The following is a 144179-nucleotide window of genomic DNA, read 5'->3' on the forward strand; positions in this document are numbered from 1 at the left end:
GCACACATTATTTTACTACAATAAAACAATGAAAATAAATTCTTCCCGAATGAAAAATTTTTTTTTTCACTATTAAAGTTGAATAGAATTTTGACTCCTGACAATTTACATTTCATATTTACTTTATGATGATTTAATAATATGTCGAAATCTCTAAAGAATATAAGTACACTTTTTCGAATTGTTCTAAATCAAGTTACACATAAAATATAATACTCACAGATTTTGAATGTAAATTAAGGTCACATAAAAGATCAATTTAAAAATTACATTAGGACACAGATAATCTTCGATCTGTTTAACAATTACGCCTTTTGCTTATGCAAATTTGTAATCTTTATGCATTTCAAACAGACCACATATTTGTCTAGATATTGAATATTTAAAATATCGTTATTGGCTTTAAATAGTCTCGAAGAATCATGAATTATAAATTATTAACGCAATGTAATTTGTCTAAAACGGTTCCACTTACATATAACTGTCTACAGTGTCTTGAATTCTTTCATTTAGAATGGAAGTAAATAATTTCCATCAGAGACATTTCCTCACTTAATAAAGTACACAAACAATTTTTATTATTACATAGGTTCCTGTTGCATAATTCTTCTAAGCTGTTACAAATTTAATACCAATCGATACCACTAATATTCACTTCTTAGATCTCTGTTCATATAAACTTTCATATGTTTTCCTAGATCCTCTGTTCATACCAATTTTCACCCGTTTTCTCATCTCTCCGCTGCAATATCGAAATTTCTCTCAACCCTTGAACGACATATTTGGGATCTAACCAGCTCAAGGTATAAGAAGATCATCGCGTCTCTTAAAAAATACCTCAATCTCGTGCCGAATGTGTACAAAACGCTACGAGTCACCAGCGTCAACGAAGATAAACAACGTTCATAATCGGAACGGGCTTCATTCACTCTAATTAAGATGAGAAAGACAGAGAGTTAATGAGGGAGAAAAAGTTAAGGAGACTGGAAACCGTCGGAGAATTATTTAAGAGTGTGTGAACCGGTTGACCAACGGTATCGGATCACCGACTCGTTTGCTACGAAGGTTCACTCGTACTTAGACTAAATAGAATAAGAGACTTTGTAAATTATTCTGATTAAAGGGGACTGATTGATTCGCTTCATTACGTATCACAACGAAAACTGCGATCATTACGACATTTTTTCGGTTTCTTTGTGATCTTCCAATTGAATAATTCCTAGCCTGTCTACTTACACCGATCTATGTTCCTTTTTATATAATGACGTAAATGAATATTTAAATAAAATTGCAGTGGAATCATGGCTTTGAAAAGATATAAGAAAAGTGAGGATTAAGAAAATTACATCTTTAAGAAATTTAAAATAGTAGGTAATTAACCTATGTTTACATCTACCCATAAAGAAATGTAAACATTAGGGAATGAAAAGAATTTGAAAAATATTTCGTTGAACTATTTGGTTGAAAGATTATACTTAATGGAAAATAACCAATACAAGTAGTGGGTGTAATACGTAACTCCTAAGTAAAAGAGAATCGGAAAACAAATCATCCTTGAAGGTTAAGGGTACCCTCCGGTTAAAATTTTTGAAATAAATCGATTTTTTTGCATATTTTCATCGTATAGCATCTCAAGAATGCTACGTTAAAGTTTCAGTCAAAAATTCGTAAAAGTATAAATTCTACAAGCACATGTTTACAACACGGTCACATGACCCTCACTTGCAACATAAAATGACTAAACAAAAATATTTAATATTTGACCATTAAAGAAACAGTGCAAATAGACAGGAATGGGCTGCAGTAACCTTGAAACATTGTTCCACGGTAACTGTCCTTCAATGTCGCACATTCAATTGAATTTCAACACATCTCTCGAAGGTATATTCACCCGAAATTACGACAACCGATGACGATTCACGACTCCTAATCGGAAAATTCCATCAAATCCGATCGAGTTGTGAAATCAGTCTGACACAAAGGAAGCAGCATCAAAGCAGGTACGCGATAAGACAACGTTTGGTCGAAAAAACGTGTAAATTGGTCGAGAAACGATTGCGTTTTGGCTCGAAGCGCCATTGTTAATAAATAGATGTCTTGAATAAGTCGTCACCTATACGACGCCTGACTAACTGATTTAAACGGATTGTCGAAACTTTGCTCTCTCATTGGCTAAGAATAAGTTACTCCTCTGAATAAACGGTGTGTCTTAAACTAATAGAAGAGACGGAAAATATAGTAGGTACATTCGCATTAATCATTCGTCATTCAATCGTGCTACAATTTCCATAGACTCTTTTTTTACTTTAAACGACGAAACAGAGAGCTTCCAGGCTTTGTTAAGTATTATAGGACCTTACTTGTTTAGATAGTAGGTCATGATTTAGTCTCGTGGTATTCTGTTTAGACCTGGAACCTCGATTCGTTAATCCTAAAAACATTGTTTAAGATCTTCTTCGTTCTATACACACATAAATGATTTTCACCGTTGGATCGGTGTTTCTCTCGTTTTCACGTGATATGATTAAAATGGTCAAATATATATATTTTATATACATATATATAGGAATCGGGACTTGCACTAGGGAAACGTTTCTCTTTCTTACCTACTCTCGTTAGCTATCTCGACAAAAATCTGACGATTGACAAGGGACAAGAACTCGTTGATTAATTTTGTCGTAGAATTTTCACGTGACATATAACAAAATAATACAACTTCAGACGTTTTTAAATTACTGGTTACTGTATAGTTGCAGCATAGACATAGAAGTAGACTGCGTATCTCCGTGAAGTAGGCGCCCCAAGTTTAAAAAGAGGTAGATAGCTTTCAGAGGATTTGGCATCTTTTTTTAAATGTAAGTAGTGGAGAGTGAGGTTCTGGCGATTTTCATTTTGAATGGTTGATTCTAGAGATGGCGTTCAAAATCGATAACGGTGATTTAACTTCATTCACGACCGTGATTGCGATTTTTTTATCTTGAGTGAATTTGCTCACTGCGATCATAAGTCCTTGATCTTTAAACAGAAAAACGTATTCAATATGATTTTACGATGAATTACATTACTATTCGTGTTTGTAAAAATCAGTAGAAAAACAAGAAGTTCTAAAAGAATGATTTGCTAGGTAACATGTAGATTATGATTTATAATCATTAATTTATTCATTATTCTTCATTGTTTCTAATTATTCCTTCATTTTATACGATATAATTCGAATTTTTGTTTTGACGTCGTTAATATAAAATATACAGATTATGTGTCACGTGTAAAGAACTGTTAGGTTTTTCCACCAAACAGAAACGATCACGAGAAATAACGAATCACTGTGAAAAATCACCGTGATTGGGAACGAACGTGATCGAATCACAAGTAGCAGTTCACGCCATCTCTCGTTGGCTCAGCTATATTAGAAAGAGATAGCAAGTTCTTCGAAAGTAACTTGTCTCTTTCTAAAGTTGAGACATCGGCTTAGCCTGACACGCACTCAATATTTCTATGTCTATGGATTGCAGTCGATGCAAAATCAATTGACCGCTCAAATCTATTCTTTGGGTTGTTAGGTCCTTTAAACATTACCCGCCAGTTTTATTAGCTTATTGCATAAGAAATGTTATTTTTGTATCCGCCTGGAGTGACATACTTTTGTCATCGATTTTAAAATGGTCGAAACGACACGCGCTGAGGAACGACAGTTTTTATGCAACAACCTAAAAAAATGTTTATTGGAACAATATCTCGACTACGTTAGTTGTAAGTTATTAAGTCCATTCGTTTATTTAAAAAAAAATCGATAGAAATATGCAACCAATGGTGTTCTCACTATAACTATTTACCATTAATTTTTTATTCTGTTCTTAAGGCAGAAGAATGCCACGTAAACAAAGAAATTATTCGGAAATATATTACTAATACGGCGCAAGGGTACCTCATCTGAATTATTTGTACAAAAACGACTAGGTACTACATAATCCATTAATTGATTCTTTAAACAATATGATTTTTGATTTTACAGTTTCAATTATTTTCAGTTTTATATGCAAGGGAACCTTAAAAAACGAAGAACACAGATGTAGGATAATCGAGTGTCCATAGTACGACTAATTTTTTAATGATTTTGAGCGGCAAACTGATTCCGTTCGGAATGAAGTTAAACACTGAAAAAAATATATTACTAAAAAATTTGGATTTACGAAACTCGTTTAAAGGAGTACATACTGAAGTTTATATAAAATTATATAGAAATAAAATGAAAACTCTTGTCCATTGTCACCAGTTTTATTACGTTATTCTAATAAGTTTACTCGTCTCAAGTTGACCAATGGTGTTACTGGACCTGTGACATGCACCATTATGGTTTCATAATGCACCTTTTTTCGTGCGATCGTTGTGATCACGGCGAATGTTTGATTGGATGTACGGAGGTTGAGACGCCAGAGCCAACTAGACAGCAAAACGTTCTAAGGGGAAGTTCTGGTCTAGAGTTCACAAAAATAGGCTACGTTTTGGAATTACAACAAGAAAAATTACAACAGATAATTTAATGACAGTTTCAGCATTTCTTCAAAAATGTTGCAAACTATAGAAATTTATATTTTATTTTTTTAATTCGATATTGCAGATGGCATTGAGGAGTTAGTTATTCAATTCCAAGCCTCAAAAACATCTTTCAAAATGATGGTATCAACTGTTGAGCTAAAGTAAAATTATTAAAGGGTACAGAACTGCCTAGGCTGTTAACCTTCAAAAATGCTATGAAAAATCTATTAGCAAAATGGCGACTCTTCAAATTTAAAATCATTTTTATGCTATTTTTGTTCAAACTTTCAAACGCATTTAAAAAATACAAATTTTTGAAAATTTCGAAATGGTAGTTGTTAGCCCCTTCCTGAATCGTATATTTTTACAAATAAAGAAAGCGCAATTGTATCGATTAATAGTGTTTCAAGCTATTTATCTCATCAGTTTGGAAAACGTCGTTTCGAGAAACATGCGTTCACGGTATTACAAGAAGTTAAATTTAAAAACTCGATTTTTCTAAACTTCTAGACCGGATCCTCCCCTTAAGAACGCAGCCCACTAAGCCCACCGCGAAGGATTAACGAGTACTTTGAAACAAAACTCGTAACAACACGAAACTCTTTCGATGTCCGGCAACGAATCGAACACAGGTTGCTCGGAAATATGTGTTTCCATTATCTAGAAAGAGAGTATTACTGCTAAAACTATATCATAGTTTCGATGAACCAACTGTACGCCGACAGAGCTGGGATGAAAGTAATCCGTAATCAAATAATTATGGTACTTATTAACAATAGGGGACTCCTGGTCAATTTGGTTGACCTTGATATATGTTGTCAAGGTTAGCATTCTGAACAATTTTTCCCTATACATGTATCCGCCGATCGGTCTTAATTTCCGAGATATTTTCAAAAAACTTTAGTTAAATTTAGGTTACGACTGCAGCTAATTCTAGCATAAGTGATCGCCTAACGGCACCCAACACCCCACCACATACCACCCAGTGCCAACCACGCATTTAACATGTCATCAAACACAACAAACAGACACACGATGTGCTCTGGAGTCCAACAAAGAAACTTTTTCCTGTTTTTTTTACATATTAATGATTAACTAAACTTTTGTTTGGTGGAATGTTGGGTACGTAATTAACACTCAGTGATTGTGGTATATTGGGTGCGTGACTAACACTGGGTGGTGTATCGCGGGATACTGGGCGCTCGGAAAAGTATGTACGTTTGAGTAAACGCCCACATTTTTACTTCATAACATACATATATATGTTCATAGTGCATAAATACTGTAAATATTCACTAGTCATTTGAGAGGAAAGAAGGCAAACCAACACCGAAAAACATATAAAAACTCGTCTATTGTTTTGGGGAATGGGCTGCTGCCCCTCCCCCAAACCCTTTCCTCGCTAACGAATCTAGTCTTAAACCTACTTCGATCGCTATTTCAAATATGTATCTTCTCTTAAATATTGCATACTGCTAATTTTTTCAAGGTCAAGCTCACTTAGGACGATGACATTGACAACATAGTCAATCATCTCAGAAATTAAAAGTTGTTCAGAATGTTGACCTTGATAACATATTTCAAGGTCAACCAAAACGGTGAGGAGTCCCCTATTGTGAATAATTACCATAATTATTCAATGTTTGTTTTGACACACGTGAGAAAAATTCGGTCCATTAAGATTATTCCGATTTAGTAGAAATTCGGAATCTTATACTTCCTGTATTTATTTAATTTAGAGATGAATTTTAAAGGAGGCCATCGACAATTAGAAAATATTTTCAATGCATTGAAAGAACATCAGTGATTATCATTGATAAGGACCTCTCAATATTCTTTTACCGAATCTTGATAGACGCGAATCAAGAAGGAAAATGTGACAGAATTATCAAACATACTGAATCTCGTGGTACTGTTGATTCAGACAGATTCATTTCATTTTCATTTGAATAATTATTCTCAAAAATTAGTCAACACAGAAACACCCCAACCCTGCATAGGTAATCAATAAATTCAGCATTACTGCGTATCACAGTCGCGACTATACGAACGCTGCGTTTTAGGTCCCCGAGTTTGCGCAAATCATAAAGTGAGGGCGTTTAGCTAACTGAAACTATTCAGGGAACAGAGTTAAAAAGACTTCGTCTAGCTGTTCACCGTGCTCCCGTCAGTTCGGTTAGAGCGTCTTCGAAGTGTCACTTTCAAACACCTTGCTCTCCGGCCGCCTCATTGTATCCCCTGATCGTCCACCACCGTTCAGTCCCACCAATACGTCGAATGTCAGGACGCCGTTAGTTTCGACGGCTCATCGTCCTGTCGAGTGATGTTGACGGGTAATGTGGGAACGCTACAGCCATTTGTTACGTGCCACGCCGGAGAGCCTGCGTCCCCACATAAGGTTACGTCATACGATTGTCCCTTGTATGTGTTGAGGATCCTGCGTGCCGCCCTGAATCTGTGGCGATTGGGACGGCGATCCTATGGAACACGGTAGACCTGGCGAGTCGTGGAGACCGCTCAGAGAACCGCCCAGGCCGGTGTCCTGGTTAGAACCCAACGCGGCGGACAGTTCTGGCATGGACGGCAGGCCAACGTCCAGAATACCTGTGTTGCTGACGCCGACAATCTGCGAGCCCTCTTCAGGCGGCGTCACTTCGAGACCGATCGATCCGTTCAGCGCGATCTTGATGGGGTTGTGATTCGATGGATGCGACAAGACGCCCAGACCGATGTCCTCCAGACTACTTTTTCTCCGGGTCGTCGATAGTCCCTGTCTTAACGAGTTACTACGCCTGAGCAGAATGTCGTCAATTACTCTTAGAGAGTTCGAGCGACCGCGCAACGAGCCAGCCACTGTTGGACTATCGGGTAGGGACAAGGAGTTCGATTTGGTGGTGCTCAATGGCGGCGCTCTAGGCAGGCCGATGCCTGAACCACGACGACTTCCTGCTCCAGCACCCGGTAGACCCGCCGACGCGACCGCCGCGCTCATTTGCGACACCAATTGGGCCGAACAGAAGCTGATGTTACTCTTCCGTCGCGAATTGTGCCGTTCGAACGTCTTCTGAGCGGAGAACGGACTCGGCCGGACCAGATACACGATGTCACCCTCCTCTAGTTTCAGATCACAGCTGGGATTGATGATCACGTAGGACAGACTGTTTCGCTTCTCTGAAACGTCGTCGTAGTCGGCCACAGGCAAATTCAGGGACTCCATCCGTGAACGTACCAGATTCGCGATTTCGGCCCTCTCGATCTGCTGGGCGTGGTTGTCGCGTGCTTCATCCCCGAGGCTCACGGAGTACTATTCAAGGGAGAGAAACCAGTGTTAGTGATGAACGGTGACCAAAACATTTTATTGAACGGATATACTAATATGCTGTTGATACTCGGGTAGACAGACTGATGACAGATAAAATTCTCCCAAGACAATCAATTACTCGTCAATTTCTACGAATAGAATGCTCTTTCATAGACAGTGTCTAGTAATTAACATGTTTTTGGTGAAAATTCTAATAAATAATATATGCAGGCACTAGTAAATTAAGGGGTAATTTGGTTTTATCCTTTGCAGTTGGAATCTCCTTCTTAGACAGCAAATGAAAATAGAAGTTGTATTCAGGAATAATCGGCGATTTTGAACTTGAGCATATTAACCCTCCGAGCACGGGAGCATGGTCACCGGTCCCTATGTCACTTCTGACTCCACACCGATATTCTACTACTACACAGCGACGGTGAGGCTGGAGCTCGTGGCCCTCACCGACACTGACTAACACAATGCCAGTATGGCTCGAGCTCGAGTCCCTCACCGATATTACTACGTAGTGACGGTTGCTCGAGCTCGGCCTCAAGCCACCGTCACCATGTATACAATGTAATGATTAGCTGGTTCCACATTATATTTGGATTTTCGTGGTTCTTATTACACTAACTAGAATAAAAATCTCGCGAATTATAAAACAAATTATATTTATTAGTCAATACGTCTGCAGCGTCTTGGCCCGGTCATTCGCATGTAAACAAACATCGGTCGCTATACGTTTTACGCGACAGCTCCGTCACTGCGTGCGTGTCGCTCTCGAGACCGCGTGTTCCCACTCCTGACTCTGTCACTGTTGCGTGTCGCTCTCGCGAACACGTGACCCAGGGACCGTGCTCAGAGGGTTAATAGAATGATGTAGTGTGGTCAAAAAGATGTTTCTTTTATATTCTAAATTTCGCGGTAAGAAATTATAAAGATTACAGTTCGTATGTACCATTTTTCACCGTGTTATAAGCTTCCAATAATATCTGGTACATATAATCGATAACTAATCATTATCCATTACAAGCTTTAAAAATATTATCTTAACCGACGAATATGCAAGATGTACCTAATAAGAATGATCCCAGATCCGGGTCGAAGTCACACTAATTTCGTAAAGTAAATCAAGCTTTTACTATACACGTCAGAAAGAATTTAACGAAGGGAGACACAAGGCAACTAAAAAGGAATATGTAATATATAAACTTTAGTCGTTCGTATGAATACAGTACAACAAATATTTATTGCATCCCTTACAAAATAATGTACAATATTATAAACAATTCTCATAGCAATATGATTAATAAAATGATTCATATCCAATTTATTTTGGCTAAGATAGTGAGCTACATATATTTGCATCGAATATCTGTTTCAATCAATTTTTCTGGTAATAATAATAATAGCGGTAAACGTGATAACGTGCTTGATATTCGAGTGATGTAATAAATATTTCCTGTATTGTATTTATGATTCACACTCTCGTGTTTCACAAGAGTTAAGAACATGTTTGCTCTAAATATTACAAGTCCAAATCTACATAGTATCCTATTTCTTGTATTTTTTCAACCATACAGGATGAAACCAACTTCATATTTAACCATTTATTTAACATTCGACGAAACCACTCGAAGTAAAATAGATTCGACGAACATCTCGAATTCGTTAACTGTTATATCTTCGTCAAGCATCATCTGTCAACCAGTGCCAACGTGTATCGTGCTCATCGAATCGGAGCGTGAAACCTCTTGGCCGTTAAGAAGAACACTATACAGAATGAACACGAACAGAGAATACTGCGCATTCATAGGCGAGAAGCCACGTTGAAACACTTGGGCATGCGCTGCAATGTTGCACCGGTGTACGAGCATAGATGTTAGCAGAAGAACAAAAGAGCGGCGAAAAGTAAAAAACGTAAGAAATCGAAAAGAAGAAGACACACAAAAGTGGTGTACGACGTAGAGGAAAAGAGAAAGATAGCGGTGAGGAGAGAGAAAGAGAGAAAGAGACAGAGAGAAGTGTGATCAGTATTTAGGAGAACGATTAGAAAATGGCGACCAGACAACGAGATGACACTGTACTCACGGCTGAAGCACCCTTGTCACGGGTGGCGCAATTCGCAAGGCAGGATGCTGCCGCCGAATGACGCACCTTGTACGTTACCCCGACGCCGGCGTCGCTCTCCGCGTCTGAGTCGCCCTGCCAAAACGACAAGCAATTCTACGCTTACTAAAGGACAGCCCACCGTTGTCGCGATCTCGCACGGATTGGCACTGCTTGTGATTCGTTCTTTATTCACGATCTGCTGGCTATTGTTCTATGTTTACCGGATCAATCGTTCGATACACTACCTCTGTACAATCCTCCGGATAATCGTAATGAAACCAGAGAACAAAGCTTCCGATGTACAAGAAGATGGTCAGTTATGAATGTAATATGTGTGTTATGTAGATTGTTACTTCTAAACGCTTCTTAGGGTCAAGTCATTGTACGTAAAATGGCCGATTTTACTGATAGGTACATTTGATGTTACTTTTGTGAATGAAAATTAGTAACCTAGCTCCTTTCTTTATTGCAAAATTACACGCTGTACTCTATGCAGCTCAAGGTACTATGTAACACAGTACAAGAATCAGTTATGATAGTTAAGCCAAATTCATAAATAATCTTCATAAAAGTGCATCCAAGTTTTTACAGAAAAATACTATTTAGTAATGACGTCATTCATCGAATAGAATGGCAGCTAAATGTGTCCTCGAAGAGTTATCATCAAATTCAGTATAATAATTATGTAATGAATGTAACATGAATGTGACACTTGTATTTCAGTAAAAAACGTATTACAAAATGTATTTAATCTTACTTTGTCTAACATAATTCGTTTCGTGTTCAATACAGTATCAAGTAGAGATGGCGTGAACTGCTACTTCTGAATCACTCGTGATTCGATCACGTTCGTTCCCAATCACGGTGATTTTTCACAGTGATTCGTGATTTCTCGTGATCGTTTCTGTTTGGTGGAGAAACCTAACAGTTCTTTACACGCGACACATAATCTGTATATTTTATATTAACGACATCAAAACAAAAATTCGAGTTATATCGTATAAAGTGAAGGAATAATTAGAAACAATGAAGAATAATGAATAAATTAATAATTAAAAATTATAATCTACATGTTACCTAGCAAATCATTACCAAGCATCATTCTTTTAGAATTTCTTGTTTTTTCTACCGATTTTTACAAACACAAATAGTAATGTAATTTATCGTAAAATCATATTGAATACGCTTTTCTGTTTAAAGATCAAGGACTTACGATCGCAGTGAACAAATTCACTCAAGATAAAAAAATCGCAATCACGGTCGTCAATGAAGTTAAATCACGACCGTGATCGTGATTCGGTGATCACTGTGATAAATCACCGTTAGTGATTTTGCACGCCATCTCTAGTATCAAGAGCAGGTAATAAAATGGCCATTTCATGTGTAACAACCTAATAATTGTTATCATATGTGTATATTGAAACGAAAACTTTGCAAATTCAATTCCTACAGAAGTTGATATTCTCTTTGCTTACGTTGGTCAGAAAATATATAAGGGATGATCAGAAACTAAGTGTCCCTCGGTAATCGTTTCTTGCATGTAAAGGGAATACACTGCTTATAATTGAACGTGTTTCGACAGTACGGCTAATGTCATTCATGTGAGTAGTTGCTTCTCTGCAACACTGTCTAATGGTGAGAAAATTTGAATCAGGGTCTTGTGTGGAAATTTGCTGTAATTCGGTTTTTATAAGCTAAACGTATGGCTCCCATCGATATCCATAGACAATTGATAGAAGATCATGGCCTAATTCGAGTTTACATTTGTTTGGATCACTGAAGAAATATTTTGGGGGTAGAAGACTTCCAGATGGTGCAGCTGTACAGTATGCTGTCCAAGAATGGTTTGAACATCAAGAGCTGCATTTCTATCAAGAGGGTATATGCAAGCTCATGCCACGATGGGACAATGCATAACAATGAAAACAAGTTCAATAATGATAATTTAATCTGTGCGCAAGTTATAAACGAAAACTTTAGCAAACAGGGACTTTTAGTTTCTGATCAATTCTCGTACTTCTAAGCACTTCTTAGAGCTGATGACGTTTAAAGAATTCATATCATACTTATATTTCGAAAAAAGGAAATAATTGTGGACATATTATTCAAAAAGTATTAAAAGATATTGAAGTCATGTTTGTATTTTTTTAGTTTGATTCCTAGAGACATTAACGATATTAGATACATATACAGGGTGTCCCAAAATAAGTGTAAGTCCTTCAAAGGGGTGATTCCTGGGGTGATTTGTAACAACTTTTTCCTTAGTGAAAAAGTTATTCAAGGCTTCTTTAACGAGATATTAATGAAACACCCAGCGGTCTGATTGGTCGAGGTTTTTCGTTAATATCTTGTCAACAAAGCTTCGGAGAACTTTTGCACTAAGGAAAAAGTTGTTAATAATCACCCCAGGAATCACCCCTTTGAAGAACTTCTAAATCCCCTTTGAAAACTTCTCGTCTAATGAAAAATATCAAAGACACTGATTCGTTAACAACATTATAACCCCTTCGAAAAATTTATGTTTACCTATTCGTTATATTTAAGTACAAATTCTCTGTAAGGGCCAACAGAATTGTTAAAGTGTTTGTTAAGATTTTGGATACCTATTTCTTGTTAAACAAGATTTATGTACGTATTAAGTGTCCTATCTTGCTCTATTCCCTAGACACCAGATTATAGTCTTCAGCAATATCATAAAACTCAGTAGTTATTTTCAATGAAATTATATAAATTATGACTTATGACTTAAGGATAGCTTGTTTTTTTTGTTGTATTGTTTCTGGTAAAATTTCCAATATATACAGTAGTACTTTTATACAAAATATGTTACGTGCAGTTCCTTCAATTTCTGATCGTTCACTGTGGGCTATGCAAATGCACATTCATTTCCTTCTACACACTGCTATGGATCATGTCATTAATAGACTAGATACTAATCTGACTAGTTGCATGTTATACCGAAACATTGGAGTCACAGTGACTACCTGAAATTAGCAACCCACAAAACCAATTTAATATCTTCATTTCAAATCCAATATTATCCACGTTGTAACTGTATCGAGCCACATAGCATCAGATCTGTGCGCTGCCAAAAGTGTACCGTGATTAGTCACCGATCGATTGATACCGATAGCGACGCTTTATCGACGGAAGAAGCGTCCTGACTGACACTAATGTAATGGTCTAACACGATGCAGGTTCAAGACGAATATACATATATACAATATATTCAGGATCGGAGGACGTGCTACGAGCATCGTTTGCACCAAGATGCGAGAGCCCTACTCATTTACGTCTCGTCGGAATGGGAGAATCGTAAATGTCGAGTCGATAGGTCAACGCTGGGTAAAAGTGGAAAACAAAAGATAGAGCGGGACTATACAACCATGCGCTACTCACAGCCGCCATTTAACGTTGTTTCCTATCCTTATAACAATAGTACACGAACCAATCACTTAGTTATCCCTTGGAGAGTTCAAGAGTAAAGATCGTTTTACTCACGTGGGACGTGTCCGACACGGTGGTGTCCTGTGTCCTGTATATACCGATCGGGATTTCGCAGGTTGTCGAGCAAAGTTTCTGGTACAGTCTGCCGTAGGTTCTGATCCACATATCGTCTTTCGTTATTTTCATCTGTAATTGAATGTTTATTAACGTCCTTAGACAGATAAAAGGCGTGTATTATATGTTTCTTCATTCTAGTATAACAGTGCATATAAAATGGGCCTTTTTTTTTTATTTGACACTGAAGCACAAGTATATTTATAAAGTCGCCTTGGAGAGTAGTTAATGACTTACAATATGTAATATAATATTTCGTCAAGATGTTGCTAAAATAAATGCTGGATACTTTGGACAGGCTAGTGACTTTCCAATAAATAAAAGAAACACAAGAACGTTTTGTCTTATAGCAATACGACGATCCATTTCTTCTTCAAACAGTTTAGGAGTGTGAATTCACTTTCTGATGCGATTGTACCATTATTATTAAGAAACTAGTTTCTTAGAACTAAATTTTGGGATTTATGACTGATATTTAAAATTATTATCTTTCTCGAAAGTTTTCTATTAGTCGAATCTCGAATAATGGTGTATGACAAATACTTTTGAGTTTCACATAAAATGTTCTAGTGCAAATACACTTAATTATTATAGAAACATTTTATCTACATTCGTCGTCTGCTATTAATTTACTCTAAGCAATTCTTAGATGGTTTTACTGTCGGAACAAATAGTGGCTTTTATAAAGTGTAGAGAAAACTTTAACTTAATATACAAGCGATGGTAATTATTAACAACAGTCATTCGTTAAAGTGTAACCCAAATATTATATCCAACGGAATTAAAGAAAATTGCAGATATTGTTTATTAAGATGTCAGTTAAAAATGGAAAAATTAGAAATTCTTTTGTGGAGACTAAAATATATAATTTAATTCCGAATTTTTGAAAGAATTTACTGATGTTAGAAAATTTAAAGGTAATTGTAAATGAATATTTCTTTCTCAATATAGTAATACACTAGTAAAATAAAATATAAATTACAATTATCTCAACACCATGTATTCGACCGAATACCACCCACATAAACTAAAAATATGATTTACTAATAAAAAACGAAAGACTAAAAAGACTAGAATTATTGTGTCATAGAAAATTTCGAGTTATTAGTACGAAAACCCTTTAGGATAATAAAATCTTTGTTCTTACTACATTGATTCATGAATATTGCATAATAAGTATTTATGTATCCGTGTCGCTCGATCAGTTTGTGTAATCGAAGTTCCACTGTATTGAGAATATTTATTACCGATGTGAGAAAACCAGATCCTGGTGCTTGATCCACACCCAGCAGCAATCTTACGAATGTTATCATGTAATCCTTTACGAATGCTTGGTACAAAAGTGTGTCCAGCATGGATGCGCTGAAGACACTGCCAGCCGCGAATGGTAACCGAAACATGTATGATATGTGGGAGCCTCTTTCTTTCTCCCTCTGTTAGAATAATTAAAAAGTCTCGTTATTTCTATTGCCAGGCAAAATTAATGCACTACATAAAGTGTTGAATCACAACTCTCGCATAAAGTGTACCATAACAATTGATTTTATGGAAATAATGGTTAAAGAACGCTTTCTTCCCTTCATACCATAGTATCTGATGACAGAACATAGTTTCACTTTCAGATTATAAAGGGCACTGTAAAAATTCCTTAAATTTTGTTCTAATGTAATGGTACACTTTATCAGGTAAAGGCGAAGCAGACTTAAAATATGTGAGAAAAAAATGTTTAAAGTCACTGAGTAGTCAGAAATTGAACATGAAGTAAAGACTATTTTGATAAAAAAATTTAGTAAATCATAGATACCTGAAGTTTTCTTTTTTCATGCAATAACTGTTATAAAAATAAAATTTAAAACTGAAATATGTTGCATTTTCTTCTATTATTTATGTCTTATGTTTGTTTTTAAATATAAACTAGAATTATTGAATTGATGATGGAAACAATAATTCTATGATTGAATTTTATGGCGTTAAAGATTGTTTCAGCGAGCAATAACATTTATAATCATTTTGTTAACTGTTATTTAGTATTAAATGGCGAAACATTGTGTTATTTGTAAAATTTTTTGTAGTTCTCGAAGGTAATTGTTATAAAAATTAAATGTAAAGAATACCTTTTCCATTTTGCTAAGGTGAAGAGCATACTTATCGTGTGCTCTGAATTGCATGAAACGCATGTTGCTCGACTGCGACAGCTCTGTTATGCTCTTTATACTGGGGAAGAATCTGTAAAAGATAAAGAATATTTATTTTACAATTAAGAAAACAGCTTATTATTAAACATGGAGCTGCCAATTTAATATCTCAAATACAGTAAATACCCTTTAATTGTACAGAGGGGATCTGTCCGATAATTGTTCGCGAGTCATCCCCACCCACTGGGCGCGGCAGGGCTCCGCGGAACTGGTCAAGCGTATACATATGTATACAAGAATACAAGGGTGGAACTTAAATGGCATCAAGGGGCACGTTTTATACGGTACGTGCTTTTCTGTGGGTGGAGGCATTTCGGAGATTTGAAGGTCACTTTCCTTTTTTTTACCAGAATGACCTATTTTTTGTACCATATATCGATAGAGTATCAAATTCAGAATAAAAATGCGTTAACCTTCATGCGTCCTAAACGTAATGGTTAACGAAATATTTACAAAATAATCACTGTATTGAAATCGCTGTATTGAAGTTGAGGAGCATCAGTTCGAACACTTACAACTTCCAGATAGTAAATAGGTACGTATTAAAGATTATTTTGTAAATACCTATTTTGTTAACTATTAGGTTTAGGATGTATGAAGGCAAACACATTTTTACTCAGAATTTGATATTCTATTGATCTATGGTCAAAAAATAGGTTCTTCTGGTAAAAAAAATTACAAGGATTTTTATTTTAAAAGGATTAACTTTCTTAAAATTGGTCGAAATGACTTGAATTCTTTTGTGAAGTTAGAGACATTAGTTTACTAAATGATGTGTAAAAACAAAATTGAAAAAATTGCAATTGGTTGGAATCGCGAAAAAAATAGTAAAGGTTGTTTTTTACAACTTTTTAATCTGAGGATATAATGAAAATTTAATAAGTACCTATCGAAGATTTATGTTAATTATATGTATACATACTGAAACTTTCATTGAAATCAGTTAATACAGAAACGAGTAACAGGCATTGAAAGATGTAAGAATCTTTAGATATACTACAGTTGTACGTCAAAAGTCGCGAAAAACTCCGATTTTCAACTATTTTAATCGTTTTTATCTCGTAGCAACGTTACACGATTTTGATGAAATTTTTAACACTGCGCAGTCCGCAGTACCCAATCAGATCAACTGACGTCTAACGAAAACAATCTGACGACCAATGTGGTGCCACTGTGACCGTTGTTATATTGCCGGAACAGACAAGGACAGCGGGCGAGGAGGATAAAAGAGAGAGGAGGACTGAGCGTCGACTCGAGTCACGCCGTCGAGACGCTGCGCTCCGCCATCGAGTCTCCGTCGAAGGTACACATACATAATCTACTTTGAGAATAATGTTGAAGCTGACAAAAATAAAATTTTTCACGTTCAACGTCATAAAAGTATAACTTGTTGGAATTGTCATAGAATTCTTTATATTACTATGTTGTAAAATTGGGCCATATGCAACAAAAAAAAAGAAAAATGCAGATGACCTTGATATTTCAAAGAATCAAATACCATGCGAAAGGTGTTTTATGTCATAATATGCACCTTTTCGAATGGAATAATTCCATCAAGATTATTTATGTACTATACCCTTAGAAGCAACGGAGATATTTTCGGTGCAGGAGATAAGCGTACCTCCGAGTAACGTGAATGCGAGTATTATATCTTTGTAGGATCATGAATGCTCACTTGAACATTGTTTGCACCGCGACGATTGTGTTACAGTCGGCCAAGGTGTCTTCCTCCGCGGAATTGCTAAGTTCCTTGTTCACAACGACGACATTTTCCGCCAAAGTGATGCCGGCCCGAAGGAGATCGTCCAAACAATCGATGGAACCCCGCATCCAGTATACCAGAGGGAAGTAGGACACAGCATCAAGGAACGCAATTTCCGGTTTCCGTTCCAGGAGGAGAATGATGGGATTCAACGAAGTTTTTGATCTAATAGAGATTGTTAACAGAGATTGAATAGAAATTCCGCAAAATAAATATATGCAGCAGTGTCAAGGCGTTTAAAAAATTTTTCAAATACTTTTGTTCATTTTTATCCTTACTATTAGATACTTGACTTTTCAAAAGAGATCGATATCTTTTTTATACTATTATGGTACATTTTATACAAACATATTTAAAAATATGAATTTAGTCAAGAATTATTGTTTACAGTAGTTTGCGAATGTGACAAAGAAAGGAGGGTTCACCTAAAATGTGCTCTTAGAGGAATTATAAAGTTGTAGATTCCATTGCTGGCGTAATCAGCAGCCAGTATAATAGTCTTGTTTTGCCAATTGTAGTCCTTCGCACTTCTGTAGCTACAGTGTTGGCAGACCTGTGCAAAAATAATTGAGAATATTTCTTATACATTGACATGTTCGTTTATAATACATTATCGCTAGACTACGGATTTTATCTAATTAAAAGTAATTAATTAGAAGCAAAGAGTGAAATATATAATTGTATAACATTGAAGAAAGTAAAAAGATTGATATCGTGATGTTCTTATTCTATATGGAACTTGATTTCAGTTTCTGTAAATTAGTTTACAAAAATCTATACTTGCATAAATATTCCACAGACTAATCATTATCATGTGCAAATAGTATACTTCCCTTTGGGGTTGTAGAAATTATGCGAGAAAAATGTATACCTGTGCCAATTGAAGACAACACAGGGGTTTCTTTTCTTTAAGCAGGTAACACAAGGTGGGCGACACACCTATGAACGGTGAAACGGGTGGGAAACCCTTGACGATCCTGCAACAACATCGACGTAGGTTTAAATGCATGTAATATTAGTATGTTGCATAACTGGATGCACTAATTTCGACGTTGTACAGGCTAGCAATAAGTACTTGATAGGGAATGTCTTTTTTAATGTTGTCTCTTCATTGCTTATGTATTTTCGATTAGGCAGCAATGTCATGCGTTTCTTATGTCAAAATATATTTTCTTTAAATTAAACCGATACCATTTCTAAAACATGTATTTCATTTTTTAATTGTATACGACAAACAGTAACATTTCATTCGTTCGTTCAGACTTTTGCACTTTAGTACTCTAAGATTTTGTGGAATATAGAATACATGTTTTGGTGGATTATTCTGTTTTTGATGTGACAGTAGTATTTTTTAATGCAACAATCTATATTTTATTTCAAGCCAGATGTGTCCAGAAGCGAGGCGTCTTGCGTTCCCGTGTGCGTTGTGCATAACTCGAGCTACATATACTATACATATACACGCTTGACCAGTTTCTGGGGGAGTTCCGCCCAGTAGTGGGGATGACTCGCGACAGTTAACGCGGGATCCCCTCCACGCAATTAACGCGTCTTTACTATGTTCTGTAACGACAGTGAGAACAATAATAGCTGTAATATGTTCAAATAGTCATTTATTTTCCACTAACCTAATAATAATTGGAAGAGTGTCTGGAAGAAGGGCATGCGTTATGAATTTTTAGAATGGGATTTTCCGTGGAACAAGGGCCAGTGTAATGGGGAAAACGCTTTAGCAAAGTTTTTAGTACTCAATAATGACACTAGAGGTCAGGAGCTGTACAGCAAAAATGTGTAATTATCATTCTTTAATTGCTAAAGTAAGTAATTAATTGTTTTTACGTATTCCTGTAAATCATATGAAATCTAACACATGTCCTTCCTCTAGATAACCATTCATAAATAATATAGTTGGTAGGTGTCTGTCTAGTGCTCACTTTTCTATTTGTCGCAAATAGACGGTGGTACTGTATGATCTGTTTCCTTCGATTTTATTGTCTTCGCTTTATCAACTCATGTAAAGTTATTGTGGAAACGTATAATAGGTACTTTATTGTTCTTAACATTTACAAAAATAAGTTAATTAGAATAGAAATAATTGTTAATGATTAGAACGTACACGGTGTTTGAAAATTCAGTGTCACGGCTACCATAGCGTTATTCTACACGTCTGGATCGCTGAGCGCAGCAACATCATTAGTATTTAGATCCCACGTTACCGAGTTTACCGACTACACCAATGTATTATATACGAATAAAGAAATTTTTTAATTTTATTCTTTTGAGAATAAAGGTGTATGAAAAATAATTATATTCTACATTTGCATCTGTTGTGGCCATGAGGAATGATGAATCTCATTATCTAGCAGTGAGAATAAATAGTCTAAAGTAGGAGTGAAATGAAGTTTAATAAATGTCAATGGAGTTAAACTGAAATCAATAATCTAAAAGATGAAGCATTGATTACAGATCTAAACTAACTACTTTAGTGTAAAAACCGAGGTACTACTTTACTCTGCAGACAATTTTCTTTCATTTCTTCGACAGAAGGGATTAGAAAATTGTCTTGTCCATCGTAATATCAAATGCAGCGTATAATATAAAGCTATATGTACATTATTCACATTTGTATAGTGTTAAACATGTGCAATTGAGCGAAATGAAACGGTTATATACGTGAAGCAGAACACCTGGAAAATGAATGCTTGCGATGCTAGAGGTAGTACGTGTCTAACATGCTCATGTAAAAAATTGAATTTTTGTACCAAAATTAAAATTCTATATCGTTTTCATCTATGTACGAATCATGAATGATTTATAATAATAAGAGTATTCATTTTCATTAGGTTTTACGAATGGCAGAAATTGAATAATCACAAAGTATATGAAAGTATAAAAAGGAAGATTCTAAAATCTATGTACCCGACGAACAAACTCGGCTTCCGTTAGAGGAAAAAGTGACGTAGGTAAAAATTCGCATACCACTTGGTAAATTTAATTCAAATACTGAAATAAATGTTAAACCGAATGTTAATTTGGCATAAATTTCACTAATTTCTGAATCCAAGTGTTAGGAGGCCCTTCTACGCAAATTTCTCTCCTAGCGGAAGCCGAGTTTGCTCGTCAGGGCACATACACAATGACGAAAAAACTATTCGAGCGCTTTTATAATATAAATAAATAATTTTTAACTATGTTATATTTGCAGATTTCCTGAATAATGAAATAATTTTAATTTACACGTACATACAGGGTTCAAGAATATTTCGAGGAATTTCTCGAAGCGAGAGCAACTATAAAATGCCATATTAAAATCATAAATATTCAAGACGGATTTTTGTGTTTGAAAATAAGCGAAAATCGTTACATATCCACGAGGGAAAGTGACGCTAACTTAATCGATTGTTATGTGACTTTCCTGGTTCCATCAGATGCAATCGCACGTGTAACTGTGTTATACGTGAAACGTTTAGAGTGAACACACGTCATTGCTTCGTAAAAGATCGATATACGTAAACGTTATGGCGTACCATAAGGACCAAATGCGAGAGATGTAAACGTAAATTAAAATGTTCGCGTTGTTATCGTGGGAAAAAGAAATTTCTTGGACACAGGAATCGGTTGTTCTGGGTTTATCGTGTGAACAGAACGTATGTCGGGAGCAGTGGGGTAGAAGAATGTTTCATAAAACCATATGCGCTGAAATAATTAGTGAATACCAGTGCTAGAATATTATTTATTAGTAATTGTTCGTGTTTGATAATTGTTAAAAAAATTATGGAATAGTTAAGATACTTTTTTTTGTTATTTTGAACTATGGTACTTTGAAAATGGAGTTGTAAGTTGAAATCTATAGTGAACAATATACTTTATAAGCGTAGATTGGTGACATTCTGCGTTTTTTAAATATTGACATTTTAAACTATTATATTAATAAGCTCAGTGATTATTAAACAAAACTCAAATATTCCGAGTGGTTACATTTTTATAACGGTAAGGCATCAATAAACATACTTTATTTTTTGAATATTACTATCACTTCTATTATAATATACAGGGTGTCCCACCTAACTCTGCCACCCTTAATTATTCTCTTATTTGTCACGGTACAAAAAAAATGGTTCGGGAGAAAGTTAATGTATTTTAGGGAGGAAATTAGGCTATGAGATTGAAGGTCATCTCAAGGTCATATCTTCTGAGATTTCTCTAATGGTAACGTTTTTTTTAAAATGGAATGCCCTATTTCTTGGTTGCCATTACAAAGAGGAGACCAAAACGTATCCAACAATGTATCACGTTATGACCTTGACACGACCTTGGGCTGAAAATTTCACACATAACTGGTGGAGGTGGTAGCTCACAGAAAATTAATTGCAGAAACAAAACAAACGCATTATTTATTCTTTTAGTGTATGTTCAAAGTGTTATCATCCCATAGTGTGATACATTGTTGGATACGTTTTGATCTCCTCTTTCTAATGGCAACCAAGAAATAGGGCATTCTATTTAAAAAAAACGTTATCATTAGAGAAATCTCAGAAGATATGACCTTGAGATGACCTGCAATCTCATAGACTAATTTTCCCCCTAAAATACACTAACTTTCTCTCGAATTCTTTTTTTTTATCGTGACAAATAAGAGAATAATTGAGGGTGCAGAGGTGGGGCACCTTGTATATGTAGGAAATATTTTATTTAAATTCTCCGTGTTGCCTGGAGGGTCACAATTATTACATTCAAGTACAAATTAACTTGAAAGTGGTTTGAAAAATACTGCTCGCCCGCGGCACAAGGCGAGCCTTTTAATTCCTAGCTTTCGTTTATCAATTGTCGAGGCTCTGGAACCTTCCGGAATTTTCCAGAGCCGCATGCACGCACACACACATTCACTCTTTATTACGCCACGTCCGTCGTGAAAATTCTAGATGTTTTAAAAATCAATATTATCGATCAGCATTCCAGCTGTTTTAAATCAATATGTTCTAGAATTTTTATACACATAAGTGCGACAGAGATAGAGAGGGAATGTGTGTTTTGGTTTATTAAAATATCGGGACTTCACACGTTACAATATTATACACGAAAATCCTACATACATATATTATTAATTTTACTGAAATTTCGTTTTAGTTTGACCACCTTTTTAAGTGAAATTAAATTTTCTTTTACAATGAAACGATATTTTTATGTTTATTAATCTGTTAAATTAGTAGTAGTATAATGTTCTTATATTTTGTTACTAATAAATGCCTAATTTAAGTCTCTACACGAAGTAAAAATAATCCTGAAAAAATCATGGTTTTGTCAGAAAGAGAATATTCCGAAGATATAAATATCTTTTTACTCATGACTCAAAGAAGTGTTCTGAAAATGTAATTGTGGAAACAGAAATCTCAATTAATAATATTTGTTACTTTACTACAAACAATTTTTTATTAAATGGCAATTAAAATGCAATTTCAATGCAAGATTGCTGTTATTGTTAGCCTTGAGAATTAAAAACTGATTTTTACAGTAAATGAAACGATAAATTTAAGAACAAGGATACAAGTATGTACATATGCAGACTGTCAGAGATGTTTAAATTAAAATTTTTTAATTAAAAATTTATTTTTTACGACCTTGCAGGTACATCATCGTGCACGAAAATGACGTGACACAATCTAATAACTTAAAATGATAACAAAAGCTTGATAAACAAAACGTCAAAGTATCTTCATTTATCAATTGGTTTATATACAATACTAAAACTCATATCATGCCTCTAAATTTTGTATCATCCTAGAATTTCGTATAAAAACCATTTAACATTCAAAAGGACGGGTCTATCAACTTGCAAATATCCGCAGAAATTCATACGAAATTGAAACTGTTCATCGCGCAGTATATTAGAAATTACCAATAAATGTCCAGATTATAGAAGTTCAAATGTTCATCGTTGTTTGAAAATTTCGTACATGATGATGACGATGATGTACGATACCATTAATAAAAAAGTATTTGTCAAAGTTCAGAGAGTTTCATGACAGTGACCCAGTATCAGAAGTGGGTGTGAATCCCAATAATTTTCTATGACACTGTTGCTGTATTTGCTTTGATTTTCACAAATACTGTATTGTAGCAAGAGATTTAAATATACAAAAGGTAAAAATATTGTACACTGGACATTGTAGCAATAATTGCTAACATTTAAATGGATCACTATGGAATACATAAATCCTTCGAGGCCGATTTATTAACTCGTCGACGCGGAAAGTTCATCGCCGCAGCGTCTGACATTTTCACAACTTCAATTCACTTCGACATTCAACATTTCACTTCGGAATAACCGACTTCAATTTCGGAGTTCGGATCGTGGCTCGCGATTCAGCGAGCAGAATTAAACAGTGAACTTCGGCTTACGGTGCAGTCGATTAAATTCTGCCCGAAACACCGCGTAAATTCTAAAACTACAAATCCACGCGACTTCTCCACAATTCGCGAACTTCGTCACCCTATTTCTTCGCGTATTAGCGAACTGCGTGGTACAACAATTTTCATTGTACAGCTCGAGTTATGGAAAGTATTTTAGTAATGTCTTGTTATTGGATTGCACCTTTAAAATATTTTAGATATTCGATCATTTGTATAGGGTGAATCATCAGGTCCTCATCCATCCCTCATTTCTTTTTTAATTTTGTTACATTTACTCCACTTTAGTCCACGTTAGTTACACATTTTTATATTGCTATATTGTATTTTCTTTTGGTCTTTCACATATCGCAATGGATATTTACCCGTTTAACTCCCTTGTCACTAAGGATAACTATAGCCACCCAGCACTGAGTGCTCGTCATATACTAAGGATGACTATAGGTAAGCCTAAAAATTTCGCGGAACTGCTAACGCTGCTTATAAATCAACAACAATTCTCGGTACCTTAAGCTCTAACCAACCGTTATTCGCTTGATTGTCTCGATAATTTAAAAATAACAATAAAAAAGAAAGTCAACAGTAAAGTAATAGTTTGAAGATGCAGGCGTATTCTATCAGCGGCAGAAGTGCACACTTCCATCTCGGACTGTCAAAAGCTGGTTAGCTCTATTGCAGCGAAATGGTTAATAAAGATTAGGTGCGCAAATTAATACGGTCTGAAGGAATTGGGTCATTATTAAAAAAACGTAATAAACATGTTAGCCTTCACAATATTCTGCATCACTTTCTATTACATTATTTTTGTAGCACTACAAAATTCATTAAATGGCGGAAAGATATTTCAATTTAAATCGAAGTTACATTTGAGTGTAGATAAAGGCACCGAATTAACTTGCACTCCTGATAAACGAAAAAACAATTTGTATCGCGTACATCAGCTTTTTGAATGTTTTTTCGTGAAGAGTGAACGATACGGATAGATCATATCGAGAAAGCATAAAAACGTAAACTCACCCTTTGAAACTGCCGGGCAAAGGTCGTGCGTCAAGACGGCAGTGCATAAAGACGATGCAGGGAGGAAGACATCGAAAACATCCACGAGGACATATAGGGTGTCAGGCGGGACAGCATCGAGGCAGCGATTCGATACCATCGACGCCGATTAGTGGTACAGGCATCGAGAGACATTCAGACAGGACAGATCGACCATCAACGTAAACTTCCATTTAATTGTGTTTCGTGTGGTAAAAAACGAACAGGTGGCCGAGAGGGGGGCCCGGCCTGCCTCTCGACAAAATTTTTTACCTCTTTCGCCCTGTCTGTCTCTTGTCACCGTGGACATACGAACTTTTCAACCACTCGACGTTACTCGAATCGCGTCGATATTGGAATTCCCCGAGTACTCTCAAACTGGAGGGGAATTTTTTCGTCGAATTTCGTATTTTGAATGCAGAAGAAAATTAAAACATACTTAACCGTCGAGGAAAAAATAAGTATTGTAAAAATATATACAGTAATCCCGTGATGAATGCGACAAACTCGGGTCCGCTTTGTCGCAACTGTTCGTCTCTTTAAAAGTCCGAGTCCCACTCGGGATAAACAGTTCGGTAATTCGACGCTTTGTCCGAGTATGACTCGAGATGAACTACTACACGATGGGATAAAGACAGCGGTGGCACGCTCCGGTTCAAGTAAAAGAACCTGGTGCTCCGCTTTTACGGCCAATTAACCATACCGCTATCATTCCAGAGTATTTTAATGATATAATTATAAGTTAATAATATAATTGTCATATTCATTTTTTTATTTTTTATATTTATATTTTTTTATGGTGATTTATTTTGATGATTTCCTATCGATATTGTTGTTAGATCTTATATTTAATGTTGACGGTAATAATTTTAATAATTGACATACATTTCAGTAATTCTAAATACCAAGTGGCAGGAGGCCTTTCTCTTACGCTACATTTTCCCCTAGTGGAAGCCGAGTTTGCTCGCGGGTGTACATACATACACCGTTACGTACATCGTCACAGCACCTATGTACATATATACACATATATTTAGAAATAAGTTTTCTCGAATTCTATATTTTTCTGTACTCAATACATAACAGCTACAATTGCTCTCTGACAAAACTCCGTTTCTTCTATTCAATTTCCCGTATCAATACAATGTATGTATGCGTTTACTTCTTTTCCTTCCGGCATTCAATATTGTACCTTCTTAAATCTTTCAGACACCTTTGTACGCAATAAACAAAGGCTCGAACATTTTTTTATGTTAGTACTTCATCAGAAGCGATAATAAAAGAATATGAATTTTGAATACCTTCTACATAAGCAAATATGTTCCAAATTAGAACCAAAAATAAAAAATTTTCATCGTTACATTAGTTTTGTGACATTTGATACCCGGGCAGTATATCTTTTCTTGATCACCCCTCGTTCAGCCGTCGCGTCGGCTCGTAAAAGGGAAAGTGCCGCAGCGCGCCGGGCAAAAAATTATGCGTTGGACAAGTTCCACGGCCCCCTTCCCCAGTGGTGGGGATGACGACGTCACAGTCATCAAGACGGTCTCGTGTCGCACTCAACAAGGAATTACTGTATATATATTATCATTTATTTGGCAAATACAGTCACGACTGCTTGTGAGTAAAATATTTTCGAAAAGTTACCATTATACTAAGGACGCCATAGTGGACCAGAATCAAAATTTAGCAGCTGATATGATTATTTAGCTCAAGCAATCAACAATTTTGAAACTTATAATTTTTAAATAAATCGAAGTAGATAAACGACCAAATTTTGATCAGTTTTCAGGATCCTCTTCGATGACTTCATCATTCACTAATAGTATTCTCAAAATCTTCATGAACGTCTGAATTTTTCGGGAAATGATTCCTAATAATAAGTTAATGTGAGTTTTTCGGAAAATAAATAGTACTTGCGTTTGACGACGTAATTTGCTAAATTTTATTTCTGGATTTTTGTGGGACGTCAATGTAATTTTTTATTTATACTTTTTGTTGTAGTTTCTGTTATATTGGTAATAATACAAAATCAGTTTTTAAGTTTTGCATTTCATTGGTTCCGTCGGTAAATAACATAAATGCATACAATTCACAGATTCAATATAATTAACTAATGACATTTTAAAGGTATATTGTCAGGTACTTGTAATATTATAGTATACTCGGCTATTAATGCGTACTGCAACGAATATTCCAGGTGAAACACAATTTGAAGAATATAGTGAGAATACAAGTTCGTATTTGTATTTATAAGATAATTGAGTCACGTCGAGTGTGTAATCCGCATTGATACTTTTCAATGCATTGAAAACAAAAGAGGAGGTAACATCTAAGAAGAGAGTGCAGAAACAGGACGAGCATGGTGCACAGTTCTCGCAGCTTGGCTGTGGAACCTCATTTCTAGTAATAAATATCAGCTATTAAGAAGATGGTAGTTGTACGAAAAACGATTAGTCGTATGATCTTTCAGTGCACCTTTAATGTTCGGTAAGAAAATACTGGTAATCCTTATGACATTTAAATTCAACATATGTATAATGTCTCGTGCAGCTTGTTCTGATTTCTGGCATATACTTTCCATCTTTTTTGTTCCTTTTGGTCGTAGAAGTTTTGGAGCCTAAATTCTACAAAATGTTAGACTTATTTGGTCTTTTCTATTTAATGACTAAATTTTTAATACAAAAATTGAAATACTGCCTTAAAAATTAAAAAAACAGGAAAACATATAACAAGTCTTACGAACATTCTAGGGATGTCCAAAATGGACATAGGACATTCGGATATAAACTATCTGGGTATGGTAACCTTTATGTTAGATAAATTTTTCTTCTTGCTAGTTTAATTTTCTACGTTTGTATTTATAAAAAGATTAGCGTATTATTTTTGCGACATTACTATAAATATTCCTCATTATATTTAAACAAATAAAGGACGATCTGAATTGACTCTAAATGTGTCTCCGGGCTTCCCTACATTACAAATTTCTACTGCATCATAAAGGGAAACAATGATAAAGATGTTAGAAATACTTAAGAAACCAGTATTTTCCTTCCAAAGACTCCTCTCGATTATCATCCTGAACACACACACACACACGCACGCACACACACACACACACACACACACACACACACACCACGCGCACACACACGCACACGCACGCACGCACGCACGCACGCACGCACGCACGCACGCACACACACACACACACACAAACACACATATATATAAAGATATAAAACCGTGCCATGCAAGTGCACGAGAATGTGCGACATCGTTTCACTTTCAAGGATCTCACGATCGTGCTTCATTACATATGTCAAAAAGATCTGGCAAAGAGAAGAAACGTGGTGTCTCGTCTATCTAGTATATCTACATATAAACGTAGATTCCACTAAAGTCGACGATTCGTTTCTTAAGTTCACGACAATATCACACATACTATATTGAGCAGCAAATATTTTGGCCACTTAAGGTCACTGATTGTAATATATACACTTCGCGAAATATTTAATTAGACCATGAGGTAACGATATTGTGAAGTGGTAATATCAGTAGACCCATAAAGAGCAGCTTCTCCTATAGGTCCTGCTCTTCTAGAATTGTTGGGTCTAGGATCATGTTTAGAGTTTCAAGAACTTTCGAAATTGGTGTAAACGGAAACTATTTTAGGGGATATGCTTTGGACAGTACTGGTTGAGGGGTCATCAGTTTATTACTGTTATGATACAATCTGTTGACTAATGGACCTAAAATTTTGAGTAAATGTTAGTTCATGACCTTACTAACAAGGAAAGGTTCCCTTTTGGGGAAAATTTTGATTTTAATGAAACTTCGCATGAACTTTAATGACTTCGCAAGCGTCAGTCATTACGTAGCATTCAATCCTTACTAATTATGTCAAATGACACCCCCCATGTTTACAATAAGTCTACTACGTCACTATATCTTTAGATAAGAAGACAATAGGACAGGGAGGCGGAGCGAAGGTTCTGGAGAAATTTCTGGGTATTAACTACTCGAATCTCATTATCCTTGATATGGTGAACATTTGGCATATTTAGTAAGGATTGAATGCTACGCAATAACTGGCGCTGGTCATCAGAGAGTCAATCTTTATGTCGTTCTTCAAGTCATAAATTACCGGAAATGTGTGTCTTTTGTTAATAGAGGCTGTTGGTCTTGTTTTAAACTACAGTTCAACATTAAGACGTTCCGTGCCATATGTACCACCGATGGTACACTTTAAATTTTCCATTCAGGCTGTGTGTAACACCGGTGATACATGTGGCACGGAACGTGTTAACCATGAAAGTGCCGATTTTGTAGGAGAGAAGTTGGAAAATGGGGAATTGATTCTTAATACTTCATGAGAAAACTGACTAGATTACATTGAAGGTTCAGCGAAATGAAAATTGGATTGTGATTATAGTTCACTGTAAATGTGTTTGTTAATGTTTCTGTACAGGATGTGATGATTCTGTAAAAAATGCTTAACGACAGTGGAGGAAGTGACTCTTAACTGTTAAAATATTTGGTGCCCAGTTATAGGTAATTGAATACCTTGCTTGGTTGTGACCTTGGACGTAACATGGTATGAAGAGTGACGATGAAAGTATTAGTCGTTGAATACTCACGCTATCTTTTCACTAGGTGATCTCCATGGTACGTCGTCGTCCATTTCGTCTTCAGACTCATCGCCTTCGTGGTCTAACGATTCTTGGCCAGGAAGATGCAAAGTCGAACTCGTTAACATGTCCGGCACAGGCAGTATGCTGGGTCTCCTGCTTCCTGAAGCGGTTAAGTGGAAATATTTATTTAAATATGCCAACATAACTTACATATGTATAATATTCAGATAACTAGAAATGCGCCTTGAAAATGATTAATACTAATTACAGATGGCTTTATTAAGATAAAGGCTAATTTATACTATTACAGTATTATTATTAATTTAATTATTATTAATTCAGTTATTATTAGTAAATTTGAAATTGTATTATTACAGTTTTATTATTATTACTAAAATTTCATGTGAAGGTGACCATAATTCTTTCTATGTAATCAATATTGATTAATAGTATGATGATAGTTAAGTATCATTAATAGAAAGTTATCTGGGAAATTGTACATTTTGGTCTTACTGATGTAGCAAAAGGTAGTTAATATTCTTGTATTGTGTATCTTCGCGTGTTTGTATTTTTGTAATGTATACCATGTCTTTAATTATTGACATTTATTTATTCGAATTATCTATAATTGAATTATACTTATAATGTTTATTAATGTAAATGATATATTTTGTTTGACTTACCTCTTCTTTGCATAAGAATTTCAGGACTAAGGAGATTGGGATTTGGATCGAGAGATCGTGGAACGTCCAAATGATTTCCTGTGATCGGTGTCTGCGGTGTAGAGCCACCATCTTTCAGACACTGCCGTGAATCTCCGAATCCTCCGGGATCTAAATACGTTGCTATAAAAGTTATAATTTGTTATGAACAATTACGGAACAGTTTTCATCCGAATGTTAATACAATTGTTTATAATAACATGTCACAAATACAATGTATCACACATGAAAAAAAGTTTCTTTTAAAAACCAAATATTCTCATGTTTGTATTTTTATAATACATAATAAATTGTATCTATGTTATCTATTTCCTATTTAATACGTAATTGTAACAGTATATACGAACAATTTTTTAAATCCTTGACGAGACGTACTTCTATAAACTAATTATTTCTACTGATCATTTTTGGAATATAAATATCTATCATAATAATATTATTACTACAAGGGATGCTGAAGAATAATAATATTAAAAAATATTGTTTAAAGTACAGTAGACATTCAATTCCCGCACTACCGTTATCTGCACGGAAGACACGCCTCTTTTCACACATATGTATTTCTCACTCACGTGTACCCTACTCTGTCGCCCATCACGCCCAGACCGGAACGCATACGGTGTCGCGTTTAACTCGCATACCTCATCACAGAAAACGAAATGTATATAATACTGTTTTAATAAAATGTTGCAATGTTTTTATTGGTGAAATGAATATTAGTGGTAATTTTAGTGCTTCTTGCTTCACGGATCACACGTAATGGATAAAAGATGCTAACCAAGCTACACATTTGCCACTAAAATATGTCACGAATTATTAACTTTCTCATAATACTACTATACATTATTGCGCAGCATGTTTAGAAGAATCGATTTATGTAAAAAGAAAGTATTTTTATTCCATAGTATTTCAATATCATTAATAAAAGGACATAATTAACTTTAAAAACTCAGAAGATCCTTCACCTACGAAAAAACTGTTACTGCTATGTAATAGGCCACTCCATACTAAAAAAAACTTCTGTGAATACACTTTTCTGATATCTCTAAAAATAACGGAGATAATTAACATAACCGTAAAGTGCGTATAAAATCCAGCCCATCCTATATATGTATAGCTGCGTCGCACAACTGAATGGCGGAATGGTGGGGAAAGCGCTCGGGTAATTGGTCACCGATTCCTGCACGGTTCCTGGAAATTTAGCCCTTTACAGCCCCGACTCGTGCGGGAATCGAATGTCTACTGTACTATACTATGTTCTAGTGCAATACATAATTAGAATTTTCTAGGGTTTCAAAAACAAACTAAAGGTAACGAAAAACTTTCTGAATGTCTACTTCACGTATTTTATCTACTGGAAATGAATGTAAACTTAGACGTTTTCTTCGGTAACTGTACAAACTTAACTACTTCGCGTCTATTGCTTTAACCCATTCATTAACAGTCAATATCAACTGATTTATTATCACAAGAAAACGAAGACACTTTCTTTGCAAAAAAGCGAATTATAGTTTAGTATGTAATCTGGTATAAGTATGAAGGTTTTTTCACGTTCCTATTTCTCAAAACACTTAATTCTATCTTAATTAGAATTTCGTACCATATTCTTCAAGCTCGGATATCCACCGTGTTTTGCAATGTAAGAATAAATGGGCTATGCAATGTGTATTAAAATTTTGGTCAATCGTAGCTAAGCAACTTTCAATAGAAAAATACGTAAGAAATAAAACAACGACCATGCATATTTTCCAACAATAGCATCACAACTATACTTAACAGTTTGCAAGAGAAAGACCAGGCCATGCTACAGCACATCACTTAGTCATAACAAAGAATAATATTTGTATGTGAAGCAATAAGTAGTAAATAATTTAGTAATGAAAGTGTCATAAGTTAGTAGTTATAGCTTTTCCACACAAATACCAATTTACACTTAAATTTGTATAAGCAAAGTTTTCATTATTATAACTTCTTAATAACAAACAAAAACATTAACTACTAAATTTGGCGGCACTGAAGGACGCGCGAACTTTTGCAATGATATAAGCTAGAACTGTATTTTGCACGCAACATATTACACGAATAAGTAAACCATGTACATCCCTTAATCATGTTACGAATCCATTTGTGAGTGTTACTCTCGAGAGCAGAATTTCTTAGTAGACACTGACATGAGGCAAACTCTTCCTCTCGAATATCTGTCGCTTCTACTCTCAGGAATATAACTCGCAGAATATAATAAATCGTGAAAATCAATTTCACGTGGACACGTAGCATTGCAGTCGAAATAGTGGAATTTAATAACCAATTGGAAGAACAAATGTAACCATAAGAGTTAATTCCTTGAGGAAACGTAAATCGAAAATATGGAATAATATTTTTCGTATATGACGTTTAAATTTCGGAAAATTGCCAATAGATAGTTTCGTTAAATGGGGAAAATGAAATTTGGGAATTCGTTCAGAGTACATACGCTTGAACCCCTGCTAGGTCATTTGTCGATATAATAAATAATCAATGTTTATCGTAAGCAGTAATAGTACGTAACTTCAAGATCAATTTTCTTGAAAATGAAGCTTCACTCGAAACAAAATTTATTCCACGATCTTCAATTTGTATTTACGCGAGGAAACAATTCGTACGAGTTAATATCAGCGCTACCGTCGCGACCTGTATACTTCGAAGGAACCTAGCAATTCAGTTACAAACGTGAAAAATTTGTATCCAAAATAGCTCCACCGGATCACCACCATCTGTATTACGCAAATAATGAGCTACAAGGTAGATGTCCCAATTACTGCCACCTTAAGATTGTAGCATAACTTTATTTAATCATTTTACGTGTTGTTTAACCTAAAAATCGTCTCAGTTTGGAACATAATATTATTTAACATCTCTTTCATTAAAATATAATGTTTTCATACATTAAATATGAAGACTTAATTAACAATTACTTGAAATCTGCGAATAATTCCAGTGTCCCTATAACTGTCACCTCAAAAATTAAAGTAATTCTTATGTACCTACTTTAACAAATCATTTTTTACTATAAATATAAGATGTATAATAAAATCACGGCTCTTTCTTTAATATGATTCCTCCATCACTTCCTACTTATGTAGTCGCGGTTCTGACGCTCAAATTGCACTATCCTTTTTCAACATTAATTTTTAAATACCAGGTAGGGCCAATGAATGAACACTTAAGAGACCTGATAACTATCAAAGTCGAATTTGAAATGATACTAATAATAATGAATATTTGGCATATGAAAATTAGACTTCTGAATATCTATACATTTTTATAACGTATAGATTTCAATTTACGAAATGGGAAAAATGTAATTAATTACGTTAAACAGAAAATACAGATTGCACTAGTCAATGAACAATATTAAGTAAATTAACATTTTTAAGCAGTGGCGTCAAAATTGTTTGAATATGAAACAAGGAATTGAAAAAATCAATATGCAATCATTTCCTTATTTGAATAACTTAAGGGGTTATGCCTACTTGCGAGCTCGCAAAAAGACACGAACATCCTGAATTTATTTTTAAAAAACTTGGATACTTATTTAAACATACGTCATTGTATTTGAAAGTGTACATTTTGCAGTGCTTATAATAATTTCTTCAATGCAAAATATGAATAAATAGGGGAAATATCAGCGATTTCCCGGCGGCGTTTTTATTTTAGGCGTTTTGCAGTGACCACTGTAACTTCGAGTTCGTTTATCTAAAATAAAAAATCCGAACAAATTTAGTTAATATATTAAATTATCTAGTACCCGATCGTTCATTATCCTGAAAAATTAATTTACCACAAAGTGGCGGCTGTTCAAAATCGAAGTATCGATTTTCGCAAAAAAATCGTTCGATTTCGAACTATAAAATAAAAACTACGCAATGAAATACAAAAAGCCATGATCAGGCACTAGACGTTTATGTATAGAATGAGTCCACCAAAGCTGAATCAGTTCGGTGCAGCGGTTCTCGAGATATTTTGGTCACCGATTTTGAAAATGTAGTTTTGAGAAAAACACGTTTAAAGTTTCAAGTCAGGTTTACAACCGAATCAATGCAAATTTTGTATATATAGTTATTCTTAGTATTACGGCTTCATATAGCTTTGTGTATTTACTAACACAACCATAAATTGCAATGGGGCACAGTATTCATGACTCACGCACCCCTCGAAAGGAATTCTACCACTTTATATCTGCTCCGAAACTTCTAAGGTCGTGTACTTTAAACGGGCGTAACTCAGCCAATTTTGGTCGTATGAACTTCAAATTTTCCCACAACATTTCTAAAATGATATACTGTAAGAAACTATTAAAACCCCAAAAATCGATATTTTCAAAATTTATAGGTAGGCATAACACCTTAATTTACCGGTTTGTATATGTATACATCGTCCATTTACTGGTGATCCACCCTACATAGAAGTACAATCATTACTTTGTCTTTATGTAAATCAAAGTTTGAATTTAACGATAACATTTTTTTGTACACTGTACTCTATACTTTACGTTTTTATTAAATAAAATAAATAATGTGGCAGTATTAGGGACACTGGCAGTAATTGGAACATGTACCCTATTCGAAATATCATCATCACGAATTCCAGCATAATAGCTAATTGTATCCACACAGGAAACGACAGGGAACGCACATGTACGAGTAATAATAAAAAAATGAAAAACGGTTTAGTAGAGCAAGGATAAAGAAATAAAACGGAAGCAAGCGCATGCGACACTCACGGTGGACATCGGATGCGAGTATGTTGTGGTGTTCGAGTGGTGTGGGCGTGCTAGGGAGGACCTGCAATATGACCTGTGGGGCCCTGTGTGCCTGTGCACCGTGCACGTTATGTCCACGGGGCCCCGTGCAGATCGTCTCCTGTCTGCAGCAAGCTGTATCGTTCAGCGCATTGTTACAACTGTTGGAATAGCGACGGTGCTCGTTTGCAACGGGCTTGTTTGCTGTACCGTTCCCATCACCGATGGCGATCGTGCAGCTCGTCGAGATCGTTGTGGTCGTGGTCGTGGTACCGGCGCTGGTACCGGAATTCATCGCGTTGCTGTTGCTGGTCGTGTTCCCAGTCGAGCCGGTGTTTGCGTTCCCCGTCCCGTCCGTTTTCATTTCTAACACCACCTGAGCACCCTCCGCGACTGTCGCCTGGTTGTTAGCCACCACGAACGCCGAATTTTCCTCCTTCGTGATGCTCATGTAATAACAGGTGTCTGTTTTCTTCATTATGTGTCGCGGGCCTAAATGGAACGGTGAAACAGAACGATCATTTGTGAAGAAGATTTTTCAGGGTGTTAACGAATTGATGGTATTATGCATTGTCGCCTTTGAATGTAAGTTAACGGGCAACCGTATTTAATCTTCGTGCACTGTTCAATAAGTTGTTGCGTTACTATTCTTTCAATTGAACTTGGTTTATAGGTAAAATCGGATTGACCCTTTAACTCCCAGTGTTAATCTCAACGTTTTGAGAAATTCAAGTATTCCTTCCGAAAATAAATAAGAAAGAGAAAAAATGAAAAAGATGGATTGGTTTGATATTAATATTGTCGACTTCAAAATAACAAGATATGCCATATCGTATATCATGCTCATAATTTTGCGTGGAAGGGTTACAGAAACACCCTTATATGTCGTTTGATCGTTATATAAACTATTAGGTCGTCCGGAAAATTCGTACCGTCTTATGTGCAGTGCTTTTAATGTTACTAATTTTAGAAACATTTTTATAATCATTTTTACTAGAAGAATGGAAAATAGATAATACCTCACTACCTTTCATATTGATCTTAAACGAATATATGAAACTGGAAGATAATATTATTCCTATAATATAATATTTCCTGAATGTTATATTTAATTTTTAAATAAATATTCACATTGAATAAGTAGTTCAATAACTATTGCAAAGTTTCACATTAAATGCTTTAGTTTAAATCGAAATCTATAAAAGCTAAAGTATAATACACGCGTCGATTATTTAATAGGACAGAAATCATTTTGATTAACTTATTCGGTATGGCCTCTTAAAAATTCCAAAATGGATATTCAATTAGAAACTCCACTCGCTTCATGAATAATCTTCACAGTTCACACAAGCATAGTCCAACACAGCTTGAAGATAAGACCAGTGGGTATTAAAATCTAATTAAAGAGTATTTTTCCAGTTTTTGATAAATATCGTAATTAAATTGTCGAATTACTAAAATTTGTTTACTTCGTTAAAATCTGTAGCTAAAGTGAATGAAATTTCTAACGAAAATTTTCGTACGACGAAATAATGAAAGTTTTATTATAAAAAATCTTTACAACACATTACTATAGAGCCATAACAATTGTCACTGTATTGACAGATGCTTCAAAACTACATATATATAAATTCATAAAGAAATTAAATTGTAGTTCACGTAAATTGTAGAAAATTTCTTGAAATAAGCTATGCACAGAATCGTATTTTATTGTATAATTTGAATATTTTCATTGCTCACTATACAGCGAATATAATATTATAAGGTTTTTTAAAAAGTTACACTATTTCTAAATGAAATTGAATTTTGAAATGGTAATAGTATGGTAAAACGACGTTACCAGGATTCAAGAGGATCGTGTCTTCGTAGAACTCCGGAAGTTCCGCTGGCCTGACCGCGACCAGCGCAACCCCATATTTCCGGTGACTGTGGAAGGACGCGTAGGTGAAGGATTTACCTTCATATTCACCGAAAAACCGCGAGTCCCCTAGTATAATGTGATAAATCTCGTTCCCGGAGCATTTACCGTACAACCGGTGCCATTCTTCCTGCGATTGTTGTCCTTCCCTGAAAGAAAGGAAGAAATAGTTTCCCTCTTTATAGGCATTTCTACTCAACACTTCGCCACGGTGGTGTACAATGTAATTAGTCTGCTTTTGTCTTTTTTTTTCAGTTAAAAAGTTGTTCGTTCAACTCACTGTCCTCTGGAAGTGTGCAACAGGAGCGTAACTAAGGTCGACGCGCCAGGACACGTACAGTTGTTTGCCAAAAGGGCGTACTTGAACTCGTCTTCACACACAACGTGCTCAGCAAACTTCACGTGAAGTTTGTTTTCCGGACGGAAGATTTGAACGTACTGAGGAACGTTTGGTGCGAAGTCTTTCACTGCCCACGACCTGAAAACAGTGATAACAGAAATTATTTATAAGATATCGTTCATAATGTTCACTGTCTTTCTGCCCATAATTATCACTGCATACTCTTTTTATATCTTAACCCTTTAATTCTCACAGACACCTACTGACGCCTTTTATTTGGCCTGTGACATAAGGAAATCGAAAGCTTACAGGATCTAATGCACACTGGTGGGCACTTTAGAATCTATTTTAATATTTCTGTTGATAAAATTTTTGGAACAATTTATTTATATAAATAGAGATAGAAATTAAAACTATCCATATTGGATCACTATTTGAGCTATGGAAATTGGAGGGTTAAAATAGTTTACAGTGGATTGTTTCATTTTCCAATGCGTTTTGAAATGATAGAGACGGCAATAATACTTGCAATATAACTGAACTACGACGACTTATTATTTTTTTTTGGTAAAAACAAATCGAAAATACAAACCGAAATTTTTTTATATCGAGCTTATTTCCGAGAAAATTTATCAGGCACGCATGTATTCCTGATTATTACAGTAAGCAGAAACGGTGAGTAATGAGAAGGTGTATTTAACTAAGACTTATTCAATTAGACGTGTATCTAACAGAATTTCAAAGTTGATTTTCGTGAAAAGGAATCTTATACAAAAAAAATTTTTTTCACATATTCGATTTGATTTTATACGTAGAATCATCCGCTCTTTAATAAACAATTGGAAAAACCTTCATTATTCATGAAAATATTGTTGCCTGGTGCTTATTATATCCTTGCCACTAAAAAAAAATGTTTATATAAAAACTGTTGTAAATCTTGAACTAATGAAAATGAAAACAAATATTTTTCTGAACAGGACACTAATTATTTTAAGTTTGTAGATACATAGATAGATAAGTTTATTGATTCTCAGTGGGGTTACAAACTCACTTCCGGTCCTTACCTAAACTGTACATATTATCTTACTCCTTATTTTTAATACTATCTTAATCTAACTCGCCGCTACTTTCCGTTTATCTTTTTCTCTCTGTTTCTCTCTCTCTCCTGTCGTCCTTTACTTATTTTAAGTTGTAATACTTAACTTCATGTCCTTCTTTAAAGTTAGCTTTCATACCATTTAGAATGGAGATCAACACTATCATGTTAAGAAATTACTCTCCATTCAGGAATTTGGAATATTTCATTACCTGTCACTTTAGCCAATTGTTCTAATTTATTAATTTATTCTTCTCAATGTTAGAAATATTATCAAAATTTTATTAGTAGGTTGCAAATCAGAAGTATGAAAGCTCTTTGGTGATTTTACCAAACGCACGAATTGTAGTTCGAATACGAATTTGATTCTACCAAACTTCATTGTGGCAAAAACTGCTGGGATGACTTAACGTTTCTAAAGTAAGGACAAGAAAATTGTGTTTTACTTAACTGACCTAAGTATCGTGTGTTCGTCAGCGGCGGTTTTGTCCGCGTAATTCCTCGCTGCTAGAACGAAGCAAGCTTCTGCCTCGTTCATCCTGGCCCTGGTAAGATCGTTGTCTTTGAGACACGAGCCTTGAATATAAATTACCCTTTGTGCCCAGATGGGCACCTGCAAAATCATTCGCATTGTAGTATCTAGTTCCATTGGCGACAGCAATACCACGTAATAATCCTGAATATAATTAAAAATTTTATACATTTATAAATATAGTGTACAATTTTTAATCTTATACTAATATAGAGAGAGTTTCTGAAAATACGTGAAAACCCAAGTGTTCAATATAGTGGGTGATCCACGCAACTTGTTCACACTGAATAACTTCTAAAGTATTCATTGTATGAACAAATTCTTTATAGATAAGTTGTATGCTTTGGAGGGATACATAATGTAATGCATATATTTTTTTCATAAATGAAGGCGTTTCGGAGATTTGAAGATCAACTTCGTTTTCTTAAATGGAACGCTACATTTTTTTACGTTATTTTATTACGTTAAATTTTGAGTAAAAAAGTACTAACCGTTATTAACCGTAAACCTTAATAATTAACGAATAATTTCACTTTGTTTCTTGAAAATGGTCTGCGCGTAATATCAAGGTGAAGATTTAATATCAGCAACGATTTCCGTAAGACTTCTTCCATTCACTAACGTAGGTGTTCGAAATGTTGTCCATTTACATTAATACACTGATGTAACCTATTAATCAACGAAGAAACTTCATATTCTTTGATGTTATTGTTGGTTCACGATAAACCATATGTTTTAATGTATCCCATAGAAAGTAGTTTAGCGGTGTTAGATCTGGTGTACGTGGTTGCCACAGAAATTCTCCACCACGACCGATCCATCGATTGGGGAATTTTCTGTCAAGCACTTGCCTTGCTACATGTGCATAATGTCTGGGACAACCATCCTTGTTGGTACCATATGTCTGTGCGGATATTTAACGATACATTTTCTAATAAAGTTGGTAAAATATCACGTAATACATTGGAATATTTTTGTGCCGTTAATCGTTTATTAATAGAATATGGTCCAATTAATTGATTGCCGAGTATGCGACACAACACATTAACGCCCCATTGACGTTGATGGTGAACTTCTCTTATCCAGTGCATGTTATTCAAATTAATTTGCCCGCGGTTAATAAATGTCGCTTCGTCGGTAAATAACACTTTTTGTAAAAAAAGATCGTCTTTGTGCATTTGATGCAAAAACCACTGGCAAAACCAAACGTGGTTTTCATAATCTGATCCGTGCAATTTCTGATGAAGTACTAGGTGATATGGATGATATTTTTCATTTTGAAAAATGCGAAGCACACTTCTTTTGCTAATACCAGAACCTCATGAAATCTGTCTGTACCGATATGAGGATTTTCTGTTACCGCTGCTAGGACCGCAATAGTATTTTCATCAGAAGTAGCAGTTTTGATTACGTTACGTTTGGTAACGTTAAAACTTCCGCTTTTTCGAAGCGATGTACAAAGTTTCTCGAATATCAATCGACATGGTTAATTTCGTTCAGGATAAATTTTGTCATACATAGCTATAGTTCTTGTTATAGCACTTTTTCACAATTACTAAATTTCATTTTTGCTTTCATCTTACTGAAATAGTCACGTATAGACACTCATGATAATTTCAATACTGAATCACAGACAGAATAGGTGATTACGATTCCATACGCATCATCGGTCATGTTGATAAACATTGTCACGTAAACTCCGCGGTCTTACGGAAGTCTTTGCTGATATTGAATCTCCAACTTCATATTGCGCACAGATCATGTTCAAGAAACAAAGTGAAACTACTCGTTAATTATTAGGTTTACGGCTAATAAAGGTCAGTACTTTTTTACTCACACTTTAACCCTCTTCGATATTTTGGCATAAAAAATATAGCATTCCATTAAAAAAAACCAAGTTGATCTTCAAATCCTCAAAACCATTCTGCTTACCAAAAAAAAACAAATACATTACATAATGTATCTCGGCAAACCATACAATTTTCCTATAAAAAATATTTTCATACTTTAGAAGTTATTCGGAGTGAACAAGTTACGTGGACCATCCTGTATACAAAGTGTCCCGTAACTGGTGATACAACCAGTTAGGGGCTGATTCTACGTGAAAAAAAAAGTCGAAAATACGGAATAACATTTTTTTATTTGAGACTTCGCATTTGAAGCAATCGAGTGTGAAAATTCATTTGTAAAACGTGCTACTTTTCGAGACCAAAATCAAAGCATGTTGCTTTTTCGTGGCCAGCAAGTCTGAAGTGTTAGTCTTCGTAAGACAAATGAAATGTGCTACTTTTCGTAAAACAGGTCGATACGGCGTCGTATTTAATTCCTGTGGAGGGATTGCGAAGCAGGACACATCACGAGTCATGAGCCGTGATTCACGACATATTTGTGTGTGAAGAAAATGATAGATACGTGTTCTCATTCACACATTTCACCCGCCACTGCCATATGCCCGCATGCTGCACGGTGTTGACCGCTAGTGAGTTTGGCGGGCGCTGAGTTGCCCATCACTGCTCTACAGCCCCGAAATATGCAATAAACGAATGACTACTATATTCGTATAGTAGTAAGTAAAAACGGAGTGCAATGAACAGACGCACCAGCAAAATCCTACTCAATTGCACGCTTACTCGGCAAATTTTGAAAGACGATTTTCTCAAGAATAAAGTTTCAAATGAAAAAATTGTATTCCACATTTTCGACTTACTTCTTCACGTAGAATCATCCTCTACCCGGTTGTAAACATAGTTGCATAACACCCTATATGACAGCAAGAAAAAGTGGCAAATTCTATTTATCAAGTCAAATTTGCCTCCAACAACGGACGCCACATACCTGTAACAACGGATGGGCGTAGAACTCATTCAAGAAGTCCATGATGGTGTCCGCTTGCAGCGTCGTGCTACAGACTACAACGTGTTTCTCGCTCTGCGCCCGATGCGACGAATACGAGCCGCCCAGCTTCTGCCTTTCCATCCACGTGAAGGCCAGCTGCTCGAACTGCCACAGAAATACCATCGATATCCCTCAGTTTCTTGGACGGAACAGAACAAAAAAAAATGAAGAAGGGTGGCGAAACTGGTTCAGCCAATATCGGAAGTTTGGCTGAACAGTTTACGAACATCCGGTGTACGTCCCAAGGACCCGACCGTTTGGCCGGGAATATTCGCGTGACACGTGCGACTGACAGTTCTGACAGATGAATTGCACGGTTATCACTGTCATCGCTACCATTATTGGCGACTGACGGCTGGCCTTAGGCACCGTACCCCCCGTCATTGGTCTATGATCCTCGGGGCAACAAGTAGGAGACCGTACTTGGGCTACGATTCCGTGTTATCGGACAATTTAATTACGCGTTTGTCAGTGATGGGTATTAATTAAGGTTCCAACCAAAGAGGTCTCGACTGGTGCTTTATCAGGGATTTACATTGATAGTCGTGAAATTTTCTGTGAAATCGGATTTTGTATGTAGATGATTAATTGTACGGTTTGTCATAAAAGTCTCCAAATATACAGGGTGTCAATAAAAATGTGGGACACTTTTACCGGGTGGATTCGAGATTCCAAACTAAGATGAAAATCAAGAATTACGAAATTGTGTTCAAGGCTTCGGTTACGACTTATTAATTGTTGAACATGTGGGAAAAATAAGCGTAAAATACGCCTGATGCGACGGGTTATTCTACTTGAGAGGCGAACTCCTCAATTGTTTTACGAGTAGGTTTCATTTATTTCATTCATTAGTTTCACTAGATTATCGATCAAGCATTTGTATCAGCTGGGAATCTATTGTTCAAGTAATATAATTCATCAAGCGAGACTAATTTCACGCATATTTTGGCCGTGTATTCAGAAATTAATAACTCAAAAACGAAGTGTCTAAGGTAATTTCGTCATTCTTTATTTTCGTCTTAATTTAGCATTTACATAGAATCCACCCTATGAAAGTGTCCCACATTTTTCTTAACAGCCTGTATAGTGGGAAAAGAAAATATTGGCATACGCCTTGTCTTTCAACATAATTTCATAGATTCGTGAATTAGTTATATTAGAAAAATTACCATTATCTTACTGTGTTTTAATTATAATAAGCTTTCAAGTAATACATTTTTTTACTATTTCACATTGTGCATTTTGTTCTAAATACAATGTACTATTAAAAGTATTATTAGGTGTGCCAATAAGTAATTCACTATGGTTATACATATGTATTGGCGATGTAGTGTAAATTTAGTATAGATCTCCGATATTTTGTTTAGTCAAAATGGCGGAAAATAATGGAACGGAATATTGAATACTGTCAATGTAGCAAAGGGTTTTGAATTATTTCAAAATAAATACAGAATTTCACAAAAAATAGTGGACTACTTACTGGTACAGCTAATGTAAAGCATTTGAGTGTGCAAATACTGTTTCTATTCAAGGAAAATTAAAATAAAATTTTTTCATAAGGTATTGATGATTTATATTCTCAATGATTAAAAGTAGCTTCCTTTTGGAGGAATACAGTGTACGTAACAATTGTACAAACTATAGAAACATTTCTGATACAGCTTTGAGTTGACATAAAACGTGATAGTCGAAATATTTGGATCGATTAATTATCAACTTTTAGATATTCTTGATTTCATAAAGCATTGCATAGTTTATTTATCCATTTTATTCACCTGAATTGGTTTCCTATCACAGTTTTTGTCAAGAACAAATTCTGACAGAAATTTATTATACACAGTGTACAAGAACTATCTTATTTCTGGTAATATAAAGCGAGGAATATGATTGTCTTGGAGAAAAGTGCTGATTTATTTTCACTTTGGAATCTTTTAAGGTAAACCGTGTATAATAAAAAGGAATCATATGATAATCGATAATTCATATTATTCAATTGCAATTACTTGAAACATTAAATTAATATTCATTACCGTGTTTAAAGTGATTGTAAAATATAAGAAGAAGGAGCATCTTCATTTTCGCTTTTATTAAAGCCGTTTATTACATCACGGTACTGTGATACCACATAATAGGAAGCAAACAATTCCAGCATTGTGCACCGCAGTCAACACGAAGAACAATGTTAGAGGGAATGATTGTAATTTTCAGTAGGGTCGTTAACTTTGTAAAGAATGTAAAATGCCAGTTTATTACGTTCTGTCGTGTGGATTAGTATTAATCTGCAATATTGTAAATCATTTAGGTTGGCTGCAAGCTGCGGTACCGTATTTAGATTTGCTTTCTTAACGGTACTTATTTATGATCATGAAAATGTAGCCAATTTTTGTGTAAAACTACGGCTAAAACAGGATCGATATCAGGTTTATAATCACCAAGAAACCCAGTCGTCATTCCACACGATAGAGTTGTGGTTAAGTATGAGAGAAAAGTTTTATATGATTAGCAATTCCGAGGGCGATAAATGTTCTCTAAGCCGCGAATAGCGGAAAGCAAAAGTCTCTCCTCTCATTTGGAAGGTGTTTCTTTGGTGAATTATTGTATTAGATATTGCAGAAAAAGATCGTTAAGTTCCGTTAACATTCACTTCAAAGAACTGATATTGATAAACTGGTGAAAAGTGAAATGTGAATTTGAATCTCTTACGAAATTAAAGGAATAAATTTGTGTGCATATAAAGTTGCAAGATAAAAACTTCTGGAACATTATAGGAAGGGAATCAGTACATGAATTCACATACTTGGGACTTGAAAAAACTTTACTTAGATGGGGAGGTTTTAGATAAAAAAAACTATACATATATCATGCATCATAAGAAATAAATAAATAAAATTGTAGTAAAACAGAATGGGGAATTATTGTTCAAAAGTGTAGATCTTATGGTTAGATTATTAAACTTTCTTCCGTGGATAATGTTCCTTTATAATGTTGAAGTATAATTTATTTTAAAAAGTATTGGTATCAGTGGAAGTAATAAGAAACGTATACGAAAGTATTCGCCCAGTGTTGATATTTGCTTCATACAAAATTTATTGACAATAAATTAATGCAATACACTTTTTTAGAAATTTAGTATGTACCTTTTTCTGCCATTTCCAGAAATAACATTTCTTAAAAGTAGATTTCTACATTGTCAATTGAATGTATCCTAGTCTAAATTTTAGTAATTGCAAAGTATTCTGTTTTCAGTGACCTTACCTTGTACCTTTTACGCGCAAAATGATACGAGAACCAATGTATGGAAAAAAAACATTGTAGTGTTCCATTTACAAGAAAGTGCGATTGTAGATTATAAAAAAAATAATACAATTGTTTCATCCTGTATTCTCAGACCTCTCTTCGTTGCACATTTTTCTGATCCCAATCGAAATCCCAACCGAACCAACCAAAAGCGATGCGAATCTATCATTCATCCTCATCATGATTGGTATGTTAAGACTTATTCGTATCTTTTATTTATTGGATTGTTAGAATATATCTTTGTTATTATCATAAACGAGAGTGATTTCCTATCCCTCCCGTTCCCTTTCCAAACTGCGTACTTCACTGATAAGTTTAGACAGGGCGTGCTTTAGCACCTTAAAAGAGCCAGAACCTGTAATTATAAATAAGGTAACGACCGCAACGCGGGACGTAACACATTCAAATGGTAGAGCTTGTGGAAGAATGGAAAATTTTCATCTACGATTCTTCTCTAACTTCGGTAAATATTTACAATAAGGGAGCCACTTTCGATCTCGATGATTTTTCAATATGTTGTCAAGGCCATCACGCTGAGTAGTGTTGTGAAGGTTTTAGTTAAGGGTCCACTTTTGTAAAAAAGTCATTTTCAAAAAAAGTTTACGTAAATAATTATTTAGAAGTTTGGCTTTCTTACCGATTTCGATACGCTGAAGTCCAAAACACAATATTTTTTATTCAAAATAATTAATAAAAACAAAATATCATCTCCCAAAATAATAGACAAGCTTCTCAGTCTACTTCCGCAAGTAGAAACTCGTCCATTGTTTTGGAGGAGTTATTGACAAAAAAAATTATTTTTTTTCTTGAACTGTCTTTGATCAACTCCGGTCACAATAATGCTTCAGAATTGGTTAGACACAGCTAAAAAAAAAATGTCATTCAGAATTGGTTAGAGATAGTTCATGAAAAAGGTATCGTTTTACTCTTAATAATATTTCAATAAACATTTGATAACTGAAACTTTCTGAAGGTCACTCGGGAGAGTGACCTTGACAAAATATGCCAAGGTCAAAGTCATAGGTCATATTTACTTATCAATTCTACTAAAGTACGGTATTAAAATTTTGTTGATAATAACTTTTGTAGAAACGGCGAATCCCAACTAAAATGTTTACAATACTACTCAAGGTATATTACCTTGACAACATATATTAACAAATCATCGAAAACGGAGGTAGCTTCCATATTGTAAATATTTACCCTAACTTCACTTGAAACAGAGTTACATTCCGACTCAGTTACTAGAATCACCCTATACCGGGTGTGACAAAAATGTTGTCCGACCCGGAAATGGGGCACTCGGGGGGTGAATTGGAACAAGTTTTTCCTTAGCAACAATGTAATCTGAGGCTTCGTTACCGAGATATTAACGAAAAACCCCGATCAATCAGAGCGCGACTTTTCCAGCCGAGTTCCCGCGCTAACGGTGGCTACGCGCTGCGACTGGTAGGCAGCGTTACCGCGGGAACTCAGCTGGCAAGCTCGCGCTCTGATTGGTCGGGGTTTTTCTTTAATATCTCAGTAACGAAGCCTCAGATTACATTGTTGCTAAGGAAAAATTTATTTCAATTCATCCCCCGAGTGCCCCATTTCCGGGTCGTACAACACTTTTGTTACACCCTGTATAGGTAATCGTCACCTAAATTAGACCGTACCGAATAATCGACAAAGTGAAATTGAAAATAGTTCGTGGCATACCTGTGTGGGTAGAACGATGAGAGCGACGCATATCATGATGACCATGTAGAGCTGCGAGGGCCAGATGTCCGGCACGAAGTCCCCGTAACCGACTGTCGAGAAGGTGACCACGACGTAGTATGTACTTTGAAACAGATTCAAATGCCTGTGCCCAGCTCTCTGGAAGTGTTGGATCCCGCATACGCTGGAAAATTATATCGAAAATTGCCGCTTGAAATCGTATTCTGGGTGGATTACAGTTCGCATAGTATTGAAATCACCACGTGCGTCGTCTGTGCGCCGCTAGTAATTCGACTATCGGCACCCTGAATAGGGATATCCTATCGTACACGCCGGAGAACCGATCATACAATTAACCCTCGCTTTCTACAGAGCACCCGCCGTCGCGTTCCGAGATCCTTTCATCTTGGATGTACGACAGAAGCAAATAATCTACCAAAAGGTTGAGGACTGTTTGAAAGATCAAACCACTCTAATGAACAGCATTCATAAACGACGGTACCTCCATTATGCATGAAACCTCGTCTTTATGTCGATATCGTATCCACGTCTCTTGCGCCGTATTTTCCCTTTATATTCGATTATATTTAAATATTTTCGTTGTTGGCTTGCCCACGGTGAGTGCAACGTGAATCTTACGGAGTGTATATTTAAAAGTGTATCTGTTAAAACATAAATGTCGTGAAAATCCTATCGTCCAAGTCGATACTAGTTACAACAAATCTTCCTCCGTAATACTAGTTTTGAATAGTTATATCTACAATTAACTGTATGTTGTTAGTTGAAACTAGTTATTACTGGAGAAGATGTTAAATAAATACAGTGATTCCTCGATGAATGCGACACGAACAACGGCGTTATTCCCACCACTGGGGGAGTCCCCTTTTGGAACCAATCAAAATAAAGTAAACGGAAGCGAAGTAGGGGTTCGGCTTCGGGCAAAACACAAATTTATATGGGGCTGAAAATCTTTCTGTCTTTCCATGAATGTCCTCCGTAATGGACTCGAGTACCCCGCACTCATCGAGACATTACTGTACATTGAATGTTTTTGGTAGTAAAACTGGTATTATATTGATCGACATCAGTCAGTTAAAACTGTCTCTTCAAGGTGAGATATGTTGTCGTTTGTTTTTGTCTTACATATCAGTTTGCTTATAGTTGCGAATCACACGTTGAAACACAAACTAGCATTCATGTTTGTCTCGTGTGATTTTTTACGTTTCTCGCACTTATTACTAGTTTCCCTCAGTTACAATTAGCTTTTCCTGAAAACGGATTTAACATTACCAGGGGTGTTTCTTTAACACTGATTTAAAATAATCAGAACAAGTAATAACTGTACGGTATTGCCCAATACATTTGGTTAATTCTGGAATTAATCCTGCATAAGCAATATGGGTCGCTGATGACCCCAGCGTCGACCCAAATTTTTATTTTTATTGAAAAAAGTTTTCATCAGTTGACTTAACAAGCAATTATATAATGCAGTGGAGAATTAGTTAAATATCCTAGAATTTTTTCAGATTTTTCGAAAACCTAAAATAGTAAAAAATTTGGCTTGTGCACAAACGACTCAGTTTACATACAGAGGGTTAAGTAGTTAATGCTAGTATCGAAGAAAAGTCTTTGCTACAACTAAGTTTGACTAGTTAGATCGGGTATTGACGAATTTCAGGGTTAGACTATAACATGTATATTAAAATGTTAATGTAAATATTTTTAAGACCACTTTTGAGACACAAAGATTAAACAGAAGTTTCTTTTACTATTACATGTTTTAACAGACTGAAAATGAAATGAGTATCTTTTATATATATCTGTTCGTCTCTGTTCTTATTTTGTTCTGGAAAGTCTCTGTTGTAAATGCACAAAATCAGCAGTTTCGTTATAATATAATGTATTTCCATTACACCTAATTGTAAAGGTGATATCATACAGTCAATATAAATTTTAAGATTTAATTATCATATGATGGGCAAAATTCCAAATAATAGGCAGGAAATTCAATTCAATTTAATATAATCTTAGTTTTCACTGAAAATCCCAGATGTAGAGGGTGGAGTTGTTGTAATATTTGTTATATTGTGATCGGACAGCGTTCGATGAAGCGTTCTTTAATAATAATAATTTACTGCATACATATTTATTAGGTTAGGTCATACATCAATTTCGTTTTCTAAATTCTTTTGATGAAGCATGGTTCATAAATGACATCAACACAGATTATAAACTTTAGAATGATATTTTCCTAAACGTTTGTTTGTCAGTTTGCTGAAGTTATGTGTGATATTATTCGAAAGTAACTGCACAAATTTATAGATTGCTACTTCATTTATAACATTAGCACAAACATAGCACTTTCTGTTAACAAACTATTGTGATAATGTATCATATTAAACTATAGCAGTATAATTTAAAACATCCATTGTTTAGTTTCTTTGTCCAAAATTATAAATACTACAACTGTTAATATAATGTTACCTTTCAAAGTTACGGTTCAGAAGACAGACCAGTCATAATTTACGTATACTAACGTTAACATGTCACGAAAACCTGTAGATTGACATTTGGGTTGTTTGAAGAAAATGTAAAATATGATACGAATAGAAATACACATATGTACTGCGGAGTCTATACACTTATAGTATATTTAAGATTAGAAACTACGATAAAACAGAAACTTTAAAAATATGTAGCGAAGTGATTAATTTAGTTTCAATCGAAATGGAGCAGTAATGGAGAAACTTCGACATTGCAAATAGACCATGCATGTATTTATAGAAAAGGACATATTAACATATCAGGTCACTACGGAGCACGCCAATTGACGTTCTATAGAAAATAATAACATTGTAATCGTATTGTAAATTGTAAACGATGTGAAAACATTGAAACTACTTCCGCTCTAGCAGAAAGGAATTTTTTTTATATATAATATACATTCATATGTATCGATTGCAAAGTTCTTTCATACCTATATTGATTGTCTCCCATGATATCACACAGAAGTGAACTAATAAAATTGTCTATGTAAACATTTGAAACACATTGTGTAAAATAGTCTGGTATTTCAAATAACAGTATATATTTGTAATTTGTAATTTGTAATTTATAATTTGTAATTTGTAATTTGTAATTTGTAATTTGTAATTTGTAATTTGTAATTTGTAACTTGTAATTTGTAATTTGTAATTCGTAATTTCTAACGGACAACATGTAATATATATTTAAATTTCCATGTCAATATCTCAATTCATTAAACAAACTACAATTTGAAGAAAACGATCAATCTTTTCTCCCGTTTTCTGAAAGTGGCCCCAGTAACAAGTCAGTATTCACAGTAAATGCGCTCCGATTAACCGTTAACTTGCGAATTCATGTCAACTGTAAACTTGTTAGCTTTCCTTTAAAACTGCCACCAAATGCTACCAAATTCTTCGTTTATTTCCAGATTATCCATCCGCGATAAATGTCTGCACGAAACCTATTTAAAACAATCCCGCTCGCGCCGATGGAGCGTGTTTCGACTCATTCGACCCGTATTCATGGATTTTACTCAAATCCTTCGTTTCCGGTTGGCGGTGGCGTATCGGCGGCAAGTCGAGCGAACTGGAAACGCGTCTGTTAGCAGCAGACGGCGAAACGATATTGCTTTTTTAATTGGACGCTTTTCGTATCGCTCGAATGCGTCAACAGGCATGGAAAAAGGATAGCGAGTCGCGAGTTCGGAAAATATTCCGGGAAATATACTAGGTGTTAATAAAGATATGGAACATTTTCACAGGGTGGATTTTACATGCAAAACTAAGACGAATGTCAAGAATCACGAAATTGCGTTCGATGCTCCGGTGCCAAGTAATTAATTCCTGAACATATGGGCAAAATGAACGTAAAATTAGTCTGATACGAGGGGTTATTCTACTTGAAAGGAATGCGCCCCAACTGTTTCATGCGTTGATTTCAATCACTTCAGTTCATTCTCTTCATTGATTTTACTAACAATAAGTCACCGATCCGTGTATCAGGTAGAAGTTCGAGTAATCATTACTAGACTGGATTTTATGGATCTATTATAACTGCGAGTGTAAAAAAAATAATACAGCACAAATTTTCGAGAAGATTAGTATACAAGTCTCTGACATAATTTTAGTACTGTAAATTGATCTATAAGAATGTGAAATTGCATAAACTTCCGCAGTCTAATTATAACCCTTCGCACCAGAGTTCTATTTCAACAATTAATAACCCGGAAACGAAGCCTGGAACGCAATTTCGTGATTTTCATTTTCGTCGTAGTTTCATACACAGATACCACTTTGTTAATATGTTTCACATATTTTATTATTACCCTGTAGTTTCGCGGACGGTATTACTATTATGACTATTATCGATATCGTGGATCACATAGCTGTGGTAAGGTGACATATATTTTCGGATGATTGTCGACGACTGTTTACGGGCGATGCTCCGTCCAAGTCGGAGAGAATTTATCGAAATTCGATAAAGTAGGCGAGGATTTTTATGCATTTGCCTGCATCATGCTATAAACAGAGATTTTTCCAGGTGTTACGTGTCGTTTCAGTACCATCTGTAGAATAACATCTAGGCTTTACGGTTCTCTAAGATGCACTGTCATTCTAACTTTAGTTCTGATCATCCATGTTGGTAGTTAAATATAGAAAAATATAGATTTTCTGAAATGTGTACTGGAATTTTGTTAAACATTATATAATTCTAGAAATAGAAAATTATTTTTCAATTAATATATTCAAGTACTTTTCCTAATCTTTTGTATTACATCATGTGTGTTTCAACATTTTTCTGATTGTTTTAAAACAATTTATAATATGATGTATAAAATAAAAGAAAAACATTTTTTTGGGGCAAAGTACTGAAGTTTGTAGATGGAAAATACGTATTTTGGGAGCATACCTTAATAATAAGAGACCAGCTACTAAGTGTATATTTTAAATTGTAGTCAGAAACGTAGATTTTGTGATTGCATGTATTTGTACTTAATATTATAATATTCACATCATAATATTATCGGCTTGATTATCCTATATGTATAAGTAATCTTAATCTCCTTGTTAAATTGTTAGATGTTTGCAAAATGTTCCTGGTAGCATTTTGTGCAAAAACTGAAAAATATATTGTAAATTAACAATGACTAATCGACTATTTCAGCAGTAAAATGGTAAAAGTGAAGTTATCAATAACGGTACTTCTGCATAGTTTACATGTTTTAATTTTAAAAGGACTAATATTTATTGGTTTATGACAACAAACGAGAAAAGATATCCTTGTTAGAAATATATTCTGTAACAACCATTCAATTCTCAACACTCCACAAGTAGCCCTTTAGGTGGATAAACCAGTAAAACGAAACAATAATTATCATGATTACATTGTAGACTCTTTGTATTTATAGTACATGTCAAAACACAGAAAACAAAAAAAGAAGAATCTCTGTGAATATTCGAAAACGTTACTTACTTCTGTTTTAACGAAGATAAAATATTAATTTAGTAGTACAAGTAAATTTCCATTTAATTATCTGTGTGTTATATATTTAAATGTAAAATTATGTAATCACTTCTAGCCCACTCACAATAAATTATGGAAGGACTAAGATGTACAAAGTAGCTCGAGTGAAAAAAATCTTTAACATCCTTTTCCATTTTTGTATATCGACTACATCATTAAAATAAGGAACGTACACGTTTTGCAAAGCAATCAACACAACAATCAGAAATATTTCGTGAATTCCTCGTCTCGGAACAGAAATGTAAAATACCAGTCCCTCTATTTTTCCCTCGGAAAAAGAAGCACACGGGGCGCGACGCGTCGGAAAATAAAGACAAAGGAATAAAACGGCGAATTGGCAGACACATTTCTTCTTCACATCAAACTTTTCGCCTCTGTTTTTTATTTTACGAACAGATATCACTTCTGCGACAAGCTCCGCAGGTTTCGGCATTTTATCGAGTGATTTTTTGAATGAGATTGTCACGACTTTCCCGACAGGACTAAAAAAAGAAAAACCGTGGAAAGAACATCGGACATAATTCCATCAAGGTGAATAACATTAACGAACTGGAATTAAAAATTGTAGAAACGAAGATATACGTATATTTAAAGAAGCTTTTGGAGGATTAAGGATGACGCGTTACTTATGCATGCCTCCTTAACTCGCTCAGAAACCATTTTTTTGCTGAGATTAATGTCGACCGTGTCCTGGAAAGTCTGTGAATTTCGTGCGAAATATTATGTGCCAGATTAGGGTTTAATTCTCACAAATTCGATTAACAGATACATTATTCTTACTTACATTGCGTTCTTGACATATGGAAATGTTGCTTAACACTCTGTAGAATGGCATTATTTTCTTAGTACAATGGGCTCGGGCATCTCACTTCACGATTTCAAATTATGTACTCGTAAATTATTGACTGTACTAAGAAAGGTTTTGGCTGCAGTTCCGAAAGGATCCACCCTCAGATTTCAATGAAATTCGGTAAAATTGTCTTAAATACTTACAAATGAACATATGTGAAAGGTTTTTTGACACATTTAAAAATTAACCGAGACAACGCTAAAATAATGGGGTAATTACTCATTGTCAGTGTAGGCGAAGCCCCTCCCTCTGTACCCCGTTAAAACGTGTTTGTATCGTATTGAGTGCGTGGGTCATATACACAATTGGTTTGGTTTAGTGTTTAGGAAAAATTATTGCAGTACCACGAGGCTTTAATATATTTCGGTCAAAAGTAATAATGTCGGTATTTTGTCTATTGTTGTGTAATGTCGCGTTAAGGGGTTACATACCTTCGAGGTGTTAAATAAGAGGGAAAATTAAACAAAATTTTGTATATATACAGAATTATTGTTCATTAAAAATGCAACACACACATACATCTTATTATGTTTGTTCCTTAATAATTTCTGAAAAATTGAGCTATCATCCGCGGTACCAGATATATCTCTGTGGGCTTTTATTCCGAAACAAATTTTTTTAAATTTTATAGTAAAGTAGACCAAAGGAACGAGTACTTGTGGAAGCCGATTTGGTAAATATTAATACTTTACAAATTGGCGGCTGTTTGAAATTAAACTTGTAGTTTGCGACATAAATTTTTAACTTCTTTAGTCACTAAAAAAAGAAAAAATGCACGAATCAACACTTCGCTTCGTTAAGTACTAGATTTTAGTCTTAAGAATATTACCACAAAGTTTGATCCAAATTGGTTCAGTGATCTTTTAAATATTTCTTGTACCAATTTTGCAAACTGCATTTCGAATAAAACGCATTTAAATGGCAACAATTTTCTTCTGTTGATAGGTATATAGCTCAATTTTTTCATAAATTACTAAAAAAATAACATATAATATGATGTATATGTTGAATTTTTAATAAACAATAATTCTGCATACACCAAAAATTTTGTTAATTTTTTCTTTTATTTTACAGTTCCAACGTACACATGTAACCCCTTCACTGTCAGTGGATATTTATTGTTATATTTTTCTCGAGTACTATTTGAGTCTTTAAAGTTGTTTCTTAATTCGAAGTCGATGTTGCATTGGAGACTTATTATCATGTAATTGATAGATACATTGTCGATAATATTTCTGCTGGAATGGATCGTATTCTATACTCCTTCCAAACTATGCACTACGTAGAAACTCCGTTTACTGTAAAGATCATAAGTAGTTGTGTTATATATCTGACTATAACTATAAGTTCGGTAAGTACGGAAAGCCATTCATAAGCCGAACGTCAAGAGACTTTCCGGATGACAGTGAAATAGACGTTGTCTACTTTACTACACTAACTGTACCAGAAGATAATAAATTCTGCTTATTAAGCACACCATAGTGTGTATTTTGCATTGTTTAAGATCGGTACAGTCTTTCATTCACCTTAACTTTACCATGTATCAGCGAACAATATACTTGATACTTTTAAAAAATAAAACACGTTCATTTATTAATTAGAAACAGTTCAATGACAATATTTTTTAAGATTACTTCTGTCAAATATAATTTATTTCACTTTTTACTTAAAGATGCAATTTAGTTGCTAAACATGATTTCTTTTGGAAATCTTGAAAATATTTTTATTCCTGCATAATTTGGATTATTTATGTTTAGAGACAAAGGTGATGATCCTTAAAGTTGTACTTCAAATCATAATAAATGTGTTGCAATTTTTGTTAAACTAATCATGCAATAAAATTATGCCTTGATGATTTCGTGAGAATTTCTTGTTTAAAGAAGGAAGTATTAAATAGTGAGTATGTATTGTACAATATTTACGAGAATAACGACGTCTTTGTTACTTACAATCATTCAAACTTGTTTTATGAACTAATGTAATATTTAATAATATTGACTAATATCTAATTCAATATATTGTTTACATGTTATGTAAAATAGGCAATAACATATTAATGAAGAAAATACTACTGTAGCTAGCTTTTTTAGGGTAACAAAACTACCAAAAATTATAGTCTCGTAATTTAAATGCAATCGTAATCGTTAATAACCCTGCTGTTAGAGGTTGATACGACTATAAAGAATGAATAAAAAAAGGCTATAATTAATATAATTAACTCACCGTGGAATTTATCCACTTGTAGCACATACGGTTATGTGAAACAGAACATAATATACCTCGAATCAAGTTTAATAGTTTAAACAAAATTAACTCGATCACAATAAATAACAAATAGCTGGCAATTAAATTCGATCATTCTAACGTAAACAACAAATTCGATCGTCATCATAAATAATCTTCTAGTAAATATTTTAAATGAAATTCCATAATTTATTTAATGCGCATAAAAATAGAATTTGTACGAATCAAAGTAAGTACCGAGAAATTCCTAACTGCTATTTCAATTTACAGTCATAATTAGTTTTTAAGTTTGGTTATACCAACCGCATAATTATAGTCAACGTCTGAAACGTCTATCTTGCATGAACGAAGAAACTTCGTTGCCGTTAATCGAAATGCCTGAATATTGCGTGTGACGGTAAACAGAATTACTCGTCTAGAAATGAAAGCCATTTTCCGCCGAACTTCATTACACAGTCATTCGTTCGTTCGAAAAGTTACACGCCATGAGTTCGATCGAATGTAATCTTCCGGGCTACAGAATAAAGACATACAGCAAAGCGAAAAAAACCGAGATTTCCATGCGCGACTGATTTTCTCGTTTCACTCTTAAATATATTCTATCGGTTTTGCAAGAAGTATCTGATCGAACAGAATCAACATCTGCACTAAAAATTATTTGCATCTTGATCGTAGAAAATGTTTCATCAGTGAAAGAATTAGATTGAAATAGTTATCGATATTTAAATAAAATCCTGCGTGGAAATGTAAGGACTAGGCTGCGGATATTTTATTTATACAATTAAAACAGATCCAAGTATGCAAGGTATACAGGGTGTTCCAAAATAGGTGTCAGTTCTTGAAAGGGGTGATTCCTGGAGTGATTTGAAATAACTTTTTCCTTGGCGAAAAAGTTCGCCGAGGCTTTGTTATCGAGATATTAACGAAAAACCCTGACTAATCAGAGCGCCAGACTGTTGGCTGAGCTTCCGCGGTAGTGTTGTCTACGCGCTGCGCTTGCACTACGAAAAAGAGAATCGGTATGAATCGAACGAAACTGTGTAGAACAGCAAATAAAAAGGACGTAATAAATAAAATCGTACTTTTCATTTTCATTCATTAATTGTTCATTTGTTATTCTACGCAGTTCTTTCAATGCCTATCGACTTGCTACAAGCGCAGGGCGTAGCCAACACTACCGCGACAGTTCAGCCGGCAGACTCGCGATGATTGGTCGGGGTTTTGCGTAAATATCATGTTAACAAAGCCTCGGAGAACTATTTCGCTAGGAACAAAGTTATTTCAAATCACCTCAGGAATCACCCTTTTCAAAGACTTACACCTATTTTGGAACACCCTGTATGCAGACAATGCTTGCATACTAAAATTCTGCAAGATGTATACATATATGTACGTGGTGTGTTTATAAAGTTCTGGGAGTTACGATCTGGCTGAATACTGCAGGGATCATGACTAATGATTTCAGATACATGTAAACCTTGACACGTTTTTCCAACGATGTTACTCAATGCCGATCCGAATGATTTAGCCGCTTGACGAATATAGATGTGCTTTTGAGTATTAATTTTGCAACTGTAGAAGAGGTTCTAAGTTCTCAAAGAGCCATTATTTTCTTAAAAATTAGTTTTAAACGAATTGCGTTGAGAATTATTCCCAATTCCATCTTATTCGCCTGGTCAGGTAACCAGTAATCATCAATTCTTGTCAAAATTGAAAAAACCTCTACGCGGTGAAAGATTTTAGGTTTTAAATGACTTAATGAAGAGACTTTCAGAAAGTTTTTTTAGATGACAATTGCATACAGTTAAACGGAATGTATATTGAAAAATAACAATGTAATATGCAGGGAAAATTAATAAAATAAAGAATTTATAACACAAATCCCAGAACTTTGGAAGCACCCATTGTACATTACATACGTATGTATGTAATGTACATTTATGAAATATTAATAACCTTGTTACTTTTATTTCTCATAATTCGTGTTACAATATATATCAATAATTTTCTCACGGTTTTCTGCAGTGATTTGATATTGTTTATCTGAAAAAATTAATTTCCTGGTCGAAAAAGGTCGTTTATGTTATTGGAATTGGTATCTTTTGGTCCTTTAATCAGTTAATGGATGTACCATTCAGAATTTTAGCAAATTTTTAAATATTGGATTGTAAGCAGGATTTTGATTCATAACATGATACAAATTCTCTCTGATGGTTTCTTCAAAACTACTGGGTATATTTTCCATATATTCGGCGAATTCAGTAACTATTTTTAACGGTGCGGTTAAAGGTATTTTTTTATTTTATAATTTTTTCATATTAACTGGAGAAGTCCAAAATGGACTTGAATGTATCCTTAAGCTTGGTATACATTTTCTTTTCTGAATTTTTCCTTTGCACCTCTACTCCATGCCGCGTTGCTTTCATCGAACAATTCGATTACCTATTTTAGAAGTAATACCATACATAGAAATAATGGAACGAATACCTCTGTGATAACCTTTAAATGCGTTGCACAGAATAATACTGCCTCTAACCAGGTTCCCGATCTTGTTGAAATTGGCTGTGGTAGAAGTGTAATATTTGGAGTTCTTTTCTTTACAAAATTCCACGCAACAGAAAGTCGTTAAAAGTTTAATGTGCTAAAAGTGTAGTCACTTTTCTACAAATAAAAAAAATGTCTCTTCTACACTTCTTCTAAATTGTTGAAAAATAAAACCGATGTCACAAGAAACATATGCAGAATATGTACGAAATTTGTAACAAAATTATTCATCTTTCGTTTATATCAAATATGCAAAACGTATGTAATATGAAAAATATGCATTTGCATAAATATCTGGAGTATAGTAATGACCGACGAATTTTCGTTGGTATTTTGCTTCCATTTTATTTAACCGACAGTGAATTCAACTTCAGCAAGGAAAATGACAAAAAGGTAAAAAAAACGCGATGAATTATTACGGGTAGCAGGTGCTGTAGAAATTAATTAACATTAACAAAAATTTCTCATAGTAACCAATACATGTATATTGTAGGGTGTGAGATGCGTGTGTTTAGTTTTAGATCGAGCGAGTGCGGTGCGAATGAAGAGTGTTTATACCGTGTGACAGTTTCTTCGAATGAGAGAGCGTGCTAGATAAGATGGAATGAAAGGAACTGCGTCGAACCTCGTGATCGAAAATCGACACGAGGCGAGAATGTGTGAATGCGTGTGTGAACCTATGACCGAGTGTGACCATGTATGAAGGGGGATATAAGAGGGAAGTCAGTCAGAGCGAGTGTGTCTTAAGAGCTAGACTGTTGCAAGCGTGTCCTAACGAATTCTTTATACACATTTTAGAATAAACCTTTTATTTCTACCAAATACAACCACCACTTAATATTATTCCTACAATATGTGTTGGCAAAGTCGAAAATCAGGTATGCACGAACCCCTTGATGTTACTGAAGAAAGTTCTTGATTATTCCTTCATTCAGAACAGAATAAAAATGTTATAACACTCTGCTATAATTCCTGAACAATTTTCTATTGCTTTCAGATGCCAGTGAACATTTAATTATAGTGTGCTAGGTATAATCCCAGATAGTATCGTGCATCGAAAGGACGACCGTTTCATGTCTAGTTTATGTCCAAATGTCTTAGGTCCATTATGAACATCCCTAGGATGTTCGTAAGACTTATATTTCGAATGTTCCAGAAACGTCCGACCCGAAAGTCTTACGGATGTTCTCACGACTTAAATTTTGGATGTCCTAGAAACGTCCATCTCGAAAGTCCTCCGGATGTTCTCAAGGCTTAAATTTCACATGTTCTGGAAACGTACCCCTAGTAGCAATTACTGTTTGCATTTTGATGGGCGTTTGTTGCACTATTGGTTGGTCAACAGTTAGAATTGTCACCCCTTTTTTGCAACTGGGCCAACAATCATACCCAACGTTGGGACCATGTCACTATACTACGAAGGGCCAACTGTTGAGTATCTACAATAAACCAACAATAGGAAGACAGTTGGCTATACTACACTTCCATAAAATCTTTTACAAATATTTACAATCTTATTACAATATTTACAGATATTTACAAATCTTTTACAAGTATAACACTGTAAATAATATTTATAATAATTACTTGTTATAATAATTTTATATATGTATAAATTGTATATGTATATTAAACAGGTAAACAAGTGGTTTACCAGCAACATTACTGTTACAATTTATTATGTTCAATGTATACATGTAGGAGCGTTGGATGGAGGTCCCGATCGGGTCCCAATCCATAGATATATACATATAGACGAAGCATAAGCTACCACTTTGGGTGAGGGGACCGTAGGATTGGAGGGGAGAAGACAGCGGTCATTAGATATACGTCGGTTAGCTTCGGCTGCATTCGGCTCGATTCGGCTCGTTGTTAATGGCTGGTGGGCTGTGTGCCATACTATTATTTAATGCTTTATACTATTTATTAATTTTGTTAAATACATATATCTATACAAACTGCATGACATACGGAATTTTTAACGTATAATAAGTATATTCTTTTCATCTCTCATAGCATACATGTATGCAACGTGATTGTATACTCGAATTGCACCGAAAAGGAACGAAGTTACCGGATTTATAACTAACCACCCTCTTACCGCGAATCTTACTCCCCCGCTCAGTTCATGATCCGTCTATACATATATGTCTATGTTCCGATCCCACACTCGGCCATCCTGCACTGACATTCGCCCTCGAATGTCTTCTGTGTACGTCTGCTTGCATCGTCTTCTTCGGGTAACACTCTCCCTCTCACTTTTCAACTGCTGGGAGACGTGCCCCTCTCTTCGTTATCGCGAGTGAAAAGAATTTGATTCAGTACCTACGTAGCATTTCATGTTTTAAACAAAGTGACACTGGTCTTCTTTTCCTTGATGCATTGGACTTCAACTTTCGACATTTTTCTCGATCGTGTATTCATATATCTATCAGAAGATATTTCACGCAATAAAATGGAAATTTTTTATTTTTGGTTTCGGACACTCTCCGCGAGGGTGCAATACGCTCTCTGTGCGACCCCCTAAAAAAACTAGTCGTATCAAATTTTTTTTCCCCTGAAACTATTCAATTTTTATCTGAAACATTTTTCGGTATGAACGGTTTCGAAGATATTCGAGGAGATCAATTGAAATGACTCATCCTGTATATCCTCTTACATAAATGTGTAATTGTTTAAATGTTATCACAAACTCTAATTGATTTACAGTCTGTTTTGTAAAATTATTGCGATTTGCGCAATCTTCTACTTTTCAAATGTCGAATTCATAGTGTTACCATAAAGAATTCCTTTGACTATTAAACAATTAATAATAGAATTATCACACTTATATTTTATTATTTACATTAATAATTATTTTAATGTATGATCCAAGATTAATACCCACGTGAGATGGTTCACCCTAGAAGTTGTAAATTACTTCGATTGGGCAATTGCAAACAAATTTACTCTTCACTTTTTCGTCTACCCGGATCGATCATCTCGATCACTGCGCGACACGCGCGCGGTATCAGTGGGAAAATGGTGATCGAGCGTGCGGGAAAGGGCGAAACTTAGCTGATTGACCCAGATCGTTATGTGGGACAAACGTTAATAAGTAATCGTGGCGGCTACTGCAGATGGATTGGTATCACCATCGATCGTCGTGATTCATTATTTACAGCGCGGGTTTAGAACGGCGTACTTGTAAGCTTGCTCTTGTAGCGGGGAGAGTCGCAACAGGAGCGGCCGGATGTCGCCTATCTCACCGCCGATCTTGAAATTATTCGGAAGTCATTTCTCAACTTCTGGACGTCGTGCAAGGATTTCGCATACGTTGTCTGCTTTATTAAACCGTTTCGGAACCTAAGATTGTCGAGTGATACCTTGATTATCTGAGATTTGAATCTCTGAAGAATACGAGGTCTGAAGGTCCGAATAATATATGTATATTTCTTTTTCGAGTGATCGCACGGCTGTACTTTCGTCGAACTGATCAATCGTTATTCTCGGATTAGTCAATACTATATTGGACTTCAAACTTAAATGAACTCTTTCATATACATAATGAAATCATATGCATCCGCAGAGTTAGTTCAAAGTTTTGCAAAATTAAAGATTCGCACCATTAATATATATTCCATACTGTAGAAAATGGGTCAAATAGTCGAATTAGATGGAAAAACTTCTTTACGATGGAAACAACTGTTTTATAGGGAACGACGAACTGCGTTCATTAATGTACTTACTAGAGATGGCGTGAAAAATCACTAACGGTGATTTATCACAGTGATCACCTAATCACGACCACGGTCGTGATTTAACTTCATTTACGACCGTGATTGCGATTTTTTTATCTTGAGTGAATTTGCTCACTACGATCGTAAGTCCTTGATCTTTAAACAGAAAAACATATTCAATATGATTTTACGATGAATTACATTACTATTTGTCTTTGTAAAAATCAGTAGAAAAAACAAGAAATTCTAAAAGAATGATTTGCTAGGTAACATGTAGATTATAATTTATAATCATTAATTTATTCATTTTTCTTCATTGTTTCTAATTATTCCTTCACTGTATACGGTATAACTCGAATTTTTGTTTTGACGTCGTTAATGTAAAATATACAAATTATGTGTCGCGTGTAAAGAACTGTTAGGTTTCTCCACCAATCAGAAACGATCACGAGAAATCACGAATCACTGTGAAAAATCACCGTGATTGGGAACGAACGTGATCGAATCACGAGTGATTCACAAGTAGCAATTCACGCCATCTCTAGTACCTACCTAGTTGGGGTAACTTTGTCCCGAAATCAGAAAACGATGACTTTTGTCTTTGCAGCGGTATGTAGATATAGTAATATTTATCCTTTGAAATTGTTATTTAGACAACGGTGTTCTCTTATATTAAATAAATTGTCATATGAAAACTTTGAGCGTTTGGTTGATGAGCTCAGAAAGACACAACTTTTTAAGTTGAATATGTATTAACTGAATCTCGAACAAAATTCAACATACAATTTTCTTGCTCAAGTACTTTCCAGAATAATGACAGTCACTGACTGGCCAACAGTTTTATCTGTGATTAGATACCTGCAGTTTTTAACATTCTATAATTTCAAAATGCATACATATTATACTTCCAGTGTCTGTATGTATTTAGTTAAATGGAAACAATATCAGCAATAAAAACTGCAAGGTAACTTAAACTATGAAAAGAATTATACAATTACATAGTTTTTACCAATATTTCCACCAGCTAGCTAAACACACTTCGTTACTCCGTCTGAAACTACGTTGTTAAATCGTTTTATATAAAAGAAAGAATATGGCCATATATGTTGAAGAAGGGAATGAGAGCAATGTTTCGCAATGTTTTCTATTGTGATCCCTACAGTACCAAAATTACTATAGATCATTCAATCCGTCATTGCAGCAATTTTTAAACGGATAGCCGACTTTTCAGCATTAAAGACTCTTAACAATAAAGACCAATCTAAGCTATCCCACAAAAATATCACAGCTCTTAACCCTTTGAAAGTAGATAAATAAAACTTTATCAAAAACTCTAAAATGCAAATCATAATGCCAATTGAGTCACCAATAACCCCCTTCCAAGAGATTGATGCGACTGGAAACAAAAAATACAAAGAATGTTTCGATCCCGTACCCTCTCGTTTCCTTCAGTTCTTTCAATTCTCCGCATCGACCGAACTGAACTGTGCCACCACTGTGACTGGAAATGACTGTGTGACTGACACTCTCGTGAGTACCAAGTCACACCTCCAACATCGATTCAATAGTTTCGAACAGGATATTTGTTTAGGATTTACGGTAAATCCCTCTAGATTTATGCTGCAGGCGATGGAACTGCCATTTTACAGATATTTATTAGCTTGTTTTGGTATACATATTTGGAATTTTTCTTTATGGCTTTGGGTTCGAGTGGAAACTAACAATTCTGGTATGGGACACAAAACAGATCCATCGTAATCTTTCTCAATGACGATAGATAGTTGCAGGCCCGCATGCAGAGGAAAGACGATCCTGACTTATGGGCTGGTTTCTCCGAACAAGGGATCTTTGTGCAATGTCCTGTGAACCGTACCTGAGAAAATAAAGTCACGACGTCAGTAGGCGTTGCATAATTCGGAAACTATACTCAATCAGGATTCGCCGTTCTCTGCGCCCACCACTGGACTTATCTCTCCGAATCTCGTCTGAGCCAGAACACGTACATACGTATATCATTGTTTGAAGATTTATTCTTAATTGAATTAAAGCCTCTAGAACAGGTAGAACTCGAGAATTTCGATCTGTTAAAACTGTCACAGCTTCTTCGACTTTTTAAACATTCAGAACTCCTCAAACTTTCAGCACGGTAACAAGCTTTAAAAACTGTTAGAACTTCCCGAAACTTTGAGACTTTGAACTTCTATACAGTGATCAGTTTTTATTAAATTTGTGTGTTTCTTTTTAATCAGAAGCGTTGTTGTTTCAGAACCAGGAGCAATTTTCCGAGCACTCGATACAGTATTAATGTTGTCGAAATAAATTAGCGTTCGTTGAGCGTGTTTAAGATATTTAATACGAAAACGCTATTTACAAAATTAAAGCTGCTATTTATTTTAATGACTGCTAATTATATATTCTAGGTAGAACTATGTACAACACTATGTACAACACTTATGTACCTACATAAGTGTTTAGTTTTCATAGAATTGTTATAGGTGGAGCTAAAATAAGCCGATCTTAGTCTAGTTTGCAATTGGTTGTTTTTATAAATTTAAAGAGATGTAACGCCTCTGACCCCAAAAGTTAGGATCGTTACATAGTTGAAGACAAGATGCTCATCCCATGTAAGGAAAGGAACGCATGGATAACCTGGTAATAACCGCAGGTAATAACCTGGCTTTTTTCGGATGCTTTGAATCTGCAATGGTGCCTTGAACCTTACTAAGCAACGTTTTTGTAATGGTAGGAACTGACGACTAGTGACAGAATATGTCGGAATCTGGCAAACCGATGATACTCGACTTAAACCTTCCTTGTTAAAATTAAATTTGGACTATACACTTTGAATGAGCATCGCGAACATTGGAAATTCATTGAAAGTGACAAACGAACAAAGTAGAGCCAGTCTCTAATTCTGATGAATTGAATGGATCACTCATTCGCAATGGAGCTGCAGTGGCAAGTCTCAACTTATCCAGTAACAAGTGAACAGCCGTTCCGGTAACTCACGGTTTTGCCATCTAATTACCCTAGTAGCAATCATTGTTGGTATTTTGATGGACCATGATGCAGCATTGGATGGCCAACAGTTAGAATTGTCACCCTTTTTTGCAACGAGGCCAACGATCATACTCAACGTATGGCCTACGTCACTATACATATAATACGAAGGGCCAACTGGAGCTTTCTTTCTGTAGGGTCAATTGTTGAGTATCTAGAATAAACCAATAATAGGAAGACAGTTGGCTATAGTACACTTCCATAAAATCCTTTAAAAATATTTGAAGGAGTGTAACACTGGAAATAATATTTATAATAATTACTTGTTATGATAATTATATACATGTATAAATTCTATATGTATGTATATTAAACAGGTAAACAAGTGTTTTACCAGCAAACTTACCTTTACAATTTATTATGTACAATTTATACATGTAGCTAATTATTACAAATAATTACTATAAGTTATTTCTAATCTTCTGTCCTCTGACTCTATTTTCACAAAATTTCGAGTATATTCAGAAATATGAAAAAAAAAGTCAACTTGAAATATAATAACAAGTGTTTGAATGTAGCAACGTTTCTGATGTTTTCAAGACTATATTCAAATGTTGGCAAACTTTGGGTGGGCCAATGTTGTATTGTCATTGTAAATTTCTTTTTAATTAACCAACTATAATAATTGTAGGTTAAACATTGGATATTCGTTGGCAAAATATCATAACTTTTTCGTCGTAGGCCCAATTTTGGGAATTTGTAGGCAAAAACACTAACTATGTCCCAACTATCTCCCAACTGTTGAATACCGTTGGCCAGCCATTAATATTACTAGAGTAATTATTGTACTAGCCAAGTTTAAAAACGTCTTTTCCGTGGAAGGATGCAAACTAGTGAAATTGATTAAATCATTGAATTGGTATAAATGTGTCAATTTTCATCTTTCACATTTACAGTGGATGAATCATCCTTGATACACATCCAAACTATAAAAGTGGAAATTCGCCTTAAAGGTTATAAATTCGTTCGTACCGACGAAGCAGTCAATGACATTCTACTTATTGGATCACCGTCAAAAATTGCCACCAGTCGAAAACATGTAATTTTTACAGGAAAGCGAAAATAAATCGATCCATTAAGTGACACTATTGTTATCTTGCTTGAAGTATTGGACTTCAACGTATGAGATGCTTCTGGACGGTGGATCTATGTATTACAATATATTCTACGTAATAAAATGAAAATTGAAATTTTGTTATTTCTGACATTCTATCTAGGAGGGTGCGGCATAACTAAGCAAGCTACCGGAACCAGAGACCACGTTCATAGACAGGACATACAGTATTCATTGTCTGCCTAATCGATAATTCTCTATTGACTCGTATTGCCAGTCATTTCGTCATGCACGTAATACTTTAGAACTTGGAATCCTATTAGAAGTGGTTTATTTCACTTCTAAGACGGTCATGTCACGTTAAACTCGGAATGGTGTAGTTGCAAACTTGCTTTCGAATGTCTGAACACCAAAGAACAAAATTTCATCTCCCAATGGAAGCTATATTAATATTAAATAAAATAACTTTATGCCACAGACTTTTACCCTCTCTCAAAGAGATCAACCTATGTATATGTATTAGAAAATATAAAGATTTTAGCAAAATTAAATTATACATATTTAATTATGAGGACTAGAAGTTAGAAGTGGGTTGAATATCTTCGGGTATGTATTATATATATCTACTATCTTTCTGTTGTTGTGTGTATTTAAATCTGTGTAATATTTTAATAATACAACGATGAGTGTATCTAAATAGATGTATGTATTGAGTCATCGAGAAAGTTCGTAGCGCCTTTAAGGACAGAGTTACAATCTATATTTTTCAATTTATATTATATTCCTATTTAGTAGTTTTTGTACAATTTCTTTCCATTTTTCAATTAATTGCATTGTAGCAGTTATATGTAACTTCGACTGTATTGGCTAAAACAAATTTTTCAACCTGTTTGTAGATGGAATTTGTTTTCGATGTTTTCTCTTGATACAGAATATTCTAGTGATTTAAAAGAATAATTTTAAAGCAAAGTGTTGTAATTTTTGTACAAGTTTGACAGAACGTATTAAAAGTGGACTATGTGGTTGTTTATACGTTTCGTTGGTATTTCTCACAGGAAGCAAACAAAAAACGACGAATAACTTATATAGCAAATACATTCAATTCACGCCTGCAAAATAGTACCTATTCACCAAATTAAACGACTTTCCCTTCGCTCTGTAAAAATATAATAAAGACATTGTGCTTGAAACGCTACGACCTTTCTGAACGGCCCAATACTATATAAACTCAAATATGTATCAAGGTTTGTAACTCTACAATCATATTATATTGTAATTTCTTGTGGTCATTAATAACTGAAAGATGGATGTGATCTTTATAAATAAACAGTTAAAAAAATAACTTTCGATGGTATAATAGAAAAAACATATTCGAGTATTAAAGCTGTGCAAACGTACTTCCTCTGATTGCCTAGGTAATCTTAGCTTAAAAATTACACTCGGCTGATCGTATTCATTGTTTCGTTAAAACTTCCTCTTCTTTGACTTGGAGGAGTACATCGATTTATTTAGGCCGAGAGAAGTGTTAGGAGAATCAGCTGGACTTTTTTCACTTTAATTTCCTTGTACTCGTCTGGTTATTGATTGGGACTTACCTAATTGCTTTCTACTATACGAGAAGGCTTTTCATAGGTATACGTTAATAAAGTGATACCATTAATTCCGTAGCACAAAATCTATCAAGCTGATGAAGTCGCTGTCGGTACGAAGTATTATCTACATAATGATGATTGAGTAAGTGGTTACAGTAAAACGTCAATTGTAGGAATCTTCCAAATATAAACTATTGGAACACGGAACGAGTAAAGAACCGAGAAAGTTTAGGTTCTAACTGAGGCCATTTGAAATATAATAGTAACTTCGATTCGAATCTTGTTGCGAAATGTAAAAAACTTGTTGGATCAAATTCATTGCATCAAATGAAGTTTATTTTGAAGGAGACAATATAAACGTTAACGATTAATGAAATTAATAATGTATTACAGATTTAATCATATTACTTTATTAGCATACCATTTACTGAGTGGTTCTGCAGGATCAATATATTCTAAGAAAACATTTTCATTTTGCTGGTCGTTAATGTCTGTACATGGAATTTCGTAACTACTTCACTTGCATGTTATGTCATACTTGACTGTAATGTACATGTTACTGGTTGGCATAGTGGCGCAACTAAAAAAATTTCAATTTTGCTGTTATTAAATACAAGGTCTACATTATGTTTCTATTTTTATCATGTAAAACGGCATATTTATAGTTCCATCATTTTTCGTTACAGAGCATTTATGTTATCAACCTGGCCTTAACTATACAAATGTAAATTAAAAATACCTCTTCTCTAAAATTTACATTTTATGAGTTGTGCCACAATCAATGCCAAGCGGCGATGTATTATAAGTTAAAATTCTTATTATAATTTATAACTGTTATAGTGACGTAACTCTAAAATGACTTGTTACACTAAAGTTTTAGATGAGTTTGTGCAAGAGACAAATGTTCGCTCCTATGAGTATACAAATTTACATGTGTTGAGATGAAAAACAAAATGAATTAGTTGAGTCTAGAATGTAATGTCTAAAATATTACCACTATAAAAAATACTTGCTATACTGTACAACAGAGTAAAGATTCGTTTTAACCAACTATGTAAAGAGAATATTTCTTGTGTGCAGGGAAAGCAAATTTCTGAGTCGAAACAGTAGTTCGTATCGACAAAGTTCTGTGGTTATTCAAATAATGTGAAACAACTTGTATGCGAGCAGCGTAACACGCGCCTTCTGCAAACTTGAATAATGGGCGAAAATGAGGACGGCAAAACGGCTGAGAGAAGTTGACCAGTACCCGGTAGAATTAGAATATGCAAGTTTAGAATTCCTACGCGTGTTACGCGAAAGACAATTAAATTATTATGGTGTAAAACGTGTTAAGAATTATTACGCGAGATGTGAGGATACTTTTGATACACTAAATATTATCAAATTTCCTTAAAAATTTTCAAGATTTCATCATTTCAATTTTACTTTATTAAGTATACCGATGAATCATCCATCATTTTGTGACACAATCAATGCCCTTTTCTAAAGAAATCGAAGAACAAATACTGTCTTATCGACGTTCATGCTTATTTTCCAATATTTACACTTATCTTTATTGAACTACAGAATGAAAACATATTCTTGGTTTCGATTGTCCCCTCTGAAGGGACAAAATGTATGGAGAATTAGGAAATTCCGAGCGCAAATTGTTAAAATAATAGCATATTACTGATTAATGCATCTTATAGGAAGAACGTCTTCGTACTAAAACGCGCAGATTTTGATAAAACGTGTTATATAAATAATTGCACAAGAGTTATATCTTATACGTATATCAAAATTTCTGATGTTATTGAGTAGTTATTGTTTGGAAAATATTAAAGTTCAATAGTTAATATTCCATTAACCTATAGTCATAAAAGTGGCGCAAAATACGTAATTTGTATAAAATTTTCTTTTGTTGAAACAGTTGTCCCAATATTTATAGATAGAAGTGAACGAGTATTTTTTAAAAATGTATATAATGCTACCGAATAAATTGTGTTTTTCTGACAAGACTTCACAAGTACACGTAATGAATGTGACTTTAAATATAGACGGTATAATTTACCATCAAAGTTCCTTTATGAATGAAAATATTTTTACTCACCTAGTAAAGACAAGGCACAGTAATGTCGCACTAAGGATCATCAGTTGCTGACTTAAAGCTGATTGGGATTTCTGCATAGCTCTGTGTAGATCATTCTGCGAACAAGAATATAAATGAAAACGTTAGAAAAATGTGAAACGAGTAGATGAAAAAGAATAATATAAGTGAATTACTTACAAACATATTTTCTAAGGAATGCTTTGCCAACCAACAGTTTAGGAACACCGGAATGAAGAGATTTCGCATCGGTGGATAAAGTAGCTGAAAATGAAATATGATTTTTGTCTCGATTAAATTACCACTTTTTTGAAAATATATTGAATTGTAACAGAAATTATTAACAAAAGTTAAATGATTATTGTTCCTTTAACTTTTCGAAACATGATAAGTAGCTGAATCTCACTTGTCTTCTACATCTTGTCTTATATTCTGTTTAATCTTGGTACAATAATTTAAAATAACTGAACATCAAATGGTTAAAATAGTAGTAAGAATTAAAATAATCTAATATAATGCTTGGTATGATAGCAATATATTATAAATGGCACATTTAATGATTTATTCAACCTTACAAAGATGGTAATTTGTGAATTAATGGATTTATTCTATTGTATTTATTAATAACTCACTATGTAAATGTAATGAAAAGTTAAGTAATAGTAAATGTCATGAGAAGTTAAGTGTATAATGAAAGACAAGTGTATAATCTCTTTATAGGTAGATTTACTTATCTCCTGAGATACAAATGTTTCCCACTCGGTTACGAGACGTTAAGTTTTGGGATTTGGGGATTTTCCTGGAACATTGACGAAGAGACAATAGACAAGGACTAATGAGACCGAACCACTTGAATCTCAAAGGGCAACCCCTTGATGGCGGTACCTATATCCCAGTTCTGTCTAGATCGAGGTTAATCCCTACAGAATAGATAAAGATCGATACACCGTGAAGATCGTATACGATACGTTGTAAACGTGGGAGAATCAAGATCATGTCATTTTAATTGCAATCAAAGTGATTCCCATGAATTTAGTTGAATTATACAAGGGTAAATTTAAGTAACTCATCATTAGAAATATGTTTATGAAGAATACTCATAAAATATCATAGATTATACATACATTATGTATACAGCATTCTGTTGGTGTGATATTTCACTACATAATACAACCAATCACAAATTTACAGGTAATATTGGAATTGTGGGTATTAAAGACACATTTAAAATAGTACCACTCATTTCAATAGATTTCTGGAACCTTAAGTTCACTTAAATTAAATTATACACGGGTATAAAAGGAATATTTAAAATAAATCTGAAAGAAAGTTTTTTTATCATACAGTTTACAAGAAAATTTATTATATTACATACAAATGTGGGCATATCTATTACCTGTGGCAGTAAACAGTTGGATATGTCAAATAATACAATAATATTTTCTACAAATTTAAGAATTACAATTACAAAAGAAACAATTACTTCATTTAAAATGAATGACGACGTACCTAAGTAACTTAAATGTAAAAATGAAAGAAGTTCACTTTAACTAAAAAAGTACCGTATACTCATAAAACGAAGTGTCGAATATCTTGATACCCGTGTTTTCGTATGCACATATTGTATAATAACATTATGTCGACTGGCTAGTTTCGCGAGTAACTTTCCCCAATGGTCAGCTGTTTTCGTCAAGAATTGACAAAAATATAGTTTCTGCTGTATACATAAAAGATTTTATTAACTTTTCATATCTAAAAAGTAATAATGGACATTTACACAATGCCAGGTGTCGCGTCATCGGCCACTAAACAGTTTGAACTTTTATTACGCCACAATAGCACCATCGATTGTCACAGCGCCAGCGTTCAAATATTTTTCTGTAACTAAATGCAACCCATCGGCCGATTTATTCCTAACCAATGGTTCCGAAACTAATGCAACAAGTCTTTATATCTGATCGAGAAACGAGAACCCAGTACTACCATTCAGCATGGCATAGTTCGGAGAAGCGGAATTCCGTAACTATATACGAACGGGTGCCCGGGCAATGCAAAGCAACAAGTTCTCCATTCATTCGCCATGGTGCTTGTTAATAGAACGGAAGCCTGTACAATACAGACACGGTTGTTCGACGAAATAAAGTTCTATCAGAACCCTTTGATGTTGCGTGCCTGAGGTTCGTAAAACCTGCAGATCCCTATCGCCATCTGGTGGAATAGAATTAAGAAAAGGATCACACGGTTGATATAATTCGTTTTACTCGAGGCGAAACGGCTTAGGCGTCTGAGAAAATGTTCTCTGTGTGTTCCACGCGTTCGTTATCAAACCGCGTCTTAACGAACACTTTTACTGCCGTATGTTGGGGGCACAACAATAACGATGCTATAAATATCTTTAACCCTTTCGCCACGGCAGATTCCAACGTAAACCCGTGGCATAGCAGTCGGCAGATATTTAACCACGATGGAAACTGTGAATGGCAGATGTTTTCGTGAGCGATAATAATTGCAGAGGATTTCTAGTTAGACGATGACAGTGGTCGCAACAGTATATTTTTGCAGATTATGCGATTAATAAGCATATTACCAAGCGAAGTACCAACATTTGTTGGTGGTACTCTGAAAATATTTCGAAACGCGTATAGGCACCAAATTTAGTTTTCAAGGAAGTCGAATTTGAAAGTTTAACTGGTACATGTATACCTGAGAGCCATCTACCTGATATATTTGATTGTTTCTAATTATTGATATTTGTTTTAAGGTTCATGAATACTAATTGTGGTATCATATAATCTTTTAACGAAGCAATTATATACATATTTTCATTGATGGGAGACACTTGAGATTTATAGGACATAGATAATACTGTAACATGACAAACATTTATTGCAAGTAGGAATAGTCATGAATTGCCAGGTACAATATCAGTTGTATTAGATAACATGCATGAACGATAAATTTTGAAACATGATTTTATTCTAAAGTAACTCTTATGTCAAAGGATGTTACGTTACATTTTCAACTTCATTTTCTATGTGGAACCTGCATCTTTCGGTAACACTCTGTATATTTTAATTGAAAATTTGAAACATATATGTAAAATTTATATGATCTTAAAAATTGGATGTATCTGGTAACGTTACCTCCACTTCCTGTCCTTTATAAGTCTCAGAAAAATAAGTTTCTACTTCGCGAATTACATTTCGATGAAATTTTTTATAAATAAAATATAGCTGATACTATTCTTTTTATTGTATTTGTGGATTCTTTCAAATAAGTAGAATATTAATTGGGTTCTCAAATGACTAGTCTTTTCCATTAACCACTTAATCTGATTATATAGCCTTTATGATAGTTACATACTTTCAGAGACACTTGTAATTAAAAGTTTAGGAAGAATTAGAAACTACTATAAATGTAATCAATGGAACATGTACGACGACGTTCTAAATCTCCCCAAATATTCTATTAAATACTATTTTTGGTAAATATAAATATCTAAATATCATACATACTACGTAATTAGACTTTAGTCACATGTCTCAATAATCCCTGTTGTCTGTATCATTTGTTATCACGGAAACGATACCTTTGATTTCAAAAAGGGTAAATCTTGCCCGTTTCTGAATAATCAATGTCCAACTGCACACAACTTTAATATTTCTTATATTACTAACAAAATTAGAAAAAGGTATACAAATATTTTTAATGAATTAAAACCTGATTCTTCTTTAAAATCTATCATAGTTTTCAAACACAAATGAATCATTCGTTACAAATTGGTCTCCAAGAACCTCTAGTCTTCGAATAAATCGAATATACACAGTCTCTGTATAACACGATGAAAATCCAGAAAATCCTTCAAAAGTCCGTGTTATACGAATTCGTGTTTAGGAACCCAAGAAATAATATTGTATTTTACATACGAAAACCGATCAGGTTTCAAAGAGAAACAAAACTATACTGTTCTGCACAATCCTTTAATCGTGTTAGAAAGAAACTATGTTGGAGGAATATTGGAGCAATTCTCTAATTGTGTTTAAGCGGTTACATATGTACCTTTGAGTTGTTAAATAAGAAGGAAAATTTTTCTGTATTTCAGAATTATTGTAAAATAAACATTCAACATATACATCTTATTATATGTCATTTCCTTATTAATTTCTGAAAAATCGAGCTATATATCTCTCAACAGAAGAGAATGGTTGCTATTTGAAAGCGTGTTACTCGAAATATATTTAGTTTTGCAAATCGGTACCAGAAATATTTAAAAGACTACTAAACCAATTTGGATCAAACTTTGTGGGGATAGTCTTAAGACTAAAATCTAGGACTCGACGAAGTACATTTTTTATTCGTGCATTGTTTTTAGCAGCAGAAAAAGTTGAAAATTTATGTCGGAAAGTATAAATATAAGTTGAAACAGCCGTCATTTTGTAAAATATTCATATTTTCAAAGTCGGCTTGGAACAGTACTAGTTCCTTTTGTCTATTTTAATATAAAATTTAAAAAACTTGTTTCAGATTAAAGCCCACAGAGATATACATATATGGTACCGCAGATGATGTTTTGATGAAACGGGTTATAATTAAATGGCAGTCATTTTCTTCTGTTGCTAGATATATAGTTCAATGTTTCAGAAACGACTATGGAAATAACATATAATAAGATGTATATGTTGAATTTTTAACAAACAATAATGTTACACATGCGAACAAATTTTTTTGTTTTCCCTTTTATTTAACAGCTCAAAGGTACATATGTAACCCTTAAGAGAAACCATGTTATAGAGAGGTTGACCGTATACGAAAAGTTTAAAGCAGGTGTTACAAGCAAAGTTATTTTGTAAACTGACTCACCGTGATCGTGAATGGTATGGTGTTGACCAGTTCCAGGATGAAGTGGAAAGAGAGAAGCTGCTGCCAGACGTTTCCCTGTGAACATGACGGAGACAGCTCAACAAACCCAGCGACAATTTTAAGAAAATACAAAGTGCGCCAAAAAGGGTTTTTTGAGAAGAGAACAAACAGCCGTTCTGCACTTTCCCTCGATATACTCGCTTTGATCATGACGTAGTTGTTGTACGTATACCGATGAATAGCAATAATGTTATTCTAAATCAACAGGTGTTTCGTTAATTTCCGGAAACGGAATCCACCGGTCCCTCCGGATTTGCGAATGGGCAAGCTGGTTCCGCGTTGGCAAACAGTAATTAAAGCGTTATACAAATACCGTGATTGCATTGTTGCCCTTTAGCAGTATTAATTCGAACTCGCTGTGTTCTGGTACACGTGCAAAAAATTTTCTCATGTCAGCTTGGCCGTATCGGTTCGCGATAATGAAAAGCTAAATGTAAGTTTCAATTCGAATTATAGAGTGAGGGAGTCGAACACGGAAATTGTATAAAATAAATGTTAAGCTTTTTATGTCAAGACATGTTACAATACTTTTTCAGACAGCGTAACTCGAAAATGGAGAAGGTGTAACTATCATTCTAAACTTGCGACTAGTTTAACTAGACAATTAAAAAATTATTTTACTATTATTGAAATTATCTGCACTAGAAGTCGAGTAGAAACTACTTATAGGACCGAAATAGTTTTATTCTACTTGTCTGGCTATGTATTATATATTCGGTTATTGAAATTTAGTAATAATAATTACTACTTGTAGGTTCACTTCGATCATGTCTTATAATTTGTACTAACTTGCTATTAATTTCTCTAATTTTACGATTGCTTAAAACGAATTGTATGGAATTTGGTTAAAATATTTGTGTATATGTATACTTGAATATTAAATAAAATATAAAATTACTGCTTCATAAAACTGCATTTCTATCGCTATTTACTATTCGCTATTCACTATTCACTATTTTATAAGAAAGAAATCATTCGGTAAAAGAAAGAAAGCTAAAACTATCTAGCAAAAGCTAGTTTCTTCAATGCCTGCAAATAAATAAGTACGTCAAGCCATCACCAATTTATTTTCTTATTTTGTATTTCTTAGATAAACAAATTCGTTTTATGTCTTCCACTATCAGTGAAAGATGTTTTTATATTCATGAAATAGTTTTTTCGAGGTTAATATAATAATATTAGGCTAATTATTAATATTACAAGGAAGAAAAGGTGATTTTCTCCTCTTACGCAATATAATTCATAATAGTTAAACATGCAGTTTATTCTTCTTCCTTGTTTTAAGTTTCAGGAAGTTCTATGGTTACTATTTATTTTAATTAGTTCAACTATTATTACTGTCTATTTATTTTTGAAAGTACCGTCTGTTTTTTTATGTTGGTTTGCATTCCAAGAAATTTTATACCTACTATTTATTTTATAGGAATCTATACCAATATTACTTCTTGAAAATTTTATAATAGTTTTAGTTATTTTACAAATTATGAAAAATATATCTTATAATATGCTTTTTGGTCAGTGTATAAATTGTTTTATTAATACTAGATTTTAATATGAATATTTTAAATGTTTTTTTTTTAAAAAGTTAAGTTGTACTGTTCGAAACTAATCACTACGTGAATTTTAGACCTAGAAAATCAATTTCATGTACCTTGGCTCAAGTAACAAGCCATTATATTATTTATTCAGAGACTTCTTTAAGCATGACCTTGCCCCGGGTCTTAAGTAGGGTAAGCAATAGATTTCCCTTGGAGCCAAAACCGTAGATCACTGCGGGCGGCGCATCTTCACATGTAAATAAACTTTTGTATTTTTTCTTTTTGAAAGGATTGTTTTTAGGACCTCTGTTGATCAGACATTTCTTACTCCACTCGGTGAGTAGGTACTCTAAGCATCTAAAATTTAAAATCTGATAATTAGCTAGTTTATGCGTAATTATTTTATTCTTAACCCTTGACCACGTGTGATTTGACTTTGAATTTAGTTGTGTCCTTTTAAAGGTAACCTGTAAGATGGTATATTTGTATTATTCAATGGGATTCGGAAACTATATTAACCAGGCTAGTACCTTAGAGAAGGAGTAACAGAATACATATAAAATGAGGTTTTCATATTGAGGTTGTTGGTAACATTGAAATGAAATTTTGTTTACTTCCCACTCCGTCCCAGTGAAAATTATTTTTTAATTATATGCAACAGATATCAGACTAGAGTAACAAAGAAACAATTTTGCAACTTCGGGAGATGTCACATGTTCCTTCAGATAAATTGCGTCGAGATTGATACAAGCATACATAATTGAAGAGCTCGGTTATTTTGTAAATATTATAGCTAGTCATTAATTAGTAAGCAATATGATAATTTAGAAATTTGTCACAATAAAGAAAGAAATATTTTCTCTAACGATTCTTCTGATGCGAACGTTGTAGCAATATTACTTTGTAACATAAAATTTACTTTCACTTTGCCAACATAAAGTACAGAATTGAAACGGTTTCATGAAAGTTACGATTCGCGTAAGTCTTGATACTCCGTGCATTCTACATAAGTATATGTTGGAAAATGTGCGATAAAGTAATACGAGCGTTGAATGCGACACTAAACTCGAAATATCTAGTACGAAAGCTTCTTCCAAGTAAAGTACCTTCGATTCAACTGTTCAATTCGGTCGTGAATTGAGTTGACGTTTATCTAAATATACACTGTTGATAACAGAGATTGTGGTTCGAGTTTAATAATCACAGATCAAATTCTCCAACAAATGCATTCATTTCACGTTATTAATACACTTGGCGTGCAATTTTAGTTTTCATATACAGGGTGCGTTAGCTAACTTGATCACCTCGAGTAATGACATAAAGATACACTTTATGAAAATTTTGAGACGTGGAACTTAAATGGCATCAAGGGGCATATCTTACCTTGTGAAATTCCTATTTATTGATGATATTCCTATTTATCGAATGATATAATATAAATATTTTATTGAATGACCTATTTTCTGTACCATAGATCGATAGAGTATCAAATTCTGAGTAACAATGTGTTGACGTTCATACGTTCTAAACCAAATAGTTAACGAGATATTTACAAAATAATTTTGAATACGTACTTACTATCTGGAAGCTATAGGTGCTTGAACTGATGCCCCTCAACTTCAATACAGCTACTTCAATAGAGTGATTATTTTGTACTTTGGTTTAGGTGATCTTGAAACCATCAAAATCCCCACACCCACAAGAAAAACCTTGATGCCATTTAAGTTTCACGCCTCAAAATTTTCATAAAGTGTACCTACCGTTAAGTCATGATTCAAGGTGATCAAGTTAGCTGAGACACCCTGTACATCGAAGTCGTCGTTTGAATATGATTTTCTTATGGTATTAGAATATACCTATACAGAACCTACATCAAAATGATACGGAATCAAAGGATGCTAGTTAAATATACTAGATCTAGTTTAAAGCAATAAATAATTAAAAAGAAGAAAATAAACAAAGGTAATTAATAAGACTCCAGCTTCAAAAATTTGGACGCTGTATTCAAGATTATTAGACCAGTGAAAATTGCGAATTCCAGATTTTTGACTCTCCATTACTGAAATTACAAAAGGTGCTTTTGCCGGAATTTTTATTGTGCTTTAATTTATTGTCCATCTTATTTTATACTGTACTATATTACATCGTATGATAGGTATAGTATACATTCAATACTGTTAGTTCTCGTACTATAAGAAAGGAAATATTGTATTTACAATGGACATCCCTAATGACGTGAAATTCTACATAAAGGCTAATTATTTACTTAAACTAAAAACGAAATGCATGTAAACTACAAGATAGAAAATAAGTAATTGCGAAACGATCGGGATGAATTTATTTTTTATTCGTGCACATCGTGATTTAACCCTTTCAGGCTTAAAGTATTGAAATATCGTTGCCTCTGTTACTTGCGAAACTGCTCATCATACCGATGTATCATTATCGCCTTTCATTGCCTGCTGTGCTCAAATTGTAATTGAATAACTAGTAGGTAAATAATCAACTTTTTATACAATTTCAGAGTCCAGTGTTTTGGGTGTAATAATCTTTTCAGCTTTTTAGCAAGCGCTCCCTAAAAATCGCTGATCCAAAAAGGGCTTAAGGCTTTTACGGCTAGCATCGTACAATTTTCACTGTTGTGGCTTTCGCATGTAAATCGTGTCTTTCCGGAATAACTTTTCCGAAAGATCCAAAGGGCCAATAACAATCGCAAAGAATTTTCTTGTATCTACTGCCCCACGCATCCCCTACATTTCTATCAAACGAACAGGAATAAAACGCTGACATAAACCCCTAGGTGCTCTTCGAATTTCCTCGACCCAATCTGATCACCGTTCTATGGGGAATTCCTAAAAAAAACTGTACCACACTTCAGCGCCGACTAATCCCGCCATTCGTATTCGTTCGCCGTGCTTACATTTTACATTCCGATTTCTTTCTGTCAAGCTGTCAGGGGTCTCGAACCTCTGTCACGTGCTATGGGCACGCTTTCACGATTTCGAAGCTGTCTCGAGGGAAAAGACCGGAGGAAGACTAACGAGACGAAGGTGAAAGAGTAAATTCTGTGACACATATGCCTCTGATTTTCTTGTTACAATAATATCTATTACATCCTGTATTGTCCTTTCTTAGTTTCATATTATTTTTGGAAGTATTTAAGCAGTTCGATCATTTTAATGCCTTCAAAAATACCATGTTTACGGGTATTCATTTCTGAGTGTCAAAAACACTTCTTTCCATCAAAATTTTTCAATAAATGCAGAGAAATGTATGAATAGTAAATACATATTGTAGGAAGCAGGCGTTAATAGAAGAGTTTGCGAGTATGTTGAACCCAAAACAGCTGATCGGGATTCGCAAACTCTCCTATGCCCGACAGAATGTACGAATGCGTGTGTGTGCGTGTACGTCAGCGTCGGATACGGCTTACGATTACGGATTTCGGCTACGATTACGGATCACGATTATTTGTACATTACGGCAGCAAGTATATGTTCTGTCTCGACTTGTATTGTTTCTATTGTCCTGTTCTCTCTGTAATAAACTGATAGATATTCCAATCAAAATTCTATCTTACAATATTTTTTTAATTTTTCTTTAATAACAAATATGGCGCTGGAGCGTATATTCGTGGAGTGTACGTCTGGACGGTGTAGGTAGATGATTTCTGATGAAAAGGTTAATGAAACAAAATTTGAATAATGGAATATTAAATAAATTGGAGTTGCCTATTGTTCGACGTAGAGTTTTTCCGATATGTCATTTTTGTTTCTCACAAAAAAGAACTTCTTTCTTCAGAGTGTTGCCATTTTGTTAATTTTTAACCAAATAAACAATTCCTACGTCGGACAACAGACAGCTTAGATGCATTTAATATTCTGTTGTTCAAATATTATCTGAGAAAGCTGCTATAGTATAAGCTCTACTTGTTTCTTTATTTTTAAAAACATTGAAAAAACAAAATTTGACACCATTATTTATACATATCTCTGTCTTTATTGACAAATTTTGATAGAAAATTGTTTTTGACATATAGAAATAAATTCCCAAAAATGCAATATTTTTTTCAACACATCAAGGTGATTAACCCTTTAACAGAACTGTGGTTGGTGTAGCCGAAGTATTGGTGGAAAATCTTTTCAATGCGTTTTTCTTATTTATTTGATCAATTTTGGATTTTATGATTTTGTAGCATATGACTGCACACAATACAAGAAAAAATATATTGGAATCATACTTTGTCAAGTTTCTATATTCAGTAATGCTTCTAGTATAGAATGTACGGTTCTCTTTGATGCTCATTTTGAAAATATTGCCAGCACATTTTGTAACTTACATTCAATTTAATGAAATCATTTATGAAAGAAAACATTTTATTTAATTTTTAGTTTTATTAACTAGTTATTGAAGGTATGAATTTATAAATACTTATTGTTCCCCCGCATACTTTCCTGCAATATCTGTAATTCATACATGTATACAATAATTTCAATTTTGCAGTAATACAGTATAGAATGTATTTTATATCTTTCACATAACAAACCGTCGACTATACTACTATATCGATAGTTTCGACAAATTTGGATATCCAGCAACACTTAACATTTCATTTTATTAAAACTATTTTGTTATACCTATATGATTTTGTTCCGACGTTAAATATAATTACTAGAATGCGATACGAAACTTTGCCCGAGAAACTGTAAGCAGTCTATAGTACTACTTAAAGTCCCATTTCGTCTGTTTTTGTTATTGCGAAGTATAAAGCGAAATTGCAGTTTTATTACGGTTATCCTTGTTTTCTTAATATCGTTTTAACGCAGTATTACATTTGTATGACATCGCGGACATGACCTGCATCTTACTGAAACGTCTACGATTATTATAATCTACATAACTTGGAAATTCTGATTTCCTCTGCTTAGCGTAATTCTGTTTCCTTGGACTGAGAATCTTAAATAAGTTGATTAGAAGACTTTCACATTTCAGCTTGAACAGATATGCAAATATAAATTAATTCCTTGCACTTGACAGTATTACTGCAAACTATAGAACACACTGTTTTGTAGCAAATTCAATTAGATTTTCTGTCAATTTATAAAGAGTGTTCATAGTTCATATTTCTATTGACCTATTAACATTTTTTGTTGATACTGGAGGTTAATAAAAACGATCAATAAAATGAAACGCAGTGTCTAATTTAATGATGACAATCACTTTCAACTGCACATAATGAACATTTAATAAAATAGTACTGGTTAAATTAACAAAGGTAAAGAAAATGATTAAAAATTGTATAATTCTCTTTCTCTGTAATATTATTTCTGATTCGATTACGAAAATATAAGACAGACTCGATAATAAAGAATCGTATCTGCGAAGGTCTACAAAATGGTTTGTCTGGAATTCTGGTAGCCCATCAAAGTATGAAGCTTAAAAATTTACATACACTGTTTCCACATGATAAGTACATCAGCTTTTTCGTGGATTTTACGATTATTCGTTGAGAGTTACAAAGTTCAACTGAGTACGATTTTCATGGAGCAGGATGCGATTATCAAATGAGGTGAGTCCTTTCTAAAAATCTGATTTCTTCGACCATATATTTCGGCCCATTAGGTTCTGTCGCCGAAAGGGCATATTCTTTGGACCATTCAATGTTCACAGACCCGTAAAATTTTAGTGAAAGTCGCCAGAGGTTTAGTATGGACTATTCACTTTCAGCTACGACTACGTTACTGGAAACAATGGGCAAGTTGATGAATGTCTATTCAGAAATTTCCTTTTTTTCAGAAACAAGGACTCGTTGTTCCAGTAATTAATGCTGCGAATAACCTGAGAAAATAGGTCAACTGTCGGTAGTTATGGAATATTAGTTTAAAGTACTGGTCATGGTAAAAAACGAAAACAAGGATAATTATAAAAGAAAGCTATCTTTTGGTTCTTCAGGGTGAAAACACCGCTTGAAGGATAATTTGTCTTCTTATTTTCCTGTATATTTTGAAAACTATATTAAATATAAACAACATTGCGAGCATGAAAACGGAATGACTTCTATAGAATGAAATGATTAAAAATTTGTTTATTTGTTTGTACATTTAAACAACATATTTTTAACAATTTCATTGCACAGTTTTATACAGTGTAAAGGTCATTCAATTTTTTATTTCAACAATTTTTTCATATGTACTATATTTTTCAAGATATACAGGGCAGGGCAATAACTACTACGATCTCAGATATCTCGATCTTTACCATCGGAAAGAGAGAAAAGTTTGATAATACATTCTGGCTCCAGAGCCCATGCCCCCTAAAGATATTTAAAGAGTGTCTTTACCCCAAAAGAACAAAAAAGTAACAAAAGAAAGATTGTCTGAAACTTCTATGGAGACATTCTGACTCTGTGGTCCATATGTACATTGACAAAGTATTCTCACCTTAAGGAACCAAAAAACTAGCAAAAGAATGATTATCTGATACTTCTATTCAAACATTCTGGCTCTGAGGTCCAGCTATTTAAAGAGTGTTTTTACCCTAAAGAAGCAAAAAACAAACAATAGAAAGATTGTCTGATACTTCCACTAAGACATTCTGGCTCTGGAGTCCAGATATTTAAAAAGTGTTTTCACCCTAAAAAACCAAAACAGTAGCAAAAGAAAGATTGTCTGATACTTCCATTGATCTCTTTTACACACCAGCAACGTTTCAAGAAAATACCAAAGATCCCTTAGCTGTAACATACAACAATAATGCTCCCAATTTAATCCTCAGAACATCCTGATGCTAACACTCGAAGCGAACGTGGAGATTCTTTTGAAGAAACCGAGCGTATTGTCTCGAACCCCTTTCCCTTCACGATCTTCAACGTTTGAATTATCTCTTTGTGTCCGTGATCACACGTTCCTCGCTTCATTTATTTTTCCGCTCAATCGGTGTGCCCAACCTACCGACAAGTTTTCCTCGGGCTTGCGACGGACGTCTCTTTAAGGGGTCATGCTCAGTCAGGAGGCCGAAAAAAGAGTGTTCTTTGAGAAGTTTTTTTTCAGAAGCTATAAGACCTTTTTCAAAAAATGTGTTTGTGTTTCAAAGATTGCAGTTTCTAGGTTATAAGGTGATTTTTTTATTTAAAAATATTCATTAGTGAATAAATGCTGAGCGATCTCCCGGATGTCTCTTCACAAAAAGTGGTCTGTCGTGATCACTGTAACTTCGTAACGATTCATCTGAAATAAAAAATTTAGTAAAATTTATGTAATGGAAAAACCAATCTTGTCCTTGAACGTAGGGTTTTTCGAAATATTGATTAGGAACAAAATGGCGGACATTTTCCTGAAAAAGTCCAATTTTCACCTAAAAAATCACTCGGTTTTGGTCAATTAAAAAAAAAGTATAGAACGAAAAAAGACATCCTTCGTCCAAGGACAAGTTTCTCTGATTTGAAATAAGTCGCAAAAGGTTTCATGTAAATCGACACAGTAGTTTTCGAGAAATATTGATCACCGGTTTGAAAAATGTAGTTTCGAGAAAAACGCGTTTAAAGTTTCAAGTCAAGCTTACACTTATATATAATGTTCATTTTTTAACACCTGTAACTCTGTAATTTTTAATTGGACTACCTTGAAACTTGCACAGAATATTCTCGAGATGTTGTGCTCCAAGTAAATGTAGAAAGTGAAAAATCGATTTTTTGAAAATTTCTGACTGAGCATGACCCCTTAACTTCGACGGACGTCGAATCCTCGACAGCGAACTCCGTAAATCGAGAATGACGGATGAAGACATAATGGCGGAGAAAGAACGGGGATGCTGGAGGGTGGACAAGGTAGGGATGCGCGCGCGAGGCTCCCACGACGTCAACCAATTCGACGATCATTAGTCGCGAAGCTGAGATTGGATTCCATTGGTCGGGTCAAATACACGATTGCGAATCGTGGAAACCGACACTTCGCGCTGTTTGTGTATCTATTCTACGCGCGTGTGTATGTATGTACGTATGTGTGTGTACCCGAGCGTTCAAGCGTGGTTCGGGGCTTCCGAATCTCCGGGAGCCTCGAGTCCACTTCAATATGGAGCCCTACTCGGCGAATCCTTCACGGTCCTCGAGTGCAATTCGAAGCCTTGAAACCGCGTGATTCTACGTAATCCCATTTTCTGGCTAGCTACTCGGGAGAAACTCCGACGCGTTCCGTCAGACGTACCTCGAGATCACTCGGTGATTATGACGGCTCCCTCTGGCATTTGAACGTTCATCGAGAACTTTAAATCAATTGTCGTTGAGAGTAATACCGGCAGTAAGGTCGAAAAGTTTCTGGCTTATACTTGATTCGATAAAGTACTTATTCTTTTTAGAGATTACTATTACTTTCCTATTGATACTATTTGGTTTTGATATTATTGTATTATATTGTACTGTACTATTTTTGATTTTCATTACTCATGTAACATTACCAACGTGTAGTCCGCTATTGTTCTTTAATTATGAGGCGGTATATTTTAAATTGACAATGTGTTTCCGACCTCTCACTGATTCAAAGCAGCGTTGAATTTTGGAAAATCATTATTACACTGTGGATTTTATACATTTGTAGCATTAAGGGGTATGTGAAATCCAATGGAAGAGAAAATTTCCATCAGATTTAATATATTTCTCATTTTATTCTTCTACGCAATAAACTCCCTAGGAGATAAAAGAAATTTTTATTTTTAATTCGGTCTTTGTATATTATTGTATGAAACGTTATTTTTCATAAAGATCCGCAGTTAAATCTTTATTTACTTGTTAACTGGGGAAGACGAGTTAACTCGTCACATTCGTTTAACTATATTTTCTAGTAGTATTTAATTTTACTATTCCTTTATTAGTACAAGTTACATGTTACACACATTTGTTGGCAGAGATAAAGTACGTCAGGTCTTTTTTATACGCCGTGAATTGTCCTTATGCAAGCATTGACGTTCGAAAAATTACTCTGTTAATAAGTTAATATAAATAATAATATGCAGGCTCCTGACTTCTACAGAAATGTTTAGGTACTAATTTCCTCAAGAAATAATAAAATACAGTGATTCAGAATGCTCACAGAAAGCTTACATTTATTTTAAAATCAGGAAGAAAGTGTCACAAACGTATTATGAAAGTGAAGATAATGAGAGCATATGAAAAAAAATGAGTAATAATTTTTATAGGTAATTCTTATTATAATATGAAGTAGACAAATATTTCTAATTTTCTTTCTGTAAATCAGGATTAGGCTAGAAACTTTTGAATCACATTACGTAGGTACGTTACTTGGGAGATGCATGTATGTTAAAATTATTATCGCAGTATTATAACAATACTTTCCCTGAGTTTTATTCGATTCTGAAGATAATAATTGTATGGTTTGACTTAATATAATACAACAAAAGAAAACACTTTCGAAAAATATTCTGTCTGAATAATTTGTTAGACGACAGAACATCTGTGAAAGTGGAACTGACTGCCAGTCACAAAATTCGATATCGATAAATGTCATGTATTCATAGATTCACAGAACTTATTGAAGACTCTGACATTGTTGGATATCGTATCCGCTTCCAACTATGCATCTCGATGTTACAGACACTTTTAGTATACATAACAGCATCAATTTGCGAGCTCCATTGAATTGCCAGATATATAAGTTTAACTGTCGTATTACGTAATAAATTTAATGTTATCATTAAATCTGAATTTTACGATTCCCATTAATTTATTCCGACTGTGATAAATTCCCGTATGTACGCGTTACTGTATTTCAAACTGCAAGAACATGAAGCGGTCATGATACAAAAATAAAACAGGAAAAATTATGCGACACTCCGACAGAAATTCTCAAAGGAAAAGAATTTTAATACGTTCATGCATAAATAATATAAATTTCTATACGTATAAATAATTTCAGTAGAGTACCTTTTCTCTCATTACTGATATCAAAATTTAGTTCAGCTAAAAATGGAGCTCGACAGATTACGCTCACGACATTGCTTGATATTACTACTTCATTAACACCAGAAGTAACCAAAGTACTGAACCCCTAAAAATGACAGATTCCAGACTTCGTGTTTTGCCATTGTTAAAATTTTATAGGTTTCTTTGTCAGAAATTATGTTGAGCTTTAAATTATTATTTTATATTACCTTATACATATTGTGAATATTTTTCGTCCAATACTGTCTCCAGTTCTTTTATTCTATTTGTGTTTCAATTTAAAACACAAAATTTCATTTTAATATTAGTATTTCAATGTGAAATATATATTAAAAATTAGTGGATCTAGAGTTAACGAAAGTCAGTTGCAAGACGAAACAAAATTATTTGTGAGACTTATGATGAAGATATTTTGTTTGAACCAGTATGTCAATATTAGTTAAAAGATTTAATAGTGGTCCACTTTATGTTAAGGATAAACAATATTCTGACATGCCTTAAAACATGCAAATAAAGCAAATGATTTGCAGATAGTATTGGATCAAAGATTTTCACAATCACCTTCTTTACTTGCATTATACTGAGAGGTTGAAAATCTCAATACTAATTCAATGCTAACTTCAGAAAGAAACTCAAGTCACTTGGTTTTAACTAATCATAAGTCTCACAAATAATTTTGTTTCGTCTTGCAACTGACTTTCGTTAACTCTAGATCCACTAATTTTTAATATATATTTCACATTGAAATACTAATATTAAAATGAAAGTTTGAAAATGTTGTTCTGTTTTAAAGGGTGTACGAATACTTTTTTTACCCACTGTATGCACCAATCTAAAACATTTCAGTCTTCTGTACCTTAAATTTTTGTGAGATACTAAAATCAACGATAACATCGGCAGTAATCATAACGGTAACTACATGAAGTCATGACAATTGTAATAACCAGGACAACGAGATCGCGTCTATTGACGTCATCGCTAAATCACGAGGAAATAAAAAGACTAATCAAATTCTGGAGTAAAATAAAGGAAAAATAAGGAAGACACTATTGAGATTGTTTTCTTAATCTCGTGATGCGAATTTATAGGTATCGATGAAATGTGGAATTTCTTGTCGTATAAATGTTGGATTGACGACATGTTCCGCACACATGTAGGCGGATGAAAATTTTACACCAGGGTCATAGTGGTATGAGCAGCTTCAATTATCAACGTCTATCCGTTCTCAACGTGAATTTATCGAGTTTGTCGGTTGTTAGAACGTGACGAATCGGGTCGCCGGAATGCTCGATTAGAGAATGGCGTGCTACACCGGCTACATGGCGTTGCAGATCCTATCAGAGATCGTGCAACGTCGAAAGCAACCGGTTCGTGAGAATCCTGACACCGTTGAATAATAATTTTACAGTCGCCACGGGGCCTCCCATATTGTGACGTGATGTCGAAGCAACATTGTTTCAGTCGTACGATAGTGTAATTGTTCGCGGTTCCGAGCACTGATATTACAAGTGTCACTCTTTTTCTATTGACACCAAGACGCAATGTAAATGGAGCATTATTATTCGATGTTTGATCTTGCATTGCGTATATTATTATAAATGGATCAAAGAATTTTTAACGTTGTATGTATAATTAAATCGAGGAAACAGGTAGTTTCTGAAGTTACGAATGGAAAAGTGTTGTAAAATGAAACTTAATGGTTTGAAATCATTTGCAGAATAGTACCAGCGATTCAGGATTTACTATTTATATAGGTCAATATACAGTACATCCTCGATGAGTGTTCGAAGGCTCCTCGGCATTGACTAGGAAAGGTCCGTAGTTGTAAAGCTGACTTTATAATGAGGTTTAATAAAGTGGTAGAGCTTGGAATTGTGAAGCCAATGATAATTGTTTCAAATATTTAATGCTCAGTGTCGAGGAGCCTTCAAACACTCATTGAGGATTTACTGTCCAGCACAACTGTTATTTATCAAAAGTGAAATATAACAAACGTTCGAGTACAATATTTTTTATAATTAGATGCTTCGGTTGATTTTTTAATATTAAATATAAGATAACTAAACAAATTATTGTGACACATACAGTAATTGTATCATTTTATGGGATTATGTAATTTTATAATGATCACTTTGAAAAGAGTAAAGTGAAATACCATTGCACTGGGTAATGTAAACTATACATTATGTACAAAACTATGTTAATATCAACAGAACACGCTGAACATTATTCACTTGCAAATAGTAGAATGTATAAATTACTATGGAAAATACTTCATGTAGAGCTTCATTGTGTTTTTAGTTATACATATGTGGCGTTTCATAAAAGACAAATTTATATTTAGTATTCAATACATACAATAATGAAAGTAGTTCGGAAAATTAAATACCTCATATTATTCTAAATTGAATATATTTTTAATACTTAAAGAACTCTCATTATAATGTTACGTCTGAGATTATATTTGTATAATATTTATAAATATATTCCTAAGTTAAATTTATTTGATTAAATAGTTTACTTTTTTACTGCATTACATTTACGAATTCCAATTTTATTAAAACTATTATTTTACATATTTAATTAAACTAGAGTATTAAAATAAACTGTTTATTATAATTCATTTCATTATTCATTTTATATCGTTATATTTTGTAATAACAAAATTAAACGAATCAATTTATTTTTATAATAACGGATAATTGAATTTACAAAAAACTAAAACTGTGGAAAATTAAGCAAACTAGATTGATTCTTCTTAACATTAATTGTATACAGGGTGTCTCAGATAATTTGATCACCTCGAATAACGACCTAACGGTACACTTTATGAAAATTTTGAGTCGTGGAAATTAATTAGCATCAAGGGGCACATCTTCTAAGGTACGTGCTTTTTGTATGGGTGAAGGCGTTTCAGTAATTTCATGGTCACCTTGATTTTTTTCACGGAATGACCTATTTTTTGTACCATAGATCGATAGAGTAGCAAATTCTGAGTAGTAATGTGCTGACCTTCAAACGTACTAACCCTAATAGTTAACAAGATATTTATAAAATAATCACTGTATTGAAATCGCTGTGTTAAAGTCGAGTAGCATCATCATCTTTTGAGCACCCATAGCTTCCAGATAGTAAGTACAGTGGAGTCCGTTTATAGCGACATTCAAGGGACACAGAAATTACGTCGCTGTAAACGAATGTTGTTATAAGCAGAATGAAAATATATGTATATAAAGTATTGTGTATGGGAACCGAAAGAGCAAGTCGGATGCAATATGCGGTCTGCTGTTATAAACGGTGTCGCAATAACCGGACTCCACTGTACGTATTATAAATTATTTGTAAATACCTCATTAACTATTAGGTTTAGGACGTATGAACATGAACACATTTTTACTCAGAATTTGATACTCTACCTATCTATGGTACTGAAAATAGGTCACTTCGTTAAAAAAAATCAAGGTGACCTTGAAATCTCAAAAATGCCTTCACTCACAAAAAAAGCACGTACCTTGTAAGATGTGCCCCTTAATGCCATTTAAATTCCATGTCTCAAAATTTTCATTAAGTGTATCGTTAAGTCATTATTTGAGGTAATCAAGTTAGCAGAGACACCCTGTATACACAAGGGTGTCAGGAAAATCGTGGTGCAACCGTCTGGGTGTAGAATAAAATCTATTCCTGTGATGCTTAGGTTTCGAGATAAACGAATTTGAAAATTTGTTGGATAACCAGGCAATAAAATAGAACTTGGCTACCGCGTCTGTTCAGTGCAGGCTGGATCTACTTATTGCTAGCACAACTACACACACGCAATTTAGACGAACGTTTAAACCCAATTTTTTCGAAGTCTTAACTGAAAAAATAATTTTTCTTTTTAATCACTTATTTTTGTATGTAGAATCATCACCCGGTTGTGCCACGATTTAGGGAATATCCTGCATGTAAATAGTTACATTGCTATTCATTAGGAGTAGCATTAAACATATTTTAATGCTATTGCACCAACTGTGCTATTGTATACCCTAATGGTACTAGTCTCCCAATGTAACATTTATGTACATTTCACCTCCATCCTTTTCAAAATAATATTCTCTTATTTAGCACTTTTCCTAAGCAAAACAAATGATTATAATCACACACGATACGCTTTAGAAAATGCAGGGTTTTCAATTTCAAATATTTTCTGTACGATATAATTCATACCAATGGGCACAGAATGAGAGTATACCAAACAAATTTTACTTTTTTTTATAGTAGAGACCCGTAGCCAGAAATGAAATTGGAATTTAGCTGAACTACACAGGGCGAACTTCTTCTTTTCCCCTTCCGTTGTCGTAAGACTTCCAGAGATTTTCCAGTTTACTTTTGAAGCGAAATGAGGAAAACTTTCAAATAGAACTCGACGTGTTTTGTGACTACCTACAAGTCGGCCGAAACTTGGTGAAATTTCTTTATTACACCTTCGCAAGATTACATTGGTTTTTATGTCTCGCTGGGACCAATGCGGCCACTCACGCGCGATTTTTTTAAGAGGTTTCGTGTCCGAAGCATTAATTCAAGGGACCCGTTCCGCTGTGAAATTCATTTATGCTGTCCGTTGAAACTGTTACAAAAATCTCCGACGAAACTGCAGAACGACGAAGTAGCCGAACGAAAAAGCAGCGAAGCATTGAACAACGTTTGCGGAAAATAGTAGCAGAAAACGTTCATAAACTGAACATAGAACATCTAAAAATGTAACAAAAGAAAGGTGTGTATTTTTGTGGAATATTCGAATCGTCTGCTCAGAATTTTGCGAATAGTTCTGCATTTTAACCAATTGCGTCCAGACATCTCTGCAAATATTTCAATTCTTGCTGACGTCAACGTGCTCGAAGTAAGTTCGCGCTTCGTCGATGCAAATAATTTCTGTTGCTTTGAAAATAAGTTTACTACGTTTACACCGTCGAGAATATTATCGGTATTCGCGAAGAAATAACAAAAGAGAGAAAATATTTTTGCTTCGAGGGAATAAATTTTTTTAGGGTCGAATTAATATTCCTTATCTTTCGTAATTTTTCACCTGAATCGAAATTAGGTGTCTTTTGAACACTACACGTGTAGAGGATCTCTCTACGAATTTGTCCGCGCTGTCCGAAGTACTCTTTGTGAATTTTGCCTGATGCACTAAAAAAATTATAATTCCTGAACCCATGCGCGCCAAAGTAAAAGCGCTCTCCGCTGAAGCCAGTTAAATTGGCTGTAGCAGCGTGAGAAATGCCACCGAGTCGGTAGGTACTCTCGGTAACTTTCTTACCCGTTTCCATGCTTCGTTCGAATCGCGAACTTACAGCTTACGTTTTTCTTGATAATTTATCGACTGAAAGAATGTACAGTGATTAGGCAAACAGGGCGACACTCATGCAGAAGCGACCAATGAAATAAAAGGAAGAGAGACGTAGTTACGTCGAAAAGTACACACTGAGACGTTAAACAAAAAATGAAATACCTCATACCTTACTGTCGTACAGAACATTCTCATGGGAAATCTTTTTTTATCGGGTGTTTTTTTATGTGGGTTATTTCAGTTCGCATCATCCAAACACTATTTACAATTTATTTAAAATATATGTCTGGAAGTGACAGAGAACGTACACCCTGAACTTTACAGAAAACTAATTCAACCATGAATTATTAATTAAAAATTGTAGTAAAACCGTTGGGTATCCGACAAAGTATTAATTTATAATTTGATTGGTAAAATGATTGGTATCCAACTTATTTTAGTCAAGATAGTAAACTATACATTTTCGCAATAAATTGGTGCTTTCATTAGTTTTGCCAACACTAATAATTAATTAGAGAGGTACATATAAGTGATAATGTGTTCAATATGCTAGCGACGCAGTACGTATATCCAATACTGTAGGACCACAAATGATTTATTTCCACGGTACAGCATTTCAAATTTTCTTATTGGAGATAGTCTTCAAAATGACTTCATTAAGTAAGAAAATACGTTTCGCAGCGTCGCTTCATGAATTTTTGAATTTTATTACTTTTTTACTCTTTATTACTTCGAATGGTATGACAAGTTTCTACAATACTTTTTCTTTTCTAAACATTGCATTAATATAGAAATTACTTAAGTTATCCACAAACAATATGGTAAGTAAATTTTCTGGCATAACACAGTTTGGACATTACGTATGTATTTTTAAAATGAAACATTCGTGGACTTTAGCTTATTGGATGTTTTTTTTGCCAATACACTGTGTAAAGTATATTTATGAAGCTTGACTACGTCATTTACTACCATTATATATCATGTGACTTAATTTCAAATAGTTTAATTCTTATTCCAAAAATGTTAACCGCTGAAGATTACTATCATCCCTACCATAGAGATATATCTCGGAACGCAGATGGTGTTTTCAAAATGACTTCATTATAAAAAGGGTTATAACTAAATGGCAGCCATTCTCTTCTGTTGGTAGATATATAATGGAAATAACAATATAATAAGATGCGTATGTTGAATTTTTAATAAACAACAATTCTGCATATACAGACACATTTTTTAATTTTCTGTTTTATTCAACAACTCAAAGGTATGTCACTTTTCCACCAATTCCATATTGTAAAAATTGCATTCATGGAACCGCGGGGAATGGCGTACTCTTGAAATCCGTTTGGCAGTATTCTGAATATATTTGTCCTAAATCACGCAACAAAGAATTTTCTGACACTTGATATTACTCGAAATTTCATTACTTAGGAAATTACCCCATTTTTCTGTATATCATAAAGGTATACCTTCTCTCTGGCATAATAATTTTATCAAGAAATTTCATCAAATTATGAGAAACCTGGTATTATTGTAACAGGTTATCCACCCGTAATCAACAAAACACACGTGTTTTAATTACAATTCTACGGAAGTGAATATCATCGCGATGAAGAGAACAGCAAACGTATTGTTTGCTGGGGCCGTCCGCCTTCAAACAAAGAACGACCAACAACACATAATTAAGAGGTAGGGGGCATTTAAATATTGTCTGGTTTCATTCCGGTCGCATTTCTGTGCAGCGGTATAAAGGAACGAGGTATTTCATATGGTACTTTAAGCGCCCGTGATTCCTATAATCGAGTATTATGCATAAAATGAAATCCCCATCGGGGATGAAAGGAATGCGTACCTTGTAACCTAAATAGGCGAGCAGCAGGGCTTCCGTAAGCGATACTATTGCCAGGATCACTTGGACGACCCACAATTCCAGGGGTCTTCTCACCCATAAAATCGCGTCCCAGTTGATGGTCGGATGCTCCTGAAATTCTTCCTCCGTAAGGTGCTGGGACGCGAGGAACTCGGTTTTGTTGCCGGGCGTGCAACCATAACTGGAAAAGGGATTTAAAAAAAAAACAGCTGATGAAGTTCCAGAAGCTGGTATGCCGCGGCGAAATTTTTTAAAAGCTTCCCGATAATGTTCTAGAAAGTAGGGGCCCTGACGGAATTTTTAAAAGCTTCCAACGAACTTTCGAGAGTGAAAAAAGGATTTAATGGAACCGCCCTAATCGCTTTTGATTCGCCGTGACGTGAAGTTCAGATATTTGTTACACAAATTTTTTAAGTGCAACAGCGAGTGTAATTAACCTTTGAATTGGCGATAACGAGTGAACACGTGATTTGTATTTTATTATGTCTTTCGAGATTTTCCATTTTTTATTTATGCATTTAATTTTATTGTACTATTTGTAACAGGATAAATTATATTGTTTGTAAAAATAATGTTATATTTGTCATAAAACCAAAACCAATACAATTTATTTCGAGGTAAGTCGTATCAGATCTTTTATAGTTACAGGTGATCTGTAGTTGCAAAATTTGTCAGTTAAGAAATTAATTAATTTATTGTGCTTAATACATAACTTGATGAACCTACAGAACCATAAATATTGAAAAACTGCTACACTGTAATTGAATACCAAAAGTAATAAAAATATTCAATATCAGTAACAATTACAAAATTTCATAGCTATTAAGGGTATACATATGTATAATAGATTAATAGGGTGAGTCTCGTAAAGTGACAATTTCAAATAACTCGTAAGTTATTTGTTGTACAGAAAAATTGTTCAAACAAATCTTGCATGGTTTCCAGGGGGGCATACAGTGCTGTTTTACGTTATTTCGTTTTTTTATCAAGATATGAGCGTTACTTTCAATTTTTTAAATAGAATGCCCAATGTTTTGTCCAGAATACGGATGACGCACCAAATTCTGCATAAAAGAATATTATTCCATAGGGGGTTTAAAATTAGTAATCTTCTATTAGGAAATATTTCGTAATGCTCAGCTAACGTGAGAACACAATTTTGTTTACAACGGCAAGTCATGTTTGCAAACACGTTCTTTGTTAGATGTTAGACATCATCGATATGAAATGTAGCTGACTTTAGTAGTTGTTTAGTAGCTCAGTAAACGTAAAAGTAAGATGTTAATCAACAAAGTATCCTGATCGAAATCAGCTATCACGTTTTACCTTTCTAAGGCTCAGTAAAAAGCTCCAAGAACATGGCAGTTTTAACGTACAAAAACGTAACTGTCGTAAAATTGTAAATGATGTAGCATGTCGTACTTCTACCTTAGCAGCTGTTACTCATAATCCACATATCAGTACACGGTAGATTTCGCGTGTTTCGGGTATTAGTCAAAGCCGTGTTGTGCGTATTCTTCATTCGGATAATTTTCACCCGTATTACCTGTCAGTACATCAGAGGCTATATGGACGAGACTTTTAGAAACGTGTACAATTCTGTGATTAGTTGTTGCACCAGATGAAAAATTCGAATGGTACATTTGTACAGATTGTTTGCAATATCAAATTGCTGAGATATTTATACAAACAATATGCATTATTGGGCAACAGAGAATACACATTGGATTCGTGAAATTGACCACCAACATCGGTGGAAAGTAAATGTTTGGTGCCACATAATTGGTGACCAAATCATTGAACCGTGCTTCATCGAAGGATCATCAACAGGACAAACATACTCCACATTTTTGTCTGAAACACTACCAGGCCTATTAGAAAATGTACCGTGTCTAAGAACTCAAATAATATGGTATCAACAGGGGGCTGTCTGGTTCATTGTACTCGGCAATTGCGGCAAATATTAAATAGGATGTTTCCTAATCGATTGGATCGGATGGGGCAGTAACATTGGTTGGTCAGCTCGCTTGCCAAATTTAACGCCGCTCGATTATTTCTTTTGGGGAACATTAAAAAATGAAGTTTATCGCGAGCCCCGAACGACGGCTGAAAATATGCGAGAACTTATTATTAGTGCATGTGCCGCAATAACTGCAAAAAGATTAGATAAAATTCTTTGTTCGGTCATAATCCTAAAAAGTATTTTACGAAACATGCATTTTAAACCCTATTCGGTGTAATACTCTTTTACGCAGAATTTGGTGCTTTATCCAAATTCGAGAAAAAATATTGGGCATTCTATTTAAAAAACTGAAGATGAGCCTCATATGTCAATAAAAAATCGAAGTAATGAAAAACATATTACAGCATTGTATATCCCCCTTGAAACCATGCAACATCTGTTTGAAATTTTTTCGTACAACAAATAACTTACGAGTTATTTGAAATCGTTGTTACGAGACTCACCCTGTATATTGATTGTAAATTTTCTTAAATCAATGTAAAATTAAAATAAGGAAACAGAATTTATGTAGGGATTTAGTAATAGAACAGTTGGCAGCAGTAAGGCATAGCGCGCGTCAATGTTGTGTGAACAGACACGAATAAATGAGAGAACGACAGAGAGCGTGTGCTAATGTATAACCATATATTTTAAACAGTATTATTAAACGTTGGTATATATTAATATGAGCATTATTTTATATCAATAACCAACAATTTATTTACGACTCGAACTAATACTACAGAAATCCGGTATTAATTTATTTAATAAATACAACTAAAAAGAGCATGACTACTACAAATAGTTAAAACAAATATGAAGTACAAATTCTGAGGGTTACCTAGGGTGGTTCTGCGTAACAAGGAGGATTAAAACAGACTTAACAAGAATGATATAGATCAACTAATAGGAACTAAAAATTTTGAATGTGGGATGTTCCATCTTTAGAAAGTTTTCCGGTCATTAATAGTCGAGATAATATCAGGTCATTCTATAAGTAATACAGATTGTCGATACGTACATTATACGAAAATTACTAACTTATTATTATTATTAATTGTTCAACGATATATTTTGAATTTCTGATCCAATACTACAATAGTAATTGATGGATATTGTTCAATAATAACCTGTACAACATTTTTGTCTTCGAGCGTATGGTTGCTTGCTCAAGTTTTCTGGACAACATTTAATACCAATTAATATAGTCTTTCCAAATATCCGAAATATGTCTTTTACGACCACAGTTGCATGACCCTCTTAATTAAATTCATGTAACATAAGTGAAATTTTCAATCTATACTCTTCAACTTTCGGTATGATATTGTTTGAAGACTTTATTAAAGTTAGCACATATACTAATCAGTAAACTACGGATTTTATGCATTTACATCCTATATGTATAACTCTAGTAAAATATAATAAAAAACAAAACTGTCGTCCGACGGGACGAGTTTTGTATTTTATTCTGATCCCAATAAAATACTTAAGAGCAATACTAAATTCCCATTATTTTTAAAATAATAATAGTTTATTTACGGGTCTACACTCTTTGGTTAATAAAATACATAGAGTAATCTAGCTACATAGTTGACAGCGTGTAACGGTCCATATATGTTATATGATTTTCAAACGTATTAGTGAATACAATTGCTTTCTGCGAAGAATTTATCCATGCCTGTGTAAATTACTTTATAAAATGTAATTTTGCATAAAAATCCACTGTCTACTAATAGGATAACGAATGATCGTATCGAGTTACATCATTTCAAATACAGCTCTTGAAGAAAAGACAACACGTTTCAAAGAATAACCCAATACCTAACCAGAATAAAAAAAAAACTTCCGAGAATCAGAATAAGGGAAAAGTTCAAACATAAGAAGAATGAAACAAGTAGCAAAAAGAAATGACCACGATATCACAGAAAAAAGAATTCAGTACACGATAGAGGGAGCGTAGTCTGAGCGTAGAGGAGTATTACACGGAGGGAAATAATAAAATAGAAGATGTAGTAGACAAGAGACAACGTTGCAACGGAGTACAGTTCACGAAAAAAGGGCGAGGGCAAAGGACGGCTAGAGGGATAGATGGGACGCGGCGGTAGAACTCTAGGAATCTTAGCATTTAAGGAGTATCGCGGCTCTTAGAGACTCGCGGCGGGAAAATGCAATGCCGTTTCAGCTGCGAAAGTCTTATCTCGGTTTTATTTTCAGACCGCGATGCTCGTTCGGCAAAATATCGCAATTTTGTATAAACGTTGGACTGAAACCGCGAGCAGAAATGAGTTTCTTTGCCCCGTGAAGGAATTTTTCTGACGTCGTCTCACGGCGAAAAGTCAAACGATAAAACGGTACCAAGTTACAAAAAGGGAAAACATTTGCAAGCCCTATCGCGAGAAAGATAAATTTTACTATAGTAAATTTTTATACGTTTCTAAACCGTAATACAGGATTTCTATTCGTTCTGGAACATAATAAACGTTTATGGGAAGCCACATAAAAATGCAAATATTGGGTCGACTCGTAAGTAACATATGTTTTTTTATTTCTTAGAATTATTCGAATCTAAAAGACGCTAGAACTACTTTTACGTTAATCTGTATCCTTCGTGTTTATTAAATGTTATAACTACATGTAGATCCTATGAATTCTCATGAATTTAGGAGTTATAATGAAATGAAACTTGAATCTAACATTTAATAAGTATGTATTTTATTTTTCTTTGTACTGAAATCATGAGTGCAAAAAATATGCAGATATGTAATTGTTTTTCTTTTTCGTATATTGATTTGTAGAAATCGGAAGTTGTATAAATATCCGCTAATTATTACGAATTGTGTTATTTTTACTGCTTTTCATACCTAATCATTATTTAATTATTTATAATGTAACCTAACGATAACCTCATCAGAAATGTTCCACAGAACAACACAACAACGCAATAAAGTTTTGAAGTGAAATATGTAGGAAAACGACACGTAGATTGGCAAGGAGATTAATTATTTTAATTATAACAACTCACCATGCTGCATAAGTAGGATCGTTGTCGGTGATAACTCGGAATATGTATAAGAAACATGTTAGCAACTTGAAAAACAAATTCGCCAACCGTATCCTTAAACCTGAAACATAAAGAAGGAACTCCTGAATACAGCCATAAAAATTTTTTAATATTATATACATACGGTTACTTTATCATTCATTAGAATATTATCACTAATATAATCGCAATAAAGTTTAATATTATAGGGTAAACGCATCAATGAATGAATACTTAAGAGATATTGTAATTATTACAGTAGAATTTTAATCGATAGTAACATTCATAAATATTTGGCACATAAAAATTGGACATTTTAATATCTATACCTTTTTATAACATAGAGTAAGTGCACCAGTAAATGAACATGCACCAGATAATGAACATTATATATAAAAAAATAGAAAATTAACTTATTAAAGTAAGCAAATAATTGAATATTAATTATTTCCAATTCTTTGTTTTATATTCAAACAATATTCGCGCCACTGCACTGGTTATAAATGTTAATTTATTTAATATTATTCATTCACTGGTGAAATTTATATTTTTTCCCCTTTCATACAGTTAATTACATTTTTCGAATTTTTAAAATTGAAAACTATACGTTATAAACACATATGTCTAGATATTAGATCTAATTCTCGTGTGTCAAATATTCAATATCATTTAAAATTCGACTTGAATGGTAACAAAATCTCTTAAGTGTTTATTCATTGGCGCGGTTACCCCATAGATTCCCATTTGAAAAATTGGAAGAATGTAATTAATTAAATTAAAAAGGAAAAATACAGATATCACCAGTGAATGAACAATATTAAGTAAATGAATATTCTAGCATGAAAATTCTTTGATGATCCATTAAGGAATTGAAAAACATCAATATTTAATCAGTTGCTTATTTTAATAACATCATTTACTCGTTAGTATATGCAGGGTGATTCACCTAACGCTGCCACCAAATTTACTTATAAGCTGCTTGTTGTATGAAAAAATGTTTCAAAGAAAAGTTGTAAACTATGAAAGAGGGCACACAACGTACGAATTAGGTTTTTGTTATTTTGCTTTTTTGTCGAGATACGGTCACCTTGATTTTTTATATCATAATGTGTAAAATTTAATCGTGCAATTGGAGAAAGCGTTGAACGTTGAGTGGAAAACTATTGGGTATATGGGTCTAAAATCGAAGAATTACTAAGATATTCTTCAGTAAATGATGATAAGCTTTCGTAAATGTAAAATCTGTACACTTACAACCGTTTTTCGGACTTGACGCCATTTAACCTAACCACTACTTTCTTTGGGAACATATACACAACGAAAAACATATCATTAGAGCATGTATTGTTATAACTCAAGCAACACTTGAACATGTGTCATTTGCACTTATGAAGCGATTACGCACTTGTATTAGTCCACTGATTGTAACGGGCAACATTTGGAGCATTATTAACATTAAAAAAAAACATTTAACGTATACGGTAGTCATTTTGTGAAAAGCGACTGTACCTTCTCATGGCACACGAAGGTCGCTTCGAAACAGGCAACTATGAAAGGGTTAAACCGAACGTAGTATCATTAAATTCTTGTGAAAGCTCGAACGAACTAAATTTTCCCAAAAATATCGAAGAACAAACTCGTCACCGGATGAAAGGATACGTGTGTTGCAGGCTATTGGCGTCTAACGAACCGGAGCAGGTTATTTTAATCGTGGTGTTGCGAACCTTTGGCAAGGCATCGATCTTTTCGCGTTCGACGCGCCGATACACGGAAGGTCGGTGTACGCAAGCGATCGAGGTTGATATCGGCACGATATCGGTTACGGCCTGTACCATCGGCTTCAAAAGATTATGCTTTCCCGGGCAGACATCTACATGGTTGTTCGTGTCACAATATCACGGCGTTCCTGAAGTTACGTTACTGGCATGCAACGAGTTACGTGTCATAGAGAGGAATTTCCGGCGCCGTGAACTCTTTTGCGATCAAAAGCTTCACGATCACCTCGGAGCGACAGATGTCGATAAAGAGTAAACGATCTTTTCCCGTGACAGTCAATTAGTGTTCGTTTTCACAAGACACATAATCCTATGTGGACGTTCACGAATCAGATTAATTTAACGGAACAGCTTGAGAGACTGAATTGTTGTAGGGTAAGCGCACCAATTAACGAACACTTAACCCTCCGAGCACGGAAACATGGTGACCGGTCCCTATGTCATTTCTGACCCCACACCGATATTCTACTACTACACAGCGATGGCGAGGCTCGAGCTCGAAGCCCTCGCCGACACTGCACTAACACAGTGGCAGTATGGCTCGAGCTCGAGACCCTCACCGATATTACTACGCAGTGGCAGTTGCTCGAACTCGAGCTCCAGCCACCGTCACCATGTATACAATGTAATGATTAACTGGTTCCACATTACATTTGGATTTTCGTGGATCTTATTACACTAACTAGAATAAAAATCTCGTGAATTATAAAACAAATTATATTTATTAGTCAATACTTCTGCAGCGTTTTGGCCCGGTCGTTTGCATATAAACAAACATTGGTCGCTATGCGATTACGCTCTCGTTCTCGCGTGACCCAGGGACCGTGCTCGGAAGGTTAAAGGGGGCTATTCAGGTATGAATCAGTTACCAGTAATTTTCCAAATAAAATTTTCAAAATACGTACGTTCATGTCGTTTCCTACTTTGAATTCAATTATGTAAAAACTAAATTTTAAGTAAATTTCTTCCATTGTTTCGTTACGAACCAAGGGATAAAGGACTTAGGGACACAGACGAACCGATGCTTAAAGAACAGGTTGACTTCGGAACTTTGTAATTAAGAATACAGTATGCTTCGAGCGGTAACAGTGTACTGGTGTGGATTTTACTCGACCTAGGAATTCGGATATGATTGAAGGCTTGTAAATGAATTGAATTCTATGTTTATAGACTAAGTAATACAAATATATTCTAAATCAGTCGTAGGACTTCATAAATGTTTCAGTTGCAAGTGTCGTCGGAACTAATTCCTTCCCTGATGTTCACGCACCAAGAGAGAGTGCAGGGTCATGTTAAAGTAATGAATTTACGTAGTGTATATGGTTATGAATGCTTGAAGAGGATTAACCCGATCTAGCTAATATGTCTCTCGTCTATGGAAGTCAGACTCCAAATGTGACCATCGAGGATACGTCAGTGGCCATGGTATAATGTTCATTCACTGGGGGTTGTCGGTTTATTGGACAAGTTGCATATTCGCAATGTATCAACAAGTCACAATATTGTTCCATGTTTTAGTAACAAAAATTTGGTGAATTCACACGTTCGCTATCACTACATTGTTTCGAAAAGGTTCATCAGAGACCAGTCTATAGGTCTCCGTCATTCTTTTCAGTGGAATGTTATTACGCTCTTTATTAAATATTAAAGATACGCAAAACAGAGATAGTGAATAACATAAAATTTAGGCGAATATTGCATAACACATGCTACTTTTATCAAATAAAGTGTATGGTGACTAAGAAATTGGAACGTTACATATACACTACCGGCCAAAGTTTGAAATCATTTACTGATTCCAATCAAAATTGAATGTCCTGATAAATTTTTGACTGACTCGTCGTTAATACACCAGATGGTAACAGGAATACATTCTAATTTTAAGAGATTTAAGTATTTTCTTATATCCAAAGTACCCGTATGTAACTCATAATTCTAATTTAACCCTCAAAGACTACACATGGTTACAGTAACCCAGTCCCTCCGAAAGACATCTGGCATTTCTGAAGGGCAAAGGGTGGAAAATTAGGACTGCATATGTTTCGTCAAAATATTTGTGACTAAATTACACACATATTGCAGATATAGGGAAGAAACCCCTCTGGGTTATGCCAACCCATGTGTGGTTGAATCGGTCATTGAGGGTTAAGGATTAAGGCCACACTTAACCTGATCTTTCCTACTACATGAAAAGACATTCTATTTTCGCATCATATGTTTAGTCACAATGACAGTGCAGTACTATAACATTAGTTCCCAATGCCTAGAGTATCTCAATTATTAAAATTAAGGGCAGTTTTTTGACGAAAGGGGCATTTGCGAATAAAATATGTATACCTTTGCAAACAATTGTGCAAAATGTAAAAAAATATATGGTTTACTAGTTCTTTTTAACAAATAAAGCTTCCTCAGTTACTTTCAAGAGTTCATTATTTCTTAACGAGATCCTATTTCTCTTAATTCATGAAGTGGTTTTGAACTTTTGGACGGTAGTGTATGTGACGCCTACTTGCCAGACTTAGCACAATCTGATTCACAGCAGTATCTAAAAATGTTATCCTGACATTTAAATAGTTAATGAGATTAAATAATATTTGCCAAGTGTATTATGTTATTATACAAAATTGGAATTTTCACGTTTATTCAATTCCAAATTGTGAATTACTTATATATCTTTTATTCGTTGCTCCGAACTCTTTATCCAGGTAATGAAGCGAATGTAATCCTGTGGACAATTGAAGGAATAATAAGTTTCATGAAGTTTCAGGCAATTAAAAAACTTCAAACTGTAATATAAAATTTTGAAAAGTGTAGACTTTGGTGTTTGCACTAACAGTAACATTTGACAGAGAAAGTATTTTGTCGAGGTATCCAGTCACTAAATGTCAGTGATCGATAAATGTTTGATACGACACGCGATGCTTCAAATGAAGCGAAAGTCGTAACAAGAATTATAAAACGACTGTGGTGTAACGGTTTACGTCCGTATCTAACGACGTAATGTGAAAATCTGGGGTTCCATTGAAGGGTCAGTTTGAAATTGCAACTGTGAACTCCATTTGTAAATGACACCGCTGACGCACTACTATATGGATCATACTGCCTTGCATGCAGGTCGTATGATACATTAAAACCCCGAGCAAGAATTTATAAATAACGTTCTACAATTCTATTTTAAAACTCGTTCCGACTGATGTGCCGTACGTTGCTCTAATAGTTCATGGATAAATTATTCTGTTGAGGTCTGTGATGGACAGCAGATATATGTTTCAAGTTATAGGATGAAAATTGTTGTAAAATTCCAATGACATATTAAATACAAAATGAAATTGCATATATAGTGTACATCTTTAATGGAATGTACAAAAACACAGAATAAACAATTAAAAATTACAGCTTTTCACAGCTTTTACAAATCTTCACAACTACGAATTAAGACCAGAATTTTTTGAAGAATAAATTGTAACGAAAGTTACTTACTGGAACGTTGGTTCTTGATAAAATACAGTTGAAGTCGTTCTTTGAATGTGTTCTCGTTCACGTAATATTCGACCCGAACTCTGAAAGCAAAGGGAAAACATGACATTATGTTCTATATATTAATATTTTTGTGTAATCTATGCTATGATAATATAAATTATATTCCATATGACACTTTGTAAATAATATGTTAAAAATTAATTATATTTGAAACTGTTTTTTACGAAAGTGGTGTGGGTCTTTTTTTTTAATTTCGAGGTATTAACCGTTTTGTATCTAACGTCAACATATTTGGAATGGAATCAGAGGCGGTTTGCCTAGCGTTATTTTGTTATTTTGTTATCGAAGGATTTATGATAAGGACTTACGCAGGCCATACACATGAGATGGTAGGCCGTGGCAAATGCATGGCCGTGAGTGAGAACGCTGAGAAAGAGTTACGAAGAGTGACAAGTGATGTTATTTTGTCATGCGTAAATAAATTTAACCCTGGCTCCGTGTTTTTATTTTAAAGAATTTGCAAATTTATTTATTTATCTCTTCATTATATTAATTTTTGTACCACTCTATCAACTTGACACTGAGGGACACATCAAGTTGGGAAAACGAGGAACGGATGAGGGTTAACTTCATTTATGATCAATTTTATAAAAACAATCCTTTTGTTAAACAGAAATGAACGTATACCACTTTCAAACGAAAACATGTATGCAATTAATATTTAATAGTCAAACTAGATTTGACTAATTCATGAAAATATTCAACTGCATTCACTTTGCGATTAGAAATATAAAAGAAGACATTCATCCATAGCCGAAACTAGCTTTAATTCATTTTTTCTTAAGATTAGATTTATACAACTTTTATAAAAAAACGGGTTATATATGTTATTATCTCTTAGACTCAACTTTGGATAAAATAATTTCAGACGGAATCCCATCTTCCCCAATTCCATTTCACCGTACCTTTCTATCCGTTCCACTACTCACGAATCAAAGGGATCATCGCAAGAATTACAGAGCAGAGGAGAACAATTGGTTCAAGCACATTTGTATAAAACGTTCGCATGAAAGTCTCTCCGGGCGGACTGGAGTGTTCTCATTATCAAGTAAGAGATCCTTGATTACCATTCGACAGACAGACAGACAGCAGAGCCATTTTTCTAAACGCCCTGCGCCGTAGCTACCACGTCTCCGTCCAGTTTCCATACCAAGCCAATTCCATTGAACCGGGGCGTTGCGTCGTTTACGCGGTCGGTTGTAAGCCGGCGGCGGCGGTGGCCTTACGGCCTTACCCGTTATTTCCACGGCACGGACAACACACGTCGGTTTCGTCGAGAATAGCATCGCGTGACGTCACCGTGGGCCGACGTCAACAGACGGTCTGTCGTACACGCGGATGGTTTCAAGTTGTTGAACTGGTTCTTTGACCCAGATAACGTCACGAGAGAGCCTGACCTACGAGGAGAGTCGATGAACGGAACAGGCTCACAATAATGTCACTCGTGGGGAGATCGTTGAGCAGAAACGTTTGTATTCGGCCAGTGGCGGCTGGGAAAGGGTGATAAGATTGCTCTTTGTACAGCGATTAGGCCAGATTTAGCTAGAGAAACAGTTGGTAGCTAACTTGGAGATTGTTTGCACACGGTATCGGAGGGGTCTTGATTGTATCAATTAGCTTACTTTATCCGTATGTGGACACCCGAAATGGTCACGGTTATTAAGCAACCAGAATACCAGGTATCCCAAGTGCCCCGTTCCGATAGATGCGACAAACATTGATAATTTTACTCTTGTACTTTCGGGTGTTACGAGCCAGGGCTAAGCGGCTACGAGAGCCGAGGAAATGGCGAGTTTGGTTTTTTTAAAGTTTGTTACGTGAATGAACCTGTGCCTATTTCATCACAGGGAACCACTAGGACAGGTTGTCGTGGACGAACCCGAGCCTATTTCATCTCAGGGAGCCACTAGGATTGTTAGTATGGGCCTCGTAACTTTTAATAATTCGGTACACTTCGAGCGGTAAAAGTGTGCCTTTGTGAGTTCGCTTCTAACTGGGAATTTAGATGTTATTCTAGAGTTGAAATGAACAACACTGAATTTTAAATATATGAACGTATGAAAGTATATTCAATAAAGTAAAGGTTTTACAAATAGTACTGTAAAGTGTGGTCGCGGATGCTAATTCCAACGTTCTCGGTTTTCACGTATTGAGTAATGCGGGGATTTGTTATGCAAAGTTTAGCTTGCTTTTAGAAATGTTTGACAAGGACTTTAATACCCGATCTCACTAGCTAGACTTCTGATATGAGTATGATCCGCGGATGAGCTGTACGCGTCCCTGTTTATATCCCGAAAATTGAGTCTAAAAGTAGTGGGGGACACGCCTGTTCTCAACGGAAACTGTTTTCCAAGGAAATCTGGCCACGCCATAACACCCCGTGGGCAATTACGTAATCTGGCCGGATGCATTCCAACTCCCGAGAGGGTTAAAAGGTCACGAGAGTGTCTTCGTACGTAACACGGGAAAGTGATAGTTTTCCCGTCTTGTAATATACCAAATTGTGTTTTAAACGATTAAGCGAAAATGTTACTCGAAACTGTAAAACAGTTCAATGCTAAAGTCGATCATCCGTGTCATTCGTATGTATACGTGTTGCTATTGACTCTCTATGGAGGTGATTGTTAATAACTGTATTTATGCTAATAAATAAACAGTTTTAACCTTTAAAGGATGGGCAGATATTTTCATGATTTTTTATATTTGTGAATTAGAAACTTCTGTATGTATAACGAAAAATAAGCGATTCCTCGGAAGCGTAAAAGTAGGCTTCGCATCCTCTACAGGTTCATTAAAAATCTTGTGTTCTATAGAATTTCTTTGTAGAACTTCGGTCCATAATTTATCTATCTACAACCTTCCTTATATGGGTATCCGGGTACCCTAGGAAGGATAAACGGTTTAGAAACTGTTTGAAAGGCAAACCCCATCAAAACTGTATTAATAAGATCCAAGTGACTTAAGAACTGAAGGCTATACAATAACTTTATTGCAAAGAAATTGTTCAAGTCGTATAATTTCAAGGACTGGTGGGTTGTCAATTGGCTACCAAAATCATGAGATCTGACACCTGACTATCTGATTTCATTCTTTGGGACTATGTGGAAAGGAAGATCCATTTAGGGCATTGAGTTGCAATTATACAGAAATACTATAAAAAATTTGGATAAAAAATCGTTCACCCGTAGAAAAATACATTTTATATAATTGCCGTATATTCAATATTATTTTATGATAAACGAACAAAACATTTTTTAATCATTTCTACTGAACAAATCTTTTTAGCGAAAAGGAACAAGCTAGTTTCAATGAAAAACCCTGTATTAGTGATGATTTTCTACCATCCGACACCGTTTGTAGTCAATAAAATGTTTGAATCAGATTTTCAACTCAAACTACATTACCTCACAATTAAAGAACAATATTAGATTACTTATTGATACACCTGCTAGTTCAACTGCATGCAACTCCACATATAATTCTATTTTAGTTGAGAAGAATCTCGAAAAAATGGCCTTGAAATTCATGAAACCGCTAAAGGGAAGTGAAGTTTGAATAGTTGATTATATCACTCGCGGCGTGCAGTGTCATTCTCGCCTAAGTTGACCATTCGCAGAATGATGCAAACTGTTCTGGTTAAAGTGGTAAACTCTGTATGTACACTCGCCGACCAATTTCAACGTCATTGTATTCTGTCACACTCAGATAACACCCACGGCTGTCTAATTAACAATCTGTGTCCGCCAGCGTGGGTGTGTCTATTTTCTGTATGTTAGAGTTAAGTGGGGAAATTCGTTTACAGGGCCCACATTTCTTTTTTTTTTTTAATTTTAATCGATAGTATTCACAAAGAATATACGAGGTCTGATCAAAAAATTCCAGGACTTATTTTTTATAAATTTATTGAAAATTCGTACAAGTTATTCAACACTGTCCCCTTCAAAGTACTCCCCATGGCAAGCTATACATTTTTCCCACCGCTGTTTCCATTGCTGGAAGCATCGGGAAAACGCTTCTTCTGAAATGCTGTTTAATTCCATCAGCGATTTTTCTTGTATTTCGTCAATCGTGTGAAATCTCTTTCCTTTCAGCGGGTACTTAAGCTTTGGAAACAGGAAAAAGTCCGCAGGGGCCAGATCGGGAGAGTAGGGGGGCTGGGGTAAGACTGTTATGCTGTTTTTTGTGCAAAAATCATGAATGAGCAGGGCCGAATGAGCGGGTGCTTTGTCGTGATGCAAAAGCCACTCCCTGCTTTGCCTGAGTTCAGGTCTTTTCCTCCTCACTGCTTCGCGCAAGTTTCTCAGGGTTTCGCGGTAACGAAAACGATTAATCGTCTCACCTTGCGGAAGAAATTCGTGATAGACAACACCCTTCCAGTCAAAGAAAACTGTGAGCATCACTTTCACATTCGATCTCACCTGGCGAGCTTTTTTGGGTCTCGGAGAAGATTTTGACGTCCACTGTGATGATTGGGTCTTGGTCTCGACGTCGTACCCGAAAGCCTCCCGTAACATTTGAAAAGTTTCCGTGAATGTTTTTTTCATTTTCACACAAAATTTCACACAAATGCGTTGTTCTTCTTTTTCATTCATCATAAAATCGCTGAACGCAAATATCTTGTTTCACTGAAACAGCTGTAGATTTTCAACCAAGAAGGTTATCGAAATTTTGCAAACTCGGTCGTCCTCAGGAAGGTTAGCACTAACATTTAAAACAATTGCACCACGCTCCGACCTTTCGTTGGCGCGCAATTTAAACAGTCCTGGAATTTTTTGATCAGACCTCGTACTTCGAAAGTTATATAGCAAAATTCAAAATGTTTCTGTAGTTATTGCTTGGGGAACTGGTATGCGTCACGCTGGTATACGGGCGCGCCCACTGTACTCGACCACTCGGTCCTTATCACGGTATTATTGAGCTCAGCCGATGTTTGTCAAAGTAAGTATGTATAATCAGCGTTTATAGCCAGGTAGACTGTGTACCTATTTGTATGTAAGTGTAGCCGAGGCAATTGGTTTTTGCCACAACGGGATTATTTAATCCCAAGGACAGAACTTTTAAACAGATGTTTAGGCGGAGACACGCAAAATTCAAACGAGAGTTTCAATTCTACCGTCTGGCGTCTCGCTCCGAAACATTTGAATTCCGGTTAAAAAATTATCAAAATTGCTGCCTTCGTTGCTGCAGGGATCTTCAACGAAGGTTACTCTGCTATTTTAAAAATATTGCAGTTTCTAGAAATGTATATTGGGCCACCATTGCAAAATATTCGCCGATAACTACGACGCGCAGCGATTTGCGAGGCAGGAGCTCCGCCGACTAAGCAGCACGAAAGAGGTTCGTACACCTCGTAAACTTCAGCAACTTGAGCAAAATGAGTTTCATAAGGAAGCGGAAGGCTTGCTGTATGGGCCTGATATAGCAGATTAGCTTTTGAGTGATGCAAGTTACCAATAACTGTTACGTTTTTGTTCCTTAAACTTTAAACGCGTTTTTCTCGAAACTACCTTTTACCATTTCTTTCAAATTGGCGGGAAAGATACAGATAAAACTATTCGACCAAACGACTTCTTCTAAATGAACTAAACGAACTAAAAACATGAGAAAAAAATTTGTTTAACAGCCTTTTTTGGCACGAATAAGACGAAATTTTATTGTCAAAATCGTTACTTTCTTTTTTTAAAGTCCCACAACATTTAGAATTTCATACTTGTTTCTTGATTTTCTTAGTTCATCGACAATAAAACTTTATGAAGTTTACAAATATTTCTTGTATTTTTGTTTTGGGCAAGAATTAGAGGCTCTACATTTTCCGCCAATTCTCAACTACAGTGACAAGGCATGACGATGATTTGTAAAGCATTTAATGTTAAAGTTATCATTTTTTAATAAACAAAATTATTTAGCGTTTCTTAAATGTACAATAAATCACTCTTAAAGTTTTAGAAAGATTAGCTGTATTTGTCGTTCATAAAAAGATTCCCGAAAATCATCTTTTCAGCGTCATAAACCAGGTTCCCCTCTTAACAAGGGAAGTCCTTTAATGTGTTTGAAATATTTTGAGATTGCATTTACAAACGTTGTAGTCATAACATTTTAAGCAAATACACAAATCACTAAAAAATAGTTAACTGTACCATTACACCTCGATATTAGCTCGAAAAAAGTTAATATAAATTGGACAAAAATATAATATATGTATATGTTCAAGGTACACAACCTTGACAGAAAATTATACAATGACATAAACTAACTACTAAACTGTGGATTTTATGCATTTAAAAGGATTTTTGTCTACGACTAAAAGTGAAATGTTTAGTAAACTTTAATTAGATTAGCATTTTATCTGCAACTTGACGGATCTTTTAATAAAGTAAACAAATTTTTTTCGATTTCAAGTTGTTTAAATTATTCCACGAAAGTCTATATTTCCGAAAACATCCACAGTCTACTAATCACATGTATACATTTTTAATGCAACAACGACATATAATTCATCTATATGTAAGAAGAGTTACTTATAATTTAATGTCTTAATACAAAACATCATATTAGATGCCTACCTATTCTTGAAATTATTTATCTTAATGTTCCAATAAGGGTAACTAGAAGGTATCAATTATTTAAACCAATGATGTTCAGTAGGAAATATGTAATATAACCACATATTCTTCTAAATAAGATTATAATCGTGTTATGTGATATTGATACACAATGTATATAATCATAATTAGAAACTGTAACTGTACAGTTGGGTTCGTTTCGTATGAAAACCGAAAATAAATAAATATTTATAAACATTAACCATGTAATAATTTTATATAATTTCCACAATAATTTCAGACATACTTGTATATAAATAAAAACTATTGGGTTGTTCGGAAAATTCATAGCGTCTTTAAGGGCAGAGTAACCATCTATAATTTTCAATTTATATCATTCTTATGCACTCATCTTTACACACTTTCTTTGCATTTTTCACTTTACTTCATTGCACGAGTTATCTACAACCTCGAATGTATACGCTAAAAAAACTCTTCAACCTGCTTCAAGACGGATTTCGTTTTCAAAGTTTTTTCTCGATACAGAGTATTCTAGTGATCTAAAGGAAGAATAATTTGACTGGCCAAAGTTTTATTAATTGGATAGATCCTATAAAATTTTCCAGTCGAAGTAGTGTAATTTCTTTTCTAAGTTTGATACAACGTAATGAAAATGGACTTTGTGCTTGTTCGTGCATTCCGTCGCTATTTCTCACGGAAAACAAGCAACAGACTATGTAGTAACTTATATGGTAAATACATTAAATTCACACCTGGAAAACAGTACATGAACAATTTTTCCTTCGTTCAGTAAATAGGTAACGAAAACATTGTGTTCGAAACGCTACGAATTTTTCGAATTAATACGGTCATTATTTACAAACAGAAACAGTAAGTAATGGGCAGGCGTATTGACCACTAACATTCAGAAGCACGCGAGTTCGATCAATTTTGAAAATCACTTCTTTCAATAATAAAGAAAACTTAATTCCTTCATTTTTTAATGTTGTTATATGAAGAACCCTTTATTTTCGATTGTGCTGCGACTTCCAGTAGATCTTTTATTTCAGGAGCGATAACGTGCGAATCGAACAAACTCTCGGTATGCGTGCTAAATGAAAACGTGCAGCAGCGCAAACCCGCTTTTGTGTTGAAACTTTCGGTCAGATTGTGTTACGTGGTGCATCGAGCGTACAAAACGAAACCCGATTAATCAGTCATGGGTAATATCGCCTGAGAAGTTGGTTTCACGCTTCAGTGGAGCTATGGTTCGATTAGTAGTTGCACTTTTTGAAACGTGCACACTATGTTTCGTGTACACATTTTTAAGGATTCGTTGAATTGACTTATCGAATTCTTTATAGTGATGCGAGAGTGAGTGATTAATAGACTGCGGATATTCATGCGAATGTATATCATTTTATAGAAAATCGCTAAAATAATGGGACTTGAACAGGATCTTCCTTTGTCATTAGGGGGTTCTAGAAATATATTTTTTATTTTTAATAATACATTCTACGTAAATATGTATTGGAACAAAACGTTAATTTTTATATAATGTTAAAGATTAGTATGATTTTTAAGGGTACACATGTTGAAGGATCACAAGAAGTTCCGACTCATTATTGGTGTAACTTTAAATATGCCCCTAAAACACCATGTGACGTAGAACGCCCTTTCTCGGCGTATAAATTAATTTTATTAGATAAGAGGCATGAACTTAAAATCGATAACATAGAAAAAATGATTATATAATAGGTACTGTAATTTGAATTATAATAAATAAAACAATAAAATGATTAATATTTTGTAGATATGGAAATATATTCCTTGCATATATTTTACATATATCTTGCATACATCTCGCATATATTGTGCATATATGTTGCATATACCTTGCGTATATTTGATTGCATATTTCGACATATTATACTTGCATAAACGTGGGCAGTCTAGTGATTAGGATAAAGGACTCGTTAGGATAACGGAGATCAAACTTATTACCGTTCTCGGTGTGAAACTCTGAAGAGGTATGTTCAATTTTTCTGGTCTAAATAAAATATAGATGGTGGATTTAATATATTGAAAGGTCGTTTACTATTATTATCGAAATAAAATAATTTAACGGATATTGCGGAAGTATTGACATGTAGTATATTCAACTGATCTACAGCACTTCTGACACGAAAAAAGAAAATCGCGGTAAGAGTAAATCATAAACTAACAATTCTCGAGATATTCAGCTCCTTATTTTATAAGACAGATAAATTACTATTGTTTTGACAGTTCTGGATACGTATCATGCTATTGTGGAAAATGTCAATACAACTAGTATTAACGCTTATTCAACGAATACAGTGGGTGATCGGTTAACGAACATAATCCGTTCAAAGAAAATGTTCGTTATCCGAATTGTTCGTTATCTGATCATTGATTTACCATACATTTTTACGGGAACTTAATTAATTCGTTCAGGGAATCCAAAAAATAAATAAAAATTATTGTTAATACTACGTTTATTGTCCGAACTGTTCGTTAACCGATTACCCACTGTACTACATAATGTATAAGCCAACATTTATCACAGTACATACCTATTTATTTTTTTAACAATTTCCAATCTCACGCGTGCTAACGAAATTTATTTCATTTGCATCTTTTTGCAAAAATTCGTATTCACCTCCACCCCAAAAATTGGGACACCCATATATGTATTCGCGCCCGCAATGATCCGAACGTTGGAGATGCACCGAATGTAGAACGTACCAAATGGTTACACAAACTCGGACAGTAAATGAGGAAACTTGGTTCAACAAAAAACTAGTGGACTGTATTTAATATATAAACAACTTTGGACGCGTGAGTATTCAGTGGCTGTCCCTGCTCAAGAAACCAAGACTGACTTGTAGACACACAAGCACCAGTTTGGTTCTATCAGTCACACTGACTGTTCAAAATGAGATTGATGTTTCTCCCTTGGAGTACTGATTGAATCTGGTAAAAATTCGTAAGACTGAAGGCCTCCTCGGTGAAGCGCCTTGCCCCCCACTTTCACAGTCCGCCCTCAGCGCACTTCTTCGTGGGGGTGGAAATGTAAAATGCCCGCTAGGGTGGACGACAGTTCGGCAACCTTGGGGACTTTCCTCCAGGTACCGTACGCGAGGCTCCCTGCGAGCCGAAGCACGAACAACAGCGTCCCGTTACCCTTCGGAAAGCCCTGGTTTATGACATGGACCGGTAACTAATTTGGCGCGAGGGTGACTAAAAACTGCTGGTAGTATAAAATAATGTCGTACCGTGCACATTTGGCGACCAAATGTGCAGGACAAAGTCTTTACAAATCTTCGCTCGCCTCGTCGATGCCATAAACCAATTCCTGGAACACCGTGTTCCAGAACAATATGAATGACGATAGTCAATTTGCCTTCAAAATAATCGTATTTAATGAGATGTAGAAAAACATTTTCTGATTCAATTTTTATTTTAAAAAAATTATTTTATATGGGATATACAGTATACAATATGTCAGGATTAGTAGGATATACAGTGTACAATATTTGAGGATTAGTCCAAGTAAAGAAACATTCTAAGCCCAAAGTTTTGAAAAATGTTGTATTTTGAATAATTTTTTATTTACAATCAGTTCATTTTATAATTTTCAAGCTGAAGAATGACAAATTTGGTGTATAGATCCTGTTTCCCATCAGGAATGATAACATGATGCTAAAACTAGCGTCTGTTGTTTCTGATTGGTAGTGAAACTTCCAACAGTTAAACCATAAAGCAATCTACACGCGATGTCACGCATATCCGAAATTTCCCTGTCGAAATTTGTTTCAACTCTGATTACTAAGTCGAGGACGCTGATATTCCTGGTGTAAATGAAGCGTTCGAAACAGATACAGAGCAAAACCGACACGACCAAGCTGCATACACTAGATGAACTTTGACGACTGATGTGCTGAATTTAATCGTCTCATAATTTTTACAATGTGACGCAATTTTCTATCACTTCGCGTAGTTGTTCCACGAGGGCAGCCACACCTCCTGGGATTAGATACACTTCCCGTTGCGTTAATTTTCTTTTTAAGTCACTAACTGCACTTTGACTGCACCCCATGATTCATGTAACTCTTTTTGGGCTATTTCCTTCCTTCAAAAGCTCGATTATTTTTACCTTTGTATCATTCGAATACACTTTGTGTTGTGCCATATTAAACTTTTCACTTGCTTGTGTTCTGAATGAAATTGTACAACTAACTAACTGTCTTAGAAGAGTTTAACTTCTATTTATACTTACAAACTACACTTGACATATTCAAGAACGTACTTATTCTAGCTATATCGGAAACTTTCTTCCAGAAATTCTCTTAATCGGAAACTTTTTTCCATGTAATATTTCATTTATTATCGTGTTTCTTTTTCATTATAAATTGAAGTTTGCGTTATTTTATTATCTCCTTCGTATTAACCTCGTTTCAATTTCCCATGACTTCAATATTTATATGATAGTATTTTATAGTTTTAAAGTAAGGATATTGTCCGTGAATTTTGTATTAATACTTGTGATCGAAAACTTTTTGCCAGGGGTTGTACATACGCGTATAAATACTTTTTCTCTGGTATTGTGTATTACAAGAGTAAAGTTTTTCCAGTGTGAAATTATGTTCAGAACTGTAGTTACGGTATACATTTTGGTTTGATAAAAACCATGCAGTTTACGCAATCAGATTACTAGTAGTCTCTAAGGTAATACACGAGAGAGATGGTTAGTATCACCTACAAAACGAGAACAACGAGAGCAACAGCAAGGGAAAAGTTTTCCGTTTTAACTAAATTAATGACGAAGTCATTAATTAATTTTAATCCTGTTTCGGTCCCACCTGAAAGGCCGATTCATACTAATGAGTTCTGGGAACTCTTCTGCAGTGTTTTCTGGAACTCCCACCACTATGTGATGCGTTTCTGCGGAATAGGATTTTCTTCGCGAACATTTGATCAATTTGTGAATAAATTGTTGAGCTTTCATGAACATGATTAACTCTCATTGTCGATGGTTGTGCCATAAAAGTATTACCTAAATCCGGATATAGTACTTACATTATAAGCTGATTTTAATCTTCTCAGACCAAAAAGTAACTGCTGCCTTTCAATACTTAACTATATCACGTAACTGCCTGTTCTGCGAACTTCTTATCGTTTCACGTTCCAATAGCTTTCCACGTACCTAAGCTCTATGAATATATTTCGTTTCACTGAAACTGTCTGCTGACTAGCACTGCACATGTGTAAGGAAATATAGTACATAGTCCTGCACTAAATCAAACTATATATGTTACACCCTGCTATTAGATGTATTAATAAACAATATGCTACTTTTTACCAAAGTGAGTTTTCATTTTCAGGGTAATCAAATATCTATCTGATTTACCTAATAAAATTTTACCTTTTCATATGTATTAATCATATCCTTTTTATCATACACAAGGTTAGATTCAATATACTCACGCGACACAAATACGAATTATAATTAATTTTTAATCGAGCAACGTACCTATTATACATTGTATCGATAAATTAGTTGAATAATATTTTTAACCAATATGTCAGAAAATTTTATATGAATCTGTATTTCTTCCTTAATCGTTTATTTCAAAGAACATTAAGGGGTCTTCTGTGGTTGTAAGGAAAAAAAGCGATTTTTTTGGAACTTATCAGGGCAAAACGTGTGCATTTATTTTCACAAAAGTTTTTGCATTTAATAAAGGCACGTTCGAAGAGTATTTTATTTATGCAGTTTTTTCATGCAAAAATATTGACTTATTTAAGAAGTATGCAGTATTTCTCGGGAGTGCTTTTTAAAAAAATTGGTTCGCGATGACCACTCCTACTCGGAACTGGACCATCTAACATTAAAATTTTGAGAAACTTCCGTTTATATATTACTTTATCTAATCTCTAATCAGAGCATTGTAGAAAAAAAATCATTCGGGACAAAATGGTCGGCGTTGAAATTTCAATGACCGACATTTATTTTAAAAAACGTTCATTCTTCGGCCACAAAATTAAAACCAAGTATTGAAAAATGAAATCCTACGATCAGGGACTGGATTTTTATATCCAGAATAGGCCCTCAAAATTTGGAACAGATTTGTTCAGCGGTTTTCGATTAATCGTGGCCACCGACTTTGAAAACATGGTTCTGAAAAAAGCGCGTTTAAAGTTAGAAATGCAATTTATATGCAAATGAAAATTTTTGTGTAACTTACAGAGTCATCTATTCCAGACCCATAGAGTAGACCCTTTGCTGCACTGGCCGCTTCCAGAAGCTCAATTTCACGCAGCCGAATTTTTCAAAATTTCTAACCACAGCAGACCCCTTAAGGAGTCATGCTCAGTGAGAAATTTTCAAAAAATCGATTTTTCACTTTCTACATTTTCTTTAAGTACAACATCTCAAGAATATTCTGTGCAAGTTTCAAGGTAATCCAATTAAAAATGACAGAGTTACAGGCGTTAAAAAATGAACATTTTATATAAGTGTAAGCTTGACTTGAAACTTTAAACGCGTTTTTCTCAAAACTACATTTTTCAAATCGGTGATCAATATTTCTCGAAAACTACTGTGTCGATTTACATGAAACCTTTTGCGCCTTATTTCAAATCAGAAAAACTTGTCCTTGAACGAAGGAATTTTTTGTTCGTTCCATATTTTTTTTTTAATTGACCAAAAACAATGATTTTTTAGGTGAAAATCGCACTTTTTCAGGAAAGCGTTCGCTATTTTGATCCTAATCAATATTTCGAAAAACCCCACGTTCAAGGAGAAGATTGGTTCTTCCATTACATAAATCTTACTGAATTTTTAATTTCAGACGAACCGTTACGAAGTTATAGTGATCACGGCAGACCACTTTTTGTGAAGAAACATCCGGAAGATCGGTCACTATTTATTTGTCAATAAATATTTTTAAATAAAAAAATTACCTTATAATCTAGAAACTGTAATCTTTGAAACACAGGCACAGTTTTTGAAAAAGGTAGTATAGTTTTCGAGAAATAAATTCCCAAAGAACACTCTTTTTTCTGCTTTCTGACTGATCATGACCCCTTAAGTCTCTCTACTGTTTGATGAATTTCATTCGCCATTGGATATAATACCCATAAATTCGAGGATATATTGCACCGAGTTGGAATGATCACTTGTATCCATCTATATCAACATTAAAATGTTACCTAGCTAGATACGAGGCCAGTTCTAACCGTCCACGTATTATCCACTTTCTCTTCGTCCGGCTGTATGGCCGGTCACATAATGGATTTTCCACTTCAGGAAGGAAATACTCGTCCCGTCGCGGAATTGTATCTCGTTACTTGAACTCGAAACGCCACTCGGAGCAATCTATATAAATTGAGAGGAATGCCCCTGGTCCCTCGTCTGTTCCCTTCGTTTTCCTGCCTTCCTACCTCTATGTCTGTCACCGATTGTTTGTCTCTATCCTCTTCGCCGGTAACGGCAACACGACGTGATCAACGCCATCAACGCTTGAAACGAGCAGCTGGCTGTCACAACTATGCAGAAAGTTCAAGTGTCAATCTCGTAGGACAAATCTTTTGATATATTACGTTTGACGGAAGGTTCTACCGTTCTTTAACCTGTACAGGACGGAAAACCCATATTTTAGGCTTTAGAAGGGTAGCTTATTTTTCGTAGTATAACGCTCTAATAAATATTGTTACGTGTTACCCGATAGGTAGCACGTATTGTATAATGTTAAAGCGAGAGACTTCAGGTTAGCGACGTCGTTTTGGTAACAACGCCAAAACAGAGACAGAGTAGAGTCGTGATATGACTGTAGAATAGAAAAGACGTGTTAAGATAAGTACTCCTCCTCTCCAAATAAATAATTCTTCCTTTTTATTAATATTGCCTTTATTTATTCTAATATGTAAACGTTCTAATCCGCAAATATGAATAGTCGTGTCAAAAATCTGCCCATCCTCTAAAGGTTAAACGCATACTTCTAAAGATGATATCTTGCAGATGGCTGCTTTACAATAAAGTGTCATATGAGCAGTTTATCTTGAAAGTGATTGAAGTCTACTTTTCCTTGTTTCTTTATTTGCAATTTACTTCTATTTATTTATAACCACATTATAAGATGAAAATCATCATATATTGTTGATTTTTTGGAAATTGGACTTACACGTCTTTCGTAACAAACGGCACAGATAATTGCACCAGTATAATTAATGGAGTCATGGATGGGTTACGAAGCTAATTAAACGACGTACCCAGAAGAGCTACAATTTATATAATGCTTTGTTCTTTGAGTTTAGAGACTGCAAATTGTCGAATGCAAACCGAAATGTTTGTTAGAATTTCGAGATATTCTTAGTCTTCAGGAAGCAAAAATTTAAATCACGGATTAAATGAATAGCAAGTTCGAGGCAGAAGCAGGAAATGGTTTGATTATTTTACAAATAATAAAATTGAATATCGTATGAATAAATATCATTCGTAAAAACAAAAACATTTGAAATGCCATTTCTTTAGACATTGTATTATAGTACCAAATTACTTTCGACCTGTAGAAAATGTTGTATTTATGAAATAAAATCAATAGCTTAATGAGCAACTAATCCTTGCTATTCTATGTTGCATCTTGTAACTAAGTGTATCGAGCAACCCTTAATTAGAATATTAACCTAGAATTGTAATACTGAACACAAATTGACGAGAGTAATCCCTTGAAAGGGATTAGCAAGAACACTGTCAGCGTATTTTGTTATACACTTGAAGAAATTTTATTCTATTTCTCCGCGGTTGTGACAACTCACTGGAGGACATGTAGCATAATTTAATTGTGTTTATCGAATTATGTGATTCCCAATAATGTTATAAACACATTTAGTTTCGTTCTATGAATTCACGTTTTTCAATGCTAATTTCTCACTCAAACTTCTCCATAACAGACCAAACTGATTAAGATTTCAGATTTCATTAATGAAATTGTCACGTAAAGTTTCAGACAGGACTGCGGTTCCGCTTCTCTTTCCTCGCCATCCGTTTCTATTCGACCACGAAGTTCCTGGAAACTCATTTCCATTAGTCTTTGAACTTGAAGTTTCCAGTAATTTTATCGTTTAGATGACGTTTATCACCCATTACCGTGAACGTGGACACTTGATCTGATGATCATACCAAGGGACAAAATGGGAAGTCGTTCGTGTAACGTATTTTAATGACACTTATATATATTTTCTTATGTCATCAGATCTAGTAATAAGTAATGTACGGTATTTGTCAAAACTTATTATTTATTTTCATGGAAATAAAAGCTGCTGGTGCTTCAGTAACATTTGTTTTCATTCTGAGACACTCCCTTACCATTTGTAACCCTTTCAGTGCTATGCGCCCACTCTTTATCAATTGAGGGGTTCAGGGCCATAGTGGTACAAGTGACAAAATCTTGAGAAAACTGTGAGTAAAGTTAACTTTTAATAGGAAAATCTACATACTTCCAAACATTAAAATACATGGCTATACGTATTATCATTAGAAAGTACTTGTTCCATTTTTCTTCGAGATAAATACGGATTCTATGCTTCGTTTCCTGAATCTTCTTGGTTTTTGGAAAAAATACACTTCTATCATTTTCCCACTGAGCCCCTCCATTCAGATACATCTTTTTTCGTACACAGTCTTCATAAACGATTACGAATTTTATACATGATACTGATAATACTAAACAGGTTTAAGCGACTGTATAGGAAGAAACGCTACTGTAGTGGCTCGTTCCCATACATGTATTAGGAGATATTCGGTAACTATCGACGCTAATCCCGTTCATTTATTTACTAAATGAAAAACCATAAATGTCAATAAACAGAGAAATATTCAGTTGTAGTACTTGATTCCTGTTTAGCATAGGGTTTCCGGGACAACCCCTTTCATGCAACTATCCGATCCGCCACCGGTTCGTATATAAAGAGTGTTCTGCCTAACGTTACTACATGAAATGTTTCTGCTATATCAAAAATTTCATAAAAGTGTTTCCTGTGAAAATTGCTTTGCTCTGTGTAGACCAATGTACAGTAACAATAGTTTCACTCTGTTGGGAGGGATTGATTGGATATGGAAGTTAACTTTGTTCTTTGATAGCCACTTTAAAAACAAATTCAATAACAATCGACAATAAATCCTTCAAGAGCACTAAAGATTGTACAAACAATGTTGATAAACAAATGAGGCATTCTAAATGGCGAAGATTGACCAGAACGTTACGTTAGATAGCAAATTTTAATCTGTACAACCTTTGGTGACCTCGAAGGACTTATTGTTGTAAGTCGTTGAATTGGTAATTAAGGTGAATATCAGGCACCGACAAAAAGAGGATAGTATTTCATTCAAATGAACAAAGTTGATCTATCCAATTAATCCTCACCCAAAAGAATAAAATTATTGTTACTATACACTGCTTTCTATAAAACTTTGCACTCTTTATAGGAAACATTTTTACTGAAATAACGGTAGATAAAACATCATGTATGCTTTCACAAATCGACTATTAAACTACATATCACAGTTTTCAGGAATAAGCCGTATCGATCAGCCATTAGTTCCTTCTCCCCACAATCTTCCTCACGTATCGCATAAATTCATTGCTCACAACAATTAGAGGATCATACATTACAGCCACCGTGTCCATCAATAGGACTTGTAGTAATTCTTGGAACTGTTTTTATAAAGAGATATGTAGAATCTTTAAAAATATATAGTATCTTTTTTTAGTATTTATCGTACAGAGAAAAATTTCAATTTATCAAACTTATAGAATTTCTTTGCCTTGCTTGGCGCGACAGGAACACCTACAGTACGAATGTCTGTAATTACTGTGACCAGTATACCAAATGTATAGTAACAATGTGCGAATGTAATGTTACTTCGAACGAAGTTCTTGTTATTCGTCTTTTCATAGCTCGAACCTACTAATTTACACACCTCTGTAGTACACTTATAACCGTCTCGCCAGTAAACAAAGCCTCCCATAACAATTCCGAACGAGACAATAGGTATTCACGGAGTGTTCCCTATTCAGACATCTCGATACTCGAAGCACGACTCGCTGCTCCGCAGTATGCTTTTACGTATTTCCGGTCGTAGCAGGGAAAAGAGGGTGGATGTTCCGTGCAGCGTCGCGATAATAACGCAGCTTTCCCTCCCCCCACCATTTCGTGCACGTAAGATTCGTCGGGTATAAACGGCCCGTAAAGCCGTCGCACTAACGGTTGCTAATGCCTCCGAGGTAAGGGAACGCCGAACAGTACGTCACGCAAACTGCTGCATAAGCTACCACCGGGTAGATAGATGGGATATCACGGCTCGAAAACTACCGACGTACGTCTTGCCTCGAAAGGTCGACTGGGACCGTTTCCTGTTGTACGTAGCACCGAGGATTACGACCGCCGACGGAGGACAGTGGAATCCGGATGGGACCGATACCGGTGTAACAGTGGATTGCTCACCTAGAATGAGATCATGAACAAAAGGATCATGAAACTTCACGTCAACAGTGATAATGCTATTTTTTACTGTGACTCTGACAAGGGAGATTATCCCGAATGTTAAAACACGTTTTGAAGAAATAACGGTTGCAAATTATAAGATTCAATCTTTTAACTGAAATTAGTGCCAATCGCCCGGTGTTCCGTCGTAGACCGAAACGACGGTTATACAGTCAGACGATACCGTTACTTTTTATTAGTTTATTCCTTCTTTCAGTCAATTTATATATTTTCAAGACCGACCCTTTGCAATTTCGATTTCGTTGACAAAGGGAATCAGAGACAAAAGAAGCGAACATTTGGTCTGCAGTCCGCCACATGCGCTCGGTAACCTGGGACCCATCCGCGCCGGGCCTTACCGGGGCGCGCTGACTCGCAGACAATATAGTCATAAAACCCTACCGTTGAGAGTCGAAAATTCGTCGCGGTCAACTAGCACCGTGACCACGTGCGCGATATTTTCCTGACGTCCGCTTCGCCCTGAAGGAGAGGTATTCCACCTCCACGTCGCTTGGAAAAACCGAGCAATTTGCCTTCCCCTTCAGGGCATAACCAATAAGGAGGCGAGTTTTGGTAACGCCTTCAGCGAACTTTGAGGAAGCGCGACGTCACACGAAGCTCGTAGAGTCGAAAAGATTCGGTCGAAAACATTCATTAGAAAAGACTCGTTCGCAAACATTCGCAAAACGTACTCGTATCGACAGATTCAAACCAGAACTCACCCGGTGAACATCACACACACACACACACACACACAGACACGCACACAAACACACAACTTGTAAATACAGTCATTACGAAACAATCTAAGTGTGCTTTATTTTCGGTTTCGAAATTCTAAAGATCGTGTAACGGTTTGGCAATTAAGTGCGAACATTGCACGACCTAACACCCGGAAAATCCATATAAGCCAGAAAGATGGTGTCAAGGTTCGTCATAAGCAGCTCTGAACATGGAGATAAATAACCTTTTTATTATAGTTTTGTTTTACTTTTGAAGGTTTTTGTTGAATACATGTAAGTAAAGTAACTGGATTAGAAACCAAAAGTACCAGTATGGGGTCTAAGTCCGTGTTCCGAGTTTAAGCAACATGTAGGGCCAGTTCACCAATTTGGCGGCGCAAAAGATCTTAAAAGGTAGCCCGATCAACAGCGTGGATACTTTGGTTGAGATGAATAGACACTCCCCATGTTGGTGTTTTTTGTTGTTTTTTCCAGTTATTTTATCCAGACGAATAAAAAAAATCTAAACAGTCATGAAAATTATAAAAGAAAGTTATATATATATATATTTAATTTTCTTTTATAATTTATTTTTAAAGCTGCTTATGAATGACTTTAACGCCTTTTTTCTAAGCGATACTGAATTCTTTTGGCGGCTATAATATATTTCAATTTCAGTAAAATCCCACACACCGTGTATAAAAGAGATCCACTTGGCGTGGAATGACCCCGTGAAAAAACCAACAACTTCTTTATTTTACTTAGGAGCTACTAGAAGTTTTAATAGTACGAATAAATTCTTTTTCGATCTGAATTGTGACAAATTAGCCGAAAAAATCTGTATATTCACCGGAACATCGATCCTCCACTCATCGCTCAACGTGAAATCTCGCCATTTGCTCGTGGCAATCCCGCAGATTAACGGAGTTACAAGTTTCCCCGCCCGATTCAATGAAACGGAACAGGAACTAACAGACTGCGTCGTCAGATATCCCTCGGCCCTTCAGCGCTAACAGCAAATTTCTCATCGATAGCACTGGAGCCAACTGCGCGACGGATACGTCATACTCCCGGCGATATTTACGAGCCACCTGACGATCGTAAACGCTTTTATATCGATAGGGAATTCGAGCCAGCCCGGGTCCTGGAACCGGGCGGCGGGAACACGTCGCCAGAAGCATCCTGCGTCCCGTATCAGTCCTTGCATGAATTATGCAACCCGCAACCACAAGCTGCCGTTTCGCCTCTGATGGCTCGTTTGCCCGCCGATCGCTTCTACCTGCAGTAACATCGATCGACTGGGAATGACCCACAATGCGACAACTTTCTGTTCACCGCGCTCTGTTTCAATTGAGTAACGACGTTAGCCCCGTTGCTTCTACGTCCGGTCTCCGTGGCACGCTTGCGTGGTCGACGGGCCCTTTTGCGCGGGAAGAGCTCCGGAGCGCACTCTAGGAATTTACAATCCCTGGTAATGCAATGAACGTGACACGCATTGCGTAGAAAATTCTGAGCTTAGAAAATAAATGACACATCGAAAGTAATTAAGGGGTCATGTTCAGTCAGGAGCTCGAAAAAAGAGTGTTCTTTGGGAATTTTTTTCTAGAAAACTATAAGACCTTTTTCAAAAAATGTGTTTGTGTTTCAAATATTGCAGTTTATAGATTATAAGGTAATTTTTTTATTTAAAAATATTTGTTGACAAATAAAAAGTGAACGATCTCCCGGATGTCTCTTCACAAAAAGTGGTCTGCCGCGATTACTGTAACTTCGTAACGGTTCGTCTGAAATTAAAAATTCAGGAAGATTTATGCAATGGAAGAACCAATCTTATCCTTGAACGTGGGGTCTTTCGAAGTATTGAGTAGGAACAAAATAGCAGACGTTTTCCTGAAAAAGTGCGATTTTCACCTAAAAAATCACTCGTTTTTGGTCAATTAAAGAAAAAGTATGGAACGATTAAAAGAATCTTTCGTTCAAGGACAAGTTTTTCTGATTTGAAATAAGGCGCAAAAGGCTTCATGTAAATCGACACAATAGTTTTCGAGAAATATTGATCACCGATTTGAAAAATGTAGTTTCGAGAAAAACGCGTTTAAAGTTTCAAGTCAAGCTTACACTTATATAAAATGTTCATCTTTTAACGCCTGTAACTCTGTCATTTTTAATTGGATTGTTTACTTGAGATGTACTTAAAGAAAATGTAGAAAGTGAAAAATGGATTTTTTTTTAATTTCTGGCTGAGCATGACCCCTTAAAGGAATACTTATTTGCTTAGTTTCCTTAAACACTTTCATGACTACTGAAGAAGAAATGTACACGTGAAGGGATCTACTCTGCTCCCACTATATTACTTATATTCCTAAAGTTCCATTTTCAAACAAATTCCGTTTTCTGAATGCGTCCTAAACTACTACAGTGAAAAATTCCGTACGTAGTCAGACATACTTCATTTCGTCTTTTAGTCATAAAATCACGTGCATGTCTTATCGTTTCTGAACGTATTCTAGCACATGCTGCAATTATCCGTTGTTTCATATTTTCTGGTGTAGTGGGTACTTCTTGATAAACAGCATTTTCCAATGCTCCCCAGAGAAAAAAATCTAATAGGGTTAAATCTGGAGAACGAGATGGCCAAAAACTAATCCTCCATGTCCGATCCATTTATTTTGGGTAAAGTTCGTTCAGTACATCTCTTACTCTCCGAGCATAATGTGCTGGACACCCGTCGTGCTGTAACCACATCATTTGGCGAACGTTTAATGGTACATTTTGTAATAAAGTCCCCTATGAAATAATACAGCATGTGCTAGAAGAAGTTCAGAAAAGATAAGACATGCACGTGATGCAGCGATACGAAGATTGCAACTTTGCATTGATGTAAACGGTCACCACTTCGAGCATCTCCTATAATGTAAGAAAGTTTATTTTACTACCACATTTGACCTTGCATGACCTTCAATGATAGCTCGTTGAAGTCGTCTCAACACCGGCTATCGCATCGCGATAAAAAAAATATAACATTCCATTAAAAGAAATAGAGATGACCTTGTAATGTCCTCTATGCCTTTACCCACGCAGAAAATGATTGTGTCACAATATGCCCCCCTCTTTAACGTGTAAGTTTTGTATATAACAGTTTTTCATATTATTACAAATAACGGCAATATTCAAAGTGGACATAGTGATTGCCCCACACTGTATATCACAGACAAATGTATTGTATAAGAGAAAATATTTACACTTTCGACAGGTTTCTCAGTGAATAGTGTAAATAACGTTAAGTTACTTTATGAGAGAAATATAATACTTTGACCTTTTTGTTCTCACATGTGAATATGACAGTAGTTTATGTGTGTATTTTCGTTTCACTGCGAAACATATTTTTCACCTTTAACCTCCGTTACGTTAATCTTTGACATTTTTCCGTCCATACGTACTTTTTTAACAAACAGAACAAGTGGATTGCCGTATGGATTTAATGCACATAAAAACGGATTTCGTTTCTCCCCATATGTCATTTATAGGCCAGTACCTTCGGTATTTCATATCTCTGTACAGTATTTTCTAATTTTCGGCAATTTCGTGTCTTTAGTAATTTGTTGCAACTACTCCTTGAACAATATTATACCTTACTGAAAGTTGAATTTTTTTGTGCATAAGATATAGGTATAGTTGAAAAATGTGAGTAATTACGCCTATGAAGAAATCGTTATCACCTAATCTTCAAAATCCAAATGACTATGAACTGACCGCATCAAAAGTTAAGTGAATTTTGTCTGAAACTTTTCTTGAACGAGCTTCAGAGATAACCCCATGAAAAGATTAAAATGGTAATACGGTATATAAAAATTCACTGAATACAAAAGTTTTATGTTTCGTGTGCTAAATATTTTCCAAAAATTTCAGTCACTTTAACAGTAAAACGAAATGAATTCAATGATGTATAACGTAATATTCTGATGGTATATTTGAAAAAATATATTTAAAAATGAGACAATAAATCCTATAATACAGTGAGACGCGTTACGTTTATCCTTAGTTTTCGGCAGATGATAAAGTTTGATATAAAAATTTATTTTCTTCCTTTCAAAATTAGGAATATCATGAGTGTTTGCATTTCTTGAATCACAAAATTATGCAGAACGGAGATCTTAGTTACATTAAAAAATTTTGAATTCATATTATTACCTTTGAACATACACGGTATTTGACAATATGGATGATATCTTCTCCGCCTTAATGATATGAGAAAACTAAAGGAATGCATTGGATACCAAAAATCATAAAAACTTACAATAGGGTTCGAATGCTTCTGAAGAACCAAATTTTTAGGTCTCGCTATGCAAAGTGTTCGGCTACTGGCGTTAGAAACTGTAAGGAGTTATTCTACTCATCAAAATAAAAGGAAAATCAAGAATGACTAAATTCTGTTGGGGCATTATTTTCAAGTTATTAACATTTAAACATTGAAGTTCGAAACGCCTGAAACTACGCAGCTTGTGTATCTGCGTATAAGCACTTACCTCGTAGTCAAAAAAGTGATGTGTAACACTTATAATCGGACCTGGACTATTTATTTTTCTGCGACACTTTATAATACAACACACACGAATCATTTCATGATATTAATTATTTGTTCAAATCCAGAACTGTGATCATAGCACACGTACACAGAATAAATATTAAATAAACTAACTTGAACTGAACGAAAACTCACCATAATAAATAATATAAATTAATATCATTAAAAAATTCGAGGTCTACTTCACGCCGAAGAGATCTTTACGCGTTGACGGCTACCACCGAACTAAGGAAACATTACTCGAAACCCACATAAGGACAGGAAAGTAATAAAAATGTGTAAACAGCCAGTGGATACAAGAACTACCTATTTCTCGACAGAGTCGCCAACGCTTGCAAATGGCCTGCAGACATTGGGATTGTACCAAGGGACAGGTACACATCACATGTTTTTTTAAGATACAAAGGCGTATTTTTTTTAGGAACGCCAGTGTACTCGCTGTGACTGTTGTACCCTTGCTTACAGTTTGTACACAAGTTGCCGAGTTCCAGCCGTATCTGATCTGAATTATTGATTGTTAATAACTTGAAAACGATGCTTCCAATACTATTTTGTCATTTATGATTTTCGTTTTATTCTGATATGCAGCGGAATTACCGCTTAAAGTTTCTGACACCAATAGCCGAAAACCCTGTACCTACATAAAATAGTTAATAGTTTACGACCAAGAAAACATTTCATTTCGAGTGTATCATAAACTATTTATTCCACGAACAGTTCCTCTGGCACAAATTACTACATATACAGACAATGTATAGTAGAATCGGCTTGTATGGAAAAAATCATGTTTATAGTTTCCTTAAAAGAAGTGCATCTGCATAGTTTCGATGCATGATTGTACTTAATAAGTTGCTACTAAAATAGATAATGCTATCAATCAATTCTTCCCCCTAAAATTTTTCCCCAATTTCATCATCTGTGATGCACACGGTTCATTTACAAACACACCAATTGCTAACGAAACATCCATTTCGTTGTCAATTAGACACTGCTCATCTTTTGGGAATTTGCGAAGTACTCCGTACGTGTTTCTAAACATCTGACAGGCATCCCTCGACGATATATCTATTAGTCTATTAGATAACCATTTATCAGCAGCAAGATTAACCTCAATTTCTATTTTCACTTTACTACAACTAGGAACAGACCTAACAAAAGTAGGCTAAATCAGGGATTCTCAACCTGGGGTCCTATGGCCCCAGGAGTCCGTAGGATATTTCTGATTTCCAATTATTTTAATATGGATAAATTATAAACAACATAATAAAGCTCGTTCTATTTACAAACAAAGCATTTAAATACCCAGTCAGCCAAACATGTAAAACCAAATTATGTCCTACGCCTGTTATAAAGTTATGCCTACTAGTTTGATGCAATATTTGCTATAAACAACTTGCTCGCATATTGGCAGCAACATAGGCAGCAAATTGACAGCAAGATATGCAGTAAATTGGCTTGCGCAAACCTTGTTCCGGTTTTGCCCTCAATTTGACATAGGTCATGTTGCAAGACTTTCCGCCAATTTGCTTTATCATTTTGTCAACTGGCGGTGCCTGCGAAACCCAAGTCAAATGCGGAAACAGTTGGCTATGGTTTTTTAGACAATTTTTGTCATTCATTGCTGGCAATTTGCTCGAAACTTGTACACAACTGATTATCAGGGTAGCTTACTTTCTACCGGTGGGATAGGAGGGCCACAGTCGGAAAAAGGTTGAGAAACACTGGCCGATATCTATTGAAGAGCATACGAAATATCAGTCATTTAAAGCAACACACTGTTTGCTTACTTCGAAATATGTTACAGCGGAATCAGTTTTACTGAGGGACGTAACACAAATGGAATTTAGTTTCTTATTTTATCTGATTAAAGTTGAACGTGTACATTTTATGATAAATCGCAACGGAATATGAACGAGCAGCATTTATTTAACTGTATACTTTTAATATCTATTAGGGGGATCGGAAAGTAATGTCGCTTTTTTACATTAAATTCAAACGAATAAATTTTTAAGAAATCTTTATTTTTAATAATATAATTTTTAATAATATAATCACCCTCGTTATCAACAACCTTTTGCCATCTAGTGTGCAAATTTTCAATCCCGGACCGATAAAAATCAATTCGTTTTTGAGTAAAGTATCTCGAGATGGCATTTTGGACATCATCCAAATTTTCAAATTTTTTGCCACTAAGAAAATGTTGTGGGGATCGGAATAAATGGAAATCCGAGGGTGCGATATCGGGTGAGTATGGTGGGTGAGGCAGTACCTCCCACCCCAATTCATTAATTTTTTCCAGTGTTCGTCTTGCACAGTGCGGTCTTGCATTGTCGTGTTGCAGAATGACGCCTTTTCTGTTGACAATCGCCGGATACTTTTCGATTAAAGATTGGTTCACTCGATCCAATTGTTCACAATAAAGGTCTGCATTAACAGTTTGTCCAGGTTTCAGCACTTCAAAGTGAACAATTCCGCGAATACTCCACCAAACACACAGAAGCGCCTTTTTGGGATGTAAACCCGGCTTCGCAGTACTTCGTGGTGATTCATTTGGAGAGAGCCACTGCCTTTTGCGTTTTGGATTATCATATAGGACCCATTTTTCGTCTCCAGTGATCAAACGATCAAAAAACGGTTCTGTATGGTGCCGTTGATGCAATACGTTGCATGTGATGGATCGGTTGGCTTTGTTCTCTTCGGACAGATTATGGGGGACCCAAACACCTGCTCTGCTTATTTTTCCAATCTGCTGTAAATGTTCCTGGATGGTCGACCAAGGTTGGTTAAGGGTGTATGACAGTTCTTCGATTGTTTGACATGGATTTGCTTCGACTTCTTTCTGCCCTTAGCATGTCGTTGTCTAATGTCGTTGGTCTTCCTGATCGATAGGAGTCAGAGAGATCAAAATTACCGGATCTGAAGTTGGAAAACCATCTTTGACATTTACGAACGTATAATGCACTTGGATAAACATCGCAAATGTTTTTGGTCGCAACTGTTGCGTTACTACCCTTGCGAAACTCAAAAAGCATACAATGCCGGATATGCTCTTCTGGTATTTGGCTAGCCATTTCATCCCAAATTGCAAAAAAAAATTTAATATTGAATTATTTAGAAGTGAACAAGTCACAATAACCTTAAAATGACTTTGGCACGCCTTCGAGATACACAATGAGCTGACAAATGACAATCAAATATCGACATGCGCAGAAACGACATTACTTTCCGGTCCCCCTAATACTTAACTATATAGATATTACATTTCCGATCCAATAAAAAATAAAACATTCGGACCAGTTTTTTTCTAAAAACGTAAAATAGATACTTCAAGTTCTTTTAATACTTAGTTTGTAATACTACCTTGATTGAATAAATTTATTGTTTATTTTAATATATTGTAATACACTTTGATTTATTAACACAAGAACCACCACCGTTGAATGTGGACTAAATTAAATTACATTGTAGGCTATACGATATTTCGCCCAGTCAAACCATGCGTCACGCTAGTCTTTGTTGAGGAAGGCGGCCGTTGATAGCCTTCGTCATCGTCGATATTTGCCCGCCAGAGTTGGACAACACGTAATCTAATTACAAAATCCACATGACAATTACTATGTAATTGCAAGTCAATTACAAATACATTGTAATTGTAATTTAGATTTTCTAATTAGATTACATTTTGCCCAACTCTATTGCCCACGACCCGAGCGCCGAAATTCTTATGTCGTCATCGATATACTTTGTCCCGACAGTCGTCGTGTGGGTGTTGAAGGGAGAGGACACCCTTCTTTAAGTATTAATAAATCTTATGCAACTAACCATTGGCTCAATTCCTATAAAGCTTTGAATTTTCCTTCAAATGCCCTAAATCTACCATATTAGATACCATTTTGTCGATTCGACGATTATAACTTTCATTATAATTTTCTTTACCATAATTTCAGAAGATTTAAACTTTTACATATTCAACTATTAGCATTTAAATATCTACTAATTTTGTCGTATTTTGACGTTTGTTTTATTGAAATCACACCATTTCTCTATTTTTGACAAGCTTTTAAAATATACCATAATATAGTAGAATATAAAATACATAGATAATTAAGGATCAACATAAATTCCAACATCAAGCACTTGTAAATATAAATAAGGATATGCTGCATTTAGAAAACGAGGAATCTGAAATCCGTCATATTGACGAGGTAGGTAATTCCATTGTTACCATACCGTGCCTTAAAATTCTTCGAACCGTTTCGTATATCGATCTGTATGCCGTAGATGGGATGGGTACATTTCAAAAAGCTTCGAAAACTATTCTCCGACCGAGCGATCTCTCGGATTCTAACTAAATAAAGATGAATGAACACAAATGCTAATCGGCGGAAATCACAATGTTTGTTGAATGTACACGACGATATCGCGTCCCAATACCCGGTTGTTACCGATGATTAAATTATACCGTGAGGCCGAGCTCGCGCCGGTTCCATCAACGACGGGCAAACGATTGTGTTCGATCCGTTATCGCGAACGACCGGCAGCGGACCGTCAAATTGCTTTCGTCGAATTTTATATATTCGTCCCCGCGAGAAGTAAAAATGTATGCTCGACCGAATGGCAGCAGGTGACATCACGTAACGTCGACGACAGATTAGAGTTGTGGGCAAGGAAAGACGAGGAGGCTATCGATCGAGAATATTTTCAAGAAGAATCGATTATGCATGACTGTAGTCGCATTTGATACAGCGACGAATATATTTGAATATATAAGTTGCTTCCACGAGGAAGAATATTGATGATCTTGGAGTGGATTGGCGGTGCAGGAGGGAAATGGTTTAAAATAATACACTTATCGGAAAAGTTACAGATCATTTTAGTATGCAGGAATATTGAGCAGCTGCCGCATGCTCCTCAAAACTCATAAACATACTGCACTGTTCGAAACAATTGGAGTCTAAGACTTTAGGTGGCTATAGTACCCATTGAATGGGGTAAAAATTATCTAGTCAACATAGGTCTTAATATAAATCCTTTCGATGTAAAATCAACTTTTATATTTCTGAGCGTTCGATGCCGTAATTGAGTCAGTTCTCGACATATTGAATGTAAGCAGAAGAATTTGTTTAGAAGTACATTAGCTCAAGGTTGTGTGACAACAGTCAATACCAGATGCGGACGGAATATCTGAAAATGTACGACGATCTATGATCCGCAGATGTGGGTTTCATATTGAAATGGAAGGAAGGCATACAGAACATCTGTAACAAATGTGAAAACAAACTTTTGTATTTTTTTTTGATAGGATTGTTTTAGAACCAATGTTGATCAGACATTTTTTATTCCACCCTATGCGTACTACAAGCACCATAAGTCTCAGACCCTTTTTTCTGAACACCCTTATATCGCAGCTGCTGTGTCTGTCAATAATTCCTGTAATGTTTTCCAGATGAAGAAAACTACAGTAAAATCCTCTATCAGTGTTCAAAGACTCATCACCACGGACAAGGACAGGTCCCCAGGTGTAACGCTGACATTTTAATAAATTTTAGCACAGTGATATTGCTTGGAGTTCTGAAGCCAATGATATTTGTTTCAGCCGTATATGGCCATTAGTTTATGAAATATTTAATGTTTAGTGCCGTGGAGCTTTCGAACACTCATCAAGGAGTTAGTGTATATGTTATTATCGTAGAAAGACGTATCAATTTATGAAAGTGTAGTATTCATTTCATTCCTTGGGTTAGTTGGTGCAGTAGCACAACACAGAATAGAGGTCTTCCATGAGTTTTGCGCAGTCTAACTTCTGGATTCATTGATCCTAGAAAAGTTAACACAGGAATCATACGATACAATGTTTGCAGAGATATACAGATTAGAAATAGATATAGAAATCAAGTATATCATAGAATTTGAGAATCTAAAAGTTAAGCAATTTATAAGAAGAAACTTATATTTTTGAACGGTTACAGAGTGAAGAATTCAAATCTTGCAGGACGTGAAGAAGACAATCTAAAAGTCTTGAGACTGAATGTTAAAGAAGCTGGTCTTATTAGATCCGATGAACGCAACCTCTGGTACCATGTAAATCAATATGAAAGACCAATAACCGATTTGTAAGCTTAATTATGGACGTCGTTAGAACTTATAAATTTAACTACAAAGAAGCTTGAGGTTTTCGAAAGATTTTGAGGGGGGACCTTCTTCTCGGATATGTCATGAGTACCACTATATTCAAGGTTCTTAGGATTTGTGAAGGTATCCAGAAATCCGTGAGTCCCTCTGGATCTCTTAGATCTCTTAAGATCCTTAAAGTGGGACATCTAAGGTATTTGAATATGTAAGGTAGCCTCAAACCATCAGACTTTCATCAACACCTTTAAATTCGGGGGATTGCTAAAACTTTTCATATGAAAATATAACATAAAAATACTATTTCGAGGGATGTCCTTTCTTTTTATTGTGAATATGATGATCAGTGGTGACCACATGCAATGAATTTGGCTGATATTGCAATTATTATTAAATGCTTGCTTTTTACTTCACATTGATATTTAATTACTTTTGTTATTCAACACTTTCTTTCGATGACATTTGTTTATTGAAAATTTTAGCAACACTTTTGGTTAGAGTTAGAAATCACCAGAACACTATTAAAAAGATAGGACATGAGGTGTGGGCGAACATCAATAGCAGTGTAGTATTAATTCATGTTCTTGTATGTGAAAGGTATAGTTGCATAATTTAGTAAATTATCATTTATGTTTTCTTTGTAGGGTAACATTCGTTCGCTGTTTTAATCGTAACACGTGTGTAAATGAATCTCGGTGGAACGATCGATCGTGTTGCGAATGTAGAAACGAGTACAAGGAGAATTTTCAAATAATTCATAAGTGTGGCGTGTTCGAAGGAAGGTTCGGTTTCAATCCGGCATACACATCGGTTAGAGTGAATTTTTTAGTATCTCCGTTATTTTTGTCGTGAATGTGGATTCGCGACCTGTGTCTCGTATAGCTAATTATACATCAGCGTTGTCTTTATGATCTATCAATAGAAATTCGCGACAAGTGGATATAGGTAAATAAAACTATGCAACCTTGTGTCACATTCACCGATTTATAGTCTCAGACCAGCAACCTCCGAGTACCCTGTCCCTTTCAACACTTGTGTCTTTATTGATATTCTCCATCACGAAGGAAATAATTTAATACCGTTATAATTACTATTATATCACACCCTTGTTACAAAAGTGACACGACTCGAAAAAAAGTGTTCTTTCTGAAAACATTTTGAGAAACTAATGTTTTTGAGAGATTTTGTAGATTGCTGAATTTACGCAATTATAGTATACACGTGTGTCGAAATTTAATAATTCAATGATACTTCAATCAGAAACTACACTATTACAATATGCAGTTATATACGTATAACATGTTTTACATATTTAATCAGTACCAAATCCAAAAATACGTACTAGATCATTATGAAAGTAATGGCCACGTTTCGGCCGCAAAACGTTATTATTATTAAATAATTGTAACAGAATTTGCTACTTGAAATAGTTCTTTCCATTTTTTACAATTTTGTACCATTTTTCTGGTAAAACTTTAATTCTTTGTCGATGAAATAAAACCGCAAGTGGTAACTTATGTGTGACCACCATTACTTTCGTATTCATATAACATAATTTATATTAGTATAAACCTTGATTAATACACCTTAGATTAGGATGCATTCAAATAAGAAATTATACATATTTCATTAAAAAGAATCCATTTCATGGGTGTAAATAGCAGAAGAACGTATACAAAAGTATTTACCCAAAGTCAATATTTCGTTTTATAAAAGTTTATTTATATCCGATTTGTACTTTGTCGGATGACCAACGGTTTTACTACAAGTTGTTACTTGGTAATTCATGGATTGAATTAGTTTTTTGTGAAGTTCAGTGTATACGTTCTCTGCCACTTTAAGAAATATGTTTTAGATAAATTGTACATAATGTTTCAATCAAATGTATCATAATCTAAAGTAAATTATTTAAAATTTATCATAATATAAATTGTGATTTTCAACTCCAATTTTAACAATAGTTAAGTGTGTAAATATGTTAAGTCTGTGAGTGTATGTAATAAAATTGCATTTACAAATGTGCATAGTATTTATATGTAAAATATATGTCTCACTCTGTCGAGTTGAAGCTTAAACGCTGAAGAATAATGGACAACGCACCTGTTCTACAATTTGCTCCTTTCAATTCTAAAACTAAAAGTATTAAGAAGACTTATAAAGATCAACGTTATCATCGTTCAGATTAAGTTGGTCGACAAGTATCCATTACTATCCGAGCCCTATTTCGAAACAACTAATTGTGGGTGTTGCAAATAACTTCTGATATTAATTCTACGTTCATTACCTAAACTTTGTAGGCAATTTAAGAACAGCGCCTCGGTGGATATCGCTTCTTTATCTGATCATGCCAAATAATTGTTGTCCACTTGACGGACAAAAGTTGCGGAGGAAGAAACTTGCGTTGTAAGAGTTAATTGGAATTAACAGAGTTAATTAACACGGCAAGATAAAGCGCAAAAGACTCGGTGGACCAACTTCATTCAGAGGATTATCTCTCTCGAAACTCTGACCCAGTATTCAAATGTCAAGGATTCTCAATATTACTGCACGCGATGCTTTCCACTTCCCTTATCAATGAACCTTTCTACCAGAATTGATAATATTTTCGGAGTGTCCAATAACGTTATTTAACATTATAACCGATGAGTATAATAAATAATTGCAGCATGTATCAAAATATTTGAAAAGTTAGAACATTAACGTGATTCAATTTCTTTTTCAGCGATTCTACTCCCTTGTTATAATTAGTATTACAATACCCATTCTTACATATTCAAAGACCAGAGTTACAGGAAGAAAAATGTCATTGCTTAAATGTTACTGACAGTTTGAAGATGATAAAGTGAAAAGGTGATTAAAGAAATTTTATAGTGAATTGAATTGTTGATACCCCATGATTACTTGAAACTCAACAGTCAGAATCAAAATAAAAATTCAATAACAATAACAGTGGTTTCAAAAAATCGGTTCAACTGAAGGAAATTTAATTGTTAAACACATCAGAAATAAATTGTATTTAATAACTGATAATAAAAACATCAGTATCTTACAAAAAATTAATATTTTAACTTCAGTTCGGCATCTTTTAGGATTTATCACATATATACAACCATATATGTATATTGAAACTCAAATTCACATTATAGGTATGAAGATCATATAATCACAGTTTGTCAAATTTCTCGTTACATAAAGTTGTCGTGAGTAACACCAGTCTACACATCTCGAATGGTAATAAAGACATATGTTCTTAGCGGACTTGAATAGTTGCGAACATACTTGTTCGATAAAAACTTTCTGGAACCGTGTATTACGAGTACAATGAATAGTACCATACTGTCGACATATTGAATGAAATATGTTTTTTTGAAAGAATGCTAGAATCGATGTTCGATTCTACGTCTCTCTACCACATATGTATTCAATAATCGTTCTGGAGTATCAGAGATACATTTATATCATCCCGAATTGCGAGATATATATCATCCATAAAAATGTATAATATTAAGCGGATACACGAAGCGAATGTAAGTAACGATCCACAAAAATTTATAAATCGAATATTGCTGTCGGTACCATGATGGCATACATTTTATGCAGAGGAAAACATAAACTATTAGGTGAATGCAAAGTTTTGATAAGTTTTCCTATAAAAGAATAGAGTAATAACTTAATAATAATTTAATAAAATGTATAATTCTGTATTTTCGTATAAATGTATTTTTAGTACTAATTTCTCTTGTAATAAACAAACTTTATCAAATTATCATTATTGTTGAATGTATATAATTAAATTGTTTTAATGAATTACAGTTTATCACAGACTGGGATTAACATAGTAGGTTCGCCAAATTGATCACGAATATTTTTAACCATATATACAAGACATTTCCGAAATTATGATACAACCGGAAAGGAGATGATTGCACGTGCAAAAGTAAATCGAAAATGTAGAATAAAATTTTGTTGTGTGATGCTTCGTTTCCAGGCTTTAAAATCTGCTGGACGCGCTTGCGATGAATAGGACTTGGCTAGCGCGTCTATGCATTGCATTCTTTTTCTACTTACTACCATACAATACACGCGTTTCAGATTAATTTTCAGATTCGATTTCCTTGAATGAAAAAATTTTATTCTATATTGTGGGACGTACTTTTACATAAGTAATCACATCCTTTCCCGTCGTACCACGATTTTGGAAACATCCTTTAAAACATTCGTTCCTCTGCAAAACTCGTACACCATTACGACAGGTAAATGGAGTCTACATATAAAGTTTCGTTTTCAGTTTATATTGAAACATTAAAACACTGAGTGACGTTAACTTTTGTTCTAAGTGACGATTTACTGTGTCACATTGACATAGATACATAGTGCACTAACAGGATTGTTTATTGTTTTCACAAAACCTGGCAACCATTTCATTTGTAAAAAATCCATCGCAACTGTTCGACTGACTCAATACACAATTTTCAAATATTCTTTAGGTACTCCTCTTGTAAATATGTTACGAAAGCCAATCCTGTGGGTCACGTACAATATAAATCCAACATCTAGTGACTTCCACATGTATACTATCGAAATAACAATGAAGTGTACAAATTTTACACAATGCCCATTCATGTATCCTCAGCATCTTAATATTTATCATCTACTTATGATAAATTTTCCTTAATCTTGAAGTAAAATTCACCGTCTGCCTCCTAATCTAGTGAAATGAATGTGTCAGCCATCCGTGAACAAAACAACGGAGTCGTTGTGAATTTTTACGAGGGCTTCGTATAAAACAAACAAGCAGCTCCGTCGCGATCATAAATATTTAACAATCATGACATATTAGGCGTGTCGCCCATGGAATCAGCCGAACGGATAAAGAAAACACACGGGGTGAAAAAAAGTTGTTCGCGTGAAGGAAGTGTCGACGCCACGTCGCGCCACACAGTGATACGAATTGTGTAAAACCTGCGACGTGGACGAAAATTTCAATTTCGGATTTTGACATTTTTAACTATCTCAATGTAATCCTTGGACTTTAAGGGACAAGAAGTAGCAAAAGAACAAAATTGTTTAAGTTATTTAAAACCTGATTTTTTAACGATTCGTGCGTACATTTTTCGCGGAACCTATTATTTGAATTACAATATCTAATATTTGAATTAAAAAAAATTGTTTTGTTTATACCGTATTATTGTACATATATTTGGCTACTGACTACCATTCAGAAATTTAGAATTCAACAAATAGTTTTGGAAATTTTACCTTTTAAACCAAATTTTACGTTTCTTGTCCATATATTAAAAGATCCAAAGGTTCCGAAAAATTATCTACACCACGTCAATCCCTAAAGTTTCTACTTTAAGAAACTGTCAAAATATTTTGCGTTATCCTGCGGTCTTGTGAATAGATAGTATTTAAGTAAATGGAGAGAAGACGTAATGCGTCTGGCGTACGATTAAGGTTTTTGTCTTCCAACTCAATTTCATTCCCATTTATTTAATACGCTTGTTGCATTTATGTTTCAGACAATTTTTGCAATTTCGTTATTGTAAACACTATATGGAATGATTCAGACGAACCTTTATCTTATCTATCTATTTAACACAATAGAAAACCTGAGGTTCAATTGTTTTACACGAAAAATTACAGAAAAGGGGTAACTTTTATAATATATCATATAACCAAATGATTTAAAAAAAATTATTTAGACGGTTGGATTCCTTGTTCAAAAACGCACAATTTAAATAAATTGATACAAATACGATTAGTCGTTTAGACGAAAATTGAATGTCCAGAGATTTACCCGGTTTTTTCCACTGTGCGCCGGGCCGTGAAGGAAGGATCGATAAATTATCTCCAGTGTTTCACGTGTACAGGACTCGTACACATACGTGGACGAATACATGATTATTATTTCATGAAGGGAAACCGCTCGTAAAATGCCTACGGTCGAGCGACGAGCTTATTAAGATAACTAAAACCCACATCGATACGATCGGAATTGGCGACAACTCCCCGTTTCGACGATTCTGTCCCCGGCACGCTCTCTTTCTGTTTCCTTTTTCATCGGCCGGTGTGTTTTCTTCCGTCACGTCGTTCTGACGAGCGTACAACCGGGTCGCGTCGCACTCTCATGCAGACCCAATTACGGAAATACCAAGCGCGTTATCTTCGTCGTACTATCTGCAGCACGATTGCATGTAGAAAGACAGAGAAGACTCGAAATAGAGTGAGTGAATCAGTGATGAGGAGTATTCGTGAAACTGTTAGAACTTTTGGACGACCAGGTTTACAATGCAGAGACCAGAATGCGATATTTTTGAGGAAACACAATTACCTATTATGTTCAGTTACCTTAAATCAATTTGGGGATCAGGGGCCCTGGAAGTGGTGTCATTGATGTAGAGTTCTGGCAAACACGTGCTCTTCCGTACCTCATCCAACGAGTCGAGTCAATAAAAGTAATTAAGGGGTCATGCTCAGTCAGGAGCCCGAAAAAAGAGTGTTCTTTGGGGAATTTTTTTCTCGAAAACTATAAGACCTTTTTCAAAATATGTGTCTGTGTTTCAACGATTGCAGTTTCTAGATTGTAAGGTAATTTTTTTATTTAAAAATATTTATTAGTAAATAAATGGTGAGCGATCTCCCGGATGTCTCTTCACAAAAAGTGGTCTGCCGTGATCACTGTAACTTCGTAACGGTTCATTTGAAATTAAAAATTCAGTAAGATTTATGTAATGGAAGAACCAATCTTGTCCTTGAACGTGGGGTTTTTCGAAGTATTGATTAGGAACAAAATAGCGGACGTTTTCTTGAAAAAGTGCGATTTTCACCTAAAAAGTCACTCGTTTTTGGTCAATTAAAAAAAAAGTATGGAACGAACAAAAGAATCCTTCGTTCAAAGAAAAGTTTTTCTGATTCGAAATAAGGCGCAAAAGGCTTCATGTAAATCGACACAGTAGTTTTCGAGAAATATTGATCATCGACTTGAAAAATGTAGTTTCGAGAAAAACGCGTTCAAAGTTTTAAGTCAAGCTTACACTTATGTACAATGTTCATTTTTTAACGGCTGTGACTCTGTCATTTTTAATTGGATTACCTTGAAACTTGCAGAGAATATTCTCGAGATGTTGTACTTAAAGAAAATGTAGAACGTGAAAAATCGATTTTTTGCAAATTTCTGACTGAGCATGAACCCTTAAAACATTCGTGTGCTAATTCTAGTTATTTGTTAGCAACTATCTCTTCCCCACCTAAATGGTCATCATCTCCCTTTGTAGCTACTAACTCAAACTATTGGACGAGGTGTAGAGCCCTGGTTTTCACGCTCAATAGCTACAGAAGTATCGTGAACCTGGAGACTTGACGCGGTTATTAACGGGTCTGTTAGGTCCGCCACCCTCCGAGACTCATCACTCCCCGTGGGCCTTCTCGTAACGGCGTCAATCCCCACACTCGCCATATGGTGGGCGGTGTCCGCGTAGCTCTCTAAACATGAGCACCGAAAGCTTCGATTTGAGCATTATGTCACCGTTTCCTCGCAAAATTTTTGTATAAATATAACCGCACAAAGATACTCGATAGAGACAGCCAAGAGAAGCAGACATGTAATAACACATGCAAAGATACACACATTAGTAAAACACTCATAACACTGTTCGACAGCTATCTTAGAGAGAATGAAAAAAATATTAAAAAATATTATTCAATATTATCCATTACGAACAATACATGAGCGCGACCCTCTTTTTCCTTCGATCTCATGTTCTCCTGCGCATGCGTATTGTAATTCTGATGTCGTTTTGTCAAACTATAGAGAATATAAAAATACAAGAATAAAAGAAGGATTCTTAAAAAATGAAAACGAATAGATATCGAATGAAAATAGGAAACAGTAAAGAAATAGATAACAGTCACAAGAACGGAAAATTGGCAGACAGTAAAAGAGGAAGTAAACGAAGGGAAAAGGTAAAAAGACAAAGAAATGTCGTTACTCGTCATTATGCGTGTTCGCAAATTGCGTGTCCTCGCGTGTTCAACCGTCGTTTCATCGGCAGTGCATAAATAAATTAAAATGGCACGAGAGGGGGAAGAGATGGCTCGTCAGATGTTATAAGTGTTACACAATGACGGTAATGTCCCGATGTAATTAAGGTAATACGTTTTTGCGTTTTGATGCGAAGCATCGCATTAGATTATGCTACTTTGCTTAAATGAAATGAAAGAACAGTGGGAACTTTACGTATCTAATACAATTAGGGAAATGATCTTAATGTTTTGCAATACTTTACAATACAAGTTGGTAACGTGATAAAAATTTAACAACAGCTTCGAATACCTGTAAAATTAATGGAAAAATTGTGGTTAAAAATTTACAGAAAACGTGACAAATATCATAACTTTCGCTGCTTATACGACGCTTCAGTCAATAAAATTATTTAATATCGTTGTTATACGTAATATACATATCTTGTCTTAGAGTTTTAAATAAAAAAAAGTATTTGTGCACTCAAGTACTTTATAATAATACGTTCTATGTGAAGGACAATGTACAACAGCCTAAAATAAATTGGAATGCTTACTACACAGAAACTATAGGAAGATGATGAAAGTTTCTATTCGATACCTCCTCTACAAAACGGTACAATTATTTCAAAATAATGGTAGCGTATAAGTACACTTTTATTCACTGTATTTCATTTGCAAATGTGCGAAACATTGCGGAATACAAACTTGAAGCTAGATTATTGCAGTATCTCTATTTGTTGGGCCTTTATTAATCCCTTCCTAACTGAAATACATTTTTTTTTCAATTACGATTTTCATAAAATGAGCTTGAAAAATGGGAATTTATATGAATATTTATGGGCTAGATTCAAAATTAAATACAGACTCCTCTCGATTATAGTCCCGAACTCGGGTCCGCGCTGGGACAATAATCTTAAAGGGAGAACTGCTTCAGAGCCACGTAAATTCGTTTTTTTTTCCGAAACACGAGTCTTGGCAACAACTCACCCAGTAGTGCGGATAATGCCTGGACAATAATCGTGTAGAATAAGCCAGACGATAATCGAAAGGAGTCTGTAGTACATTTTTTTGAATTTTTGATACAAATATCAAATGATTCGAGAGAAACAATCTTCGTTTCTGTAACATTCACCAAATATATCGTCTCTGTGACGTAATTATTCTTAAAATTAACGCAGGTAAAGTAAATTTATTTTTAAATTCTGTTATTCTAAATTTATTGATGTGGACAAATCGTTTCTCAACTCGACTACTTATAGTATACTGTCAGATCTGTCTTTCCGATTAAAGGAATCATAAAAATCGTACATATAACCGTGAAGGTTTCAAGGTTAAATTCGGGTGACGAATCATGTATGTGCATCGGCAGATAAAAGTTTATACTACGATCGTATCCATTTTTGGAAACGCAATATTTGTTATCGTGACAATCAATGGAACACCTATAAAAATCTTTTGTATTTTTCTGAATTGTTCCGTGTTAGATGATCTTAACTCCTTGTATATTACCATTTCTTTTTCAACCACGCTAGCACTGATATGATCAACAAAAATCAATCGATACCACAGTACACAACACCGGTATCACACGGAAATAATAGTTTCTAAATTACATACTTTATATAGGTACGTCTCATGAAACGAAACGCGGTATTTCCAAAGATATTTTAAACGACCATAAGTATTTAGTATGTACTTGTTGCAGATAAAACTGCTGCAGTAAATGCTATTCTTCTACAGAATACAGGGACCACGTGCACTTCAGTATCCTTTTGCCCCTTGAATCACCTACACGTGCATGGTTATTTCCACTTGCATTAATATTGATAAATACATTTAGAGTGGTGTGTTATCTTCAAACAGAATCAACTATTTAATTTTATTTCTATTATGTATACATACAAGAATATTTTCCACATTTAATATTACATGTGACTATTTTTTTCAGTAATCATGTTAATGTACTTTATGTAATACTTTCTACCAGAGGTAGTACATACTAAGAGATCCAGAATAAAAACTGGAAACTTTAGAGGTATTCGATAATCGTTGAAATGGGCAAAGAATATGCGACGAAATATTAATTTACAAATGGGCCACATCGAAATTATGTACCTGCAGCTTTTCGATTGAGTCCTGTCCATGCTTGAAATTAACCTAGATGACTACTGCACTGTCCCATACCTTGATGTACACCCCGTCCATAAGTCGTCGGACACTTGGATGTTGTGAAAGAAATGAAAATTTTGAACATTAACGTAATTCTCCGAAACAGTTTTATTAACTAATTCTATATGCACAGCGATCCTGAACGTATCCTAAACACCTTTCAGAATTACTTTACAACATTACAAAATAATAATCAGCTGTATTCCAGTTGAGTTTACGTAACATAATCGAATAATTCTTATATTAATGTAAAAGAAAGGGTAAGAACATCGTAAAAGTGATACTAGGATAATTGGAGTGGTATCTAGTGGTATACACCTAGTGTATAGTTATTTTTAAAAATTTACCGTTCTTTTGCTACAATACATTGGATTGGATATTCCCGAATGAAGTGAATACATTAATTGAACAAATTACTCAAGAGTGGTATACAACATTGAATATAATTTACACTTTCTTTACAGTGTGCAAAATTAATAAAACTCTGTTTGTTTTATAATTTAAGTGAATTTTTAACGCTAATTATTTCTTCTCCTGCGTTTACAATTAGTAACATGCACTCTATTTAATAAAATCGTGTCGACGATTACGCCCAGTGTATGTAGAAGTAGAGGTGTCGGGTTATCATGCAATTTACCTAGTAAGAGGTTCAATCGCCAGCGTTGTTTTGAATGACACAACAACGGCGTGGCATGCTCTCCACTAGTAACTGGGCGTATAATTGTGAAAGAGAGCACGATACTGCCAAAATTTGGCAGCAGAGGGCTGCACACTTAAATTTCATCAGAGACTATACGGTTTCTATTGGGCTTCCGTCTAGATTTTATGAGAGCCTTGACAAAGTTCAACAACCTATTACATAAGATCATAGTAGGTGTTCGAAATGACCATCACTATCAATGAAACACTGGATTCTTTTTATGACTGATTGACATTGCAAGTCTTA

General features: G+C 34.8%; 2 protein-coding genes across 2 annotated transcripts; both read right to left on the reverse strand.

Moving 5' to 3' along the window:
* Positions 1–6940: 6940 nt before the first annotated feature.
* Positions 6941–114155, reverse strand: LOC107188719 (potassium channel subfamily T member 2). Its single transcript, XM_015577061.1, has 24 exons — positions 114025–114155; positions 103434–103513; positions 98161–98260; positions 93119–93317; positions 74388–74462; positions 69708–69791; positions 69531–69625; positions 46826–47009; positions 41768–41932; positions 38856–39076; positions 37245–37442; positions 36887–37113; positions 35029–35538; positions 30228–30389; positions 29551–29704; positions 24893–24901; positions 18339–18444; positions 17893–18020; positions 17381–17632; positions 15625–15736; positions 14758–14943; positions 13451–13582; positions 9929–10042; positions 6941–7840 (listed from the first exon to the last, which is right to left on the reverse strand). The coding sequence occupies exons 1-24, from the start codon at positions 114153–114155 to the stop codon at positions 6941–6943; spliced, it is 4524 nt and encodes a 1507-aa protein (XP_015432547.1).
* A 15371-nt stretch (positions 114156–129526) lies between these two features.
* Positions 129527–130129, reverse strand: LOC107188720. Its single transcript, XM_015577062.1, is given in 3 exon segments — positions 129527–129739; positions 129742–129985; positions 130047–130129. Coding segments are annotated over 3 exon segments (540 nt in total).
* Between the last annotated feature and the right edge of the window lie 14050 nt (positions 130130–144179).

This window comes from Dufourea novaeangliae, unplaced genomic scaffold (genome assembly GCF_001272555.1).
Source record: "Dufourea novaeangliae isolate 0120121106 unplaced genomic scaffold, ASM127255v1 scaffold108, whole genome shotgun sequence".
NCBI lineage: Eukaryota > Metazoa > Arthropoda > Insecta > Hymenoptera > Halictidae > Dufourea > Dufourea novaeangliae.

Coding starts and splice junctions, on each gene's coding strand:
- LOC107188719 (XM_015577061.1), bottom strand. CDS start 114,155: ATGGGGTGCAGTCAAAGTGCAGTTAGTGACTTAAAAAGAAAATTAACG. Junction 103,514..114,024: donor ATAGAAAATTGCGTCACATT/GTAAAAATTATG, acceptor CTTTGCTTTCAG/AGTTCGGGTCGAATATTACG. Junction 15,737..17,380: donor GCGGTGCAAACAATGTTCAA/GTGAGCATTCAT, acceptor TATCTTTTACAG/ATTCTTCCCCAGTATAAAGA.